General features: G+C 35.9%; 1 protein-coding gene across 1 annotated transcript; it reads right to left on the reverse strand.

Moving 5' to 3' along the window:
• Positions 1-49,855: 49,855 nt before the first annotated feature.
• Positions 49,856-110,925, reverse strand: TACR3 (tachykinin receptor 3). Its single transcript, XM_029235610.1, has 5 exons — positions 109,843-110,925; positions 86,029-86,217; positions 84,127-84,277; positions 52,298-52,494; positions 49,856-50,878 (listed from the first exon to the last, which is right to left on the reverse strand). Exons 1-5 carry the CDS (start codon positions 110,385-110,387, stop codon positions 50,566-50,568), a joined length of 1,395 nt encoding a protein of 464 aa, XP_029091443.1. The 5' UTR covers positions 110,388-110,925; the 3' UTR covers positions 49,856-50,565.
• Positions 110,926-144,179: the final 33,254 nt, after the last annotated feature.

Here is a 144,179-nt window from a genome sequence, read left to right on the forward strand (position 1 = left end):
ATCTTGCTGTGGTTTATGTCAGTGTTTTTCCTATGTTTTCCTCTAAGAGTTTTATAGTGTCTGGTCTTCATTTAAGTCTCTAATCCATTTTGAGTTTATTTTTGTGTATGGTGTTAGGTAGTGTTCTAATTTCTTTCTTTTACATGTAGCTGTCCAGTTTTCTCAGCACCACTTACTGAAGAGGCTGTCTTTTCTCCATTCTATGTTCTTGCCTCCTTTGTCATAAATTAGGTGCCCATATGTGCATGGGTTTATCTCTGGGCATTCTGTCTTGTACCATTGATCTATACTTCTGTTTCTGTGCTAGTACCATACTGTCTTGATTAATGTAGCTTTGTGGTATAGTTTGAAGCTGGGGACCCTGATTCCTCCAACTCCGTTTTTCTTTCTCAAGATTGCTTTGGCTATTCGGGGTGTTTTGTGTTTCCATACGAATTGTAAAATTTTTTGTTCTAATTCTGTGAAGAATGACATTGGTAGTTTGGTAGAGATTGCATTGAATCTGTACATTGCTTTGGATAGTATAGTCATTTTCACAATATTGATTCTTCCAATCCAGGAACATGGTATATTTCTCCATCTGTTTATGTCATCTTTGATTTCTTTCATCAGTGTTTTATAGTTTTCTGAGTACAAGTCTTTCGCCTCCTTATGCAGGTTTATTCCTAGGTTATTTATTCTTTTTGTTGCAATGGTAAATGGGAGTGTTTCTTTATTTTCTCTTTCTGATTTTTCATTGTTGGTGTATTAGAATGCCAGAGATCTGTGCATTAATTTTGTATCCTGCAACCTTACCAAATTCATTGATTAGCTCTAGTAGTTTTCTGGTGGCATGTTTAGGATTTCCTATGTATAGTATCATGTCATTGGCAAACAGAGACAGTTTTACTTCTTCTTTTCCAATTTGTATTCCTTTTATTTCTTTTTCTTGTCTTATTGCTGTGGCTAGGACTACCAAAACTATGTTGAATAAGAGTGGTGAGAGTGGACATCCTTGTCTTGTTCCTGATCTTAGTGGATATGCTTTCAGTTTTTCATTGAGTACGATGCTTGCTGTGGGTTTGTCATATATAGCCTTTATTATGTTGAGGTAGGTTCCCTCTATTCCCATTTTCTGGATAGTTTTGATCATAAATGGCTGCTGAATTTTGTCAAAAGCTTTTTCTGCATCTATTGAGATGAGCATATGGTTTTATTCCTTAATTTCTTAATGTGGTGTACACACTGATTGATTTGTGTATATTGAACCATCCTTGAATCCCTGGGATAAATCCCACTTGATCATGGTGTATGATCCTTTTAGTGTGCTGTGGGATTCTGTTTGCTAGTATTTTGTTGAGGATTTTTGCATCTATGTTCATCAGTGATATTGGTCTGTAATTTTCTTTTTTTGTGATATCTTTTTCTGGTTTTGGTATCAGGATGATGGTGGCTTCGTAGAATGAATTTGGGAGTGTTTCTCCCTCTGCAATGTTTTGGAAGAGTTTGAGAAGAATCGGTGTTAGGTCTTCTCTAAAGGTTTGATAGAATTCGCCTGTGAAGCCATGTGGTCCTAGACTTTTGTTTGTTGGAAGATTTTTAATTACAGTTTCAATTTCATTGCTTGTGATAGGTCTGTTTATATTTTCTAATTCTTCCTGGTTCAGTTTTGGAAAATTGTACCTTTCCAAGAGTTTGTCCATTTTTTCATGGTTGTCCATTTTTTTGACATATAGTTGTTTGTAGTAGTCTCGTATAATCTTTTTGTATTTCTGCAGTGCCAGTTGTGATTTCTCCTTTTTCATTTCTAATTTTATTGATTTGCGTCCTCTCTTTTTTTTTTTTTTGATGAGTGTGGCTAAGAATTTATCAATTTTGTTTATCTTCTCAAAGAACCAGCTGTTAGTTTAATTGATCTTTGCTATTGTTTTCTTAATTTCTATCTCATTTATTTCTGCTCTGATCTTTATGATTTCTTTCCTTTTACTGACTTTGGGTTTTCTTTGTTTTTCTTTCTCTAGTTGTTTTAAGTGTGGGGTTAGATTGTTTATTTGAGATTTTTCTTATTTCTTGAGGTGAGATTGTATTGCTCTAAACTTCCCTCTTAGAACTGCTTTTGCTGCATCCCGTAGGTTTTGGGTTGTCATGTTTTCATTGTCTTTTGTCTCTATGTATTTTTAAATTTCTTCTCTGATTTCTTCTATGATCTCTTGGTTATTAGGTAGTGCACTGTTTAGCCTCCACGTATTTGTGTTTTTTACAGTTTTTTTTACTGTAATTGGTTTCCAATCTCATAGCGTTGTGGTCAGAAAAGATGCTTGATATGATTTCAATTTTCTTAAATATTCTGAGGCTTGATTTGTGACCCAAGATGTGATCTGTCCTGGAGAATGTTCCATGTGCACTTGAGAAGAAATTGTATTCTGCCACTTTTGGGTGGAATGTTCTATAAATATCAATTAGATCTATCTGGTCTATTGTGTCATTTATAGCTTGTGTTTCCTTATTTATTTTCTGTTTGTATGATCTGTCCATTGGTGTAAGTGGGGTGTTAAAGTCCCCTACTATTATTGTGTTACTGTTGATTTCTCCTTTCATGGTTGTTAGCATTTGCCTTATGTATTGAGGTGCTCCTATGTTGGGTGCATAAATATTTATAATTGTTATATCTTCTTCTTCGATTGATCCTTTGATCATTATGTAGTGTCCCTCCTTGTCTCTTGTAACAGTCTTTACTTTAAAGTCTATTTTATCTGATACGAGTATTGTTACTCCACCTTTCTTTTGATTTCCATTTGCATGGAATATCTTTTTCCATCCCTTCACTTTCAGTCTGTATGTGTCCCTAGGTCTGAAGTGGGTCTCCTGTAGACAGCATATATGGGTCTTGTTTTTTTTATTCATTCAGCCAGTCTGTTTCTTTTGGTTGGGGCATTTAATCCAGTACATTCAAGGTTATTATTTATATGTATGTTCCTATTACCACTTTCCTAATTGTTTTGGGTTTGTTTTTGTGGGTTTTTTCCTTCTCTTGTGTTTCCAGCCTAGAGAAGTTTCTTTAGCATTTGTTGTAAAGCTGGTTTGGTAGTGCTGAATTCTCTTAGCTTTTGCTTGTCTGTAAAGCTTTTGACTTCCTCATTGAATCTGAATGAGATCCTTTCTGGATAGAGTAATCTTGGTTGTAGGTTTTCCTCTTTCATCACTTTATGTATATCCTGCCACTTCCTTCTGGCTTGCAGAGGTTCCACTGAAAATTCAGCTGATAACCTTATGGGGGTTCCTTTGTATGTTGTTTTTTTGTTTTTCCCTTGCTGCTTTTAATATGTTTTCTTTTAATTTAATTTTTGTTAGTTTGATTAATATGTGTCTTGGTGTGTTTTTCCTAGGGTTTATCCTGTGAGGGACTCTGTGCTTCCTGGACTTGGGTGAGTATTTCCTTTCCCATGTTAGGGAAGTTTTCAGCTATAATCTCTTCAAATATTTTCTCAGACCATTTCTTTTTCTCTTCTTCTTCTGGGACCCTATAATTCGAATGTTGGTGCATTTAGTGTTGTCCCAGAGGTCTCTGAGATTGTCTTCAATTCTTTTTATTCTTTTTTCTTTATTCTGCTCCTCAGCAGTTATTTCCGCCATTTTGTCTTCCAGCTCACTTATTCGTTCTTCTGCCTCAGTTATTCTGTTATTGATCACTTCTAGTGTACTTTTCATGTCAGTTTTTGTGTTGTTCATGTCTGTTTGTTTGTTCTTTAGTTCTTCTAGTTCTTTGTTAAACATTTCTTGTATATTCTCAATCCATGCCTCCATTCTATTTCCAAGATTATGGACCATCTTTACTATCATTACTCTGAATTCTTTTTCAGGTAGATTGCCTATTTCCTCTTCATTTATTTGGTCTTGTAGGTTTTTACCTTGCGCCTTCATCTGTGACATATTTTTTTGCCATCTCATTTTTTTTTTTTTTTTTATGATGGGATTGTGTTCTTGTCTTACTGGTTGTTTGGCCTGAGGCTTCCAACTCTGTGGTCTGTAGGCTATTGGGTAGAGCTGCGTCTTGGTGCTAGATGAAGAACTCCGTGAGACCTCACTCAGATGAATATTCCCTGGGGTCTGAGGTTCTTTATTAGTCCAGTGGTCTGGTCTCAGACCTCCCACTGCAGGAGATTTGGCCCAACCCCAGGCTCGTGAACCAAGATCCTGCAAACCACTGGGGGCAGCAAAAAAAACAAACAAACCAAAGTTAAAAATAAAATTAGACTAGGAAACTAACAGATATGTTAGGAAGAATATAAATATAAAAATATAGGTGAATCAGCAACCAGAAGGTACATCAGTACCACAGTAGTAAAAAGGAGGAGGAGGAAAACAAAAAAGAGGTGGGGGAAAGGCACTTACTGTGGAAGGTGGGGCCAATGCTCAGGACCAACAGGGCTATAAAAGGCCCAACTGGCTGTGGGGGGTGGGGCTTAGGCTCAAGGAACAGAAGGGGCCCAGGCGTGGCCCCCACCCCTGGTCTCAGAGGGCAGGGGACCTCACCTGGGAGCCCAATAGGCATCCTGGGCTCCAGGACAAATGCCTTCCTCTCCTCTCTTGCTCCTCCAGTATGGGAGGGAACCTCCTGCCTGCCTCTTTTGATCTCTCCCACCTCCCTCCTATATCCCCAAGGACCCATGTGGCCTGGAGGGGCGTTTGGAGGGTAGGGGACTTTACCTGGGATCTCAGAAGGCTCCCTGTGCCCGAGTGGGCGGGGCAATCACCCTCCACTCCTCTCCTGCTCCTCCTGATCTCCCCGGCCTCCCTGCTATGCCCCCAGGAGCCCACGCAGCCTGGAGGGGGTCCTGGAGGGCAGGGGACCTACATGGGAGCTCAGCAGGCTGCCTGTGCCCAAGTGGGCTGGGCAATCACCCTCCACTCCTCTCCCGCTCCTCCCAGAGGGCCCCTCCCACCTGCCTCTCCTGATCTCCCTGGCCTCCCTCCTATGCTCCCAGGACCCATGCATCCTGGATGGGGCTTTGGAGGAGGTGGGTACCAGTCTGGGAGCTCAGCAGGCTCCACGGCCCAAGTGTGATAGGCCTCCTCTCCTCTCCCGTTCTTCCTGGAGAGTCCCTCCCACTTGCCTCTCCTGATCTCCCCAGACTTAGGGGTGCTGATCCTGTCTGGCCTCCACTTCTCCTCCCTGCTCAGTCCCTCTACGACCTACCGATTCACTTTGGGGTTCCTCCCATCTCCTTAGGCATCAGAGTCCCCCACCAGTGGCTGGCAGGTGCCCTAGCTGTGGGGAGATGCTAACTCATCATCTTCCCACACTGCCATCTTGACTCCCCACCTTCCCCCTTTTAAAATGACCTGTCATTATAGTTCACATTTTTTCGATAAACTTTCTTTTCTGTCTCCTAGCTATTTTTCTTAATAGAATTTTCACAGACAGTTCTTCAAGTTTGCCTTTCAGAAAAGACTTTACTACATATTTTTTTCATTTTTAGGAGGTATAATTCTCAGAAAAATGACATTTTTAAAGTTTGCACATCCATGAAATTTGGGTAATAAACTTTTATTTACTTAAACATGAGACAGAATTGCTCCCTGACAACTTTTCTAAGAATTTTATGACTCTCATTTCAGATTTTTTTTTTCTGAAAGATATAAGCTTTCTCCAACAATTTAGTGCATTTTCCTAACAATATTGCACTTCTGCCCTTGGATTTGCTGATAGGGCACAAAGGACTTTCTGTGGTGCTGTGAAGAACTTATTCCTCCATGTGGGCTGTGCACGTTGCAGGACTGTCATCACTGTTATCACCAGGAGACTCCTAAAACACTTAGGATAGAGGACAGTTTTTCACTTGGTTTAAACTCTTCCAGTTTCTCATTAGGACCTTCCTTGCCATTAATCTTCAACCCCTTCATAGAATCCTAGTTCCATTTGTTCCTGAACTCTTCAGATGTTCTTTTGCTTTTACTCTTGGCAGTAGAGCCCAATGAGACTCCCTTTTGTGTTACACACATGGCTGTTAAGAGGATTGTAGATGTACTTGTAAACTACCATTGTCAGCTTTTCACCCTGATAAAACATATAACATCTCTACTAAAAAATTACACATTCAGTCATCCCTGTTTTCAGACAGTATCTAGAATGACAAGATAAAAAATGAACCCCAAAGAAAAGGCCTTCTAAGGTGATATTTAAAACAATATTTGCTTAGAGGAAAAAACTGAACTGAACTGACAGTTTCCCAAATTGCTTTTCAAGAGAATATTCTGATTACTTTAACAAAAACATTGCTTTTTATCCTCATTACCTAGAAAGAAATCCAGAAAGTCTGAAGGCTCTACTAAAAGATGTGGTAGGTTGGGAAAGTTGCTACATCTCCCTGAAAGATGCATCTAAATCCACAGCCTTATGAGCTAAGCATAATTATTAGTTGTTTATTAAATATGATAATTAAACATGGGTAATTTTTATTTCTTATCTGTCCTGGCACTATTTTCTAAATCTATTTTATTTTATTTTTTAATAAAGTGTTGGATCAGAGGACATCTGTCAGTACTAGTTGGGAAATTACTCAGAGCCAGTAGTGAACTGATAATGAGTTGATATTTTTTAGAGTGTTTAAAATTTTTTTTATCAAGATGTAGAGACATAGAGTAAAATGCACATAAGTGGATAGTTCAGTGAGTTTATAAAAAGATATACAGTGAATATATCCTAAACAGACAGTTCAACAAATTTTAAAGGTATGTATATAATATATAATCACTAATCAAGATATGAAAGATTTCTGGCATGTCAGGGACTTCCTCATGCCAATGTCAAGTCAATAAGACTATCACCACAAGGAAACCACTTTTCTGACTTTTATCACCATAGATCAGTTTTGCCAATCCTTGAATTTTAAATAAATGCAGTCATACCATATGAGCTCTTTTATGTCTGGCTTCTTTAACTAACCATTAATTCTATGGTATTTATTTATGTTATTACATGTACTAATACATTTGTAATTTTTACTGCTGTATATGTATGAATATACCATAATTTATTTTACCATTCTACTGCTATTGGTCATTTGGATTGTCTCCAGTTTTGTGCTATTACGAATGAAGCTGCTATAAGCATTCTCATACAAGTTCTTTTGGGGGAACATGTGTACTCATTCATCTGGAATATACACAAGGTGTATACACAGGTGGATACCCAAGACTGAGTGTATGTGTCCACCAAAAGCCTTGTACAAGAATGCTTATAACAGCTTTACTCATGGAATAATAGGCATATATTTAGTTTTATTTTCAGTATTTAAATTTGTTTAGCCTTTATAGAGACTGTCATTTGTCTATTTTTGCTTTTGTTGCCTGTGCTTTTGGTGTTATATCCAAAACATCATTGCCAGGACTAATGTCATGAAGTTTTTCCTCTATGTTTTCTTCTAAAAGTTTTATAGTTCAGAGCTTATATTTAAGTCTTTAATCCATTATGAGTTGATTTTTGTGTGTGGTGTAAGATGACAGTCCAATTTCATTTTTTTTTTTTTTTTGCATGTGGATATCCAGTTTTCCCAATACCATTCATTGAAAAGACTGTACCCATCTTGTATTTTTAGTAAGCTTGTTGAGGATCAGTTGACTATATATGCATGGATTGATTTCTGGGCTCTCTATTCTGTTCCATTGGTCTATATATCAGTCTTTATGCCAGTACCATACTGTTTTAATTACTGTAGCTTTGTAATATATTTGAAATCAGAAAGTGTAATCCTTCAATTTTGCTCTTCTTTTTGGGAGTCATTTTTGGTTCCATACAAATTTTAGAATTTTTTTCCTGTTTTTATAAAAAAAAATACTATTGGAATTCTGATGGATTGCAATGAGTCTGTAGATCAATGGACAGTTGAACAGTATTCAGTTTTCCAATGCATGATCACAGGATGTCTTTCCATTTATTTGTGTCTTCAATTTCTTTTGTCAATGTTTTGTAGATTTCAGTGTGCAAGTCTTTCACCATCTTAGTTAAATTTATTCATAAGTATTTTATTCCTTTTTGTGCTATTGTAAATTAGATTATTTTCCTAATTTCCTTTTCAGATAGTTCATTGTAGTGCATAAAAACAAAACTGTTTTTTGTATGTTGATTTTGTGTTCTGTAAATTTACTGTTTCTTTATTTGTTCCACCAATTTTTATGGAGTGTTCAGTATTTTCTGTATCTGAGATCCTGTCCTCCACAAACAGGAATGATTTTACTTCTTTCTTTCTGATTTGGATGCTTTTTATTTTCTTTTTCTTGCCTAATCTCTTTGGCTATGACTTTTAGCACTATACTGAGTAGAGGTGGTAAGAGTGAGCATCCTTGCCTTGTTCCTGTCTTTGAGAAAAAGGTTTCAGTTTTTCATTGAGTATGGTATTAACTGTGGGTTTTCATATATGGCCTTTATTATGTTGAGGTAATTTCATACTAAAAATCTTCTGCATAGCAAAGGAAACAATCAACAGAGTAAAAAGGCAACCTACAGAATGGTGGTAAGTATTAGCAAACTTTATATCTGATAAGGGGTTAATTTCCAAAATATGAAGAACTCCTACAACTCAACAGTAAAAAAAATCATTACCTTGTTAAAAATGGGCTAGAGACTCGAATAGACATTCCTCCAAAGAAGACACACAAATGGGCAACAGGTATATGAAAAGATACTCAATGTCATTAATATTAAGAGAAATGCAAATCAAAACCATGAGATATCACCTCACACCTGTTAGGATGGCTGTTATCAAAAAGAAAGAAACAAACAAAAAAACAAGAGACAACAAGTTGGTGAGGATGTGGAGAAATTGGAAGCCTTGTGCACTATGGGTGGGAATGCAAAATGGTGCGGCTGTTATTGAAAACAATACAGAGATTCCTCAAAAAATTAAAAATAGAGCTACTGTGTAATCCAGCAATCCCATTTCTTGTATTATCCAAAAGAATTGAAGTCAGAATCTCAAAGAGATATTAGGGTTAGTGCTGCTCATTACAGCACTATTCACAATAGCCAAGATATGGAAACAACCTAAATGTTCATAGATAAATGAATGGATAAAGAAAATGTATTATATATGTACAATGGAATATTATTCAGCCATTAAAAAGAAGGAAATTCTGCAATATGTAATTATGTGGATGAACCTGGAGGACATTATGCTAAGTGAAACAAGCCAGACAAACAAAGTCAAATACTGCATGATTCCACTTGTATGAGATATTTAACATAGTCAAATTCATAGAATCAGAGAGTGGAATGGTGGTTGTCAGGGGTTGGGGTCAGAGGGAAATGGAGAGTAATCAATAGGCATAAAGTTTCAGTTATGCAAGATAAATAAGTTCTAGAGACCTGCTGTACAACATTGTGCCAGTGTACTGTATCATACACTTGAAAATTTGTCATAATTTATAAATAGTATAAATAGCTCTTATGTTAAGTGTTCTTACCATGATAAAAAAAATTTATATAGCTCTTATGTTAAGTATAGCCAAGCTATACTTAGCTAAGTATGGCTCTTATGTTAAGTGTTCTTACCACGATAAAATTTAAACAAAAAAGAGATTGCCATAGATTTCAAAATGGTTGTACCAATTTACACTCCCACTAATTCATGAGTCTCTGTTGCCACTCTTGACAACACCAAGTATTTCAATCATATTAATTTTAGACATTCTGGTGGGTATGTAGTAACGTATCCTTGTTAACTTTAATTAGCATTTTCCTGGTGACTGAATATGTAGAGCATCATTTCACATGCATTTTGGCCATGTAAATATCCTTATTTAAAGTATCTATTTGAGTCTTCTCATTTTAATAGTGTTGTTGCCCTAGTAATTACTACATTCTTTGTCTTTTTATTCTTATTAATGTTGAAAGAATTATTTATGTATTTTAGAAACTACCATTTTGCTCATTTATATAGTCTCCTCCCAGTTTGTGGCTTCTTTTTTTCCCCATTTTCATTATGTATCCTTTGGAAGCATGGAAGTTAAGTTTAGTGAAGTTGAAGAAATCTATGTATTCTTATGCCTTATATAAGATATCTTTCTTGATCCCTTCAAAATAAAGTAATAGATGTGCATTTTTCTTTCAAACTTTTAAAAAAGTTTAGCTTTCATATTTGTCTTTAATTCACCTGGAATTGATTTCTGTATATACCATAGAGGTAGAGACTAGGTCCATGTATATTTTTCCATTAGAATATCAGTTTTTCCAGCATTGGATATTTAATGGACTGTACCCTATCATCAGATTTGCAGTACCAAGCCTGTGGAACATTGGGTTTCCATAAAGGTTTGAGTATGTCCCTAGATTCCCAACTGTCTTTTCCTGTGTCAGTACAAGGCTGTCTTAATTACTAAAGCTTTATTATAAGTCTTAATGTTTAGAAAGAAAATCCTTGCTATTTTTGGCCCCTTGCTCTTTCATATAAATTTTAAAATTTGTTTGTCATGATATAAAAAGAATAGTAGGCATTTTCATGGGAATTGTATTGATTCTATTAATCATTTTAGAGAAAATTGATATTTTTCCAGTTTTCTGTCTCCCAGCAATGAATTTATTATGTCTGTATTTATTTAGGACTCCTTTAATGTCTTTCAATAAAGTTTCACAATTTTATTAAGTTCTTATACATCTTCAATTATATTTATTTTCATATTTGTATTTTTTGTTGCTACTGTTAATAGGAGTCATATTTATTACATATTAAATTTTATAGTTTGATTTTTCATGTCTTAGCTAAAAGAATAGTCAGTAAAATTTTTTTCTATCAAATCTACTAGAAATTAACCTATTATTCAATGTTAAGCAGTTTACTGAAACTTCTGATATATTTTATTAAACTAAATTATTATTAAAATAAATATTAATAATATTAAAAATTCTTATAAAAGGAGTTCTCATGATTCCAATTAAAGAGTTAAAAATGAAAATGGAAATCAACAGAAGCAAAACCTATGTACAATGCTTTTTCTTTAGTATATTGTCAGATGTTGGAGGTTTCAGAACTACTTAAAAGAAAATTTCTTTCTACATACTCCTTTCATTCTTCTTCATACTCCTTTTTGGAGATCCATATTTGTTAAAAGTACCCAAAGAAGTTAGAATTGGCACTTTAATCTGTGGACTAATTATTGTGGTTCTGTTGTTTTAAAATATTTTTTTATTTGCATTCAACTTCACCAGTACACAGCACACTTGACAGAGTTGGATTTTTATTTTTAAGAATTCTATATTTAGCCTATCATTAAAGTTCCAGGTTGCTGTATTTCCTCCTGATGTCACAGAAATCTTATCAGATATCAATATTACTTTACATTATGATTGACTCCTAACACTGTATTTCCAGATAACTACTTTACCCATTAGATTGTGCTCACATGTTACTTTAAGCTTTCTACACTAAAATCACAGTTATAGCCACCCTTCATTGTCCTTACCTAATCCTTACTAGTTCCTAGAGACAGAAACTAATTTTTCTGGAGAGGAGAGGTGTAGATGAATATTTAGGGTGAGAGTGTTCAGGGAGGAAGGCACAGAAAGTCCAAAGACTCAGAGATTAGAATGTACAAGGAGGCCAGGATGGCTCGAGGGGAATGGGCAGGGGGAAAGTGGTAGGAAATTAGGTCAGAGAGGCAGTCTGGGGTAAGTTGATCAAAAGCCTTTTAGGTCAGGATCACACAGACACATGCACTTTCAACTGCCTTGCCTCTCTTTTGTTTGTTTGTTATTGTTTGGAAAAATCATAGTTTAGTTAAATAAAAATCTGTGTCTACTTCAAGCCTGAATTGCTTTAGCTGAAATCTGGAGAAAAACATGAACATTATTCTGACTGATCTTGTTTTAAATCCATGGTCACCTGCTTCAGGTGAGTGGGATCAAGAATTCTGACATGAACTTGTTAACTATGAGATGCTTATTATAAATTCAGGTGGAGGTGTAGGATTGGATAAAAAGCGAGGGGTGTGGGGTGGGAGATGTGTGGTGATGCTAAAAAGTTGGCAGTTACTTTTGTGCAAATGGCATGTGAGGGAATAAACATGGCTAGAAAATAGTCCAAAGACCGAGTCCTCAGGGACACCAAAATTTAGAATGTAAACAGAAGATGCAGCAAAGGAGCCTAACAGGGTGATGAGCTGAGTAAGAAGTAAATCAGGGGTTTTGGGCATCCTAGAAGTCAAGTGAAGACAGTGTTTCAAGTAAAATGAAGCAATCAGCTGTGTCAAATACTGTCGGGAGAGTTGGTTAAGAAGGGATTGATCATTAGATTTGACAATGTGGACATCTTTGCAGGGGCAAGTCTAATTGGGACAGGTTTGAGAGGATATGGGAAGTGGATAGGTGAAGTTTGCAAGCTTGAACAACCCTTTCAAGGAATATTGTTACAAAGGGGGTCACAAATAGAGTGGTAGTTAGAATAACATATAGAATCTAGGGAGGATGTTTTTTAATGGGAAATATTATAGCATGTTTGTAAGATGATTGTAATAAGCCAGTAGAGAGTGTGAAAAAAGTGGTGATGAGAGAGAGAGGGTATAACTTCAGAAGCAAGTTCTTTGAGTAGGTGAGAGGAGGGGGGATCCAGTGCCCAAGTGGAGAAGTTGGCCTTAGACAGGATCCCAGAGAGTTTGCCTTTGTAATTGGACATTCCTGATAAAGGGAATAGCATGAGCAAAGACCTTGCATAGTGGGAATGAACATGATCTGTTTGAGAAACTGAGACAAGAGCTATGTGGAAGGAACACAGAGAGAAAGGGGGCAAGTGGTTGGCACTGAACTTGGACTGGTAGGTATGGGACAGGCTATACAGGGTCCAGGTGTCTAGGCTGAGCTTATTGGTCTTAATTCTGACATCAGTGGAAGCCATCAAAGGTTATTAACCATAGCAGAAGTATGTGTGACATGGTCAGATTTGGCTGTATTGTGAACAGATTGGAAGCAGAGGAGTAAATGAATGCGATGAGAAACAGTGGTGTGCTGTTGCTTTGGTTTAGGTGAGAGATCATGGTAACCTGAGAGAGTGGTCAGACTGGAGATGGTGAGAAGTGGAATATTCCAAATATATTTAGGAGGTAAAAGTCAAGACTTGTTGATGGATTGGATATGGAAAATGTCAGAGAAGAAGGAAAATTCCTTCTTCCTTTTAGGTCAAACTGCTTCTTACCTGTTAAAACTCAGTTCAGATATCCCCATTCAGGTTAGCATTTTCTAACTATTTCAGTAACATTAAAACGAGGTTCATGTCCTTCAGGTTCTTTTGGCACAGTATTCAGATCTCTTTATGGCACATAAGGTAATTTCTCTGCTGAAGTAACTGTATCTTCAATTAACAGCAGTGACCACACTTCATTCTTTGTATTTCAACATGTGACATCATATCTTTCAAATAACAGATGTTTATTGAAATTTCTTATTGACTAGGTGATAGAATAAATTAAAATGTCATAGGTAAATAAAACCAACATTCATTAAGTAAGCACAAATATTTCAATAACTAATACAGATTCATTTTTTTTGGTAGACATATCTACAAAGATAGGCTTACTCCACTGAAGGAATCAGGAGATCTTTAAATCTGAACTCTTAGAAAAAAAATTTTAGTAGTGTGTACACTTTCTATAATTATGGAAGACAGCAAATTCACAATTTTCAGTTTTCATTCATTATCCCATATTTTTTCTAGTTCTTCTCAAAGAACTTTTTGGTTAACTGCACAAACAATACATTAGCAAATATAATAAAACAATTTTTTTTGGAAATGTATTTAAAAGTATTTATTCCACTGAAAATTGATGTATTTCAAAGTCTTGAAACTGCTTTGGAAATCCTATTAAAACTATGAAAATTACATACATGAATGAATATGTTGTAATGGTGTTTAATTTTTCCAATATTCATATTCCATTTAATCGTTTTCCATATAAAGTAATTATATTCCCTTTAAGTATTAAATTTTTTTATACTTAGGATTTTTGTGAGGAATTTACATTTGTCTATTTATCCATGCCATGTAAAATACAAGTTATTGAATATATTATGTTAGATATTTTGTTATTTGATATATATTATTTTGGATTTTATTTACTAAAATTTATTGAGTGCCTGTTGCATGCAAGGTGCTATTTAGGTGCTAGAGGTTCAAAAGTTTGGAGTCTACAGGGGTAGGAAAGAGAGCCTTCCCATTCAAAGGTCAGATATTAGAGCAAGGCATGAAGAAAGAGCTGTAGGAACATGGAGGAGGGCCTGGCTGACTTATTCTTTCTGGGGAAATCAGAGCAGCTGTCACAAAGAGGTAACTCTTGAAATGTCATGAAGGAATAGAGGTTTATGAGGTGGGAGGAGCAGCATGGTCAAAGGCCTGTGTCATGAACTGTATATGCTCAATTAATTACAAAATGCTAAGTATGACGAGAACAAAACGTTCATATCACTTAGTGTCAGAAGATGAGGCTGTGTAGTCTTTTGGTCTTCCCAATAAAATGAGCAACACAGCAAAGAAAAATACTTATTATTTAATGAAATAGGATTAGTCTCTATCATTCAAAGAATTAACAGTAATGACAAAGATAGTCTCAACTCCAAACCATTGACCATCAGCTGAACACTGTGAAAATAATTAAGATGTTATAGGCAGAATATGACAACATTAATTAAATATGCAGTCTTATTTTTGGTATTAGTGAATATGGGCCTATATGAGAGAAGATGCTAAGAGATTATTCATAACTTCTTAGATCCCAGGTATGGTGATGTCTTTAAAAGTAAGTGCTTCAGTTCTGAAAGATTTCTTTAACACTTCTTTTCTTAGTTTACAGCAACAAGATCTGAAGTATAAAGGGGCTCTGGAAACATGGTAATGTCTCTAAAGAGACTTAGCTCTACACCGTAGAAACCACAACATGGATGGGGATGTATAGGGAGGGACCATGTCACCAACACACAATTGCTATCATCTTTAATGTAGGCTTCCACTGAAGAAGGATAAACAACATCACTAGATTCAATATGAAAAGAGTGTGATTTAAGGAGCTTCCATTAGGTCAATCTCTTAAATTCTGAAAGGCAAGGTGAGTCATTCCCCTAGGATGAGGATGAAAGAAGTTTGGTAGTAGGACATTCCTGACTACAGAACTACAAAAAAGAAATGTAGTTGTAAACCTTTCCAGGCAGCTCACTCTTCCTGGGCCAATCCCACATTTGTGGAAATAGCCAAACAGATGTCTAGATGCAGCAGGACATATTCAAAGAAAAAAAAGATGAAATATAAGCAGGAAAGAATCCACAGAGGATCTATAAAAACAAAAGGGAAAGTGAAATGAAGAAAGGAGCATAAGCAGAAGGGATGTTGAAATTTAAAGGTAGTGATTTTATTGTCTAATTTTTAAAAAATGATATACTCTAAGTGGGTCTCATTAACAGTGCTTGTGTGTTGAGATTAGACTTTAGGGTAGGGCACATTGTTTTTGCTAGTTGTTCTCAGGTATTAACTAATAGCCCATATTTTTTTATATAAAAGGACAAGTCCTATCTAAATTGAAACCTCAGTATCTCTTCCATTTCCAACCCCCACTGTGTCCCCACCTCAGCTCAGGCCAGACCTTGCAGTCCTGCAGAGAAAGAGGGTGTGATCTGTCCTTTCTCTCTTTCCACCTGCTCTTCCACTCCCTCCTCACCTCACCACATCCTTTCACCTCCAGCGTTGGGACAGGGAGGGGCCTAAGAGGAAATGGTACTGTTGTTATTTGGCTTTAGGCCCTCTGTCTGCCAGATGCATAAAAGTTAGCTTGCTTTTGTGGGGCCTTTTTGTGGGTTCTTGAAGAACTCTATCTACCCAGTTTGGACCTTGGATACTCTACTTCCTGATGCATTGATGTCTACCAGCTTCTCATGGCTCTTGCTCAACAGCTGTTGAGGTGGCATAGGCCATGCTTCTTCTTTCTGCAGGTTATTATCCACAGCCGACTATTATCCTGGAAGGACGTCCATTAAAGGCTGAACAAGCCTGGCTAAATTCCAGGGTATCCCTTTTGGTTTGTGGAAGTTATGCATTTTCATGCTCCTCTGCCAAGCTCTGGAAGTTCAAGCCTCTCCCCTATACCAGGGAATATTTGTTGGAGAGGATAGTATTAGGCCTGGGACTTTGAAAATTGCAATATATTAAAGTTATCATATCTATTATATTTCATAATTACGCTTTTTTATGATTCAAGAAACGTTTTCTCTCGGTTTGTGAGATGTACGATTAGACTATTCAAAGCATCCACTACAGAAAGTAAATAACTTCAAATGAGGGCAGTACTAAGGAACAAAGTCCTTCTTTCACACACATGGGAGAAGAGAATGAAATTTAGGAACAGTCGTGGAAGTTTGCAATTCTTATTAAAACTAAGTTTGAATATGTACTAAACTGCAGAGCAGAGGATATAAAAAGCAGAGTAGGAAAACATTTTCTGTTGTACTTAGCAAAACTTAAGGAGAAAGATAGAATTTGGTGAACAGCAGAGGAAAACATCTTGATCTATAGGAGTGCATACTGGGTCACGTAATTAATTATCAAGCCAGCAAATATGTAGATAAGTGGCAGTCCTAATTTATGATCCACTTAGGAACAATTAATGATAAAAAGTGAATTAATTGAACTATGTCTTTCTGTAATTACAGGCTTAATTCTCTGTTATATCTTTGGGCATATGTGCTTGCAGCAGGCTTTGCATTTTTTGGAAGGCAATTGAAGGGTGCCAGAAAGACATCTCCAAAATACCTCTACCACCCAGATCCTATAATTCTTAGCATTTCACTGTTGTGTAGTTGCTCCTTTTGGATTGAAGGCTTGCTCTCTCCAGGGAGAGGGAGTGGAACACTTTTTAAAATAAACATATTAAGTCACAATATCTTTAGCTGGATTTTAGCATATTGCTGACTTCTTTCATGGGGACTAGGAATAGCAAAAGAATACTGTGAATTCACAAGGGAAGCACCTCTGCAAGGGGAGATGATATAAAAAAGAAAGTTGGAAATTACTGACAACTTTGCCTTCTTTCTTACAAGTGGGGGGAAGAGTGCCCTGCTCTCCTAGCCATTCAGATTTTCTCATCACTCAAGACTCAGAGCCACTCCAAGGAATGTAGAATCTAACAGTCTCCATGTTCTTTCCTAAAACTGGAAAAGTACTGGGATATGGGGCATTGTACAGGACTGGAAAGTATACCCAAATACTGGCTGAAACAAATATGGAATATGAATAGAGATGGAGAATTTATAATATGACATTTTTCCAACTATTTAAAATATGAATGCATGTGGACAAGGACAAGATCATAATATGGGAAGAAGAAAGGTATTAAGATAGAGGTAATAATTTTACTTTTCAAAAACAGTTTAATTATTTTTTTTTACAATAAAACAATAAATAATGTCTGGGGGATGCATAAGAAAAACTGAAATTCTCAACAAACTCAGTTTTCAGAGCAAAAAAATCACCTATATTAAATTCACTTGTATAAAAGAAAAGGCAGAAGGACAATTAAGGAGTTCTCAATAAAATTTGAATCTTGTTTTTCCTGAAGTGTAAGAGCATAACTATGAAAAATCAAAAAGACTGTTTCAGTGTAGGTCATGATTTCTTATAGAAATACTTAGAAAAATAAATATTTTGGAATATCTGCTCCTGGAGTTCAATTTTACTTTGTTGTATTGTTCCAACTCAGATATGTTAAAGTACATAATAATTTATTTATTAAAATTTTTTATTGGAGTACAGTTGATTTACAATGTTGTGTTATTGTCTGCTGTACAGCAGAGTGAATCAGTTATACATATATATATATCCATTCTTTTTTAGATTCTTTTCCCATATAGCTGATTACAGAGTATTGAGAAGAGTTCCCTGTGCTATATATAGGTCCTTATTAATCATCTATTTTACTTTATTTTATTTTTTATATATAGTAGTACATGTATATGTCAATCCCAATCTCCCAATTTATCCCTCCCCACCCCTGCTGTCCCCTCTGGTAACCATAGGCTTGTTTTCTACATCTGTGACTCTGTTTTTGTTTTGTAAATAAGTTCATTTGTAAAGTACATAATAATTTAAATTCTGATTTCCAATATATGAGTTGCTATGGTTACACTTAAGAAAGAGTCTTAAAAATAGTCTGTATAGGAGAAGTGAATTCAAATTTTCTTCCAAAACATAGAAGCATTTCCTCCAGCAATGAATGAGAGACCTGTTGCTCTGTATCTTCACCAGTAATTATATTGTCAGTTTTGGGGATCATAGCCACTTTATTATTAATTAATTAATTTATTTATTTTGATTATAGAGCAATTACAATATTTATTAAGTATCCAATTGTATTATACAATTCTATATTTCTGTCATCTGAATTATTTTTTCAAATCGAAATTGGTTTTGGTCTTTTCACTCCTAAGGAAATTTATATGACCTCATGCTTAGTAGTAATTTAATATATACATGTCAGTTTAAATCCTCACAGTCACCATCATGTGAAGTCCTTTTTTCTCTTTCCCTATCACTTCATGGAGGGTCTTCATCTTCCATTAGATTATTATTTTTCTTTAACATCTTTATTGGGGTATAATTGCTCTACAATGGTGTGTTAGTTTCTGCTGTATAGCCATGTTAATAGATGTGTGCGTAGCTGTATCTCACTGTTGTTCTTCTTTGCAGTTCCTAATGACAAATAATAGTGAGCATCTTTTAATATGTTTGTTGTATGTGTATCTTCTTTGATGAAGTGTCTGCTCAGAGCTTTTGCCTATTTTTAAATTCAGTTGTTTCTATATTGTTGAGTTTTAAGAGTTTTTTTGTATATTTTGGATACAAGAGTTCTTTGCAATTTTGGATATAACTCCTTTATCAGATAATTGTTTTGAAAATATTTTCTTCCAGCCTGTGGCTTATTTTCTCAGTCTCCTTACAGTGTCTTTTGCAGGGTAGACTTTTAAACTCGATAAAATCTAAAGTCAATTTTTTCTTTCATGGATCATGTTTTTGGTATATGCAAAACTCATCACCAAACCCAGGGTTATGTAGATTTTCTTCTATGTTTTCTTCTAGAAGTTTTATAGTTGCACATTCAACATTTAAACCTAAGATTGATTTGGGGTTAATTTTTGTGTACAGTGTAGACTTATAAGTTTTTGACTTGGGCAACTAGGTATGTAATGGTAACATTTACTAAGATGGGGAAGACTGAGAGAAAAATCAGTTTGGGGGTTGGAGATCAGAATCAGGTATGTACATGTTATATGACCCCGTTTGACAAACATATGGTTATGCCAAGTAGGAAGTTTCATAGAGAAGAGTCTAGTTCTCAGTTGTCCATTCTCAGATGTCCATTCCTAATATCAGGAGGTATAGGAATCTGGTTTATACCTTAACCAGCACCTTGAACTCCATTCTTCCTCACCTCTTCTCCTTCCTAATGTAATTGAGACAAGGTTCCAACTTTCTGTTTTCAAAAATTTTGTTGCTTATATAAAGTATGCATAAGTTAGAGTCTTTCCCATCTGAGTCCTATTTTGGTGCTTAGTATGTGCTAGAGAAGCATTGACTAGTTGGTGAAATTTGACCTTGATGAGACCTATGGGATAAGAGCAAACCTTCCAGATACTGGGACAGGTTTAACCCAGAGACATAAATCTTTGAAGGTTTGCTGTTTCATCTGCTGGTGAGGGGACAAGAGCGGAAGGATACCCAGTCAAACTTGTCAGGTGCTTTTGGATTACACTTCTTTTAACCCATGAGATTTGCTCTGAGGAATAAAGAGATAACATGTGTAGAGTACGTGGTAAGCTCGTACTAACTAGTTGGTTCTCTCTCCTTCCCCATACATGCAGCAAAGTGTGCTCAACATCTGAAGAGCAGTTGTTCAAGTGGAAAAGAGCGGCATAATAGATTTCAGATCAAGTTTAGGAGTACAGTGGCAAATACGAGAAGTGCAAAAAGCTTAGCTGCAAAGATGCAATGAAAGACGTTTCCTGTAGGCAGCAACTGAATATACAAGGAGAATATTTTGATACACTAATGGGATTCCTGTGGCTCAATTGTGTTAGAAGTAAAGTATAATTTCTATTTCTATTTCTATGTTAAAGTAGAAGGATACTATGATTTAATTAATAAACTTGTAGTAGATATGTGTATAGTTGTACTAATGGCTTGGTTTGTCCCAGCTTCTATTTTTGAGGGGTTATTGGGGCAATATAGGCACTTTAACTACAACTTACATTGCTCCAGATATACCCATTAGTAGAAATAGTTTGAGAATGAAAAGATAAATTTCTTTTTACCACTCAGTGAAAGAGCATTTTAACTGTAAGAGCTCATCTCATGTATCCCTGTGGCTTCAATTTTCTTTTATATCTACCACACTCATATTTTTCTTTCCAGCTGAAATCTCCTTTCTGAGTTCCATACCTGTATAGCTATGTACCCACTAATCATCTCCACTTGAATTATCCACAGCCATCTTAAACTTAATCTGTGCAAAATGGAACTAATGTTCTTGATGTTTAAATTTGCTCCTCAGTGTTCCCTATTTTGCAAATTGCATGACCATTTCCATTCAGTAGCTCCAACCGGAAACTTATGATATATCACTGACTGTTCCCTCTTCTTTACATCCATCAATTGTTTCCAGTTCTTATTCTGCTCTACAAGATTCTGCATAAAATATCCCTTTCTCACTTTTCCCGTTAGAGTAAACTAAACCACTATAACAGGTAGACCTCCAAAAGTAAGGCAGTGGAAATTTATTTCTCAGTCTTATAACAGTCCGGGGTTGGCATACCAGGTGAATTCTGCTCTACACTGGGACCCATGCTGATGAACTCAGCAATCTCTAATGCTTGACTTCCAAGGTTGTTCTGAACATTGCCTGGCAATGATGACTCCTGAGAACAAAGAGTGTAGAAAAGCTTGCATGGGGTGTTTTATGGGTAAGGCATGGAAGCGGGACACCATTAGAAAGAATGTAGCTACATACCACACTTCATTCCGAGGGAAGATGGGAAATCTAATGCAGTTGGGCATTCATATATCCAGAAACTATGGGGAAAAAGTGGAGAATGGCTTTGGTGAATCACTAGCAGTCTCAGCTCCATTTGTTGTTCTCTCCTTCTTCATTCCTTGTGGTCCAGAGACATTGTTTTAGTTCCTTGATTGTTCTTTCCTTCCCTAAGGGTTTAGCATATGCCATTCTTTCTGCTTCATAAACCTTTCATCCTCTTCTTCACAAGCTGAAAAATATTCAGAATTAAGAGTACTTTATGTACTTGCAGAAAGTTGCTGTCTCATTTGTAACACTAGGAGAACTTTAATAACTTGTTCAATGACTGTCTGCCATGGTGGAGTGTCAGATTCAGGAGTAAAAGAACTCTCAGTCTTGTTCTCCACTGAATCCCCAGCATCTGGTGCATAGCAGTTGCTTGATAAGTAGTTCTTGAATGCATACATGGATGGATGAATATAGATGGATGGATCAGTGCAAACATAGATAAGTTTAGGGATAAATGGGAAATAAGCTAATACAACTCCAGTGCAACATCTTTTGGTTTTGTCTATGAATGATAACTGCAAAGGAAGTGTAGGTGGTTGCTGGAAGAAAAATTGAGAAGACTGGTAAAATTTTATGTAGTTACAAAGAAAAATGATGAAGGAAGATTAATGAGTAAAACAAAAACTAGTTGGCCAATAATGTTGAGTATTTAATTGTGGTTGAAAATCACAGCTCTGTAGTGGTAACTAACCATTATGATTTTCTCCAGCACTGTATAGTTTCAGAGACAATGCATTTTAAAGACAATATGGTTAATAATGGCTACAATATATTGATGCAGGTATGAGCTTAGCACTTTATATGTAATGTTTCATGTAATATTTTCAACATTTTCCTTATTTTATAGATGAGAACGCTGAAAATCAGGAAATTTAAGGCCTAAGCACATGCAGTTATCAATTAGAGAAGGTTTGATTTGTACTCAAATCTATCAGTCCTCCAGGATAGAGATTTACAAAGCAGACTGGCAGAGGTGTGACTGTCACAGGAAAGTAACAACAGTGCTGTGAGAATGTCCTGGAAGTGCTGGTTCCTAGGGTCAGTTTGAGTAAAGGAGGTATAAGTTCTCATGGATGCTTAGTGGGAAGAGATAGTGGTAGAGGTGTAAACATAGGTGTGCTGATTATATTTTCAAACTTCAGATGAATTTGGGAAGATGACAAGGCCCAAAATATAGACCTTAATAATGTTTTGTCAGAGGGGAATGGGAGTGAAGTTTGTTAGATGGTTGTCCACATGGACATTGTCTTTCAGAATAATGACAGGAATTGGTGGAATAAAAGACAATAATCAGGATACTAAAGGTGATAAAAGAAAGTGGAGGCTAGTTAATGGCTGGGATGAAAGTGAGAAGCACAGGGTATAGCTGAATTTTTAGGGGCTCAAATAAGGAGGGATTTTTGGATGAATATTAAATGTAATAAGAATGTAATTGCAGTGGGTAAACAGGAGAAAGATGAATGTATCCTCTCACTGTGAAATACAAGGAGAATTAACAGCTTCTGTGGAGGACTTTATATCATTAGAGGAGAGCCAGGTTATAGTTAGGGCAAGAGGCAGAGGGAATTGTCAAGATATTGTGTATTATAGAGGAGTTTCTTTAAAATAAGATGAGATTCCATGTAGTTCCAGTAAAAAGAGGTGGAAGTAGAATCAGCAAGATAAGGATAGCTCTGGGAGGGAAAAGATATAAATTAGATGGAGGGGTTTGCAATGTGGATTATAGATCAAAGGCACTAGAAAGGCAAGGAATACAGAGGAAGTATTCCTCTGTATTGAAAGTAGCTAACTAGCCTCAGGGTTCCAGCTTGGGCTTTGATGGCAAGTTGTTTTGTTGCCACTGTAAATTCAGATCCAAGCATCCTGGGGCAGCTAAAGAACAAGAGGCGAATTGCAAAATAATATGAAGGGCTACTAGAGTGACAAAAAACTAGGATAAAAATAGAGATTAACGTTTATCTAGGTTGAATACTTTTGAAAAGGGCGTGGCAATTTGAGGGAAAAACGAGAAAAATAACACAATTTTGGTAGCTCTTATTAAGCCCAATGTGTTTCTCATAATGTATCACCCATTTTCTCCAGCTTTGAGGCATTAGCTGAAATTTTGAGAAAACAGGAAATGTTCTGTTTTCTTCAACTGCAAATTTGATTGTAAATTTGTTCCTCCTTATCTTCTAAATATACAAACATGCTTAATTTTCATTTAAGTGTAAATAACTCACAAAGGGAAAAATTGGAAAAGATAAAAGAGAGACTAGAAGACAAACTCACATTAAAACAAAACAAACTTGGAATTCCCCGGTGGCACGGTGGTTAAGAATCTGCCTGCCAATACAGGGGACACGCATTCCAGCCCTGGTCCAGGAAGATCCCACATGCCGCAGAGCAACTAAGCCTGTGCGCCACAACTACTGAGCCTGTGCTCTAGAGCCCACGGGCCACAACTACTGAGCCCACGTGCCACAACTACTGAAGCCCACATGCCTAGAGCCTGTGCTCAGCAACAAAGACCCAAAGCAGCCAAAAATGAATAAATAAATAATTAAATTTATTTAAAAAAAAAACAAATTTAAAACTTAGTCTGCTGCTCTGCTTGAATAAAATGTCACAGAACTGGGTAAATGTCTTAAGAATTAAGGATTAGGTTACATAATCTCTAAAAGGCATTCAAATATTATTTTAATTACCTTTAAATCCTTTTAATCTTTATTTCACAAGGGTTGAGTTTCATAGAATTCTTATACAAATCAGAGAGGTTAATGTACTCAGAGAAGCTAAAAAATCAAACTCTGGGTGTGATCACACTAGGACACCATTTGGAGCAAGTTAATGGTCTGTTCTGCCCTAAGAGTTTGTTTTTCAGGGAAACACATCACTAGGGTCAATTTCTAAAGCAAATCTGATTTAAAACCTATTTGAGAGTTGATATTTCTTCAGGGCCCACTGTGTGTCAGGCTTTGGCCTGCCTATAGGGAGACAACAGCAGAATGAGACCACCATCAGCACCAGGCTGAGAGGAGCAAAACACTTTTGGGGAAGAATGACACTAAGAAACCGTGTGGCTCACAGGGTCTTGGTGCTCCAGCCAGGTGTCAGGCCTGAGCCTCTGAGGTGGGAGAGCCAAGTTCAGGACATTGGATCACCTCCCAGCCCCATGTAATATCAATTGGCGAGAGCTCTCCCAGAGATCTCCGTCTCAATGCTAAGACCCAGCTCCACTCAACAACCAGCAAGCTCCAGTGCTGGACACCCCATGGCAAATAATGAGAAAGACAGGAACACAACCCCACCCATTAGGAGAAAGGCTGCCTAAAGTCATACTAAGTTCAAAGACACCCTAAAACACACGAGCGGATGCGGTCCTGCCCACCAGAAAGACAAGATCCAGCCTCATCCACCAGTACACAGGCACCAGTCCCCTCCACCAGGAAGTGCATACACCCCACTGAACCAACCTTACCCACTGGAGGTAGACACCAAAAAACAACGAGAACTACAAACCTGCAGGCTGTGAAAAGGACACCCCAAACACAGCAAGTTAAGCAAAATGAGAAGACAGAGAAATATGCAGCAGATGAAGGAGCAAAGTAAAAACCCACCAGACCAAACAAATGAAGAGGAAATAGGCAGTCTACCTGAAAAGGAATTCAGAGTAATGATAGTAAAGATGATCCAAAATCTTGGAAATAGAATGGAGAAAATACAAGAAACATTTAACAAGGACCTAGAAGAAATAAAGAGCAAAGAAACAATGATGAACAACACAATAAATGAAGTTAAAAATTCTCTAGAAGGAATCAATAGCAGAATAACAGAGGCAGGAGAACGGATAAGTGACCTGGAAGGTAAAACAGTGGAAATAACTACTGTAGAACAGAATAAAAAAATAAGAATGAAAAGAATTGAGGACTGTCTCAGAGACCTGTGGGGCAACATTAAATGCACCAAAATTCAAATTATAGGGACCCCAAAAGAAGAAGAGAAAAAAAGGGACTGAGAAAATATTTGAAGAGATTATAGTTGAAAACTTCCCTAATATGGGAAAGGAAATAGTCAATCAAGTCCTGGAAGTGCAGAATCCCATACAGCATAAATCCAAGGAGAAACACAACAAGACACATATTAATCAACTATTAAAAATTAAATACAAAGAAAAAATATTAAAAGCAACAAGGGAAAAGCAGCAAATAACATAAGAGGGAATCCCCATAAGGTTAGCAGATAATCTTTCGGCAGAAACTCTGCAAGCCAGAAGGGAGTGGCAGGACATATTTAAAGTGATGAAAGGGAAAAACTTAAAACCAAGATTACTCTAACCAGCAAGGATCTCATTCCGATTTGATGGAGAAATTAAAACCTTTACAGACAAGCAAAAGCTAAGAGATTTCACACCAAACCAGCCTTACAACAAACGCTAAAGGAACTTCTCTAGGCAGGAAACAGTAGAGAAGGAAAAAACCTACAGTAACCAACCCAAACAATTAAGAAAATGGTAATAGGAACATACATATCGATAATTACCTTAAATGTAAATGGATTAAATGCTTCAAAAAAGACATAGACTAGCTGAATGAATACAGAAACAAGACCCGTATATATGCTGTCTACAAGAGACCCACTTCAGACCTAGGGACACATACAGACTGAAAGTGAGGGGATGGAAAAAGATATTCCATGCAAATGGAAATCAAAAGAAAGCTGGAGTAGCAATTCTCATATCAGATGAAATAGACTTTAAAATAAAGACTATTACAAGAGAAAAAGAAAGACACTACATAATGATCAAGGGATCAATCCAAGAAGAAGATATAACAATTGTAAATTTTTATTCATTCAACATAGGAGCACCTCAATACATAAGGCAAATGCTAACAGCCATAAACGGGGAAATCGGCAATAACACAATAATAGTAGGGGACTTTAACACCCCACTTTCACCAATGGAGAGATCATCCAAAATGAAAGTTAATAAGGAAACACAATCTTTAAATGATACATTAAACAAGATGGACTTAATTGACATTTATAGGATATTCCATCCAAAAACAACAGAATACACTTTCTTCTCAAGTGCTCATGGAGCATTCTCCAGGACAGATCATATCTTGGGTCACAAATCAAGCCTCGGTAAATTTAAGAAAATTGAAATTGTATCAAGTATTTTTTCCGACCACAACCCTATGAGACGAGATATCAATTACAGGCAAAATCTGTAAAAAATGCAAACACATGGAGGCTAAACAATACGCTACTAAATAACCAAGAGATCACTTAAGAATTCAAAGAGGAAATCAAAAAATACCTAGAAAAAAATGACAATGAAAAAACGACGACCCAAAACCTATGGGATGCAGCAAAAGCATTTCTAAGAGGGAAGTTTATAGCAATACAATCCTACCTTAAGAAACAAGAAACATCTCAAATAAACAACCTAACATTACACCTAAAGCAGTTAGACAAAGAAGAACAAAACAACCCAAAAGTTAGCAGAAGGAAAGAGACTATAAAGATCAGATCAGAAATAAATGAAAAAGAAATGAAGGAAATGATAAAAAGATCAATAAAACTAAAAGCTGGTTCTTTGAGAAGATAAACAAAATTGATAAACCATTAGCCAGACTCATCAAGAAAAAAAGGGAGAAGACTCAGATCAATAGAATTAGAAATGAAAAAGGGGAAGTAACAACTGACACTGCAGAAATAAAAGCATCCTAAGAGACTACTACAAGCAACTATATGCCAATAAAATGGACAATCTGGAAGAAATGGACAAATTCTTAGAAAAGCACAACCTTCCAAGACTGAACCAGGAAGAAATAGAAAATATAAACAGACCAATCACAAGCACTGAAATTGAAACTGTGATTAAAAATGTTACAACAGGGGCTTCCCTGGGGGCGCAGTGGTTGAGAGTCTGCCTGCCGATGCAGGAGACATGGGTTCGTGCCCCGGTCCAGGAGGATCCCACATGCCACAGAGTGGCTGGACCCGTGAGCCATGGCCACTGAGCCTGCGCATCTGGAGCCTATGCTCCGCAACAGGAGAGGCTGCAATAGTGAGAGGCCCGCATACCACAAAAAAACAAAAAACAAAAATGTTACAACAAACAAAAGCCCATGACCAGATGGCTTCACAGGTGAATTCTATCATTTAGAGAAGAGCTAACACCTATCCTTCTCAAACTCTTCCAAAACATAGCAGAGGGAGGAACACTCCCCAACTGATTCTACAAGGCCACCATCACCCTGATACCAAAACCAGGCAAAGATGTCACCAAAAAAGAAAACTACAGGCCAATATCACTGATGAACATAGATGCAAAAATCCTCAACAAAATACTAGCAAACAGAATCCAACAGCACATTAAAAGGATCATACACCATGATCAAGTGGGGTTTATCCCAGTAATACAAGGATTCTTCAATATAGGCAAATCAATCAATGTGATACACCATATTAACAAATTGAAGGAGAAAAACCATATCATCATCTCAGTAGAAGCAGAGAAAGCTTTTGAAATATTCAACACCCATTTATGATAAAAACGCTCCAGAAAGTAGGCATAGAGGGAACTTACCTCAACATAATAAAGGCCATATATGACAAACCCACAGCCAACATCGTCCTCAATGGTGAAAAACTGAAACCATTTCCACTAAGAGTAGGAACAAGACAAGGTTGCCCACTCTCACCACTATTATTCAACATAGTTTTGGAAGTTTTAACCGCAGCAACCAGAGAAGCAAAAGAAATAAAAGGAATCCAAATCAGAAAAGAAGAAGTAAAGCTGTCACTGTTTGCAGATGACATGATACTATACATAGAGAATCCTAAAGATACTACCAGAAAACTACTAGAGCTAATCAATGAATTTGGTAAAGTAGCAGGATATAAAATTAATGCACAGAAATCTCTTGCATTCCTGTACATTAATGATGAAAAATCTGAAAGTGAAATTAAGAAAACACTCCTATTTACCATTGCAACAAAAGAACAAAATACCTAGGAATAGACCTACCTGAGGAGAGTAAAGACCTGTATGCAGAAAACTATAAGATACTGATGAAAGAAATTAAAGGTGATACAAATAGTTGGAGAGATATACCATGTTCTTGGATTGGAAGAATCAACATTGTGAAAATGACTATACTACCCAAAGCAATCCACAGATTCAATGCAATCCCTATCAAACTACCACTGGCATTTTTCACAGAAGTAGGAAAAAAATTTCACAATTTGTATGGAAACACAAAAGACCCTGAGACACAAAATACTAGCCAAAGCAATCTTGAGAAAGAAAAACGGAGCTGGAGGAATCAGGCTCCTGGACTTCAGTCTATACTACAAAGTTACAGTAATCAAGACAGTGTGGTACTGGCACAAAAAGAGAAATATAGATCAATGGAACAGGATAGAAAGCCCGGAGATAAACCCACGCACACATGGTCACCTTATCTTGATAAAGGAGGCGAGAATATACAGTGGAGAAAGACAGCCTCTTCAATAAGTGGTGCTGGGAAAACTGGACAGGTACATGTAAAAGAATGAAATTAGAACACTCCCTAACACCATACACAAGAATAAAATCAAAGTGGATTAAAGACCTAAATGTAAGACCAGACACTATAAAACTCTTAGAGGAAAACATAGGCAGAGCACTCTATGACATAAATCACAGCAAGATCCTTTTTGACCCACCTCCTAGAATAATAGAAATAAAAACAAAAATAAACACATCGGACCTAATGAAACGTAAAGGCTTTTGCACGGCAAAGGAAACCATAAACAAGATGAAAAGACAACCCTCAGAATGGGAGAAAATATTTGCAACTGACAAAGGATTTATCTCCAAAATTTACAAGCAGCTCATGCAGCTCAATATCAAAAAAACAAACAACCCAATCCAAAAATGGGCAGAAGACCTAAACAGACATTTCTCCAAAGAAGATATACAGACTGCCAACAAACACATGAAAGAATGCTCAACATCATTAATCATTAGAGAAATGCAAATCAAAACTACAGTGCGATTTCATCTCACACCAGTCAGAATGGCCATCATCAAAAAATCTACAAACAATAAATGCTGGAGAGGGTGTGGAGAAAAGGGAACTCTCATACACTGTTGGTGGCAATGTAAATTGATATAGCCACTATGGAGAACAGTATGGAAGTTCCTTAAAAAACTAGAAATAGAACTGCCATACGACCCAGCAATCCCACTACTGGGCATATACCCTGAGAAAACCATAATTCAAAGAGTCATGTACCACAATGTTCATTCCACCACATATATACCATGGAATATTACTCAGCTCTAAAATGAAACTAAATTGAGTTATTTGTAGTGAGGTGGATGGACCTAGAGTCTGTCATACAGAGTGAAGTAAGTCAGAAAGAGAAAAACAAATACTGTATGCTAGCTCATATATATGGAATTTTTTAAAAGATAATAATGTTTCTGAAGAACCTAGGGGCATGACCAGAGTAAAGACTCAGATGTAGAGAGTGGACTTGAGGACATGGGAAGGGGTAAGGGTAAGCTGGGACAAAGTAATAGAGTGGCATTTACATATATACACTACCAAATGTAAAATAGATAGCTAGTGGGAAGCAACTACATAGCACAGGGAGACCAGCTAGGTGCTTCGTGACCACCTAGAGGGGTGGGATAGGGAGGGTGGGAGGGAGATGAAAGAGGGAGGGGATATGGGGATATATGTATACGGATAACTGATTCACTTTGTTATACATGAGAAACTAACACAACAATATAAAGCAATTACACTCCAATAAAGATGTTAAAAAAAAAAAAAGAAAAAACAAACCCTCTTTGAGAACGTTAGCTGCTTTCTGAGTCTCTTAAGACTCAAACAAACTAGAAAAGCCACATTTATTTTCTCTTTAATTGCCAATAAGCTTATGATATTTCTATTCTGGTCTTTCCAGTGTCCTGTGAGCTTGACAACTCTGGGCAATGGACCCCAATTAGGACTTCATGAAACTGATTTCTGCATCCATTTAGGTTGAGATTTTGACCTGTGTGTGTGTGTGTGTGTGAACATAAGTTTATTTCTCTTGCATAAAGAGCCAGGAGAGGGATTTTTGAGTCATACAGTGCGTTTTAACTTTATAAGAAACTCCCAACTTTTCCAGAGTGACTATGCCTCATGCATATTCTCCTTTACTTGGATTTTTTTCTCTATACCAATCATATGCTGATAACGAGGACCTCACAAGAATAAGAGAATTATGATAATGAGGACAATGCTGTCTGCAGGATAGGATTAGAAGGGATAGCAGCTTTCCAGAGGTGGGTTCTTTGAGCTGCAAGCAGTATAGCAGTGGAAAATGTATGCCCCTCATTTCCAGGTTAGTTCAGACTTCAAGCACGGACATAGCCACTGGTTTTTGGCATCCAAAAGAACTCTGCTAAATTTTCTTTTATAATAATAAGTAGCACAAGAATTATTATCAAGTTATGTACATTGGATTTTTTGTGGTGGAAGACTATATTATTTTTTAACTTAACATCTTGAGGCCTGGTTCAATATCCTGCAATATGCATTTAGCCATAATGAGGGTTTATCTTGGGACTTATTAACTCAAAGTACTCAAAATTCGTAATTATATACGTATGCTTCATCTATACTAGAGTTCCATTGCATGGAGCTCCTTTAACTCGAATTAATGAACATTTACATAATGCTTAGCAGTTTCACCCTTCAAAATAGTCATTTTTGTTATTATCTCTTCTTGTAGAAAAAGTAAAATTTTGGCTCAAGGTAACTTCTGCTTGGAAGTCTAGCTGCAGGGGTCTAAGGAGGGTTAAAAGGAGGCCCTGACAAATGAGAGCTAAAGTGTCAGTTCACATTGTGCTCACATTTATTTGATCTTTAAGGGGAAAAGGATGATAATGATTTCTGCTAGATCCAACCAAGGTCATCCATGTAAGACATCAGATTATGGTCTAAGGCACAAAATCAAGGCCATCCCCATGCTTAAACCCTTTACTCAAAGAAAGCAAGCTTTTACTGCAATTTTCTTAAAATTCTCCATGTTCATTTGGGGGTTCAAATCACCTTGTTCTTGCTGTGGTGCTGCCTTCCCCTCTTCTCTCTGGCTATTTCCTTATTTACCATGTTTGATGGCGGAGCCCAAGTTAAGCTTCACGATGAAGCCTTAGCTCCTCTGCAACCTGACCATGTGCTGATTCATATTGTGGTCTAACTTTGATTTCTACTTGGTGAGATTAAGATTCTATGTAGTATTGAGTACAAAATAGCTAGTCATTACACGTACGTTGAGTTCAAGAAAAAAATACCACTTCCAAGACAGTCTTCAGCCCTTCCTCCTTTGCTGAATAACATCAACTTCAAGTTGCAAGAAAACAAACAAGCAGCAACAACAACAAAAGAAAAGGTTGGGGATAGGGTCTATGTCATTTCTACTTTCAAGCTTTGGTGAATGATAAGGGTATTTAAGTTTAACAGCTTTCTATAATTTGACTCATTATACTTCATAAATATCCCTATTGTATCTTTGAATATCTATGATTAGTCTAGAAAAGGAACTGACTAGAAATGAGATAGTATTTGAATCTTTATTCCAACTTCAGGTTTACTATGGCCCCCTTGGCTGCCGAGTTTTTCTCTCTGCCAAAGACTGCTGGTAAACTATTGAATACATCTTTCCCTCAATCTCTTTAGATTTACACTAAGTTAAAAAATGACAAAAAGTTATTTTCCTTAGCAATTATCTTCTCATCTTAAAATTACAACTTTTGCAGAATGAAATTATCCAGGGAAGCACAAAGTAATGCGTTATCAGCTCAGATCAATATGTAGGCTTATTAGTAACTTTACTAAAAGTTTTAATTTCCTAAATTAAAGTAATAACTTTTAGCTTTCTGTGAAGGAAATAATTATTGAATTAAATTCATTAAATACAAAGAAATAATTGTGTCTGCAGTTACTAAAATTTTAATTTTAAAATGTTAATCTCCGTGTGGTAAAACTATAATTGACCTAATCTGCTTAAGAGGCTGTCATATAATTCTTTCTCTTTTAGTAGAAATTGCTTTAGTATATATTTAGTATAATACTGATCCTAGTGAAATGCAATAAATTAATCTGCAAAGATCATAAAGTCTTAATTCAGTTTGGAGGCATCCTCAGTTAGATGACTTTGATTAATTAGTATCAGCTCATTGGAGTGAGGAGTTCTGGAATTTAATGCTCTGAATTTTACATGCCTATAATTTTGTGAATTTTGAAACACCTATTTTCTCTGAAACTACTTACTCTGACTTTTATTTCAGATGTTTTTCTGGAGGATAAATTAATTGATATGTTGATAATCTTTGAATATTATTTTCTCCAATAAAACCATTCCCTTGCACTGAAATGTGAGATTGATATTATCATTTTTCCTATTTTAGACATAGATTTCTATCAGAGTTTTCAAAATTTAATGCCCAGATCTCTCAGGAAAGAAAAACAGGAATGGTTGTGTATCAGTTATGATACATTTGGCTTCAAATAACAGAGAAACATAAGGATCATTTTAAGTCTCTTTAATCAGAAGCTCATACATAGATGGTCCTAAGGTTGGTTCAAAGGTATATTTGTCTTTTCTCTGTGTGACTTATTTTCACTAAGCATAATACCCTCTAGCTCCATCCACATTGTTAATGGCAGAATTTCATTCTTTTTTAAAGACTGAGTAATATTTCATTGTATACATATATACCACATCTTCTTTATCCATCAGTGCTCTACCTGCTGATGAGCACTCAGGTTGCTTCCATGTCTTGGCTATTGTAAATAATGCTGCTATGAACATTGGGATTCATGTATCTTTTGAATTAGTGTTTTTGTTTTCTTTGGATATATTCCCAGGAGTAGAATTGCTGGATCATATGGTAGTTCTAGTTTTAGTTTTTGAGGACCCTCCATACTGTTTTCCATTGCAGCTGCACCAATTTACATCCCCACCAACAGTATACAAGGGTTCCCTTTTCTCTACATCCTCACCAGCATTTGTTATTTGTGTTCTTTTTGATGATGGCCATTCTGACAGGTGTGAGGTGATATCTCATTGTGGTTTTGATTTGCCTTTCTCTGATGATTAGTGATGTTGAGCATCTTTTCATGTGCCTTTTGGCCATCTGTATGTCTTCTTCGAAAAAATGTCTATTCAGGTCTTCTGACCACTTTTTAATGATTTGTTTTTGATATTGAGATGTATGAGCTGTTCACATATTAACCCCTTATCAGTCATATCATTTGCAAAGATTTTCTCCCTTTCCCTAGGTTGTCTTTTCATTTTTGTCAGGTTTCCTTTGTGGTGCAAGAGCTTTTAAGTTTAATTAGGTTTCACTTGTTTATTTTTGCTTTTGTTTCCTTTTGTCTTAGGAGACAGATCCAAAAGAATATTGCCGTGATTTATGTTAAAGAGTGTTCTGCCTATGTTTTCCTTTAGGGGTTTTGAACAAAAAACTCAAGCCAGCATTTCATAAAAGAACAGACCTGTATGACCAATACATTTTTTAAAAGGTACTCAACTTCATTGGTCATTAATAAAATACAAATTAAAACAATAAAGGAGGGCTTCCCTGGTGGTGCAGTGGTTGAGAGTCCACCTGCCGATGCAGGGGACATGGGTTCGTGCCCTGGTCCAGGAAGATCCCACATGCTACGGAGCGGCTGGGCCCGTGAGCCATGGCCGCTGAGCCTGCACGTCCGGAGCCTGTGCTCCACAACGGGAGAGGCCACAACAGTGAGAGGCCCGCGTACCACAAAAAACAAAAACAAAAACAAAAAAAAAAACAAACCAAAAAATAAAAAAGGACAGCTAATGTGAAAAACAGACAGTCCCAAAGTGGTTGAGGACATGGAGCGAATGGGACTTTTGTAGACTGCCAGTGAGAATATAAATTACTGCAACCACTTTTGAAAACTGTTTGGCAGTACCTACTAAAGCTGAACTTACATATGTCCTACAACTTTATGTTCAAGGTACCTAGAGACAAATATAAGAATATTTCTTACATTCTTACTCTTTGTAATTACTCTTTGTAATGTCTCAACACTGGAAATACCCCAATGTTCAACCATAGAACAATGGAGTACTACATATACAGCATTAACCAATTTCAAATCTCATGCAGCAAAAGAAGGTCAGTGGTTGCTTTCAAATGTTACTTAAAGTCTTGAATCCACTGTTGGGTTTTATTTTTGGTGGTGAGCTATTGGACTTGAGATAGTCTTATAACATAAAATAGAACACCTTCTGTCATCATATAGTACATCATATGTTATATGTTGGAGATGGTGTGAAGGAGGATAATTTGGGGGAAAATGCTCAACATCTGACACATGTTCGGTTTAAGTGTTATATATAAAACCATAGAGACAACCATGTTTCATGATAAAATTTATTTCCTTATTAACAAATTTTGTTAAATACATATTATGATCATTTCTCAATAATGTGAAATACATAGCATTTGCAGCTCAAAAGAGTGAGGCAAGTTAAATTGTCTTTCAGCTTTTTAAAACTGTGTGTTAACTTGCTTCATTCTTGTGATCCTAAGCATCTATATAAATTTTCAGTGTGGCACTACAGCACTGTGACTTTTGTATATTTCTACACAATTGTACTGAGGCTTAAACATAGTTTGAGAGACATGATTTAAAATAAACAAGATTACAATTCAGTCACATAAAGTGTAAAGGGAGCACTGCCTCTCTTACATGCTTCTTATTTACAACTTACTTATTTTGCTATAATTTGAAGAATAGATTTTAACTAGAAGCTAAGGAAGTTATACAGTTTCTATTCAATCCTCTTTAAAAAAACTGTCTAAAAACAACTGTCTAGTAATTGAGTAATCTGAGTGAATTAGAATTTTGTAATTCTGATTTTACTTCCTTCTTCTGTGTGTTGTCTCAAGATTTGTTAGAAGCTGACTGAAGCAGACCATGTCTGTTTCATAATGGTTTTTATTATTATGTAGGTCCTACATTAATAGGAATTGTTTAGAAACATAAAACTCCTGATATCTAATTTAATTCCCAGGAAACCCCTGTGAAACAGTTATTATTCACATTCTACAGAAGAAAACTAAGATTCAGAAGGATCACACAGCTAGTGGGATTGGAACAATGGCCTGTATTAAGCCAAACTTTATGCTTTAACAACTGCTTTCCTTTGCTTCATTCATTTGTTCTTTTAACCATTATCTATTAATTTCCCATTATGTATCAGGCAAGGCCCTGGATACTGAGATTACGCTGGTAAATAAGCCAGTCAAGGTACTTGCTCCCATCAGCTTCCAATCTGGTTCAGGAGACAGATATCAAGTAAATGAGCAAATAAATAAACAAGAAAGATATCAGATAGTAGATGTATGAAGAAAATTAAAATAAGGTGATATGGTGGAGACTGAGAGATCAGGGAATATAAGAAGAAATGTTTTAACTGAGATCTGATTGACAATAATTAGCCAGCCATGACAAGATCAGAAGGAAACTCTTTCCAGGCAGAAAGAACAACTAATTTTATTTATTTATTTAGGCTGCGTTGGGTCTTCGTTGCTGCACGTGGGCTTTCTCTAGCTGCGGCGAGCAGGGGCTACTCTTCGTTGTGCTGTGCAGGCTTCTCATTGTGGTGACTTCTATTGCTGTGGAGCACGGGCTGTAGGCGTGCACTGGCTTCAGTAGTTGTGGCACCTGGGCTCAGTAGTTGCGGCACCTGGGCTCAGTAGTTGTGGCTCACGGGCTCTAGGGCACAGGCTCAGTAGTTGTGGCGCACGGGCTTAGTTGCTCCGCGGCATGTGGGATCTTCCTGGACCAGGGCTGGAACCTGTGTCCCCTGCATTGGCAGGCAGATTCTTAACCACTGCGCCACCAGGGGAGCCCAGAATAATTTAAAAGCCGCAAAGCAAGAATTCTAGGGAGAGATGAAGAATTTAGTTCTGTGGTTGAAAGAGAGTGGGTGATACATAGCATAAGACAAGATGAATCAAGGAGGCGAGCAGAATCAAATCATTTAAGACGTTGTAAGCCAGGAAAAGAATTTATATTTTGTTTTAAGTGTGATGGAGAACTACTAGAATTTTTTTAAACTGGCTATTGTGTGAATAATGAATTTTTCATAGTAAGAGTAAAGGCTAAGAGTCCAGATAGGGGGTCACTGTGGTGATATAGGTGAGAGATAATATTAGCTAAATATAGGAGGTAATGCAGATGGAAAGAAACAGACAGTTTTGGGTTACATTTTTGAGGCAGAGTTGACAGGGCTTTCAGACTGTTTAAATGTGGGTAAGAGGGAAAGAAAAGAGTAAAAGATAGCTTACTGACTTAAGCAACTTGCTGGATGGTAGCACTATATATTGAAATGTAGATCAGAAGGAGATAGTGTCGGGGGTATTATGATGACTGCCTATTCAGCCCATGGCTGAAGGAGAGATCCTATGCCCTAAATCATAGAAGGTGGTCAAATATACAACACTGACACTAGACAGATGAGATCGACAATTTATTAGTCATATATTCTCACAGCCCAGGGGAAGAGGATAGCACATGCCAGGCCAGGCCTAACAGGTGTTTCAGTCAGGGGCACAGTGAACCAGAAGGGGCTGTGGAAGGCAGGTCTTGTAGTAACAGGAGGGTCAATTGCCCCCTGGTTCCTGCAGGAGGATATGATTGCTTGCTTAAATAATTTCATGGGTTGGCAGCCAGGTGAATTTGTTAGCTTGAGGACCAGGTTGTGGCAGCTAGTTCAGCTGATAGGGAACTAGTCAGGTGGGTAACATTTTCCCCTGGGTAGGAGCATTTCTGGCAAGAGCAGGGAACTCACAGCTAGACCTCTGGGCCCTGTGAAACTCAAAGATGTCAAGGCAGCACTTGAAATGTTAGATCTTATAATACAGCAGGAAAGTCAAGTTCCCTTTGGTCATATTATTATTATTATTATTTTTTGGGTTCGCGGGCCTCTCACTGTTGTGGCCTCTCCCGTTGCGGAGCACAGGCTCCAGACGCGCAGGCTCAGCGGCCATGGTTCACGGGCCCAGCCGCTCTGCGGCATGTGGGATCTTCCCGGACCGGGGCACGAACCCGTGTCCCCTGCATCGGCAGGTGGACTCTCAACCACTGCGCCACCAGGGAAGCCCGTGGTCATATTATTTTTAAGATGCTTGTGTGAAGATTCCATCAAAGTGTAGATGTCAATTGTATATACACATCTAGAACTATGAGAGGTCAAAGTTGGAAGTAATGATTTAGGAGATACGGGTATTTAAAGTGATGAGAGAGTATACTGATGAGGAAGAGAAGGGGGCCTAGGACTTAGTTTTGGATACATTTCCACACTGAGAGAAGGAACGTCAAGTAGACTAGGAAGAGTAGCTGGTGAGATAGGAAGAAAACCAGGAGGCTGAAGTTTCTTGATCCAAGAGAAGCATTCCAAGAAGGAAGGGATCTCTGTGACAAACACTCCTGAGTTGTCTTGTTTGTAGTGAGGTTATCATGTTTTAAATCCAATGATTACTTACCGTACAAGACAACTCAGGAGCGTTTGTCACAGAGATCCGTTCCTTCTTGGAATATGACAAGAGTCTCTGTGGAGTTGTGGGAAATGGAGAGGACATTGGATATTCTTTGTTGGTTCTCATTTAGAGTTTAGTGAAACTGGTAGTGTATACTGTTCTCTAGCCTCTAGTTATTGTTTAACGTTGACAACAACAACAAATTCCCTGTGGAATCTAAGGCACACAGATACAGTAAATAAGCATGGAGTTTCCTTCCATAGGAAGTTAGTCTCATCTCTCTTTCAGAGATCGATGTACAAATTTGTGGGTTGGGTCTTATCTTATAAGGTAAGTATTTATCACCTGAGAAGTCACAACAGGCAGGGGTATAGCAGCCAGCACATGGTCTTGCTTTCCTTTCATGTCATACTCCCTCAATGTTTACTCTGGAGCCTTGATAACCTTCTTTTAGTTTCACAAGCAAGACAAGTTCCTGCTTCAGAGTGTTTGTATACACTTTTTTCTCTGCTTGAAAAAAGAATCTACCATTTCTTCTGGATAATCTCAACAGGATCACCTTAGGTTTCTTTTTAAATGTCTCCTTTTCGGGAATCCTCCCACCCCTCTCAAATGAGGTTTCTCTGCTATGCATTCTCACTGTGAATTTTTCCTTCACAACTCTTCCATGGTAATAATTAAATTGCATATCCATGTAATTATTTGAGTACTATCTCCTCCACTTGACTCTAAATTCTATGATGTCCTAGTCTCTGTTTTGTTCTTAATGATATTTCAAGTGCTTGGCACAAGTGCTGGTATAATGTGAATGAAAAATAAGTATTTTGATTATTGTCTTCTCAGTCTTAAGTGGAAATGGAAGAGATTCATTCAACAGTAAGGATAAGGACAAAACCCATTCTAAATATTTTTTTCATTTCACCTTATGCCTAGGATAGCTTTTTAAAAAATTGAAGTATAATTTACAACGTTGTGTTAGTTTCAAGTATACAGCAAAGTGATTCAGTTGTATGTATACATCTATTCTTTTTCAGATTCTATTCCATTATATGTTATTACAAGACATTGAGTATAGTTCCCTGTGCTATACAGTAGGTCCTTGTTGTTTATCTACTTTATATATAGTAGTGTATATATGTTAATCCCAAACTCCTAATTTTAGGATAGCTTACTGGAATAATTTTATTGAAAATATTAATATGTACTGCTGAACTTCCGTGTTGAACTTCACCCTTTAAAAAATCTATTTAAAGTTTGAACTGTAATATTGAATTAAAAAATAATAATTCCAAGGAAGACTACCCTAGTTAATATAGTTCTTTATCAAAGTTATTTTATCTATCTCCCATCTCTCTATCTTTGTAGCTATTTTTATATTGCATCTATCTGCTAAATATTAATAACTGACAAATATAGGGAAATTTTATTGGTGATGGAATAGTGCCTCAGAATTATTTTTTTTGTTATTCCATGGACATGAGTATTAGTAATCTACTCTTGAGCAGTAGAAAAGGTTCTGAGGAAAGGCACTTTGACCCTGGGTCCATTACCTTTACTCCATACACGGTCCTTACTCCAAATTTAACTCATTCTGAACTTGATGTCATTCCATTCTTGATCTCTGTACCTTTATTGCCTCCACCTTAAGCCCTTTATCTCTTTATTCATACCTGACTCTCATCTTTTCCTTCATTTCATCCCTGACCTTAAGTAGTTAGTCTCAGACATGGAGTAAGCACATCTGTTTTAGATATTAAATGGCAATAAAAAGAAAGCTGAATATTTTATATTAAAGTCTTCCTGAAACAAAAATGATTGTGTTAATGTTGTTGGGTTAAAATAAAATGTTATGTATCCAATAGCTCCAACAACTTGTACAAATAGTGTAAAATAATTAAAACTTTTTTCATTACTTGTATTGATTTAGGAAATACACTGTACACTGAGTTTGATCTGAAACGTTACAGACAGGAAATGCCTTGATCATTTGTAATCAGATTAGTGTCCGTTCTTATGACTTTGATGCATGATTAGAAGAACCTAAGGAGGATGTGAGGAGGGTGCCTTGTGTGAATCTAAATTGATGTTATAAAAGGTAACTGGCTCTGCCTGGCAGAAGTAATTTATTATTTGACATTGTCAAGCCTCTAGATAATTTTAGTGTTGCCTAATGATGTACCATTAGCTTTTTTTACTTTTAACTTCGAAAATAATTTAGCAGTTAGTGGGGAAAAATGTGGATTTTTTAGGTCTCCTTGGCCCTTACACTCTGTTCTCTATGCATGACTTTTTCTTCTCTTTGGAAAAGAGATTTATCCTTCGGGATTCAGTTCAAACCCCACTTCTCCTGTGAAAGTTATTCTCTATACATTTCTTTTTTCCTCCCAATTTTCCCTGGCAGACAGAGGTGCTCTCCCCAGTCTGTTCCCAAGGCACCTTATACATATATTCTTTAATCATTTGCTATATTGTAGTGAAATTATTTGTTCAGAAATGTAACTGGGGCTCAGCATTTTGAGGATTCAACAAGATAGATTCAAAAGAATAGATGCTATATTCATCAACAGTGCCTTAGTCATAGATGAGAATTGTCCAAGGGATAACATATAGAGAAAACTAATAAAAGAAAATGACTATATTATAACCCTTGTCCAGATTCCATGCTCAATCAATTTCCTGAATAATTGCTTCTCCATGTAGGAAGCTAATATGCTAGTTAGCCAATATTATGATATCTTCTCCAGTTGCCTGTGGGATTTACTAATATTACTTAACTAATCTGATTTAGAGTCAACTCTGGGACACCACAGGCTTAGAATAAGAACCAGGACTGACATTTATTCCTTGGAATAACTAGACCTCAGAAGATGTCTCTCCATCTAACTGGTCAGGATCTTCTCTGAAAATACTACATGTTTTGGTGTTTGGTGGTAGTAGTTCATCTACTTCGAAACCACCAAATGCAATGTATACTATCCACACTTTAAAGATTACAATATCAGAATGTGTCAGGATTTTTTGTTTCCTAAGATTGTATCAGCATCAGAGACAGACATACATAGCCTTTACTGTATCAGGTTTATGTGGCTGGAACTCACAAACTACTAGTCAAAGGTGTAGGTAGCTTCTGGAGTCAGATTCCCTGGGCTCAAAGCTTACTTTCACCAACAGCAAGCTGTGCCATTTGGGGAAGACTGCTTAAATATCTGTGTTTTAATTTCTTTACTAAATTAATAAATAAATATGGGGATAATATTCTACTTCATAAGGCTGTATAAAAAATTAATAAGCTATGCATGACTTAAAAATACAGTCTAAGTGCTTGAACTGGTAACAGGGTGAAGCTGACTGAAGATGATGATGGATATTTTTTGCTGAAATAAATGTGTTAACTTTAAAACATTTTTTACTAAATTGAACACGATTTTCTCTTGCCTTCACACAAATGTTTTCTGTTGAAAACAGACAAAATAAACTGAGTAATTTCTAAGTCTACATGGCAAGGAAATCCTTACGTCCTTGGTATAATATTGTGGGCTATTGTGAATGTTCTATGCCCTAATAGTCTGTATACACTCACATTTTCTGAGGATGATCAAAATGATAAAATGAAAGATTACGGTCGTCTCAACTCTACTCTGAACAATGAAATTTCATATGATCACTGAGGGAGGGGTATTAGCAAAGCAATTATGTAATGTTTATATAATTTTTAGCTGCTTTCACCTCTATCCATACAGGGCTATCCTTAATAGTCTGCTCTTCTGTTATCATATGAGGTAGGTGGACTACATTTTATACTTGACCATGATCTTCGTGGACTCTGACAGGCATAAAAGTGAAATGGTTGATTCATGTTTGCTGGAGTTCCTTTGATTCCTGAGAGAAACCAGAAGGTGAAATCTAAGAGAAGTTAAGCCATAGAGAGGAAGCAGCTATCTCTTTGAACTTGAGATGGGGTGATAGGTTTTTCAGCCTGAAGAGAACAGCTAGCACGTGTACTTCAGTTGTCATACTCAGGGTCAAAAGAACTTTCAAAGCTGTTGCTTGATTTTGGCTCACTATGAATCTGGAGCTCCAAGTCTGAAAGAAGGTTTCCCATAATCCAAGGACAAAGAAGGATACTTCCTATAAAATCCTTCTTGTATTCATACTTACAAAACCTAAAAACAAAACTTTCTGAAATATTTAAATCTTCTATATTAAAAGTTTTGTTCTTCAACAGTTAGACAAGATGTTAAAACATTTGTTAATAACCTAAGAAAGCACAGTACCTTTCAGTATGTAAGTGATCGAATTGCAGAACAGAATATTAAAGGAAAACTAAACTTCTGCATAGTTGGTGAAAAATAAGTATAATTATTAATTATTTCATATGCTTATACTCTTAAGGAGTATTTTTACTTATTTCGTGTTTTAACATCCATAGTCAATAGTAAAGGAAGCTAACAATATCTCATTTTTCCATTTGATTCTACACATATGTTTGTGATGCATGTGTTTTCAGATGACAGCCATTAAAATCAGATACTGAAATACTCCACTGCCAGGAACACACAATACTTTTCCTCTAGAAATCCATCATTGCAAGAACCAGTGCCTGCTGTGTGCTTCTATTCTTCCCTTTTTTGAATTTAAGTTTGTAGTTATATTTATTCTGTCCCTTCCCCACCACTGTGTGTTGGATGTGGGGTGGGACAAATGGCTTGTCATTTTAGATTGTAGATCACAGTTCCAGGAATAACCCCATGCAGGTCAGATGGAGAGGGCTACACACCACCTGGATATCCTGATCTTTGAGCTGGCTGCAGTAACTGGGTGCTACTTCATGAGGTCTGCAATGGGGTGTGTGGGGAGTACATTCTGTGTTGAGCACAAATAGTGCTCATAGACATTTAGTGGTCAGATGGGTCATCTGTGTCTGCCCACTATACATATTCTATAAATATTTTTCTATACATATATATTTATCTCTTTTGACAGTGCACATTCTTTCTAGTGAAAGGCCACAGGTCCTCTGGGGAAAGCCTTGAAGGGATACTTACAATGTATACTTGTGGTTGTGTTGCAAGGTTCTTCCTCAAGGGAAACTGTCTTCCTCTTTCAATGAACTATGAACATAACCGATGTTGTAATTCTGCAAGCCACACAGTTAAATTTTAGGAGTAATTTTTAGTCATATCTGCTCTGTGGTTGCCTAAAATAAGAGGTTATTTTAGGGCCCTCTTATAAAACTGATGGTCTTCCAATAATTACTTGTGATAAAAGTTTAAAGGCCTAAGCTCATCATTTTCACTGTGTATGTTTTCTAGTGTATATATTATAAGAAATACTACTACCTCCCCTCCTCAGTCATTGTAGTTAATAATCCCACAATAAATAAGTACAGCTGCCATTCAACTTCCCAAAGTCTTGCCTTCAGTAGGCCTTTCATCCCAAGTAACCAAAGGTGATAATTTAATCACAATGACATTGCATGCCATTGATTATTAATGCCCAATTTTCCATTGATTGGGGGTTCAGATGGTATTCGAGATCAAAGACATAATTAAACTAAGCCAGGATCCAAGAAGTCCAGTAAGGAAAAGGTAAATCACATTAGGTATTTCAAGCAGAGGTTTTGGTTCCATAGATGTTAGAAGTCTGAAAGAGCAAAAATCAGGTCTTGATACAATGCAGAAATACATACTTGCTGCGGAATCTTGGGATACAAAAAAGTAAGAGGAGATATTGCTAGACTCTGAGAACTCAGAAGAGTGACCTCAGTGGGCTGGTGCTTGGGACTCTGTGAAAATGTCATAGACCTTCTGGTGAGGGAATGTGGTGTGGTTGGGATCTGATCATTAAAGGGGCACAGCACAGTTGCTACTGTTATCTTGGAGGGTGCATGGAAAGCTAGTGCTGGGGGTGTTGAAGAAGGTAGAGATTTGCTGCTGCTGGAATACCACTGACCAGAATTTCTCTCCTTCTACGCTCTGAGTTCCTTCTAATGACTCCCATTACAGAACCTAACAGAAAATCAGGCAATAAGGGAGTCTGGAGAGTGTATTTTACAAAATAGCAGCCCTGGCATCACAGTGAAGAGTGTACACAGGGGGCTTGATGGTATGAGACAGTAGGAAAATGTCATCTGACATACTCTGACACTGAGAAATGATGGCTTTATGAAGAACTTCAATCTCCACTATACCTTGCATCAAAACTTTTTTACTCACTCATTCATTTAATGATTATTTAATGAGCCCATTCCCTAGTAGAGCTTGTACATCTATTCAGGGGAGTAGATACTAAATAGATACTAAATATAATGAATAGATACTAAATATAATGAATAAGTTATATGGTATTCTAAAAAATGATTAATGTGAAAAAATAAAAAGCAAGATGGAAAATTGGGAGGAATAGTTTGGGGTGGGGGTAAGGGTTTGCTATTTTAAATAAAGTAATCAGTATTAGCCTCACTGGGCAAAGATTTGAAGAAAATGATGGAGTTTGTCATGCAGTTATCTTGGTGGACAACATTCTAGACAAAAGGGATAGCCATTTCCAGAGTCCTGAGGTTGTAGCATGCTTGGCATATGCTAAGAAAGAAGTCGATGTAGATGGATTCATGGATCTCAGTGAGCATGGAAGAGAAAAGCAGAAAAACTAAGAAGGGCCACATCACTAGGCCGTTGTAAGGATTTTGGCTTTTATTCTGAGTGAAATGGGAAGCCATGAGAGGGTTTTAAGCAGAGGTGAGAGATGATGTGAAGCAGTTTTAAAAGATTCTCTCTGGTTGCTTTCTTGAGAATAAACTTTAAGGAGAGCATGGGGTGGACGCTATTGCAGTAATCCAGGCAGGAAATGATGGCAACTTGGACCATGTTTGTAGCAGTTGATATAGTGTGAGTCATTAGAACATTGGATATCTTTTAAGAGCTTAGAGGATTTCCCAATGCTTTAGATGGGTGGTGAGCTGGTGAAGATCCCTTGCTCTTTTCTCTCCTTCCTGCTTCTTCAATGAGTTCGTAGGATAGGTTAGGGAATGCTTGTATCTAAATGGGGTTGAGGGACTGAATCAAATAAGATGTCCTTGCAGCTGGTGGAAATGGAGAGTCAGTGTGGGTCATTGCTGCCACCTGACCTGGAATTGTCCCTGAGCACTCTTCCTCAGAGCATGGGGGAGAAGGCCCTGAGAGAGCAGTCAGTGATGCTGCCAAGGAAACCAGAAAGAAAAATTTCTGCTTTTCCTCCGTCACCTATTATCTTCTGAAGTTCAACATTTTTATTCTTCAACCTAAAATGGCTGCACCTTTTCTAAGAAGTGAGTTTAGTTTCACACGTCTGAAGCTACTCCTTCTCTTAATTGGCCATTTCTAACCCTTCACCTGTATAGCTTTCCCTGCTCAGGGCCCATGGCCAGATGGCAAATTTCCAGAACACTTATGTAATCCCTGAGATCTTGTGGGGACACTGAAAACAGCCCAGGGCTCAGGGATAGGAGACTATAGGCTCCTTATGCCCCTCAAAGAGCTTTGGATGGGGGCAGAATCATATGGGCAACAAGGGTTTCTTTAATCCCCTCATGCACACAATGATACTAATGATGTTTTTGAACATTTATGTAATGTTTGCCTCTGCCTTATTCATGCAGTAGCTCATTCAATCCTCACATTAGCACTTTGAAGAAATTATTATTTTCTCTTTTTTATTGATGAGTTAAATGAAGCTCAGGGCAGAGAATCACTTGCCCAGGTCCCCCAGCTAGCAGATGGTGGGGCTTGGATTTAAACTGGAGTCTGTCAGCTGTTATAGCTCTGATGCCATGGCTCTAAGATGCTCTGCTCTATACTCAGCTACATGCACTTTTCAGTCTGTGTTCCAATTAACCTGCTGCTGCTAACTACTCAGAATATTCTTCTGCAGTTTGCTACCTTTGCTCCCCATAGATGCTTTTTCCGAATCAAGGTAATTTAGGAAAGCTAGACATTTTTATGAAGAAAAATAAAGGAGGAAGCACAATATAGTTTTGAGGGATGGTTAGGTGAGTGTGTTTAGACAAGGTAGGATGTTCCATAACATATGTTTTGCTAACCAGTAGGAAAATATTGACTGCTTTTATTTTTAATATTATTTTTAATGCTTTTAAAGGAAAATAAAAAAGAAATCAAATCTGTTACATATTACCACATATACAAAGGGTAATGAATGTATTAAATCTACTCAGTATAATTATCACAACTTGAAAATACTTTATTCACTAGCTACAAACATTATATACATTTATTTCTTATGTACACAGAATTTTTGCCAAGCTATTTTACAACACACAGTTACTGAATTTGTTCAGAACTATTGGACATTATTCTCCATTCCTGCTTGGCCCGAAGGAAAATATTACAACCTGGTCAGTGTCATGCTTGAATTTTCTTAACTTTTGGCACACGGACAAAAATAAGTGGGAACTCAAATTGTTGCTGGTAAATGTGAGAAATTGTTATAATTTTCCTGCCTTTGTATTTGATGGAGTAAATTACCAGACACTAATCAGAAGTTTTCTGATGAAATTCTGCATTAACAAAAATCAAATTCAAATTCTGAGCTAGGCAGCATTGATTTTTCACATTTATTTTGTTCTTCTGAGGTATGATACTAAGCTTCTTGGCATTCTTCTGTGTGCATTGTATGGGTGGAGTTCACTTTGAAATGCATAGGATCTCTGTTTATAAGAGACTGGCAGGATCTGGAAAAGAATATGAATTTGGCTGCTGGGTCAGAAATGTCATTGTCATGAAGTTGGGAGATTAAAAAAATGCAGCAGCATACTGAGCTTGTTAAAAAAAATAAAAGATGTTTGATTGGATTCTATAGTAATCATGTTTGCTTTAATTTTTTCCCATGCAGGGAATTTCAAAAACACTTTGTCCAGATGCAAAATAATGAAAATACAATGTTTATTATTTTTGTCTTTAAAAACAGTATTTAAAATGGTGCAAGGTTTTTTGAGTCTTTTAGAATTCTCTCAAAATAGTTTGTATTTTCCTGCTGTTGATCTAAGTACAAAAACACCTAGGATGTTTTGACCATCTGCCTGGTATTTCCAGCCACTGTTTGCCTACAAACAGTGAAAAAGATTCACAGTGAACTTGAACATCAGAGGGTAGAGTGAATTTTGGAGGCAAATTCTTCCAAACCCTGACAAATATGAAAATACTGGCATAGCTTTATTTAACATGACTCCTACTAAAGCTGGTTTCCATGTGTATCATTCTACAGTTCTCAGTGTCAAAATTCAGACCAAAGGACTAAAATCTTATCTCTTTCATTTTTTCATATTGTATTCATTCATTTTATTATTATTACTTTTCAAATTTTTGAACCTAAAGTATTCTGCTTCATGAGGTCTTGGTTTAAGAGTCATGAGTATTGAGTAAATGATGTCAGTTTTCCCTAAAAAGTATTAAAGATACCCTCTGGACCTCAGGTATTTGCATCATGCCAGAAGGACGATACTTGGCAAGCAAAGCAACAACAACAAAAGGAATACAAACAAAACAGCTGATTGGAGCAATATTTTTCCTTAGATGTCCTGCTAAATTATACTGAGTTTCCGTAATGTGTGAAGGCAGGAGTTATGTTTTTCAGGTGTATTAAAGTATTTTTTTAACATCGTTATTGGAGTATAATTGCTTTACAATGGTGTGTTAGTTTCTGCTATATAACAAAGTGAATCGGCTATATTCATACATATATCCCCATATCTCCTCCCTCTTGTGTCTCCCTCCCACCCTCCCTATCCCACCCCTCTAGGTGGTCACAAACCACTGAGCTGATCTCCCTGTGCTATGCAGCTGCTTCCCACTAGCTATCTGTTTTACATTTGGTAGTGTATATATGTCGATGCCACTCTCTCACTTCATCCCAGCTTACCCTTCCCCCTGCCTGTGTCCTCAAGTCCATTCTCGACGTCTGCGTCTTTATTCCTGTCCTAAAAGACAACCCTCAGAATGGGAGAAAATATTTACAAATGAAGCAACTGACAAAGGATTAATCTCCAAATTTTACAAGCAGCTCATGCAGCTCAATATCAAAAAAACAAACAACCCAATCCAAAAATGGGCAGAAGACCTAAATAGACATTTCTCCAACGAAGATATACAGATTGCCAACAAACACATGTGAGAATGCTCAACGTCACTAATCATTAGAGAAATGCAAATCAAAACTACAATGAGGTTATAACCTCACACCAATCAGAATGGCCATGTCAAAAAATCACAAACAATAAATGCTGGAGAGGGTGTAGAGAAAAGGGAACCCTCTTGCACTGTTGGTAGGAATGTAAATTGATACAGCCACTATGGAGAACAGTATGGAGGTTCCTTAAAAAACTAAAAATAGAACTACCATACGACCCAGTATTAATGTATTTTGGTGAGGGATGATTACATCGATTTGGGGGGCCAGACTTCACATTCCTATTCTACAGCTGAATATGGTCCCATGTATCTAGAACGTTCATTAATGCTAGTCCCACAATCATTTATAAATTAAAGAAGAAGAAATATTTGCTTTAAAATATTAGGCTTTTTCTTGACACTTTCACATTATATGATAAGCATTTACATATTTTGGAATGAACACTTAAAAACATATTCAACAATTAGGTAGTAAATGATAATACATTTGCTTATCTAAAGCATGCATACAAGCTTCACAGGCTTTATTGAACTGTTTGTGGCAACTCTGTAAAGGCCACTACTATTTCAGCATTCAATTTTGAATTTAATACTTTGAAGTTCTTACATACCTTAAACAGACTGTATGTGTCTGCACACTTGCATGTGTGTGTAGGTATGTATGTGCATCTACTTGTTTGTTGGTATAATCAGAAGAAATTCAGCTTAAACACATATGATGAGGGGTGTGTAGACTTTTTTAACACCTTGTAACACTTTAAATATTTCTGACTTCAGGTCCAAAACAGGGGGTAGGTTTGGAAAATTTGATGTTGTAGGAGCAATAGACTGTGATATTCTCTTGAAATAATTGCTTTTATCTTGTTCTTAAAAAAAAACAGGAGGTTCTGTATTGATGGAGACATAAAAATCCAGTAAAGTGTTATAGGTAATTATTTTAGCTGGATAGCTTTAAAAATCTGACTATTTTAAAGGAGAAGTCTGTACTATACAACCACATTCTCAGGAGGTTTCTGCTTTCTTGAGCAGGAGTGTCAGTATCCCTAATTCAAGAAAAGATGGTTTATAAGCACTGAGGTCTGGAAGATAAATTCTACGCTTAATGGTGTACCTTGTTTTGTTATGGGTTTCAGAAATGTGTCAGTATATTTTTGCTTGTAGTAAAACAGATGCTTCTTTAGGACCATTAGCTCATTCTTTCTGGAGAAATTTCTGAATTATCTAAGCAGACAGAAGGAAGGGTCTCTCTGTGGAAAGGTGTATATTATTCTCGTTCGCCTGGTATTAGTTCACATTTATCCAAGTATGGTCCAGCTTTCTACTCTAACAGTTGATTCAGCTTTCTACGTCTTACTTGATTTACCTATAGGTACTAATATACATATAGGCAGTACATAAACTTTTTGTCCTAAGGCTTTGCATCTGAATATATTTTCTGATACTTTCCCCTAGTCCTTACTCTTTTTTTCAGTGGGGGAAGGGGAGAGAATAAGGGCACTGTACAAGTATTAAGTTGACATCCACCTTAAACTTCTTCCTTGGGTTATGGAGGAGAAACACATTTCCCTTTGGAGCTAGTAGATGTTCTTGTCCGCTGTCATAACTATGAATTACTATATTTAATTCTTGCCTAAAAATTGGTAGTCAGGGGCTTCCCTGGTGGCACAGTGGTTGAGAGTCCGCCTGCCGATGCAGGGGACACGGGTTCGTACCCCGGTCCGGGAAGACCCCACATGCCGCGGAGCGGCTGGGCCCGTGAGCCATGGCCGCTGAGCCTGCGCGTCCGGAGCCTGTGCTCCGCAACGGGAGAGGCCGCAACAGTGAGAGGCCCGGGTACCACAAAAAAAAATAAATAAATAAAAAGAAAATTGGTAGTTAGAGATTCTTCCCTTCTCCATTAGAAAGCATCTTTAGTGTTTTGTAATCTACCTATCTTTTAAAAATTTTTAAAAATATTTGTGAAAAATAAAATAGGGAGGATCAGAAGGATTTGCTTTGTCATTTTAAGGCCCTAACTTTGTTTCTTAGCTTTTGGCGCTTTAATATATGTAATGGTCAAAAAGTAAATAATTATTTTTTTTTCTTTTGAAGCCACTTTCCCAGATAAAAATGTAAAGAAAATAATATGTACAGATGCCTAATAATTTGATTAGATTTCTTTTTCAGTTACATTTCTTGGAGAAAATCTTTAAATCTCAAAAAAATTTTATTCCACAGAATTAGTTCTCTTTTGCAAAGATTTTCATTAACTTTTACTCCTGGAGGTTAAGTTTCCATCATTCTAATGGTAAAATTAGTCATATAACTTTTTTTCTGTTTTATAGCTATAGATGAAAACATATCATTTTATATAGGTTTTGTTTTAATTCATTCACATAATTATATTTTAAAGGTTCTTTAATCTTTTGGGAAAATCATATGTCACCTTAGTGTCACAAATGTATATTGCAGTTTTCCAGTGAGAAAAATGGAACATTCTACAAGTATTTTTCAGTATATTTTTCTGTTACATATAATAATTCAGTTTTCAAAGAATAAATTTAAAGGCCATTTTACTTTTGAGGGGGCAAATATCTGAATAGTGTCTTTGTTATACTTATATGCTATCTTTCTCAGTTGAAACATAGTTGCCTAAAAATTGCCCTTCTATTTTCAGAGAGTATGTAGGACAGGGCTGACCGACAATCAGGAGGGTGTGGGCCTATGGTGGCACCATGATGGCCTCACCCTACTGTTTCAGCTGAGGAAATGGATTTAGGAATATTCATCCACAGAAGTATAGGGTGAGCTTATGAAACTTGAAGTGGTGGAGGCAGATTTGGAATTCCGGCGGGAGCAGCCGTTGAAGCTTGGGTCTCTTGGAGGCACTCTCTTCTTCCAACTGGATTTGGTCTTATCCACATCACTGGGGTCAAACACCACTGTCATGGACTCCATCCTGGTCACAGTGTACAGGCTGCTTTGCCGAGTCGGGTGAAACCTGGTGGTCTTGAGCTCCAGCTCATCATAGCTAGAAACTTTGATGAAAGGACACCAGCGGAATGCTCTCTTGAAGCCAGCTCGAAATCTGAGGAGAAGCAGGCCATGGGAAGAAAAAGTCATGTTTTCAAGTGGAAATTTCCTTCAACTGGTGCAGAAAGCCCTACTTAATGCAGTTAAGCCAACTCAGTTTTTTAATTTAATTTTCTAGTCAAACTCTTAGAATTTATGCCACAGTATTGGTACTAGTCTTCTACGTTCTTCTTGTTTGAATTGAATCTTAATTTTTCCATCAATGAGAAGCAAGCTCATCATATAGTAAAAGCACAGTATCACTAATCAATATGCCGAAGAAACAGTGTATGTTTCTTTAATAATTTTATACATTTACATAAGTGAATTAAGTTTGCCGGGTAAGGCAATTAAAAATGACATTTCAAAATAGCTTCTTACAGAAATAATTACACATTTATAAAGTCTCATTTAATATTAAAATTAATTGCTCATCTGGATGGTTTTTATCTAATCATATATGAAAGTGCAAAATCCTTGGCTTTGTAAACCATTAAATGAAGTTGATTAAAAACAGATGTACTGCTTATGGGGAGGTTTGAATTGATATATGGCTTATGCACTTACTGAAAAAAAGTAAGAATTTAGTAGTTTTTAAGAAACTTGAGGAACGGTGTGGTAGAGGTCCAACTGGAAAGCGAGCTTAGGATTTAGGTCATGTAGTTACTTCCATGAAATTCAGTTTCTGCTTGTGCTAAACCATATTGGTTTATTAAGGAAATTATTGACCCTATGAAACTTAACCCTTCTCCTCCATGTGCTGACCTTACAACTAAGGTGTTTTTTATCTGGAAACCACAGTTTACCTTTTTTTTCCCCAGTCTTAAATTGAACTGTGAATATTTCTACTTTTCTTTCCAACTTCACTTTAAAAAATAGCGCCCCCTCCACCAGAGGCTGCACCCTAACTCGCTGACCTCATTATGCTGGAAGGAGGATTGTCATTCTTTTCCTTAGTGTTGCTTCTGTTGCTCTCACAACACCTTCTATTTTGAAGTCTATTTACAAGACATCCTTTTTAATAGAGTCCACTCACATATGCCATCATCTCTCCGTCTGTGCATTTCTACAAAGTGCCTTCATTTCTTCGAGGACTTGAGCACATTTTCAACTCTCCTCCTTTAATAACAGGGCATTTCTTTGTCTTGGCAAGTATAATTCTAAAGGGTTTGGAGAGAGAATTTGGCCTATATAAAACCCACCCAGGTAGAATCCCTAAAAGCATTGTTCTGAGGAGGTAATTGTTAAGGTGAGCTATTTCATTAAATAGGGAGGAGTCTAGAAAAATATCTAGCTCTGTGCTCCTCTCAGTGAAGTTTTCAATTTTCCCTTCCTTTTGAATTTTAAATGTGCATCAGGGAGCTGGAACAGCATTATATGCTTTCACTGAAGTCAGAAGTGAAAAGGAGCTTGCATTTGGTAGTCTGGTGTTTACCTCTTATTCAGACAGCAGTAGATGATGGGGTTGTACATGGTTGAGCTCATTGCCAGCCAAAAGCTAGCCAGGTAGACCTGCTGAATATATTTCCACCTATTTAGTTGTTGATAGATTGCGGTGAGGATGAAGTAAATATGATAGGGCAGCCAGCAGATGGCAAATGTCACCACGACAATAATCATCATTTTTACAACCTGGGAAGACAGAAAGAGGTCATTTTTGGCAAATATAAAAGCCATTGTATCTATTAGTTCTAATAGCCTACTGCAAATCATATTTTTCTGCCAATACAGTTAAATACATAGTGTGCCTAAGAAATAGTCAATATATTAAAAAATGGCAAGATAATATAAGGATAGTTACCTGAGGTAAGTTTCAAGAAAGCGTGCTTGTGTCACCTAGTGAATGGGTGACAATCACTCAAACAGAACCAAATATATTTTAATTGGCTTGAAGAAAATACGTGTTTATAAAACATCAAAAAGCCTGGGGGAGAAAGAAGCAAGAGCTAGGATTTGGCTGTGCTAGCCTGAACTGTAAAATAATGAAGACATTATATCTAGAGAACTGACTGTTGAGTCACAGTGGAGGTATATCAGGCTGTAGTGGCTGAGTGTGTTCTTCAGTATTTATTATAGCCTGAGTATAGGTTATGGCTATTTAGATTTCTTTACTCTAATACCATTCTCACTGGGAAACCGTCTGAATGTTACCTTGGTTTCTTTTCTAATCTGATATTGGTAAAGGTTTCTCTGGATAGTGAAAAAGGATATTCACATTAGTTTGAGAAAATATCACTACTTTTAAATTTGTAAGTAGGCAATTGGCTTATACAACTGGTTTATATACCAATTTCTTTGAGTTTGGTAAGCATGGGTCATTTCCTCTGTTCTACACTTTTGAACCACAATATGCTGGAAAGCTCTAGTCAAAGTAGAATGTCAGTCTCTATTTCTCCTCCATTAGTCTTTAAATTCCTAAAAGACATTGAGAATGTCTTAATTATATTAACGTCCCCAGCATCTAGCACAGTCTCTAGTGTATTGCTGGAGATAGATAATTAGATATAAAATGAATGAATAATGAACGACAATGTACAATTCGTAACAGGAAGTTGAATGGGAGGATGTTTTGTGTGTCTGTAAATAAGCTAAAATCTGTTCCATTGTGTCTATAAGAAAGGTAGACTCAAAGTTATCGAACACCGTGAGCAGCTTCACTTTCTATGTGAAAAGAAATAATAGAAACAACATCCTCAGATAACCTCATTTAATATTTCTCATTACCAAGCTGTCGAGTAAATTTGTTCATACTTCTTTTGGGAATTTGTAAAAAGTTTAGAATAATAAATAAAATAATTTTGAGGCTTAACCACAGTCACAGAACACCAATCAGAGAAAGTCCTGATGTAAACAGCCTATGTAGCATCTTGAAACTATGAAAGTACATTATTTAAGTACTGGACTCATTATTTGATTGCAAGTTGGGATTCAGATGAAAGTTGACAAGATTAAAAATCATGAGAGACATGATTCTAGAAATAGACAAGGCATGAAATGGATCAATGTGGAAGGCAAAGCTTTCCCAAGGGCCTAATCGCGGTTAGCATCCAGGTATTTAGTATTAGCTGATGGTAATTGGCCATCAGAGCTGAAAATCCAGGTCAGTAGCTCACAGAATGTCATCACTGGCCCCACCATGCAGTGTTTTGATTTTCTCAATGTTCTGTCAATTGCATTTTTTTTCTGAATAACTGTGTTCAGAATTCTGCGTTTTATCTCTCCTATTTTTTACTCATATATTTGTAGAATACAAGTAAGGAGTCTATTTGATTATAATTTTACATTTATACAATGTTTCACACATCTAACAACTTATTAATTGGTTTTCAATTGCACTTTAGGAAGCTGAGACAAAGACCAAAAGATTTGATGACTGTGATTCATGGAATCTAAGTTAAAATTTTTAAAACTCAGCCTCTTAAGTCTGTTTTTTCTGCTTACAATTAATAAGAGTTATTGAATGTCTATTGGGTCTAAAAAACATAATAGAGAAAAATAATGAGTAGAGAACCAATTCCTTATCCTGAAGAAGATTATAATATAATGAAAAATGCAAAAATGTAAATTAAAACTGCATAATAATGGGGATGCAAACGTGTAAATAAATTGAAAGTATTTATGAGAACTTACTAGTTTATTATAAGCAGGAATGAAACTTACTAGTTTATTATAAGCAGGAATGACTCAATGCATGTTACCTGTAGACTCAGGGAAGTTTAGACTGAATGACATGGATTTGGTTGATTTTTTTCATTCTTCAATATGTGAACATCCTATTGTTCCTTGAACATTGTACACAAGCTCCTGTCCAAGATTGTTCTCCCTGGCTTCTCCCTCTCCTTCTTCCCCCAGTTATTCTCACTGGCTAGCAACCTCATCTCATTCAAACCTTTGCACAGTTGTCACTTTTTCGGTGAATCATTTTCTGACCAGCCTATTTAAAATCGCAATCTGTCTTTCCAGCACCCCAAACCCCTTAGCTTGCTCTTTACTTTCAGTCGGTTGTGTTTATTCTTTACTTTGTGTCTCCTTATGCTAGAACACAAAAAAAGCAAGAATGTTCTGCTTGTTTTCTTTACCTATGTATTTCAGGCATGTAGACTGGATTTCACACATAATTGGTGTTCAGAGTTTTGAAAAATAAGTAAATGAAACTGAATACAAAAGCTAAAAGACTTTTAGTTGGCTAAGTGATGTTCACAGTTTTACTCTGTCATGAATCACTGGTATCATTTGTCCTCCAACTTTAAAATGAACATGTGTATATAAAACTATTTCCCTTTTGTAGGCAAACAAATTCAGGTAAAGCATGTTAGTGCACAAACAGTATTACCGATATATTATTTTGGATGCATGAAAGCATTGCATTTCGTTCTGAATAAATGTTAAGGGTAAGAAAAATATTTATGACAATGTGAACATGGTACAAGCTACTGTGTTAAATACAGAATCAGCAAATGTACATAAAAGCTTATTTAATTGCTTTTATACAGACTAACCAGTTTCCCTTTGCATGAAACTGTTTTTCAATAGCTGAAGAGCTGCAAAGGCTGTCAGAGTCTTGTAATGTGACTTCCTACCATCAATGTGGAAGAAGTCTGGAATGTGGGAAAATTAAAGTGCATGTGTAGAAACAGAGTATCAGATAACTTATAATTCACATATACATGGCCTTAAGGACCCTGTTGCAAAACATTTAGAAACCTATTTGAAGATTTTTAGGAAAAATCTAAAAGAACCTAAAAGAAAGGATCTTTTATCGTGAAACAACAGCTATATTTTATTGACTTATTGCTCTCAAATACATTTGAACCATTACCTTGGGTCTCTGCTCATAAAATCTTCTGGAATGATTTCATATATCAAACTTTCAGGCCCCCAGGTTTGATGTAAATGCAAAAGTAGGCTCCTGGGTGGACAAAATTGCCTTGCTTTGTGAAATGCTGAAATCAAGAAATTGTAATCGTCTTCCTCATAAAAAGGCAAGGGAAAGAGCACTTTGAAGCACAAACCTTGAGCAATGATAGATGTGCAACTGCTCAGTTCCCCTGTGTCTCATGGCTGGACAATGGTACTAGCTCAGACAGGCTACATATGCTAAGCAGGAAAGTTGGTGGACTTTCTGAAACTCCTGATACGTTTTAGGCAAGATAAGAGGCTGGGATAGAGATGACTCAAATCTTTCACCGTGCCTTAACAAATTTTATTGTAACTTGATACAAAGATTGATCGATGTTGGGTATTTCTTGAAGCTGAAAGACATATCCAGCTTCTGAGGCGATTGGATTTACTCTCCATGGCAACATGGATAGCTGTGGCCATCCATTGTCCTTGGCACAGGGACTTACCAGTTGAGAAAGAAGGGAGGTGGGACAAGGGAGGTAGCTCTTATAGCAACATTGCCTCTTCTTAATAGTTTAGAATCCACTTTACTCGTACATAGGCAGGATGGAAATGCACGTCATAAGTTAGTGAGAATAAGCTTTGGGCACCTTTTCTTCAGGTATCAGGGAAAAAAAATCTTTGACTTTTTATCCTGTACAGGTTAGACTGGAATGCCTGCAGCTGTTCTTATCTATCATATTAAATTAATGCAGGATGGATGATTTTGAGGTTTTAAGTTGTAAGAGAAAAAAGAATCAGTCTAGGAAATTAATTTGCCAGTCTAGGAAATATTGCCAACCTTAAAAAAATCTAGGAATTATATTCTTCAAGGGGGAATTTATTCTTTTTAAATGTCTGAATTGGAAATGGCCAACTGTATGTGAGAAGGAACTTCTTGTTTTGATTAAAACCTCAGAGCATGTCTTGAAGAACCATCCCATGGACTATATACCCTACCACTTCTCTGTACCTTTTATCTGCACAAATATTCTTAAATAACCATTATATCTCCTTAGGTCAAAATTACAGGCCTGCTTATTCTAACTTCATAATAGCAAATTAAAATAATATTCTCAAGAGTAAGGTATGGAAAAAAATTAATGACAAGCATCAAAATCTAAAGTACTACTTCTTGGACTATTTAGGTTGGGCTTTTGCTGCTTCAGTTTAAAAGAACATGCTTAAAAACTTCAGTCCCAAGGGAGAAAAAGAGAACTAAGTAGTAACACTTGTGAAAAAAGTTCAGGATAGTCCAGAAGACGAGTTGAATTTTGCCAGTAATTTCATAATTAGATGTGATTATAGGTGTATTTTGTTAGTGTCATCCAAGAAATTTGACACTGTTGCCAAATCCAACTAGCATGACTATACAATTAACATTAGCTTAGAGCAATGCCTGTAAGGAATTATGTCAAGGTGAAACAAATGAGAAAACCCTATGTGTATATACATGGAATGTGGAAAATATTTCCATGTGTGTGTGTGCAGTATTGTGTTTGGATTCTACTTCTTTACACTTCATTGGTCATGCTTCATTTTTAATGTAATTTCACTTGTCCACTGGAAACTTAGAATTTTAAAGTATTGTAAGATTTCAGGTTTATGATGATCTGAAGACATAAAAAGGAATGCAGCCAGCAGCCACAAAAAGGAAGACAGGAGGACATTAGAATAAGAAGTCCATTAAGGCAAGAGGAAATAAAGTTTGATGTTATGGGATCATGGTTAAAGATAAAAACTTATAGAGGCTTATTATGGACTCAATTATGTCCTCACCACCACATTCTTTAAAGTTTACATGCCTTTTTATTTACTAGAAGTTTTTTCTAGATTTATTGAGATATAATTGGCATGTAACATTGTGCAAGTTTAAGGTGTACAAAATAATGATTTGATACATGTATCTATTGTGAGATGATTATCCCAGGTGGGTTAGTTAACACCTTCATTACATCACATAATTACCCTTTGTGTGTGTGTGTGTTGAGAACATTTAAGATCTACTCTCTTAACATCTGTGAGGCATCCCCAGTGGCTTGTGAGCTGGCTTCCTGATGGAGTCCATGATGGGTTAGTGGGATCCAAGTCCCTTTGATACGTTCAGTTTGGAGCCCTGCCTGCCGTTCTCCCAGCTGCTCTCTGTCCCCTAGTTGTGCAGATCTCCACAGTCCTCTGGATGGAGGGAGACAGAGATGGGTATCTTTGGCAGGGCCGCACACATCCGAGGAAGCCTGGCACTCCCCCGTCACATGCTCTTATTGCCCCCCCAGGGAGAAATCACAGCTGAGAAGGCCCTCTTGGCACTGAGCTGTGTCACCTTGGGGAAGAGGTGATGTGTGTAAAGTCAGTTTGTTCCTCTTACTCTTTCCACTGCATCCAACCTCAGATTTTTTTGTGCTGGAACTTCTCTGCTGGACTCCTGGACTTCCACAAAGGCTCTCTGATCCGTGGGTGACTGTCTAAATCACTTGTTTCAAGGGGCTCCTGGTTCACAGCTAAGCGAGGGCAGAGCTGGTTCATGGGCCACTCAGGGGTTCACAGCCAAACAGAGGTCTGTATGTCTATTATCTGTCTTCCTGTGGGCAAGACTCTCCCAGCTATGGTGCTGGTGATGGAACCAAAGCCAGACGGGGCTGTACCCAAGTCCTCAGAGGTATGAAGCTGTTTCTGGATCTGTAGCTGAGACCGTGGTAGGCGAGTCAGCCGCCAGGGTGCAGGCCATTCTTCAAAGTGACTCTCCTCAATCTTGGACTGCACTGCGGTTTCACAGTCTCCTACCTGGATCTCCCAGTTTCTACAAAGGCACTCTTGCCCGTGGATAGATGCCAAATTGTTGTCGTTGAGTGGGGCTATGATGAGGCACATCTTATTTGGCCATCTTGCTGATGTCACTCCCCCAGATTAATAGATTGAAGTCCTAACCCTCAGTACCTCAGCACCTCAGCATGTGACTGTATGTGGAGACAGGGTCTTTAAAGAAGTAATTAAGTTAAAATAAGGTCATTAGTGTGGGACCTAAACCAATATGACTGGTGTTCTTAAAAGAAGAGGTGGGGCTTCCCTGGTGGCACAGTGGTTGAGAGTCCACCTGTCAATGCAGGGGACACGGGTTTGTGCCCTGGTCCGGGAAGATCCCACATGCCACGGAGCGGCTAGGCCCGTGAGCCATGGCCGTTGAGCCTGCGCGTCCGGAGCCTGTGCTCCGCAACGGGAGAGGCCACAACAGTGAGAGGCCCACATACCGCAAAAAAAAAAAAAAAAGAGGTGATTAGAATACAGATACACAGAAAGAAGACCATGTGAAGATAGAGGGTTACAGCCATCTGCAACATAGCAGAGTGATCTTAGAAGAACCCAACCCTTGATGACACCTTGAACTCAGACTTCTAGCTTCCAGAATTGTGAGAAAATATTTCTGTTGTTTAAACTACCAGTCTATGGTATTTTGTTATGTAGCCTGAATAGATTAATACAGTGTTTGAAATGCTAAGGAGAGTATATTACATATGGCTTAATTCCAGCAAAGTAGGAGGCAAAATACTATACAAGTTCCCAGTGAAAATGGAGACTTCCAGAGAGGTTTTGATTGTCTGGAAATTGCTTTCGGGGAAGTAAATGATACACCAGGATCTCTATTTCCATCACTTGAGCCTCTCTTAGGTTATATCTGGCCTTCCTCACAAGCACTGTTTTCCATGATAATTCCTTTGTAACAGAAATGACAAGCACTGAGAAAGCTTACTTTCTGGGCAAGGTGATAGATTCTTTGTGGTTGTTATACAAGTCAAAAGTCCAATTGAATCTGTCACTTGAGCTTAGACTGAAGAGTGGTTCCTTTGATTAAGGCAAAAGGCTTCTTTGTTATCAAACTTAGGTATTCACTTCTGAAGGAGCAGATCTGGCTTGTTAGTATTTAGAGGAAGATAGTTAAAACAGAAAATAGCCAGAAAAAATTTCTATGGTTTATAAAACAATAGAAGCAAATTTATCTACCAGTATTTCAGCTATTCAAATAAATAAGACCAACTTCAACAAGAATTAACAAAAACAAATTGTCACATATTATGAATATTGGGGCCAAGTCTTGTTTTTGAGGCTTCTTTTATAGTAGAATAGGGAAGAATGTCAAAATATGGTTTAAAAATGTGGTTTACTTTAAAGGTATACATCTAGCTAATAACACAAAAATGTAATAAAATTATAATACTCAGAACATATGGACAAAATATATAAATGTATCATTCATAGTGAACTACAAGGTGATAGTTTAGTAATGGGACTGGAATTTGAAATTGTTTGATCAATATCTTCTGATCTTGCTTATTGAGATGGCCTGGGTTGTTACACTGTAACTGGACAGCAATAGAGAGCCCATTCCTGACTTTACATTTCAAATTTCTCTCTCTTAAATTCTGGAAGGTATAGCAGTGTTTTACAATTTCTCATTCTGGGCTCTACTTAAGGACTTTCTTGTCCTTCAAAACTTCTATTTCCTTGTCTTTCCCTTTACTACCTTTCTGTGCTAGTTTGTGATGACACAGTTTCTGTGCTACAGAAACAATGCTCAGCTTGCTGGAGTGCTGCACTCAGCCAGGTAGTTCTAACAGTCATTTTGAGAATCACTAAAGGAAAGTCAAGCTGATAGTTACATTGTCGTTTGAGAGACGTATGGCCAGTGGATACATTTAAGGGCAGAAGTGGTGTATGAGTCAGTGGAGTTGTGTCCCTCTTTTATTTTAGTAAAAGGCTTAGTGCTTTTTATATTCATTTTAAAACTTTCAAATATATGAATTTATTTAAACTCCATGAAAAACCTTTGACCATATAGTTTCTCCATTTTATGGATGATAGACTTAAAACCAAGGAGGGAGATGATTTCTTAAGATCCCAAAGGCAAGTTCAGAGCTAGGATTACTGGGCCTCTTCCTTCTTCATTAGCTAGGGATCATTTTGTATACATTCTGCTTCTCAAGACCCTGAAAAATAGCCTTTGCTTCTTTCCTCATGTAGCATTCTCAGGGGATGCTTAAGTGAAGGGTAGTCAAAGAGTCTTACTCCACTAAGGGACAGCTCAAATGAGCTTTATGTGATATGAGATATTTTTCTAAATCTGGAAGGGGAAAGAGTGAGAAAATAAGTTGGAATGGTGGAGTGGGCCCGAGAATTTGAAGTTGGAACCTGGCTGATCTAACACTACATGAATAAGGACAGATTTATCTGTACTAAAACTATGAAATAGGGACTCAATACTTCAAATATTTTATGTGCTCATATGGTACCACTTACTTCCACGTTATTTATTTATGTCAAACACAGTTAAAGACAAATGGAAAAAAAGCATAAATCTTTCACAATATCATATATTCATTATACCTGGAAACCATAAAGCAAGTCTGCTGAAAGGACTGTTTTAGTCTCAAATAAATAGTTACTGTTAGGGTTTAGGATCTTTTGACAGACAGAAGTGGGGGAGAGAGTCAAGAAGATTTCTGTCTCAGTTACCCTTCTGGGGAAGAGGGTGTAAAAGAGGAAAGAGCTGCAATCAACTGCTAGGTCATCTCATCCTTCTCTGTTCTAGAAGTTGCAAGGAGGGATCTGGTATCTTGAGAATGCGCCTGGCCAGGTGAAGGGCTAGGCTGACATCATTTGCCAGAACAGCAGATTTTATGCCTTGATATGTGTTTATATATCTTGTCCTTTTAGAAACACAGTGTTGTTAATAAATCGTGGTCTGAAAGGTTGAGCCAGCCAGTGTCTTTTGCAATTGGCTTTTATCTTAAAGGTGTGCATACTTTAATTGTTTTTTGAAACAGCATAAATCTAGAATATTTAAGATTACTCTTTTCTATATTTCTATAGAAAATAAGATCAGTCACTGAAAATTAATTTTTTTCTCTATAGTATATGACAAACTAAGAAAACATGGTTTATTAATAAATGTTGTCCTTATTTGTAGTTACCTTGAAATAAATCTACATGATTTGCACATGTTTACCGCTGGAATGCCCTAATCCAATTTCTTTCCCCGTAAAATTTTCTCTCCATCCTTTGGGAGAGTACCTCAAGTTCACCTCTTGGAGTAGCTTCCCTCATTTCTTCATGCAGGTAGGGTTAAATACTTCCTAATTAGACTTAGCATATTATACTTATAACACAGATATATGTTACAGTCGAGCATGTTTCTGTTTCTTCTGTCTGGATATGGGGACATGCATTATTCATCTTTGTGTCTCCAAAACTTAGCATAGTTCTTGACATTCAATAAATACCTATTGACTGAGGATATTTTAATTTTACCAACCATTTTATGAACACTTTAATTGCAAAAAATATCATTTATCTTTGTCTTACCAGTTTTTTGCCCTATCATGTACATAATAGGATTTCAAAAATATTATTTCAGTGAATAAAACAAAAACACCTTTATATATTTTAAACCAATATTAAAATCATTATTATTGCCCTTGGCTTTTGTATTTAGCAGGATATTTGGAAAGAATAGCTATATGAACCATGTGAAGGTACAGCTTTAAGAAAGAAGTTCAATTACGTTTGCTTACTTAATCTATTATATCCTTAAATTACAATTGTTCTACAATAATGCCACTTTTCTAAAGAAACCAAGGCCCTAGGCTCTCAAGATACAGTGCTAAATTAAAAAGAAAAAAAAAAGTTGTCTATTTTCACAGAATTTACATCCTATTAAAGATGTAGTCATTACATAATAAATACACAAATACATATGAAATTACAAATTATGATGAATTCTATGGAGAAAAAGAATTATATCTAGATTTATGGAATGCAATGGAAGTTATATTTGAGGAAGTAATATTTAAGCTGGAACCTAGAGGATGTTCAGAGAGAAGAATGAAGGGCACATCATTCTATGTCCTGATAATAGTGTGAGTGAAGACTGAGAAGTGGGATAAACTTTGATGTGCTAGAGCAGGTGAGAGCAAGTGTCACTGGAACATAGTATGTGAAAGGTGAAGTTTCATAGAATTAGATTGGCAGAGTAAGTGGTAGCAAGATTCTGCAGGATCTCATAGGTTATTTTTGGGGTTTGCAATAGCTTTGATCTATTTTCTTAACTCTATCGGGGAACCACTGAAAAACTAGGCAGACTGCATGAGTTGATTTAGAATTTAAAAACATCATCTTGTACAGCATGGTGACTATTGTTAACAATACTGTACTGTATATTTAAAAGTTACTAGGAGAGTAGATCTTAAAAGTTCCCATAATAAGAAAAAATTATAACTATGTGTGCTGATGGATGTTAACCAGACTTAACTGTGGTGATCGTATAGCAATATATACAAATATTAAATCATTATGTTGTATACCTAAAACTAATATAATGTTATATTTAAAATTATATCTCAATAAAAAATCTTGGATGCTGAATGGAGAATAAATTTGAAGAGAACAAGTGTAGATCTGGGGAAATGAGTTGGAGAGGCGGTGGTAGTGGACCTAATGACTGTTGTAATGATAGTATCTTGGAGAATTATTTCAATGGAAGTGGAGAGAAGTACAGAAATGGGAGATATTTTTCAGGAGGGACTCATTAGGGTTTAGTGATGAATTAGATGATAGTGAGAGGGAAAGGGAAATTTAAAAATGACTCTTTTCAGAATTTAATACCTGGGTGAATGGAAGTGCCAACTACTAATATTTGGATGACTGTAGAAAGAGTCTGCTTTGATGACAGACATGGAGACTTAAAGATCAGTTTTGTATATTATAATCTAAAAATACCTCAGAAGTAGCCAAAACAAGGACACCAAGTATGCAGCTGATTATTGCATAAACTAGAGCTCATAGAGGAAGTGTTGCTTTGGAATATATATTTCAGAGTCAGAGATCTACAGATGATATTTAATGTCATGGAAATGAATGAATATAAAAATGAATATAGAAAGATAGGAATGAATATATTCTGTACTATTGGTTCTGTTTCACTGAAGAACCCTGACTAATACTGCTATGATATCAATTAGACTGCACAGCTCCTTATTGTATACTCCATATTTTTGGCCTTCCTAGAAGCAGTCCAATTTCTGAGCACTTTCATTTTTATATAAAAATATATTTGATCTAGGGGAGAATACATTTTTTTCTGATCATCTAATCTATTCCTCATTAGTCTAGCTAATGGCATTATGGCATTGCTTCATACATTGTTAATTCATTGATTCTGCAAATATTTATTGAGCATTTTGTATATATATGCATATATATGGTACTGGCTCAAACAATTAGCGAGGGCGAGAACTTCCACAATTTTCCATCTGCAAAATGGAGACCCAGGAAGGCTGGTGGAGAAAATTGATGTCACAACTTAAGCAGTCAGGCAGAGAGCAAATTCAACCTTCTTCTGCTTTTTTGTTGTATTTAGGCTCTCAACAGATGAGATGATGTCCACCTACATTGGGGAGGACCATCTGCTTTACTTATTCCACCAATTCAAATGCTAATCTCTTCTGGAAATATCCTCACAGACACACCCAGACATAATATTTAACCAGCTATCTGGGTATCTGATGGCCCAGTCAAGGTGACACATAAAATTAATCATTACAATAGCATAGGCTTCGTTATGCCATTGAATTGAATTTTAGTACGTTACTAATAGAGAAAGATAGATACATGTCTGGATTGTTCATTGCATTCTATTTCAATGGTGGCTAAAGGAACTATTTTCATACACAAACTTATTTTTATGGTGTGTGATATTATGTCAGTGTAGATTTATTTATACCCTAAGGTAAATATAAGTCAAAACACATATTCTAGAAGCTTGTGCTTTCTCCCCTTAATTTCAGCAATGGTAAAAAGAAAGAATTTGCTTTTTATTGAAAGGAATAACTCAGAAAAGATAACAATATGTAGGTACATTTAGTTTTATAAGACTGTTTAAGAAAGAGGATAATAGATAAATAAGTAAGTTAATAAATAATAAATAAAATCTCAAAGAGTAAAAGTAAGGGACAAACAGTTGCCTCCTAAGACAGAAGGGAAACTAAAATTTGTTGAGACCCTGTTATGTGCAAGGTACTGTGCTTGCATTGTATGCATTATATGCTCATTTTAATTAATGCTATTGGTATGTATTGGAGGTGCCCAGCTAACTGTGTTTTAATTAAAGTGAAAAGTCTAGTAGGTAAGAATTTATTTTCTAATAGGGAGTGTTGTCAAGAAGTAGAAGAGGCTGATTCTGGAGGTAAAGGTAAATAGAACATCTCTCTGTACATTAAATTCTATTCAAGTGAATGACTCCACATTGCTAAGCTAGACCTCTCCTCTAACCTTCTGTTACTTTTTCCCTTGTGATCCTTAGGTGTTTGGCATATCTGTTTGTGTTTTGATATATTTCTTCACTTTTCAATGGTGACATCTTCTTTTTCAACAACTGGAGTCTTAAATTTAAAAATGATACATTTAGTCTCATGATTTTCATGCCATAATTAAGAGATCTTATCTTTTGTGTTTTAGTCCATGAAGTACAGATTATTCTAAGTGCTTCTGCTTCTCTGTCTTGTTTCTAGCAGCTGGGTTCCCTAAGGTTTGTTTTTATTTCCTTTTGCCAAGTCTAGGCCCTGTCTGTCTTTGCCTGTAAAGATAAACTGAGTGTTCTTTTCAGGACTGCAAATCTGACATGACAGAGGGAGCACAGTCTTCTCTCCTATTGTTCAGCTATGTGTCCTCGGAAGATGGAGAAAGACAGTCTAGTCTGCCCCGTGTGGCCGTAGTGGGCGTATTAGCACTTTCACAGTCTCCGGAATAATGAGGTTGATGCATAAAGCCCTGTGCTTTTCTCTCCTTGATTGTACCGCCTTCTGGCTTCACACACCCTGCTGAGCTCTGCCCACTCTCCTATCACAGTTACTGCTTCACTCAGAAGACTTAGCATGTGGCAGATGAGAAGGTAGAACTCAGGCCACCATCTTCCCCAGATAGGTAACCTGTGTGAATATCTCAAAGACATCTCAAATTTTATGTATTAAAAAATTTCCCTCCATTCTCCACTCCCCCTCCCCACCCCCCCTTCCAAGGCTGTTCTTTCTGTGAACTTCCCTATCTCTGTAAGTGGCACCACCACCCATCTAGACATTTAGAAGTCATGCTTATTTCTTTGCATCCCCTCATTTTCACTGCCCCATTCAATACCTAGGCAAATCCTGTTGGCCAAGTCACCAAAATATGTCTAAATCTTTTTGTCTTGTCATCTCTATTACTATAATCTCTGGGAAAACATCATTATCTTTCTCCTGGACTAATGCAATAACCACCTAATTGGACTTTGCTGTCAAAGCTATTGTTATATTTTAATAGCTAATAATAAAATAATAATTGTCTTAATTAGCTCAGGCTGCTATAACAAAATGCCATCGACTGAGTGGCTTCAATAGCACACATGCATTTTCTCACAGTTCTGGAGACTGGAAGTTTGAGTTCAGGGTACTGGCATGATTGATTTCTGGTGAAGTTCTGCTTCCTGGTGTGTAGGTGGCCACCATATGTATTTAAGGAGAGAGGGAGAGTGAGTGACCTCTCTGGTGTGTCCTCTTACAAGAACACTAATCCTATTGGATCAGGGCCACATCCTGATGACCACATTTAACTGTAATTATCACTGTATAGACCCTATCTTCAAATACAGTCATATTAGAGGTTAGAGCTTCAACATATGAATTTAGTAGAGACACAATTCAGTCTTTAGTAATACTAAATGTAAGACATTATAATATCAAGTTCTTATTTGTCAATGTGTTTAGGTCTATTATTTTCTAGAGTTTCCCTTTGAGTTGTAATTACCTATTGATATTTTCCAGAAAGTAACATTTTTCTTTTGATATTAGTTTTAATATTTCTATTAATATACCATAATTCATTGTTTGGCCTGGGAAGAATAATTCCCAAATTGGAAGAGACACATAACTTATTTACGGAGTTGTTGAGAAAAATTCTTTCCCTGATATTTTAAAGTATAAGTTTTAAACTTGTTTCTATTTAGTATTGAGGCAAATAATTTAAATGGCTTATCAAGTGGCTGATCAGTGGTGTACATTTAAGCACATAACTTTATGGAATAGTTAGAAGCGAACTTTGAAGTTCATTACACAGTAGTGTACAGCAGTGTCAAGAGCATTGGACTCAAAGACTTTGATTTAAATCTAGGCCCTGATTGTAAATAGCTATGTAACATTGGGTAAATTAAATCTTTCTGAACATCAATAGCCTTATTAGTAGAGATAAGAACACTCATCATACAAGGAATTGTGAGGATTAAATGGAAATGAGAATGCCAGGCTCATAAAATACTCAGGGCATGCTGAGATATTCATTTTTACTTCATTCCCAAGATCTGACTAACTTATAAGCATATTTTAAATTATTGGTACTGAGGCCTAAGTTGGTTATGAATGTGCTTTTATAAAGGCAGTGGAGGGCTATGGTGGTGGGCTTGGGGACAGTGGGTAAAATGAAAATTGGGTATTGGAGAGCCAAGGTCTTCTATCAAATTTTGTGGGAGAAGGTATGCAAACATTAGGAGTTTTAAAAACAGCTCTTTTAAAATCATAATTCTTGCTAATCTGAGTTTGTGTGTTTATGTGATTGTGAATAGAAATAGAGATAGAGATAGAGAGATATGGCATCACTCCATGTTTTCCATTACAGCTTAAAACATAACAAGCCCAATCATTTTATAGTCACAATGGCTTTGTCACATCTTCAACACAGCATATTTCTATAAGATAACAACATAACAGATGTTCCTTGAAAATCTTTCCTACAGGAAAAAAATGAATAAGATTATTACCAGAGGAAGAAAAAGAATAATAAATGTTTTGTTCTTGATTTATATTTTAGTTTTATAACTGGAGAATTAAGAACTTGAAATGTATTTAATAAAATATTAATTGAACAATAAAAAGACCATAAATATTTTTACAAAGTTAAAAAATACCTAGACTCTAATGCCCATTTAACTGTTAACTATAATATTTAGAGCATAAAATTAATCCAAGGCATATAATCTCAGTATCTTTTTTATTGGTATTTAAGATCTCAATTTGTTTGCAAAGTTCATCTGAGAAAAATAAAAATAACCTGTCTATATATTTACTCCTTTAGATGCATGAATAATTTCTGGGAAAGAGAAATATCCTTTACTCTAACAATTCCAGAAATATATTTTAAAACATCAAATTTAAGTCCTCCTCATGATATGTCAGGAAAATTGGTGGTGTTCCAGAAAATTAAATTTTATGGGTTCAGTTAGACCAGTAATGTCAGAAATTAGTGACTTGTGCTAGAGGAAACTCCTAGAGAGGTTATTGGGAGACTACTGGATTATAAGTGAAACATTAGTATAAATTTGTGGGTCACTACAACACATGAAAGACACAACCAAAGAAAAAGGACAGGATATATTATAAAGATATTTCTAATATCAGAAACATCAACATATTGTATAGTTTGTATATACTATATAGAGTATATAGAGTGTATATTGTGTATAATATATACAGAGTAACTTGAGTGTGTATATGTAGATGTATATCTATCTGTCTATCTATCTATCTTTCTATCATCTATCTATCTATCTTTTTCCCTAAGAACAACTATAAGCTCTGGAAAAAGCATAACTTACAATAACAACTACAAAACTGTTTTATGGCACTGGAGAGTGGTCAAAAGTATGCTGAAACTGGAGACTACATAACCTGGGTGAGATTCATACATGTATAAACTTCTCCGAATTCCTTGGCTTCCCCTGCAATGCACAAGACAAGGCTACGAGCATCTTAGGAGGTGAAAAACAGCTGAAAGGCTGTAAGAGGGGAGAGATTTTAGCAGCTACTCCTCATAAGAGAGACAGAGTTTAGAGTTTGAGTCTCTTCAAACTAGAGTCTCAGTAGACAACTTGGGTTTTCCACAAGGTCTAGGCCTTAAGATTAAATACTATGCCTAGGATTAAGAAATTAACGTTAAAACCAAGGGCAAAACTAAAATAGATTCATCCTAACGAAGTACCAAACCTCTGCAAATTTGAATGATCTACCAGCAACTTAACTGCCTGCTCAGAGAAAGCACAGCATTTTTCAGATGAATGGCACCCTGAGTCTTAACATCATATCTCACAATACCCAGTATACAACTCCAAATTGTCGTACATGCAAAGAAATATAAAAATGTGACCCATAATCAAGAAAAAATGAGTCAGTAGGTTTTGCAATTAATAGGTAAGGTTTTTAAATAACTATGAAAAATATGTTAAAGTATTTACAGAAACAGATGGCTTAAAAGATGGAGAATTTCAGGAGATATGTGAAAATTATAAAACTGTAAAAAATCCAGATGGAAATCTTAGAACAATATCTGAAGTAATTTAATAAAGTATTAGATGTTTCATTTCAATTCTGACTAGGTAAATATTTGATAAGTACTTGATAATGCTTGATTCATTTTGTCAGTATCTCATCACTTTCCAAGATTACACTCCTAGAATAAGACATTTCTTTTGTTTCTACTACTACTAGAAGAGAAAAATACTTTTTTAGGACCATTAAACTAGCAAAATCATTGCAGTGCTGAGTCCACATTAATTGCTTCTGTTTCCAGCTAGAGTCTATTTTTGATAGCAACTCACAAAACATGAGAATTGGTGTACAATGCCTTATCAAAAATGAAAACCAGATTTGGAGAGCCAAAATGAGTCATGATCTTTTAATATTAATATTTTATTTGAGTCATAAATATTAGAAGACTGTGAGTCATTTGAGTCATGGTTTAAGACAAATAAGCAAACAAAGAAATAGAAAACTTTCATTCATTTTGAAATATTCTGCCTTTCATAATAAGTATAAGCTTTCATGTGTAATAATAATTATTTTTAAAGTAATGATTCACTTGAGCCCTTCAGCTTTGCAAAGTTTGTTGGAAGAGATAGTTAAGCAAATGGATGTTTCTTATGTAAAGTTGTAGGTTGCATGCTAGGGTTTGCTGTGTGATGTAATGGGAGCACATGGACAAACACTGAATGCAGATTGGGGGTGGAAGTTTCAAAGAGGCTTTCTAGAGGAAGAAGTGCCTGTGATACAGCTTTGAAGACAAATAGGAAATATCCAGGTGAGAGGAGCAGAAAAGGAGTGGGAGAGTGGGGGGAAGAGTGTCCTAGTCACATAAATAAACTATGCAAAGCTCATACCTCACTCTAGTACTACAAATAGTTTGACTGACTGGGGATGTAGCGCATAATATAAGATATACTGATGAATAAAGTAAGAGAGATGGATTGAAGTGAGATTAGGGAGGGCCAGAGAAACCATTAAAGGATTTTAAGGAGAGTATTAATAAATTTAGATTTTAGAGAGATTACTTTGAAAGCAGTGTAGAATCGATTTTACTTGAATCAGATTTAATGGAGGCAGGAGGATCATTAATTGATGAGTATATTAATCTAGGTAAGAAATTATGTAGTCTAAACAAAAGTAGAGCAGGAACTTAGGAAAGAAAAAAATATATATTTGAGTGCTTTTAGAGTTAATTTGAAGGACTTTCTCATTGACTGAGTTTCAGTTGAAGAAAGAGAGATGTTACAGATTATTTCCAGTTTCTTTTTTCTGGTCACTCTGTGGATATTAGTAATAGTCTATGAAATGGGAAGAAGACTTTCAAAGTCTCGACAAAGTCAGTTATATCATTTTGACAGGCTTATTTTGAACTGTCTGTTATACATAGGGTTGGGGCGAGAGATGGTTAATAGAATTTTAATCTGGAGCTCAGAGCCTGAACCTCCGAAGAGGAGTCTAGATATGGGCATAATATTAATGTTGATTTGGGAGTAATTTTCAAAGATGTTGATGTCGTGGGAGTGGATGAAATTATCCAAATAAGACTGTATATGAAAGCTATAAAAATATGAAGAATGGGCCTCCAGGGTAAAGAGTAGCATTGAAGTGGTATAGGAAGAAAAGCCAGAAAAGGATACTAAAGAGGAATATCCTGCAGAGAGAAAGGAGGCAAATTCCATGGAAGGAGAGGCTTCTCAAGTGGTGAGTGATGAAAAGGTATCTACTGTGTCAATCTGATCAAGGACTGAATGTATCCAATGAATTTACAACAAAGAAGGCACAGGTATCTTTGTCAAGGGCAGTTTCAGCAGAATGATATGTTGGAAGTCACAAAGCATTAACAAGAGGAGCAAAAGATTGGTAAACAAGAGGAGAAAGCAAATGTAAACAACACAAGATGGAAGAGATGTGAGTATGCTTACATTTTGGAAGAGAATTATAGTGAAGTGAAAGAGGTCATGGTTCAGAAGGGAGATGGTTTAATTGAGGGATGACTACTCTTGAGAAGGAGGTGCCCAGGATCTAGAACACAGGTAATGTATTGATGAAAAACATAAGAAGACAGTGATCAGAGGAAGATAGCAGTAGCTGGATGAGGTGTGCAGACAGTGAGCCTAGTCAGCAGTCTGTGGCCACTTGAACCCCCATCCCTGCATTGAAGTGAATCCAAATATAATACTGCAGAAGAGCTGTGTTGTTGTGAAAACGTGGAGCTCAGTTGTAAGAACAATTAGACCTGGAAGAGACCAGTATCAACGTGACTGGGGAAGGATATTCATCAGCTTTAGGGAATCACACTTACAAAAATAAAATGAAGTGCATATTAAAGTTTTAATCAAAATGAATCGTAGGGAAAAATGATCGATGGGAATGTTGTGAGGTCATTTGCTAGATCTACCTGCTCTCAAATTGGAGTATACCTACAATTTTCTTGGATAAAGGATTCAAAAATGAATAGATTAATTCTCTCTCCTACTACTTAAAGTTAATATAAATAAAGCTATAAGCTTTTCCCCGCTTTTCCCCTCAACTAGTATAACTTGGTACTTTAGTTGTATGAAAAAACTGCTCCATTTCAGAGAAATGAGAATCTGATCTGTACTGTTAAATCACCCAAAGACAGAGATTTTGTGACTTTCCTCTAAAATTTTAAAATACCATTAGTAAATTCATGTCTGGAAAATAGTCCCTTTTGCTTATAACAAAATTTTTTGGTTTGTTATCACAGAATATAACAGAGTAGCCATTGATATGCCTTATATACATTAAGAACTGAGATCATCACAGCAAAATGTCCCTGAACTATGCCTCCCATCTCAGGCTATGAGACTTGAAGAAGGTATGGGTATACACCTTTACCTCTGAATCATGTGCTCAAAGCTGCCTAAATTCTCAGATAACTTATAGGAAAAAGATAAGAGAGCAATAGAAATGGAATTGTAAGGTCTAAGATCTCCCATTCATTGTATTACAGATGATCCTTAAGTAAATGTAAGCTGATTTATTTATTGCCTCAAAACACTGGAGTTTGTGCTCACTGTACTGAATAATTCCTAGTGAAAATATGTGGTCTGATAATGAAATGTTCCAGGAGATGCCTCATGAAATCTTATGTCTAGAAGTTAGATTTTAATGTTCCAGGTATTGTAATGATGGAGACCTGGCTTGTATTCTCAGTCAAGTGAAAGAAAAAGTGTCTTCTAGTTCTCCATGAAGCCTTGTCTAAAATTGAACACTCTCTCTTGTTCAAACTGGATTAAGTGTGGCATACAAACTTATTGTCACCAGTCATTAGTTTTCAATTTCCTTGAGGCACTGTGTATGAAGGGAACTATTATCTAATACTTGATCTTCTGCTTTTTAATCAGCATGGGTAGCGTTTGAAGGACTTGTTGTTTATTCTAATTATTACTGGAGTTCCTATTCCCTTGGTTTTGCAACTACTATTCTGTCCATTGTTTTCAGTTCTTTTAGGATGCTTTTTTCCTTTACAGATTTAATATGTGAGGCATGTATGTGTTCCTTTAAGGTGTCGGTGAAAATCATTCTTTTCATCTGGGCTTAGATGGCCATGGAAAAAGGCTTTAGGAATTTCTATTTCAGAGACTTTATATAATTTTCATTTCAGATCATGTTGGAGAATGATGAAATAATAAGGCAGAAATAATCTGACGCTAATATCTGAGAGTCCAAAGGTAAGAACTACTTACAGTATATTATTTCACCAATATAAATATTTCCAAATAAAAACAGGTTAAAAACAGGTTTGGGAGAAATACAAATAATTTTAAAAATCCATAAGTTTGGAAATACACTGCGTGAAGCACATAGAAGTACAGAGAATCATAGTCCTTTGGGGGATCTACTACTTAAGCAAAGTAGTAGAGGTGAAAGTCTCTCTGAAATCTTTTTAGAAGTGAAATAAAAATGAAAACAGTAGCAGAAAGACATCTGAAAAGACTTGGAGCAAGTAATTAGATCACATGCATAAAGGGTTCATGTGCAACCTGGTGTGACAGAAACAACAATAACAACAACAACAACATTAGTTTTCTATTTATAATCCTCTCCTGACTTGAAGGAGAGTGAAATTGGGTCTATGGAGAATATTGCGTTTGCTGAGAAGGGTAACGGATGTAGGTGGGGATTGCAAGTTTGGAATTATTTGAATCATAGGATCTGTGCTACAGTTTGGATTATAGGAACTGTGCTGGATTTGTCTTGAAAAATAATGGGTGAATAGGCTTTCTGAGGCAGAGAAATGGATCAAGTAGAGGCTGCAAGAAGGAAAGGTGAAGAGGGAGAGAGAGACACATACAATTGCCTGGGAGCTGACTTGTAAAGAAATGACAAAAGAGTTTTATGTTCTGAGAGGCAAATTCTCCCTTTGGGCTAATGTACAAAATCCTCAGCAAAATTTACATTTGTCATTCAGGATACATGAAAATGAAAAAAAATTATATATATGAAGTTACTTAAAATCTGGGTCATATGAATAATGGTAAATGAAAACAGTAGGTTATCGGGAACTAGCTGTCATACAAAATCAAGAGTCAGAATCACTTATAGAGCACTATGTGGGGGGCAGACAGGTGTCATTCTAGGCACTTTTAAGGACTGCACTGTCCCTTGTTGCAAAGATTATGTAAAGATGGAACGGCAAAATACCGTGAGTATTTGACCTGTGAGTCACCAGGACCATCTGCCAGCATACCCAAGGTTAAGGTGGGACTGACAGCAGTGCCAACAACAGTGTACTTTATGAGCCTGCACAAAGCATGAAAGGGGACACAACAGAGCACACTCACAGGTGAACAACCCCAGAGGAGGAATACTCAGAGGATTCTCTCCCAGTGGGAGTACTTCAATCCTGCCTACCTTGCATCACAGATCAGAAACACAGCTAAGAAGCATATCTCAGGGCCTCTACTTCAACAACTAGGGAGCACACCATACCCCTGACAGGGCAGTGACAACCACAGAGCAAAGGGGAGGCCCAGCTCAATATCCAGCTCACCCACCAGGGGGCAGAAACCAGAAGCAAGAGGAACTGTGATCCTGCAGGCTGTGGAAAGATACCATAAACACAAAAAGTTAGACAAAATGAGATGACAGAGAAATCAGTTGCAGATGAAGGAGCAAGATAAAAACCTACAGAACAACTAAACAAAGAGGAGATAGTCAATCGACCTGAAAAAGAATTCAGAATAATGATAGTAAAGATGATCCAAGATCTCGGAAAAAGAATGGACGCATGGATTGAGAAGATGCAACAAATGTTTAATGAAGACCTAGAAGAACTAAAGAATAAACAAACAGAGATGAACAATACAATAACTGAAATGAAAAATACTCTAGAAGGAATCAATAGCAGAATAACTGAGGCAGAAGAATGGATAAGTGAGCTGGAAGACAAAATGGTGGAAATCACTGCCATGGAACAGAATAAAGAAAAAAGGACAGTCTCAGAGACCTATGCGACAACATCAAACACAAGAACATTTGAATTACAGAAGTCCCAGAAGAAGAAGAGAAAGAGAAAGGGCCTGAGAAAATATTTGAAGAGATTATAGTCAAAAACTTCCCTAATGTGGAAAAGGAAATAGTCACCCAAGTCCAGGAGGCACAGAGAGTCCCATACAGGATAAACCCAAGAAGGAACATGCCGAGATACATATTCATCAAACTAACAAAAATTAAATGCAAAGAAAAAATATTAAAAACAACAAGGGAAAGCAACAAATCACATACAAGGGAATCCCCATAAGGTTATCAGATGACTTTTCAGCACAAACTCTGCAAGCCAGGAGGGAGTGTCAGGATATGTTTAATGTAATGAAAGGGAAAAACATACAACCAAGAACACTCTACACAGCAAGGCTGTCATTCAGATTCAATGGAGAAATCAAAAGCTTTACAGACAAGCAAAAGCTAAGAGAACTCAGCACCACCAAACCAGCCCTACAACAAATGCTAAAGGAAGTTCTCTAGGCAGGGAAAAAAAAACTTCAAAGAGACCACAACTAGAAACAAGAAAATCACAAATGGGAAAGCTAACTGGTAAAGGCAAACATACAGTAAAGGCTGGAAATCATCCATAAAAAATATATTAAAATCAGCAACAGTGAGAAGAGAAGTTGGAAATGGGAATTGCATTTGAAATGAAGAGACCAGCAACTTAAAACAACCTTGTATATATATAGACTGCTTTTTCAAAACCTCATGGAAAACACAAACCAAAAAACTACAATAGATACACACACAAAAAAGAAAAAGCAGCCCAAACACAACACTAAAGATGGTCATCAGATCACAAGCAAAGAGAACAAAAGAGGAAAGGAAGAAAAAACACCTACAAAAACAAACCCAAAACAATTAAGAAATTGGCAATAGAACTACATATCAATAATTACCTTAAATGTAAATGGATTAAATGCTCAAACCAAAAGACTTTGACTGAATGGATACAAAAACAAGGTCCTATATAGGCTGTCTACAAGAAACCCACTTCAGACCTAGGGATACATACAGACTGAAAATGAAGGGATGGAAAAAGATATTCCATGCAAATGGAAATCAAAAGAAAGCCAGAGTAGCAATATTCATATCAGACAAAATAGACTTGAAAATAAAGACTGATACAAGAGACAAGGAAGGTCACTACATAATGATCAAGGGATCAATCCAAGAAGAAGATACTAAATTGTAAATATTTATGTATGCAGCATAGGAGCACCTCAATATATAAGGCAAATGGTAACAGCCGTAAAAGGGGAAATCAACAGTAACACAATAATAGTGGGGGACTTTAACACCCTACTTACACCAATGGACAGAAAATTAATAAGGAAACACAGCCTTAAATGACACATTAGACCAAATAGACTTAACTGATATTTACAGGGCATTCCATTTGAAAGCAGCAGAATACACTTTCTTCTCAAGTGCACATGGAACATTTTCCAGGATAGATCACATCTTGGGTCACAGATCAAGCCTTGATAAATTTAAGAAAATTGAAATCATATGAAGCACCTTGTCTGACCACAACGCTCAGAGGTTAGAACTCAATTACAGGAAACAATCTATAAAAAACACAAACACATGGAGGCTAACCAATATGTTATTAAATAACCAATGGGTCACTGAGGAAATCAAAGAGGAAATAAAAAAATACCTAGAGACAAATGACAATGAAAACATCGATCCTAGATCTATGCGAAACAGCAAAAACAGTTCTAAGAGGGAAGTTTATAGCAATACAATCTTACCTTAAGAAACAAGAAAAATCTCAAATAAACGACCTAACCTTATACCTAAAGCTACTAGAAAAAGAAGAACAGAGAGAACCCAAAGTTAGTAGAAGGAAAGAAATCATAAATATCAGAGCAGAAATAAATGAAATAGAGACAAAGAAAACAGTAGCAAAGATCAGTGAAACTGAAAGCTGGTTCTTTGAGAAGATAAACAAAGTTGATAAATCTTTAGCCACACTCATCAAGAAAAAAAGGGAGTGGTCTCAAATCAAAATTAGAAATGAAAAAGGAGAAATTACAATGGATACCACAGAAATACAAAGAACATAAGAGACTATTATAAGCAACTATACAGTGATAAATGGAGAAATGGACAAATTCCTAGAAAGGCACAACCTTCCAAGACTGAACCAGAAAGAAACAGAAAATATGAACAGACCAGTCACAAGCACTCAAATTGAAAGTGTGATTTAAAAATGTCCAACAAACAAAAGCCCAGAACCAGACGGCTGCACAGGCAAATTCTATCAAACATTTAGAGAAGAGTTAACACCTACCCTTCTGAAACTTTTCCAAATATTGCAGAGGCAGGAACACTCCCAAACTCATTCTACAAGGCCACCATCACCCTGATACCAAAAACAGACAAAGATATCACAAAAAAAGAAAACAACAGGCCGATACCACGGATGAACATAGATGCAAAAATCCTCAACAAAATACTAGCAAACAGAATCCAACAACACATTTAAAGGATCATACACCATGATCAAGTGGGATTTATCCCAGGGATGCAAGGATTCTTCAATATACGCAAATCAATGTGATACACCACATTAACAAACTGAAGAATAAAAACCATATAATCATCTTAATAAATGCAGAAAAAGCTTTTGACAACTTTTAACACCAATTTATGATTAAAACTCTCCAGAAAGTGGGCATAGAGGGAACCTACATCAACATAATAAAGGCCATATGTGACAACCCTACATCATACCCAATGGTGAAAAGCTGAAATATTTCCTCTAAGATCAGGAACAAGACAAGGATGTCCACTCACCACTTTTATTTGGCATAGTTTTATAAGTCCTAGCCATGGCTATCAGAGAAGAGAAAGAAATAAAAGGAATCCAAACTAGAAAATAAGAACTAAAATTGTCACTGTTTGCAGATGACATGATACTATACATAGAAAATCTTAAAGATGCTACCAGAAAAATACTATAGCTCATCAAGGAATTTGGTAAAGTTGCAGGATACAAAATTTATACACAGAAATCTCTTGCATTACTATATACTAACAACAAAAGATCAGAAAGAGAAATTAAGGAAACAATCCCATTTACCATCACACCAATAAGAATAAAATACCTAGGAATAAACCTACCTAAGAAGGCAAAAGAACTGTACTCAGAAAACTACTAGATACTGATGAAAGAAATCAAAGATGATACAAACAGATGGAGAGATATGCCATGTTCTTGGATTGGAAGAATCAATAATGTGGAAATGACTATATTACCCAAAGCAATCTACAGATTCCACACAATCCGTATCAAATTACCAATGGCATTTTTCACAGAATTAGAGCAAAAAAATTTACAATTTGTTTGGAAACACAAAAGACCCTGAATAGCCAAAGCAATCTTGAAAAAGAAGAATGGAGCCTGAGAAATCAGGCTCCCTGACTTCAGACTACACTACAAAGCTACAGTAATTAAAACAGTATGATACTGGCACAAAAACAGAAATATAGATCAATGGAACAGGATAGAAAGTCCAGAGATAAACCCACGCACCTATGAACACCTAATCCACAACAAAAGAGGCAAGAATATACAATCGAGAAAAGACAGTCTCTTCAATAAGTGGTGCTGGGAAAACAGGACAGCTAGGTGCAAAAGAATGAAATTAGAACACTCCCTAACACCATATGCAAAAATAAACTAAAAATGGATTAAAGACCTAAATGTAAGGCTGGATACTATAAAACGCTTAGAGGAAATCATAGCCAGAACACTCTTTGACATAAATCACAGCAAGATCTTTTTTGATCCACCTCCTAAGTAATGAAACTAAAAACAAAAATAAAATATGGGGCCTAATTAAACTTCAAATTTTTACACAACAAAGGAAACCATAAACAAGAAAGGAAACCATAAACAAGATGAAAAGACAACCCTCAGAATGGGAGGAAATATTTGCAAACGAAGTAACCGACAAGGGATTAATCTCCAAAATATACAAACAGCTCATGCAGCTCAATGTCACAAAAACAAACAACCCAATCAAACAATGGGCAGAAAATCTAAATAGACATTTCTCCAAAGAAGACATACATATGGTCAAAAAATGTATGAAAAGATGCTCAAGATCGCTCATTACTAGAGAAATACAAATCACAACTACGATGAGGTATCACCTCACACCTGTCAGAATGGCCTTCATCAAAAAATCTACAAATAATGAATGATGGAGAGGGTGTAGAGAAAAGGGAACCCTCTTGCACTGTTGGTGGGAATGTAAATTGGTACTGCCACTATGGAGAATAGTATGGAGGTTCCTCAAAAAACTAAAAATAGAACTACCATATGACCCATCAATCCCACTCCTGGCATATACCCAGAGAAAACCATAATTCAAAAAGAAACATGCACCCCAATGTTTATTGCAGCACTATTTACAATAGCCATGATATGGAACAACCTGAATGTCCATCAACAGAGGAATGGATAAAGAAGATGTGGTACATATATATATGATGGAATATTACTCAGCCATAAAAAGGACTGAAATAATGCCATTTGCAGTGACATGGATTGACCTAGAGATTGTCATACAGAGTGAAGTAAGTCAGAAAGAGAAAGACAAATATCGCATAATGTGGCTTATATGTGGAATCTAAGAAAATGGTACAGATGAACTTATTTGCAAAGCAGAAATAGAGTCACAGATGTAGAAATCAAACTTATGGTTACCAAGGGGAGTGAGGGGAGTGGGATGAATTGTGAGATTGGGATTGACATACACTACTATATATAAAATGGACAGCCTACTGTAATGATAGCCTACTGTATAGCACAGGGAACTCTACTCAGTGCTGTGTGGTGACCTAAATGGGAAGGGAATCTGAAAAAGAGTGGATATATGTTTATGTATAACTGATTCACTTTGCTGTACAGCAGAAACTAACACAACATTGTAAAGCAGCTATACTCCAATGAATTTTTTTAATTAATATAATCATTATCACCAATAATTAACACCCATTTATTGATCACAAAATACATGTGTTGACATCTAGCAAACTGATATAGAAAACCCTTGTAAAAACAAAAGTATATGCATGGTGTAAATTCTTTTTACTAACATGAAATTTTTGTTTACTGGAATACTATATCAATAATCTATAATGGGGAGAGTCCTATATTATTTTACTAGTGGCAGGGCTAAGAAATATTTTTATTTAACAAAATATGGAAAACTTTCAAGAACAGTTTCATTTATTCAGCAATAGATAAGTAGACCTCATTTTTGGTCCTGAGGATATAATTTAATCCTGAAGACATGAACTTTGTCCTGAAGATTCAGACTAAAATCTTTCCTCTCTGTGCTGAGTCTAGGGGCAGAGTATCAGGTTGGAACTCAGGAAGCCTAATTTCCAGAACTAGTTCTCCGTTTAAACATTTTTGACCTTTAGCAAGTCACATCACATGACTGCATTTTCTTATGTATAAAATGAGAGTGCAGCTGATTCACAAAACTTTATTCTTTCAATTATTTATTAATTCACCATCCAGAAATCATTATGCTACGCACTGAGGAGACAATAGTGAGTACAGCACTTCTCTTCAGTAGTCTACAACAGATTTGGGAATTTACCTGTGGTAAAATGCCCCACATTTCTTAGGGACATTACCAACCATCATTTTAATTTAACCTAACCTAATTTTAAAGTACCTTATTCTTTCCTCCTCTATTTTTTTGTATACTCTAACAGTACTTGAACTTATTTTTAAATGAGGTTTAATTATAAACTGAAGAATTGTAAATGGATATTAAATGATATATTGTTGAGATAAGTGAAATTTCAATTATTCAAACAGTCTAGTTAAGACTATTTAAGTCTACATTAAGAACTACTTAAGCAAGGTAAAAGAGCTTGAGTTTCCTGATTTGTTAAAAATGGAAGAAAATAGTTTCCACTAGGCTTACCTCCTGGGGATATTGTGAAGATTAGTACAGTCTATGTATGAGAATACAACTTGTATAATATAAATACTCAGATGTAAAGTATCCTTCTGAAACCTGGTCCTTTGAGCAAGTTCTCTAAAAGAACTCAACTCTAAAAACTTTTGTCCAGGATTCAAGTCCAAGTTCTGCTACATATTAATTTTGTGAGTTTGAGATTCAATTTCATTTTTATGTAAAACAAGAAAAAAATCACATAGATACTGTGAGAATTAAATAATATTCATGTGAGAGTTATTTAGAAACTGTGACTCACTGTAAAATGTAGGTCAATATTATGTTTAAAAAGATAAATGGCCAGTTTTATACCTCTTTACTTTTCTACCACATGATGCTTTCTTATCTTCACAGTACTGACATATATATTTACAGTAAAGTGCCTAAAGTAACGGGTACCATTTACTGAGAACAGTTCTATGTGCCAGGCACTTTTTGAAGTACCTAACAAGTATTGCCTCATTTAATCCCTATACAGCCACATAGTATATGCATTATTATTATTTTCATTTCAGCTTATAGGGATTGTAACCTCTCTGAGGCTCAGATAGGCTATATTCCCCAAGGTATGTGCCAGAGTCAGCATTTGAACTTGGCACACTGAATAAGAGTCTCTGTTCCCATTCATTACATTAAATTGTCTAAGAGTAACATAAAAGAATGCCATTTGTTTATCCATTCATCAACCCATTCTATATTTCTCTGAATATGTATTTTCCAATTCTCTCAAAGTTTAAATATAATCGAATTCCATAAACAAAAAATCATTTTTAACTAAACAAAAGGATTTTATGAATTTTTATATGTAAAAATAAACAAGAATCACTGAGAAAATTCTGGGAAAAAAAAGAGTAAATAGAGGTGAAGAGTTGCCCTATCAGATATTAAAGTACATATAAAGCTTCATTAATTTAACCAGTATGGTGATAATGCATGAACTGCCAGATAAAACAGAGTAGAAAAGAGACTGAGCCTCAAACACATTGGAGAACTTAGAATATGATAATTGTATCATTTTAAGTTAGTGTTGAAAAAGATGGGTTACTCAATAAATGGAGGTAGATATAACAGGAAAACATCTAGAAAATAATACTGGAGTCTCATTCCACAACTTACATAAATAAACTTCAGCTACATTTAAATTTTACACAACAAACATATTATGAAACCACTAGAAGAGTTTGATTTAATGTAATCTATCCATATAAAGAGTGATTTTATAAAATTGACAATAATTGATACTATTCTCACAAGAGCATGTTCTGAAGTATTGAAAATTGTAAGATAGTGGTCCGGGTTCATTCTTTTATATGTTGCTGTCCAGTTTTCTCAACACCATTTATTGAAGAGACTGTCCTTTCCCCATTGTATATTCTTGGCCCCTTTGTTGTAAATTTCTTGAGCATATATGTGTGGGTTCTTTTCTGGGTTCTATTCTGTTCCATTGATAAATGCGTTTGTTTTTATGCCAATACCATACTGTTTTAATTACTATAGCTCTGTAATATAGTTTGAAATCAGGAAGCATGCTGCCTTCAGCTTGGTTTTTCTTTCTCAAGATTGGTTTGGCTATTCAGTGTTTGTATGTGGTTCCATACAAATTTTATAATTATTTGTTCTATTTCTGTGAAAAATGCTATTAGAATTTTGATAGGAATTGCATTGAATCTATAGATTGCTTTAGGTACTATGAGCATCTTAACAATATTAATTCTTCCAATCCATGAACACAAAACATCTTTCCATTTATTTGTGTCTTCTTCAATTTCTTTCATCACTGTCTCATTGTTTTCAGTGTATGGGTGTTTCACCTCCTTGGTTAAGCTTATTCCTAGATATTTTATTCTTTTTGATGCAATTGTAAGTGTTATTGTTTTCTTAATTTCTCTTTCTGAAAGTTTGCTATTAGTGTATAGAAATGCAACAAATTTCTCTATGTTGATGGTGTAGCACTTGTTATTGATTTCATATGCTAAACTTAATTTTCCTTTGAGAAACCCACATTGTGTAAACTTGGTTGCAATCTTCCCTGCACCTGTAATTGCAGCATGAGAAATATTAATGGGTAATCCATAGAGGAATCTTTTCAAGTGATTGCCATGCACTAAAGGGCTGCAGATATTTCCTCCTAAAGTGCTATCTTTTCTTATATTTTTCGAAAGAAATAAACACTTCCACTTCTCAAGTACTGTAGCAAACTAGAAAGGAATACACAGAAACTTTTCTAGGCTTTTCAAAATAATTCCTATCCACTGCCACTTAGGAAGAAGATTTAATCAAAGCAAGTGACATTTGCGATCAATGCAAAGCTTAGAGGTAGGCGGTACACCCAATTGCAAGTTGTATCCCCGGTGGGGCAGAAGTTAGAGAGAGGGAACGAACAGCTATTAGTTTTCTTTACACTTCACTGCTTCAATTAGAAGTATTTCATGATAATATTATTCATATCTGTTATAAATTTTAGGTGTTTTTGACTTTGTTTTGATTTTAGTTATTTTCCTTTAAGACAATGGGGTTTTGAAATACCCAGTTGGATAAATTTTCATTATATCCTGATTAATTAAACTATTTATATAATTTCAGCAGTATGACAAGCAGGTGTGTTCTAATGGTGTTCTTTGATTTATCAGCCAAAATACAAACTTTTCTCAAAATATCTTAATGAAAAATACTTGGTAAAAAATTAGGAACTTCTATATAAAAGTGCTTACAATATTTATTTTTCTTTGTTGGGGAAATATTGTGTTATACATGACAGATACTTAAAAAGATAAGTTCATGGTTTTTGACTTTAATTTCCCTAGAAAATCTACTACTAAAATGTTGGTTTTATACCTGGATGATAATATACATTTTTTTAAACACATTTATTTATTTATTTATTTTTGGCTGTGTTGAGTCTTCATTGCCATGTGCAGGCTTTCTATAGTTGCGGCGAGTGGGGCCTACTCTTTATTGTGGTGTGCGGGCTTCTCATTGCAGTGGCTTCTCTTGTTGTGGAGCACAGGCTCAAGGCGCATGGGCTTCAGTAGCTGTGGCACACGGGCTCAGTAGCTGTGGCTCGCCGGCTCTAGAGCACAGACTCAGTAGTTGTAGCACACAGGCTTAGTTGCTCCGCGGCATGTGGGATAAATGAAACTTCTGAAAGACTATATAGTACATCAGAGGCATTCTGTTCAATAAAGGACAAAGATAGCTAGAGCTGCAGAAATACAATCCACTGGGACTCCTACAGTGAAATTTCAGAAGTTTCACGTGGTGTAATTAAGAATGCTCTGCAAAAGGTAATAAAAAGTCTTTCTGTAAGGAAGTAACAATATCCCAGACTGATATTGTACATGGCCAGTGGCTTATACAAGATAAAAGGAAAGTAAAATTAAAAATTGATGAAAAAAAACAGGAAAAAAGTAGGAGTCAAGCATCAAATCATATTATATTAAAATGCCATAACTAGGTTTTTTCCCTTCTCTTCACACAAATGCTGGATAAATTATATGAAACAGTACCTTCCTTTTAGCCTTTAGCTGCTCATGATACTTGTCACAGGTGTCCCCTGGGATCTCTCCTCCCCAGAGAGTGATTCCAACAATGGTGTATGTGATACCCATGATGAGCAATGGGAAACAGTAAACCAGTATAATAACAATAATATGGTAACTGTAAGAAATAAGAAAAATATATGCTGAAGAGCGTATTGAAATGAAATAGTAAGACTTTGAATTCATTCCATTTTAAGTCATAATTGAACATGCCAAAGATTATTCCCACATTTTCTCTAAGTCCTCATTTCACAAACCCATCACAGTACTATGCTATTGTCACTTACAATCATCCAGATGCTACCAGTTGATCTTTGTCAATCTTTACTTCGTGTATGAAAACTATAGCTGAACTGTAGTGCTCATTTAAACTACACACGTTCTCCCTTGCATAGAAGCTCAGGATGAATGCCTTTTCTCTGCTTGGTAGTCATTGAGCTAACCTAATTAAATGTATAATCGGAGGAAAAGAGATGGGACATATTAAACTGATGAATTGACATATTTTCTCCTATGTAAAACTATTACATATATCCTACAACATCAGTCATATTTGAAATAAATCATTCTTCAACCAAATGAAGAAAATGTGACTAGATGCTCTGAGTCACACTGGCATTTTTCCAAAGTCATGGTACATTTGATTGCATCATTAAATTTGGTAAATAATATACAGGTGTGTTAGTCACATCAAAATTATTATACTATAAATTACAACTAAATTTTGGGATTTCATAGCTTTCAATAAAAATTATCAGGATGCAATTAGGGAGGACTAGAAGGGCAACCAATAACATAATAGCCAAATTAGAATTTGTATAAACTTTTGGGTGGCTTCTACTATCTTATGAAGGCTTTAAGGTAATTAAAGAGCTTGGCATGCTAGTCTTCTCAATCCCAGTTTTTTTTTGTTTTTTTTTTTTGGTAAAGGGAATCTTAAATCTTCTTGATTTCTGTACCCTGATAGCTTATTAAGTATTAACTAAGTCAATGGGGAATTAAGTCAAAAATTATTTAATTTTATTATTTTGATTAAATTAATTTTGTTATCATACAACCTAAGAATTATTAATAGTATATAATGGATAGATGCAGTCCTCAGTTTCATAACTGCTGCCTGCTTTTCCTTTAATAAGTACTTCTTAATGTTTTTCTTTAAAAGTCTGCACGCTGAGTGGAGCAGAGTTTGATAAAATGGCTGCTTTAAAAGATGATCACTGTATTTGCATCATTTGTTATTTTTAAAGGAAAAAATAGTTCACTAAATAAGAATTTTTTGAAACAAAATTTAAATGGTCAGCATAAAACCCAAAATGCAAACAATTGAACAATTATGTTTTTTTCATTTGCTTTTCTTAAGGTGGGTTCAAATTATGAAATATCAAATTCTATCATATAGCATTCCTATTTCCTTTCTAACCTAGTGCTTAAGTTTCTTTAATGCTAAAACAAAGGAACACAACCAAGAACCTACTAAGACTTCCTTTCCCTTCAGCCAGTCTTCTTAAAAGAGCAATCTGCACCTTTGGGTTTCAGTTCCTCCCTTCTGGCTCGTTTCTCAGTGGATAACAACCTGGCTTTCCTTTGCACTTTCATTTCCAGTGATCTTATCAGTTCCTCCAGAAACTCTCCAGAGCTACCCCACATAGAGGTATTCACATTTTTCCAGTTAGAAACCTTTGTAACTTATATGAACTAATTGACTATATCATATTGTAGTATAGTATTTTTACGTGTCTCTTTCCCAAGTAATGTGTGAGCCCTTGAGGGAAATATCTATGGCTTATCTATGTAATAGTTGCTCCCAACCTGTAGTTCATTACGTGTTCAACACATTTAGTTGAAAATTGTAATAGAGCGTTAACTTACGTGAAATGTTGTTTGGGACCTTCTGGCCATTGCACATAGCAAAGAGTACGGCCCGGCATGACTTTGGTTTTGGAGTAAAGACACTGAGGGAAGGCAAGTAGAAATGCTAGAATCCAAATGCCTCCAATGACAATCTTGGTTGCAGTGGCAGACAGTCTGGGCTTCAAGGGATCAATAATGGCCATATACCTATATAAAAACAAGCAAAACCATTTTGTTGGCTATCTTGTTAATGGAGTTTAAAATGAGTTTCAGAGGAGTTTCCGGGGCCAGGGTTATCTCTCTTCTGGTAAACAAACTGAAAAAGATTTTGCTTGTATAAAGGCAGCATAGAATAATTATGGCATAGTCTTAGGAATCAGGCAGATCAAGGTTCAAACCCTATCCTGTCACTTATTTAACTTTTTGAACTCCGTTATTTTTAAAATAGAAATAAGAACCCCCCTCTCTTAGTGGTGAAGTAACGATCAATAGAAATAATGTAAGTGAAAGGTATTGATTATTTGCTGCTGTGCCTAACACATTATCAGAACTCATATGTCTGCTGGATGGAATTGGAAAGATATGTATTAAGTGCTTAAAAATATGAATTCTGTACCCCAAGACCTCCATTTTTCTTATGTATGTTTAACTTTTTAAAAAGAAAATTCAAGACAACTAATATGGATAATGTCTACATGATTGACAAAATGAGGAATCCCTCATAAGGATATTGTCAACATGCCATTTAAAAGCATCCAGAGACAAGTTCAGGTTTAGATAAGGATGAATAAGTCAAGTTTGACTGAGACTATACTTTCCTATTACCTCTAAAATTGAATTCATACTGTATCATATAAATCTCCATAGTATTTATCTATGTAACTATATATAACATAATTGTTATAGGAAAATATATTTAAGGCTCTAAAATAGTTACATATGATTTTTAGAGTGCAACTATTTTTTTTTTTTGCGGTACGCGGGCCTCTCACTGTTGGGGCCTCTCCCGTTGCGGAGCACAGGCTCCGGACGCGCAGGCTCAATGGCCATGGCTCGCGGGCCCAGCTGTGGTGGGATCCTCCCGGACCGGGGCACGAACCCGTGTCCCCTGCATCGGCAGGCGGACTCTCAACCACTGCGCCACCAGGGAAGCCCTAAAGTGCAACTTTTTGAGAAATTAGAAACTGTTTGAATATGGTAACAGAAGTCAAGCTTTATGCACTTGGTAAAATAGTAAGAATATGTCTGGGAGAATTAAATTCCATATTTAAATTGGATAAAATGGCTAATTGCCAAATTATGGCTAATACTCAGAGTAGAAAATAACATACACCAAATGAATTATATTTTGGCATTTCTATCAATAAAACACATTCTTATTTAATTTTATTATTTTTACTATTGGCCATTTTGTGTTTCTCAAATATATTTTTATGTATGAAAATTTTTCAAAGGTAATATTTTTATCAAAGAATGAGTATTACTTAAACCAAAAACATTTAATCTTATGAATGTAACTATTTCAAAATAAGGGTAATTCATTAACTTGTTTACTGCTCTTTGCTTTTGTAACTATTAGGCAGAATTAGATATTCAGTAGATATATTGGAACTTATCTACCTACTATTCATAACGTTAACTTTAGTTGTAATTTACTTAAAGAAAGTACTCTTAATTTATTATGTATGACAGCTATTAGGCAAAAGTGAATGTTAGATATGAAAAAAGTAATCATAAAATGGTACCTTGGTTTACAGAAATAAAGTGAATCATACAAAGAAAATAAAATACACATGTTTGAAACTGAAAACTGTTTAAAATTCACCTCTCATGCTTATGTTGGTAAAGATAATAATAGCAACATATATTGATTGCTAAGCATGACTAGACAACTTATTGCACAGAATATATATACATATATATACATTTAGTATCCAGAAAAATTCAATAAATCAACTAATATTATCTCTATTTTACAGAAAAGAAAACTGAGGCTTAAAGATTAAGTAAAGTATTTTAAAATGTCCCAAATGGTAGGAATTGGAATTCTAAACCAGTCTGCCAATCCTCAAAGTCTATGTAGGTACAGATTATGGCTTTGAATGTAACCACTCGTTTAAGGAATTGTGGGAGAGGAAGAAAAATATATAAGGTAGATGACTTGAAGAGAATCAGAAGTCGCATCTTGTCTCTAAATTCAAAAGCATTTATGTGCAATATTAAAGATGAAAGTCAAATATATAAAGGCAATAATTGTGATTGGTCATTTCTGTTCCCATTGCTATGGACTATAAATCACCATAGCATTTGTCTCATTACGTTGAACTGTTGCTTTATGGTGTTTCCAGAGTCAGACACAGTACTTATCAATAAATTTTGTTGTACTGAACTGACTATTTCTCAATCTTATCATAATCTTTGCTTTTTCGCTTGCCTGGAAATTTATGAATGCTATTTGAATATTTAGACAGCTGATTTTTTGAGACTGTAATGAGAACTTGAGTGATGTGAGCAGGTTTAGAGTCTTGTACAGCTACTACAGGATGGACAATTCAAAATAAACTACAAATTTCTTATTGATTTTTTTTGTCAATTAGTTTAATGTTAGAGAAATTATTTCCTGACAGGTAGAATATTGTTTTAGTTGGATTGTATGGAAACAGTCAATTTATGTTCTCACTAACTAACACTTTAGTGAAAGTAGACATTTTGAAACTTCAAGCTGACATTTTTGTCATTTCTAGTCTGATCTATTATTCATTCATTCAGCCAACATTTCTTGGATGTCTACTGTAGTATCCCAGATACTGTAGTAATACAACAATGAGAAAAAAATGACCTTCACAGAACTCACAGTCTAGTGAAGTAGATAGATACTAATCAAATAATCTCACCAATAAACATAAAGTTACAAATATAATAAGTGTTACAAAGGCAATGTTTATGGCTGTGTGAGTGCATTTACTGGGGAAAACATTTAGATTGTGAATCAGTCTTCCCTAAGAAAAGCATTCTGGGTTGAAACTTGAAAGGGTGACTAGGCAAGGTAGCAGAAGGGTGAGCATTGCAAAGATTTCTGGGGGAACAAACAACATGTGAAAAACTCCTGTGTTAATGGTGGGTTTTTGTGGGTTGAATTGTGTCCCCCTAAAAAAGGTACATTGAAGTCCTAACACCCAATATCACAGAAGGTGACCTTATGTGGAAATAGAGTTTTATATAGGTAATCAAGTTAAAATGAGGTCATTATGTTGGGCCCTAATTCAATATAAGGTGTAAAGGAGAACTTTGGAAACAAAGAACCACACAGAGATTGCCACATGAAGATGGAGGATTGAGTGATGTATCTACAAGGCACAGAATGTCAAAGACTGCCAGCAATCCACGAGAAGTTAGGAAGGGGCAAGGCAGAATTTCCTCATAGGTTTCATGGCCCTTGCCAACACCTTGATTTCAGACTTCTAGCTTCTAGAAATGTGAGACATAAATTTCTGTTGTTACTCAGTTTGTGCTAGTTTGTTACAGTAGCCCTAGGAAACCAATTTGATGGGTAAGGGTGGGTGCATTGTGCACTTGAGGAACTAAGGGCTAATGTAATTGAAATGCTGAAAGTGAAGGGGGAAAGTGATTTGAAACGAAGTTGTAGTTCAGGTTATAGAATTTTGTCCTCTGGAAAGTAATTGAGGTGATTCAATCAGGAGGGGAGAGTAATCAGATTTTAGTCTGGAGAATGGATTGAAGGAGGGAAAGAATGGAAGGAAGAAGATAAGTTACCTCATTATTGTTTTGGTTTGGGTGAGAGATGATTGCTGCTTGGAATAGAGTATTACCACTGGAGATTGAATTACATTAACGATTGAGGAAAATAAAGAAATGTTGAAATATTGTAGAAAGGGAGAGCCAGTTGACCAAAGAGGTAGGTAGAACTTCCAGGCACTGCTGAAGACCAATTTGAAATTGGTGATTAGGAATTCACTGTGGCATCAACGTTTCCTATTCTGTGACTCTCTCCTGGAATAATAATTTTCTCAACAGTAAGCATGAAGAAAATGGATCCTTAGGGTCAAATAAATACCCTCTGGACCTTGAGAAGAAATTATCAAACCCAGGATACAATCTCTCTCAAATGAGTGTCAGTACTTTATTCTTCCTTTAAAGAAATGTATATCTTTGATATGATCACACTAGATTTTCCTAGGTGTTTGTCTGAGCTTCTCATTACCATTTTTCCCCACCAAATAGATTCTCAAATACGTTAGAGTCTCCTTACTCTAACTGTTTCACAAAGAATAGCTAAGATTGGATTCTTTACTCTTCCAATTAGCATAACACCTAAGCAAGTTTTAAAGTCACTTTTTGTTGTCTTTCATAGAGGAAGAAATTCTCAGAAATATCCATCAGAAGCTTACATTATAATGCCATCTTTTATTAGTTTTCCTTTTCACTCTAATACAGGACCAATGTCCTTTACCATGTACTTCTTTTCCTGACATAATTGAAGGGATCTTTTTCATCAAAAAGATGATGTCTTTTGCAAAACAGAATTTTTTGACATAACTTTACTGCTCTCAGTAAGTAAGCCTTTCCATTTTGTAATTGTTCTTGGTATATGGTATAATTTTTCCTTTTGGTAGCATTTTTTATTAAGCTCTGTTTCTGGATCTTTACATGCTTATATACATTTAAAATTTTTGGTATAAAGAGAGAGTGCAGTCTCCAGATGTTTATTTGATTATATTAAGTAATATTTGCCTGAAATAATATAGATTTTACTGTTTTCCAGTTTGCTTCTGGCTACAGTAGACATTGCTTTAGTCTGTAAATTCAGGATCCTATAATCTGAAGTGAGGAGATGAAGCCCAAGGAAGGAGCACTTGGTAAGAGATATGTATACAGCTGGAGACTTAGCCAATTTACAGCAATCCTGAAAGGCAAGAGTGGTAGATATATCCCAAAGGCACTCTCCTTCCCATCCCCTCCAGAGGTCTCCCATTAGAAAAAGCCAAGAAGAGACCCAAGAGTGAGGGACCCTATTGATACAGTCAGTCTACAGAAGTAGTCAGCCTGGTGGGCAGGGGCAGAAAAAAGAGTGGAATATATAGTGAGTAGATATGAATTGAAAAATGGACATTATCCAGCTCAGATAATAATTTCATATTTTTCACATGCTAGTTTCCTTGCTGAAGTGATTTTTCTTTTGCTTCATATGTTATTCTAAAATTGTATGACTGGAAAATTTCTAACCATCCTTTAATTTCCACTCAGATTACAGACTGATCACTGTAGATTCTTTCCCTCTCTCTGTGCAGAGTTAGTTTTTACCTCCTCAGTGCTGCAACAGCATTATGCTCATAATGATTTTAGCTCATTGGAGATATGATTTATTCTTCTCTGTGTTCTGTAGCACCTAACAAAGTGTCTATATTAGTCAACAATAGTTGTTGCAAATAGTTGTTGAATATTTGGACAGATGGATGGGTGAATAATTGTTTACAAATAAAAACTTAAGCGTGTACACAATTTTTAAAAGGAATAGTTTTCTTAACTTTGCTAAATGGGAATAAACATGGCGTAGAGTATGATTATGAGGTTAAAATGACATTACATAACACAATGTATTCAAGGAGACTTAGGTAATATCAGGCACAGTAGACACTCAACCTAAATCACTCTAAAACTATATTGAATAAAACATTAACACTTGAGAATTTAAAAAATGTTGCTGTGGTAAGCTCGAGACAAAAATAAACAAAGATAACTTATTTAATGTGGTTCTTAGCTAGTTGTGATCAGAGTAGAAAGAAAAATAAGTTCATGCCAAAATTCTGATCTAAGGATTAAAAAAAAAAAACTTCTTTTAATATTGTTATAACTTTTCAACAGAAACTGTTCCATCAGGGTAGTGCATTATAGGTTATTTCTCTTTCAAATCTCTCCTTTTAGAAGAATTTCTTATATGGAGAGCACTAAGGTCTTCTATGTAACATCAGTCAGGGCAACTAGTGCTCAGTGGTTCAATGATTAAATAGAAATGTTGCATGTTATACTTGGAGACTCTGTAAGTTCTTTGGGTGCACTAGGAATTAATTTCCTTCAATTTTGTTTAATATGGCCTATACCATATTAAACTCCTTTTTGAAGTGGCCTGTGGCGGTTCCACTCTGTTATCCTTAAACTCAGAAAGATGACGTTGTCCATCAAGCAGAAGGAGTACCCAATCTGCAGGTAATTAAGTTGTGATGATGTAAATGCTTATTTAACTGTGCAAATGGAAGAAAGAAGGTATAGGTAACCTCTAAACTGTGATAATAATACATTATTGGATATATACTTAGATAATAAATATATTCATAGCATCTAGGATAATGACTGCACATATTTGGCACCCGATACATATTTATTGTATGACTAAATTAATGAATGAATGGAGGTGATTTTTAAAATTGTTTTTCTGTCATTTTCTATCATTGAATAATTTGTGCTCAAATTACCTTAATAAGGTATCATGAAAATATAATTAAAGAGAAAAATCAGATATGAAAAAAACAGCAAACAGCAACAATAACAACTACAAAAAAAAGAAAGAAAGAAAGGAAATAAAAGGCATCCAAATTCAACAGGAATACTGTCTTTATTACTGACAGAAGTAATACTGTTTTTATTAGCAGATGAAATGATCTTCCTAAGGAATCCACAAAACCCCAAACCCATTAGAATTAATAAGTTCAGCAAGGTCACAGAATACAAGTTCAATGAATTGTATTTCTATACACTAGTTATGAACAATCTAAAAATGAACTTCAAAAAAGTCTATTCAGTAGCACCAAAAACAACCTAAGTGTCCATCATTGGATGAATGGATAAAGAAGATGTGACACATATATACAATGGAATATTACTCAGCCATAAAAAGAAACGAAATTGAGCTATTTGTAATGAGGTGGATAGACCTAGAGTCTGTCATACAGAGTGAAGTAAGTCAGAAAGAGAAAGACAAATACTGTATGCTAACACATATATATGGAATTTAAGAAAAAAAAATGTCATGAAGAACCTAGGGGTAAGACAGGAATAAAGACACAGACCTACTAGAGAACGGACTTGAGGATATGGTAAGGGGGAAGGGTGAGCTGTGACAAAGCAAGAGAGAGGCATGGACATATATACACTACCAAACGTAAGGTAGATAGCTAGTGGGAAGCAGCTGCATAGCACAGAGAGATCAGCTCAGTGCTTTGTGACCGCCTGGAGGGGTGGGATAGGGAGGGTGGGAGGGAGGGAGACGCAAGAGGGAAGAGATATGGGAACATATGTATATGTATAACTGATTCGCTTTGTTATAAAGCAGAAACTAACACACCATTGTAAAGCAATTATACTCCAATAAAGATGTAGAAAAAAAAAGAATAATTTAATAAACATAGGAAGAAATTTAATAAAAGAATTCAGACATACATTGAAAACTACAGTGCATTGTTGAAACAAATTAAAGAAGACCTCAATAAATGGAGAGACAGTCCATGATCATGGATTGGAAGACTCAATATTGTTAAGCTGACAATGCTTTCCAAATTGACTGAAAAATTCAACAGAATCCTTATAAAACTTCCTATTCTAATTCCAGAATTTAAAAAACTGATCTTAAAAATAATTTGGAAGTACAGACCTTCTAGAATAGTCAAAAATTTTGAATAATAAAAACAAATTTGAAGGACTTATACTTTCCATATTTCAAAATTTATTACAGGGCTACAGTAATCGAGACAGTGTAGTACTGGCATAAAAATAGACATGTAGATCAGTGAAGCAAAAATATCAAGAGTCTGGAAATAAACACTTACATTTATGTTCAATTGATTTTTGACAACTGTGCCAAGGCAATTTAATGGGGGTAAATTGTATTTTTTCAACAAACAGTGCTAGGACGATTAGATATCCACATGCAAAAAGATAAATTATACGGTTATGTCACACCACACATAAAAATAATCTCCAAATGTATCACATATAAATGTGAGATCTAAAACCATAAAACTATCAGAAAAAAAAACATAAAAATGAATTTTCACAGCCTTGGGATAGCTAATGATTTTTTAGAACTGACTACAAAAGCACAAACAATAAAAGAGAAAAATGATATGCTGTACTTCATGAAAATTAAAACCTTTTGCTTTTTAAATATGCAAGGAAGAAAGTAAAGTGACAAACCACAGACAAGGAGGAAATATTTGCAAATAATATGTCCAGTAAAGGAATTGTGTTCAAAATACACAATAACTCTCACTATTTAATAAGAAGACATATAACCCAATTAAAAACAGAGAAAACAATTTGAAGTCTATGCAAAAGACTATATGTGATATAAAATGATTCCATTTATATCAAATTCCAGAAAAGTCAAATCTGTAGCAGGAGAAAATAGCTTAGCGGTTGTCTAGGGCTGCGCGTAGAATGGGGAGTGACTACAAAATTGGAAGTGAGGTTTCTTTTTGAGGTAATGGAAATATTCTAAAATTAAATTGTGTTGATGGTTACAGAACTAAAAACTTAGTAAAAATCATTAAATCATATACCTAAAATGAGTATATTTTATGGTATGTAAATTATAACTCAATAAAGCTGTTAAAAATAAAATCTTAATAGTAAGAAAACAAACAATCCAATTTAAAAATGGGCAAATGGCTTGAATAGGCACTTCAACAAAGAAGATGCATTAATGACAAATAAGCACATGAAACTTGTCTAATATAAATATCCATTAATGAAATGTGAATTAAAAGCACATCAAGATACACATTAAAATGGCTAAAATTAAAACAAAAATACTGACAATACCAATTGCTGATGAAGATCTGGAACAAGTAGAACATTCATACACTGTTGGTATGAATACAACATGGTATAGCCACTGTGGAAAGCAGTTCCACAATTTCTTATAAAGTTAAATATACATTTATATAAATATAAATATACAATGTAAATATACATTATACATTTATACATGTATAAATATAAATATACATTTAAATGTAAAAATTACATTTACCAGTAATCCCACTCCTACTTATTTACTCTAGAGAAATGAAAACTTGTTTTCACACAAAAATCTTTAATGGATGTTTATGATCTATGAATAGATCATAATTGTTCAAAACTAGAAACAACCTAAATACCCTGCACAGGGTGGATGAACAAATAAACTTTGGTGCCTCCATACAAAGAATACCCTCAGCAATAAAACACGAGCAAACTTTTGATACACTCAACAGCTTAGATCTCAGAAATGTTATGGTGAGTGAAAATAGCCAGTCTCAAAGTTCACATATTGTATGATTATATTAATATGATATTTTCCCAAAAAATCCAGACTACAGTGGAGAAAGATAAATCAGGGCTTCCCAGGTTCTAGGGCAGAGAGAGGGTATGAATACAAAGGTATAGCATGAGGGAGTTTGTTTGTAGTAATGAAATTGTTTTGTGTCCTGATGGTGGTGACTGTTGCATGAATAGATTCATGCATTAAAAATCCTAAATCTGTACATCAATTAAAGTCAATTTTAGTACAGTTAATTTTGAAATTAAATAAAATTATGTAATTAAAATTTACATTTCCACACATCATGGGATCAAATTTGTGACTTCTAATCATATTAGACATTCTTGGTGTTAAAATGTTTGTGTGAAAGGGGTTACCATGTAAACACTAACCAAAGAAAAGATTGTCTAGAGACTGTCATATAGAGTGAAGTAAGTCAGAAAGAGAAAAACAACTATTGTATATTAACGCATATATGTGGAATCTAGAAAAATGGTACAGATGAACTGGTTTGCAAGGCAGAAATAGAGACACAGATGTAGAGAACAAACATACGGACACCAAGGGTGGAAAGCTGGGGGTGGGCGGTGGGATGAATTGGGAGATTGGGATTGACATATATATATATATATATATACTAATATGTATAAAAGATAACTAATAAGAACCTGCTGTATAAAAATAAAATAAAATTCAAAAACCATCACAAAAATTAGGCTTTAAGGCATGAGGTGTTAATAAATGCAAAGAGGGACATTTCATAATGACAAAAGGGATAAATTCATAGGAAGGCATAACAGTCCTAGATTTGTATAAATATTGCTTCAAGATATACAAAGCAAAATGGACAAAACTAAAATGAGGGATACATTCCCAGTCATAGTTGGACTATCACGCTTTTCTCAATAACTGAAAGAAGAAGACAAAACAACAACAACAACAACTAGTAAAGATAAAAAAAGATTTGAACATAACAAATGTGATGTAATTATAAAGGATCATTCATTATGTCAACAATTCTTTCCATTTTTTTTGAAACGTATATGTTGCTTGTAGTTTTTCATTTTTTTTTGTTTTTACTGAATGAACCCTTTAGAATGTTCTCCGCTAAAAATTAGCAAATGGAAAAATTAACAAATTAAACATATCCAAATAGAAGATGAATGGAAATTACTACGCAAAGGTAATGAAACTCAGGATGAGTTGTATGGAGCAGGTTACAGCAAAGGCAGAACGATTGTCCAGGTTTTGACAAGTAAATTAATAACAGAATAAAAGAGTAATGAGGACGCATATGAACATTTAGATCTTTCTACAAAGTAAGATTGTGGTAGAATAATTTTGTCCTGCTTTATAGAATGTTACATTTTCCCCTTAGATTATTAAATACACATTTTGGAAATATAGCAGAGGTCCCTCACAATACTGTGAGTTACTTCCAGGAACTGGACCATGATCCCACTGTATATATCAGAGAAACACCCCCTCATGCTTCTAGCAGGATGAAGGGGAAAAGGACTTTTTAAACACATCAGAGACTATTCTTCTTAACACAGACGTTTCTCTCCATTTAGATGGGACAGATGTCTAGAGTAGGTTAGAGTTGGCTATTTCCCTTCTCCCAAGTGGAAGGCTGATGCAGCTGGACTGGAGTATATCCTCCCCTCAGGACAGTTAGACTCCGATAATACCCCAGCAGATTAAACTCTGGCCAACTAGTTTCCTCTGAGGGCAGTCCTTGTTAAGAAGAAGTAAAAAACAAACTTATGGTTATCAGGGGGGAAAGAGCAGGGGAGGGATAAATTGGGAGATTGGGATTGATTACATACACTATACTATATGTAAAACAGATAACTAGTAAGGACCTACTGTATAGCACAGGGAACTCTACTCAATACTCTGTAATGACCTATATAGAAAAAGAATCTAAAAAAGAGTGGATATATGTATATGTATAACTGATTCACTTTGCGGTACAGCAGAAACTAACACAACATTGTAAATCAACTATACTCCAATAAAAATTAAAAAAAAAATAAAGGGAGGGAAAAAAACGAGAAACACTTGTGAAGTTCACAGAACAGAGACATAGGCTCACTAAATGACTGAGACCTAATTATAGGACTCTAGAATGCTTCCCCTTCCTCCGTACCTCACCACCACATTACTAACAGTCTATTTAGAGCAGTTCCTTTTATCCAGAACATCATGTCCAGCTATCAAAAGACAAAAAACAAAAAAACAAAAAACAAAACCTGAAGAGATGAAGCAAGCATGAGAACCAGGCATAGAAGGGATGTTGGAATTATCATACTGGGAATTTAAAACAACTGGATTAATATCATAAGGGCTCTAACTGATACAGCAGACAGCATGTAAGAATAGCTGGACGATGTAAGCAGAGAGATGGAAATCCTAAGAAAGAAAGAACCAAAAGAAGTGCTAGAGTTGAAAAACACTGCAACAGAAATGAAGAATGCCTTTGATGGGTTTATTAGTAGACTCAGCATGGCTGAAGAAAGAGCCTCTGAGCTAGAGTATATATAAGTAGAATCCATAAAAACTGAAAAGCAAAGAAAACAAAGACTGAAAAAACGGAAGAGAATATCCAAGGACTGTGGGACAAGTACAAAAGATTTAACATGTGCATAAGGTTCCCAAAAGGTTCCAAAAACCTTAACAGACACCTCACCAAAGAAGATATGCAGATAGTAAATAAGCATACAAAAAGATGCTCCACATCATACATCACCAGGTAAATGCAAATTAAAACAACAATGAGATACCACTACACACCTATAGAATGGTGAAACTCCATAACACCAGATGCTGGAAAGGATGTGAAGCAACAGAAACTCTCATACATTGCTACTGGGAATGCAAAATGGTTCAGCCACTTTGGAAGACAGTTTGGCTGCTTCTTAAAAAACTAAACATACTATTACCATATGATCCAGCAGCAGTTGTGCTCCTTGGTATTTACCAAATAGAGTTGAAGATTCATGTCCACAAAACAAAACAAAACAAACAAAACAAAAACCCACAAAAAACCAAAACAACAACAAAAATCAAACAAAACCCTGCACATGGATGTTTACTGCAGCTTCATTCATAATTACCAAAACCTTGAAAGCAACCAGGATGTCCTTCATTAGATGAATGAGTAAATAAACTATGGTATTGGTTTGGCCAAAAAGTTCGTTCGGTTTAAAGTAAAAATAAAAGACACATTTTTCATTTTCACGAGTAACTTCATTGAACAACGTATTCATTAACCAAACGAACCTTTTGGCCAACCCAATACATCAGATGATGAAATGTTATTCACTGCTAAAAAGAAATCTAGTATCAAGCCATGAAAAAACATCAACAAATCTTAAATCCACATTACTAAGTGAAAGAAGTCAATCTGAAAAGGCTACATACTGTTTGATTCTAACTATGTGATTATGGAAAAGACAAAACTATGGACACAATAAAAAGATCAGTATTTGCTAGGGGTTCAAGGGAATAGAGTTGAATAGGCAAAGCACAGAGAATTTTCAGGGGAGTGAAAATACTCTGGAGGAGACAATAATGATGGTTACATGTCATTACACATTTGCCTAAATGCATCGAATGTACAAGAGTGAAGCCTAATGTAAACTATGGACTTTGGGTGCTTATGATGAGTCAGTTAGGTTCATCAGTGGTAAAAAATGTACCAGATGTTGATAACAGGGAGGCTATGCAAGTGTGGGGGGCAGAGGATATATAGGAGATCTCTGTACCTTCCCTCAATTTTGCTGTTAACCAAAAATTGCTCTAAAAATAAAGTCTTAGAAAAAAAATAAAGGTATCATGAGTAGTTTGAATAGTGTTTACTTTATTCTTTCATATAACATATACAGAGCCAACATGTTTTCTATACCTTGGAAGAGTGTTGTACTCCTTTGTAAGTTTGAATCAGCTTCCAACATTTTATCCTTGAACTTTGAAAGTGGTGAAGTATCTGAGAGTTTTTTTTTTTTTTTTCATATGAAGATTTTTGCCAGTTCTCTTCCTCTGGGACATCTTCATCATTTGTCACTATCATTTTCCTCATTCATGTTGATAAATTCACCTTCACTAAGTTCCTCTGGCTGCATATTTAGAGTCTCTTGTAAAGTGACTGTCAACATTCTCTTATTCAGCTATTCTTCTTCATCTTCACCTATACTGGATTTGAATTTCACTTTCAGTGTTATCACTTTTTATTTCTTCCTCTTTGTTTGCAAGTCCTTCTCTTGATTAACCATTTCTCTAAGGTGTCATTTGAGTTTATCATTGAAAGACAATGAGGCAATGCAACTATGTGCTTTGCTGTCTGTGCATGAACTGACTAAGATAATCAGTGACCAATCAGTAACAGATTTTGAAAAATAGCAATATGATTGGTCACTGATTATGAAGTACATCTATAATTTGTGGAGTGATTCGTGAGAGCTTAAGAGCTAGCAGATAATTTTTTACATTATGCAAGTACTCACAGTTAATGTGACATGGTAAGAAAAACTTGAGCCACGCTGTTGAGGGGACCGGTGTTATATAAATAAATAATCTTGGTAACTGAAATTTGTGCAAAGCAAGGATTGCGTGTATTGAATTGTGCATGCATAGAATTGGTTATGTGTGTGTGTGTTCTTTGGCATATGTGTTCTATTTTTGAGCTGCTAAAACTTTAAAATGGTGCCCTTTTATATGTTTCTAAGGAGACCTTATTCAGTTTCATTCTTGTTCATTAAAGATAGTCTCATCAATGGTTTTGTGACTGGTCAATGGGGATTGTCAGTAATTTCTTACATAGGAAAGCACTGTAATCTATTATTTTAAAAATATTATTACACTAGTTTGTTTGTGAAATACCACAGCCTTCAACATGAAATTTAGCTTATGTAAATCTTTGTTGAAGAGATACTGAAAATATTTTTATTTTAGGAGTAAAACATTTTAAGTTAATGAAAACATGATGTAAGTTTAAGAGTTTTGAATTTATTTTATACCACGTAGTTAACTTAATGGGGAAAACGGCCTTCATATATTTATTTAATTTGAAGGTATAAAAATCAATACATATGGCACTGTGATGTCTTTTAAATTCAGTAAGTTTATTCATCTAAGAATTCTGAATTGTGATTAATAGTACTTCAACATAAACACTCAATTTGTGAGTTTTTAATTTCTTCAAAATTGTTTCCTATGCTCATTTGAAAATCTCCTAATCATTTTCTTTATAGATGATACAGTTTAGTATGATAATCACATATTAGGTTGTATAGAATATTTTAAATGTTTTTATTTAAATAGTAACTACTCATAGCCAATTTATTAGGAGATATTTTCTATACTTCTATAAAATAAGGAACTTAAAAAATGCTTCTACATTTCTGTGTTTTACTGCTCTAACACTATAAATGTGCTTTCCCCTGCTATGTGTTCCCAGTTACCATAGACTCTATCTATTCTTCATTTACTCAGTTGAGACACAGGTCTAGCCTTGTCCTCATGGAACTTAGAATCCAGTAGGGCAGGACATACAAACAACAATAAACATTGCAGATGAGCTAACTATATAGTATATTAGAAGGTGATACATGTGGTAAAGAAAAATTTAAAGCAATTTCAAATAGAGTAGTCAGGGTCCAGAAGCAGTACAGGTAATGAACAATATGTCTGGAGTAAGAGTGTTTCACACAGAGTGTAAGATCCTGAGGTGGAAACACGCTTAGTATATTGATGTAACAGAGGAATGCAGTGATGGTGGAGCAGAGCAGTGGAGTGTAAGTAGTAGGAGATAAGGTTGGAGAGTAACAAAGAACCAGTTACTATAAATTCTTATAGACTGTTGTAGGAACTTTGATTTCTACCCTGAGAGAACTGAGGTGCCATTGGAGGATTTGTAGAGGGGATATATTATCTGACACATTACAGGATCTCTCTGATTGTTGCACTGAGAACAAACCCAAGCGGAACAAAAGCAGGGGTAGGGAAACCAGTTAGGTGAGAAATGATATTGACTTGGACTAGGGAGGCAACGATAGACATCTTAAGGAGTGATTAGATTCTACATATATTTTGAAAGTAAAAGTGATTAGATTTTCTGATTGATTGGACATAAAGTATGAAAGAAGAGATGAGTGAGAATACTTCCAAGAGTTCTGACCTAGGGTTCAGATTTTTGACCTCAGAAGATTGTAGGAGGAGTAAGTTTCAGAGGAAAATCAGGAACTTGGTTTGGAGCATGTAAATTCTGAGATGCTTAGTAAACTTTCAGATGTTGAAGTTCAATAGATTATTGGATTTAGGACTCTGGTGGACTACAACTGAGGGATTCAAGTGAAGATATTAATTACAGTTTCATTAGGATATGGGACATGTTTGTCTTGTTTATTCCAGTGTGCCCCGTATCTATACAATGTTATTACTTAGAAGGTACTTAAGAAATAGCTATTGAGTGAATGACTACAAATATAGTGATTTGTGTGCTGGTAAATGTTTAACCACAAGCACTCTAAGGAAAAAAAAAACACAGAAACAAAACAAAACTCATGACTTCTAGCATTTGCAAATTTCTGTGGTGTAAATACTCCTACCATGATTTCAAGCTACCAAAGTAACATCACTAAATGCAGAGTTGAGAAGAAATGTGCACAATTGATTCCCTCTAACAAGTATAAATCAGCTCCAGAGCACAATTGAGCCCTTTGTTGCTTAGTGATAAAATCAGATACACATTTTCCTTACTTACAGGTATGCGTAAAAGAAAAATTTAAATAACCTTGATACTTGGGCAGATTTGAAGGTAAAAAAAGTCATAGATAATAATACAAACTCAAAATGGGGGACTTCTTAAGCAAATATTTAAAAACTTTTGTCATATACCAGACTAAATAATAGAAATACTGAGCTAATTTATCCCTGTATCTTTAGGCAGTCTTCTAAATTACTCCACATAAGTGTGATATCTTTACATAATTCCTGGGGAAAAGATTTCACAGTTTACAAAATAATCCATTGTAATGTGAAGGTACTCTTTTGCCAGAGATGTCTTCATGATTTCTAAATTAGCCTAGAAAGTGTGTTAAAAATGTTTCCATAAAACATCTATCACTAAAAATCTATACAAAGTTTAATCAAGTTGTTCTCTCCTTGAGTCTAAACTCTTTAGCGTGTATCTCAGAGTCATTATTAGGTCCTTAAACAGTATTTATTTATTTAATTAATATTTAAAAATTTTTATAGTGATAAAATATACCAAACATAAAATTTACCATTGTAACTATTTTTAAGTGTACAGTTCAGTGGTACATTCACATTATTGTGCAACCATCACCACCATCCATCTTCAGAACTTTAATTAATTAGCAATGTATTTTGTTTCATGTAAAAGAAGTACATTTTGTTGTAGATAATTAGAAAAGGAAAAGTATAAAGGAAAACAAAATTACCCAAAATCTCAGCATTCAGAGAAAATCAAATCTATATCTACCTTATTGCACATATAGAATTATATCAGACTGTTAAATCCATAGTCTAAAAATTCATCGTGTGTTAGAGATCCTGCTGAGTCTAAAGTGGGATTCAGACTCTGACTGTGTCTAATGAAGTGGTGGGGCTTCAAACCCCAGTTGTATATTTTGCACCATTTATCCAACATACCAGTGAGCAAGCCTCAGTAAGAATGGTGTATTCTCAAAGCAATGAGGCATAGGGAAGTAGGGAAACAATTCCTCATCCTGGACATGTGGTTTAGAGCTGAGCCCCAGGGAGAGAGAGTTGCAAGTAGAAGATGAAGGAACACTGGTCTTTAAGAATTTGTTAATGGAGCAAAGATTAGGGACAAGATAATTCCTCCAAATTCTATTTGGAACACAAATAGACATCACAAAAACTTCAGGCAGAGGGCAGTTTGTAATTTATGACTTCTGCAGATTTGGATGCAATATGCCCAAAACAACTGGAGAAAGGCATGGCTTCTTCCAGAGACACTATTATGTTCTGTACCAAAGTGCTGACATTGCTGTTTCTTTCTTTCTCTCTCTCTGGCCAGGGTATGGTGAGGAGAATGGAAGTGCTAAGGAGGACTACTGATGAACTCTCATCAGACTTTCCTAGGGATTCTTTGAAATAATTGGAGACTAGCAAGAAATGGTTTATAAGCAAAGGTTATAAAAAGATTAAAAATGTTTGGATATGCATGTTAATGTTAGCACATTTGTATACATGTGCCTAGAGACTTGAGAGAACTGATGTTATATTCAAATGTAATTTTAAAACTTCTACATAGAATTTCATTTTTAGATGCCTCATCATTCATTTCTTTTTGTTGAGCTTTTTAGTTGTTTTCAGTTCTTTGAATTTTGATTTGAAAAATATCTTTGAACATGTTGGAAAATTGCACCTTGAAAGATTTTTGACAATATATACCCAACGGTTAGATTAAACCATATGAAATGTTAATTGACATTTTAAACTATTAAAAACTGACAATTACATATGGTTCAATCTAAAATCATGTGTTAAAATGCCATGTTTACTACAACTTAGCAATCTCTGCTGATTTTAATGGAAAAAATTTATATCTCATCACTTTAATTTTTATATGATTCCTTTTATGATTCTTTTATTCAGGAATCTGGATTGTGTGCTTACCATGTGCAAAACAGTATGATAGGCATAAGGATACAGTAAAGACTAAGAACAGAGGGAACTTGTCTTTATGATGTTTATAAGTTTATTAGAGGAAATTATTAATCAAGTATTCTTAATTTAATATATAAAAATGCTATGTCTAACATGTGCTAAGAGAATCTACAAAGTGACATTTAATTTAAATTGGGAGGCTTATGGAACGTTTCCCTGTGAAATGAGATTCAAGCTGTTATCTAAATGAGGAGTATGTTCAACTAATGAGGAATGGGCAGAAGGGAATTTGAGACAGAAGGAAAACTGTGTTTAAAGGCTTTATGGCAAAAAGATAGCATCACACATTTAGGCCCTTGAAAGAGGATCAGAGTGACTAGAACAAAGATTAGGAAGTTGAGGTATAGTATGAGTTGAAGTTGGACAGGTCAAGGAACCAGGCTATCCAAGGTATTATTATCTGGATTAAGAATATTCTTCTTCTCATAACAGCAATGGGAAAACATTGTAGCATTAAGTAGGAGTGCAGAAACATCTTCTTATATATACTAAGGTGGATTAAGATTAGATGTGGGGAGACCAATTAAGAGGTGTTTTTAGTAGTCCAAGAAAGATATGATAGTAGCTTGGACTAGGGAAGTGGGGGTAGAGTCAGAAAGAAGGTAATAGATTGGGAGCTATTTGAACAACTGAATGGATGCTTGTACTGTTTATTGAAATGGGGAACACTGAAAGAGGAAGAGGTTTGGAGGTAAGATAATGGGTTTGGAGGAGTTTGAGGAGCTTTTCAGACCCCAAGTGGAAACGTCAGGTACACGAGCAGAGCTCAAAGACGGTTTAGAGGATTTTAAGCTGGTGATCCATTTACTTTTTGAGTTTTAAAACATATGTATGTATTATTTCTATCTTATATGTACCTACTGTAATTTAAACAATTAAAGTAAAAATGTTATAGAGTAAGATAAACATCTATATCTTCATAACATATAGTGTCCAAGATTTATAATTTGTTCAATAAATTTTAATAACCCTGTATGGTAAATTTAAAATGACATGATAATGTGGTACTATTTTAGTAATTAAAAAATATATCTTTATTTATGCATGTACATAATGTAATATGTGAGATATACATATCACAAAAAATGAAGAGAGGGTTGAAATGTGAACATGAAGATCATAGATAGGCTATATTTGGGGTGTAGGACAATTACAGGTAAATTTAACTTTCTAATATTTCTATTTTTAATTGTTTTCACTGTGCATGTATGATCCTTATAATGCATGAGGGGAAAATAAGTTTCAATAAGAGACTGGTATAGAGGATGGATCAGGATCAGAGACTGGGGACTGGAATGAGAATGATTTGTAGAGCTTTTGCCATATGTTACAACTTTGAATTATCTGATTCTCAAGCTATATCCAAAGTTCAGGTGGAAAAAAATACTTTTGGAGGAAATACATTTTATCCTTTTTTGTAGTTTTTTCAATGCAACAAACCAGACCATCTGGAAACTGTGCTCAGATAGAGGTTTTACCCTGAGAATATCATTCACTGAGTTCTGCTTTGGCATATGTCTTTGGCCTACTCAGAGGAATGCTAAGCAAACACCTATGGGAAATCTTCTTTTGCATTTATGACACTGTGGTTGAGGACACTGTCCTCTTAATTGCCCATGCAAAGAATTTCTTGAAACTCAAATATCAGAAATTCCTAAGCCCTTAAGGAATGTGTATATATTGTTTATACAGTGTAAACAAATTTACTGATTTTATTTCCTTTTTTGTTTGTTCACTAAGAGGCTCAGAGACATATTTGAAGCTTAACTTTCATAAATGATTGGGACTCTTTGACCTGAATGTCCATGTTATAACTTCACTCCCATCTTGTTTCTATTTTCTCCCTTTCTATTTTTTCCAGTTTTAATTTTTCATTCATTTATATTTGTCTACTTTATTGTATGGATTGTTATGTGTCTTCTATAATTCAAAAGAAAACCAATTAGATAATAGAAAAAATGGAAACTGTTCATTCAAAAGTGAAAAATGAAGCTGTGGATTTGAATGAGATCACTTAGAAATAGAGAATAAAGTAAGGACAAAATCAGGTCCAGGATTTGGTATTGTGGAACCTATGCATTTAATTACTACATAGAGGCAGAGAATTAGAAATAATTCTAATTATTGAGAATTAATAATGCCATGGAAGAGAGGCTGAGGGGGTAGGAGGTGATCAGGACAGTTGGAAGCCAAGAGGCAATAGCCACCTGTGAGGAATACTACTAAAAGGTCAAGGAAGTCGAGGATTAAAATGCTCACTGGATTTCTCAATAAGGCTCTTTGGGTAGAGTGTTGGGAAAAGAGTTCAGATTTGAATTTCTTGAGAAGCAAATAACAGGTGAAAAATGGAGAAACAGAATATAAGCAATCCATAATTTAATGTTTGTCAGACACTTTTATTTCTTCTTTTGTGAATTGTTTGTTACTTTTGTTCTTTTTATATGAGATATATATATTTTTTTTAGTGTGTAAGAATATGTTATATATTCAGCATTTTTTACACTGTGTCTGTTAAATATGATATAAACTCCTTTTTCTCCCCGTGTTGTTAATGTAACATTGATATCAACTGGAGTTCTGCTAGTTATCTAAGAGGCACTTCTGATTTCACCTTTGTGATAATTTTATGTTTCATTCATTCAATTAATACACATTTATTGCTTTCATTATGTACTCAGGATTAATTTTATAAGAATTTTCATTTGAATTTGAATTTGTTTGATAGTTTTAATCGAACTTTCACAGCACACTACAGCAGTAATTTTAGTGACTGCAAATGGGGTATTTTAAAATCCTTGAATAAGAACTACAAATTGTAAAAGGAGCTAAAGATTCATAAAAATTTTTCTAAAAGTAATCTTTTCCAAAGCATAGTTTTAGTTACTATTTTGCAAAGAATGCAAATGTAAACCAGTTTATCTTGGGCTAAGCTCATGCAGTTTATCATCTGGGCTAAATAATGAGTCAAGTCTTATTGTAATAAAGAATGTAACTGCATGGGCAGTGGCTCTCCCTAAAGTAGAGAGGAATGAGGAGATTGGCTCAGGCACTAGAATTAAAGACTGATAAAGATGTTTTTTAAAAAAAATTACCGAAGTATTTATAACCATAATATTTAAAGCAATGGTAAAATTTACCACAATACATTTAGATAATTTGTTACCACATTCAGGCCTTATGATTTTTTATGACTATATATTTTTATCTGTCCATAATAAGCTTCAAAAGAAATAGAGGTTCTATGAATACTTTGCATAACAGCTTTATGAGAAGCAAAATTTTTAAAGTATAGCATATAAGATAACTTTTTATCTATTTGGCTAAAAATATAACTTACTTCAGTTAGATTAAATATTTATTTTACTCATTATTTATGTCAGGTGTCCCTGGGTTTGAAGAATATAAAGTATTTTTTGCTGTGTTTGTTAATGCTTTTGAAATTATTAAATAAAACATATTAAATTACTTCCTTAAGGTTTCCAGGTAAAAAACAGTGACTGTCACTTAAAAAATTCTTTAAATATTTTAATCAATACTGGACCCTATGCCCTGAAATTGTCCCTTACCATATGTTAATAAACCTTCCTAGAGTTTCTAACTTAACTTCAAAAATGTGCTTAGAAAATGAAAGAAGATATTTTCTATTTTCTAATATCCCTGTATGTCAAGTGGGATATGCCATACATTTTAAAAAAGATAATATTTCTATTATAAACTGTTCTATTAATTTTCTAACACCTGCATTCTTAATTAAAACATAGGTAATATATATGTAAGATGTGTTATATATAAAGTAGAGCAAGATTAGAGGCAATTTCACTTGTTCTCCAACTTGGGGCTAATTTTATTGCTTTTTGTACTCACCTCTGTCCCTACAAAAATGAAGGGGTGAGATACTTGTGGAAAATCAGAGATAAAGGGGAAAGGAAGATTGGCAGTTTCAGAGGCTTTTTTTTTTTTTTTTTTTCCCGATACGCGGGCCTCTCACTGTTGTGACCTCTCCTGTTGCGGAGCACAGGCTCCGGACGCGAAGGCTCAGCGGCCATGGCTCACGGGTCTAGCCGCTCCGCGGCATGTGGGATCTTCCCGGACCGGGGCACAAACTCGTATCCCCTGCATCGGCAGGCGGACTCGCAACCACTGCGCCCCCAGGGAAGCCCTCAGAGGCTTTTAAAATGTGGTTTTATGCTTACTTATCCTAGTTAGTGGCAACTAACCACTGCTCCTTCAATATAACCCCCTGGGCGTGGCATTTGAAAATTGTTTCTAAAGCTTTATGTCATCAAGACCTCTATGATCACTATTTCAAAACAGTAAACACAGAGGATGGACTTACGGAAAAAAAAAGTAGTGTTTTCTTATTTTTTCTCATAATGGTGGCTTAATGTAGTAAGAATTAATATTAAGCCTCATTTTACTTTGAACAAGTTTAATATAGAAAAAAAGTGTTTTTTTTATTTTCACAGATGAGGACATAGTTACTGAAGTTAAAGTGACTTCAATCCCCTCCGCCGGCCTCCATGCATCCCCCTTGCAAGCTGCCAATCATAAAATGAAGACTAAAATCAACTGGTGTGTTTCTTCTTTAGCATAACATTGAATTAAAATGTAACTATCAGTAACAGGTAGAGGTTTACCATCGTGTTAACACAGTATGCATAGTCCATGATGTTCAATATGAGAAAGAAAAAAAACACACAGAAATTTCATAAACTGGAACCTGAGGACAACTGTTGGAGGTCTCTCCAGCTTCTTAAAATTGCTTGAGAATCTCAGAATCCCCACTGTAGATGGGGGGACATTCTAAAAGATTATCTTCAACAGTTATAAAGCGGTGTGCCTCATTTCTTTTCTTTTTTTTTTTTTTTTTTTGCGGTACGCGGGCCTCTCACTGTTGTGGCCTCTCCTGTTGCGGAGCACAGGTTCCGGACGCGCAGGCTCAGCGGCCATGGCTCGCGGGCCCAGCCGCTCCGAGGCATGCGGGATCTTCCCGAACTGGGGCACGAACCCGTGTCCCCTACATCGGCAGGCAGACTCTCAACCACTGCGCCACCAGGGAAGCCTGGTGTGCCTCATTTCTTAACCACCTATTCTTTGGGCTTTTTGTTGCCCATCATCTGAATGATTTGGATGCCATCTTCCCGACACAGGGTTTACCCATCTCATGGCCTTCACAGATTACTGAAAGTGAAATCTACCTGAAACACTGTGGAAACTGCTAGCTGACGGCAATCATTTGGAAGGAGCTTATTGCCTCTGATGGATCCTCCATAAGTGGGAGACCGAACCAGTGTTGGCCTTGGGGCAAGGATGGGGAAGGGGATGGACCAACAAACCAGAGGGAGGAGAAGGGTAACTTATCATTCATTTCTCTGACAGAATAACGACTGACAGAAGGAAAGCCAAAAAGTACATTTTACAGATAACATAATTTTTGTGGCAATTGCTTGAAGCCATCTGAGAAAATGTGCGAGTACTAAGCGTTTCTAGCTGAGTTTGTCCTACTTGGAATGACAGATTTTCCCCATCTCTCTCATTCACCTTCTTCAGTCCTTCTAGATGCCCTTAATGGGGATCAGGGGGATTAGGGTGGGAGTGGGGAGGCCATAGAAGCAGAAACCAGTTCAGCCATTAGAAGACTACAAATGGGTTAGTGACCTCCTTTCTTCAAGAACTTTTAACTGGTCCCTTTCCTTTTATCAAACCCATTTTGTCACCATTTCCTTTGTAACCTTATCCCACCGCCCAGCTCCTCTCTCCCTCCCCCTCTTCCTCCCTCCCTGTCTTCTCCTCACCTGTCCACTGCAATGGCCGTCATAGAGTAGATGCTGGCGAACACCGCTGTGATAGGAAAGAAGTTCTGGAAGCGACAGTAGTTGGCGCCGAAGTACCACTCGCTGTGAAGCGCATAGATGAAGTTGACCAAGGTGTTGAAGGCGGCCATGGAGGCGTCGGAGAAAGCCAAGTTCACGAGGAAGTAGTTGGTGACAGTCCGCATGCGCTTGTGGGCCAGGATGATCCAGATGACGATGAGATTCCCGAAGACCGCCACGGCCACCACCACGCCGTACGCTAGGGACCAGAGCGCAATGCGCCAAGACGGCTGCACGAACTGGTTGGTGAGGTTGGCCCGGAACTGCGAAGGCGCCGCGGAGGCCGCGGCCAGTCCCAGCGTGGAGGAGGAAGCGGAAAGATTGCCGGCTTGGGCTAGCAGTTGCAGCCACTCGGTGTCAGCCTTTCCCGCCGCTGCCCCAGCCTCGAGCGCGGCACTCGGGTTCCCGGCGTCCGCACCCGCTGTTCCCCCGTCCGTCCAGTTCGCGGCTACGGGGAGCGAGGCCATAGCGATGGGTCGGCAACCCGGTTCCCCTCACTCAACCACTGCCCGCCCGGGCAGTCTCCCTCGAAGTTCTTCTCTGCTTCCCGGTAGCTTTGCTGCTCAGTGGACCTCAGCCCCGCCCGAAAGCGGGGTAGAAAGGTACCCACAGCCCTTTCTGGTTAAGGGATGCTTTGAACCTGCAGGTGATGGGGAGAAGGGAGGCACTTTCCCCGAGGAGTCTGCGAACCTAGCAGGCAGGCAGGATGAGACAGTCGGAAAAAGAGATGCTAAGGGCTGTCGCCCGCGGAGAACTCCGGGGTCGCCCCTGCGCGAGTTCCCGGGCACCGGCTGGAGCGCTGAGGATCGGGGGCTGCTGCGAGCTTTATAGTTTGTTATAGTGCCCTACTTCCGTGACGTTGTGCGGAACTGACGAGCCCCTTCTTGGAATAAGATTGCCCTCCTTTCCTCCACCCCCGCCCTTTGGGTTTCATTCATTCGCTACTCGGCGGGTTGATACACTGAAGGAAGGGCTGCACTTTCTCATACGTAAAATCGTTACAAGATTGTTTTCCGTCTTTTAACTTCAAGATAGTTTGCTGAGGTCCCTGCTTTCAGACATTTACTGTGGACTATTCTTTTCTAAACCAGTTTAACCATTCACCCGTAAAGCAAAGGCACGATCCCCGGAGATTTTTCAGCTAGGGCTAGAGCATGTGTGGGTGCAGCCTGCTGAGGACTGTGGGCACCTAGAGCCGCGCGCTTTGTTAGGTGCCACTGGTTTTTGGAATTTCACTCAACTTTCTGCTCGTGTGTTTCTATTCTCGCTTCTCAGATCCCGTTTCTTCTCGTTCCCCCTTCCCAAATCCACCCATTTCCCCTCTTCCTCTAATCTCTATCACCAGAAATCTGACCCCTCCTCTCCCCCAGGCAGAGAGAGACTATGGTTTTTCCTGGAAGATTCTGCTCAGGTTGGAATGCCATAAAACAATGAGGGTAAATCAGAGATTCCAAGATGTAGACTTTCTTGAAACACAAGGACAAGACTTGAATTTCTTCATTGCTCTGGGATGAAAGTATCCTGTAAGCAATCTAAATACATACACATGGCTATACGGTTTTGGACATTTGGAGCCTTAGTTTTCAGGGCCTGACCATGAGGACACACTGATGAGGATGCAAGAATAACCTTAATTTCCTGGGCAGACAGGCAGGCCTGACTTCTGAGCTTTGGGTGAGAGCAGGTGAGCTGGAGTGTTCTGTGGAGTGCAAGCTGGAGCCTGTGCTTAGGTGGATCTCACAGACAATTTATCAAGATGTTCTGGGGGGCTTCCCTGGTGGCGCAGTGGTTGAGAGTCCGCCTGCCGATGCAGGGGACACGAATTCGTGCCCCAGTCCGGGAAGATCCCACATGCCACGGAGCGGCTGGGCCTGTGAGCCATGGCCGCTGAGCCTGCGCGTCCGGAGCCTGTGCTCCGCATCCGGAGAGGCCACAACAGTGAGAGGCCCGCGTACCACAAAAAAAAAAAAAAAAAAAAAAAAAAGATGTTCTGGGGCCAGACTGTCTTTTATTAGTCTCTTGAGGGGCAGGTGAGAAGAGATTTAGGGTTACACGTATTTTAGTAATCCCCCCAAAACACTTGAACTCTTTCCCCCCTCCCCACTTGAACTCTTTGAGCTTTGATTTCCTCACTTGAAAATGAAGATTTTTTAAAACATCTAATTTTCAGGGTAGTGATGGGAATGAGTAGTTTCAACAGCCTTTCGACAACACCAGACAGGAGGGAGACCTCAATAAATGTTAGTGCCCTTCTCTCTTGTTACAATGTGCATTTCATCTAAACATTTTCAGGTAAGATGTATTGGAGAGCAACTTTTATTTGCTTCAAGAGAAAGTAGCTTGTGATTTCTGAACACTGTATTCTTTAGTTTCCCAGTTAAGTACCTATTCTTTAAAAACCCAGATTATTGCATAAGTGGACTTAGGGTGATTGGTAATGAATAATAGTTTCCTTCTTATAGTTCTTATGACAAAAAGGTAGTGTACATAAGTAAGTTTGAGGCAACCTGATAATAATTCTGTGGACACAGCCCTACTTCAAAATAAATGCATGATGAAAATGATAATTATCAAAGGTTATTTGCTATTTCTTCCCAGAAAGACCTGCAAAAACATGTGATAAATCATAAGTTAACAGACTCCACACTTCCTGCTTATTAATTCTAAATTAAATCATTTTCTTTTGAAAGGCAAATTACTTCTTTCTGTTAATTCACCATCTTGGGGAATTACTTGAATTACAAGTGAAAGCCTCTTTCTTCCCTAATGAAATCAATGGATAATTGTTAAAAAAAAAATTCCTTTGTATGAAACACACCATTTATCAAGATTAGGAAATGGGTCATGATGTGGTTTGGTAATTATGCATATTTTGATCAAATATTTACAGTTGTAAAATTAGTGGTGTGGAAATCTATTCAGTTTACACTGCTGTTTTACTTATCCATACAGAGCATTATAAGTTGTGATTTGTCCTCATTGGACTTAAACATGAGTAGAAGATATGACAAAAATTGATTGGTGATAGAATTAGAAGAAGTTACAATGAAAGGCGTTTAAAGAGTTGTTTTCTTTCAGAGGAAGAGAGGGATCCAGCTCATGGCTTTACTTTTAGATCTGCCTTACGTAGAGAGACTTTCCCTGTGTCCCAGTAGAGTAGTTACTGTTCATGCGTTGCTTCAGTCATTCCTTCAATGTGTATTGAGTGTACTTCCTTCCAAATCTGTACCAAATACTAGGGATGTAGCAATGAGACAACCAGATACAAACCCTGTCCTCATGGAGCCTGTAGTCTAGTAGTGTTTTTGACATTAAAGCAAGTGTTAAGGGTAGTAGAATAGGAAGATGCAGAGAAAAATGGGAGTACGTAACTAAGTAGGAGGATGTGTGCCTACTGGATTCTGTTAACTTCGCTTAAAACATAAAATGAAGTGCCAAAAAGAAAGACTTAGCAGAAACTTATGCCTTGAAAAACAGGAACGTTTAGGAGATAATGGTTAAGGAGGAAGTTTCCCAACTAAGAATTTGGCGAATAATCTGGCCATAGTAGCTCTGGAATCTGAATCTTGCTCTTATCTGAGCCTACTCTTCTTTTTTCCTAATTCTTTCTCATCCTCTTTCACTTACCGTAAGAACTCCAAAAGCCTTAGCCTTGGACCACTGAGGAAAGGAGCAGGGAGGTTGAGAAAACGTTAACCCACTAGAAGGTAACTTAGAGAGAATCCTATACTCCCACATTTAAAACCTGGGAGTGTGTGTGAGTATGCACCTATGCAAATGTATGAGGATCCTGGAAAATAAGCCAAGCATGGTATCCTAGGAGACATTAATAGGTTTTAGATAATAGTGTGTAAATCTTGGTTTGACTGAATAATTGTAATACAAATTATGATCATTTATGTGAGTGCTTGCAGTTTATTCCTAATGACCAAGAAATGTTTGCCTATTTTATTATGCATAATAGATTACATTTCTTCCAAATGTTATTTACTCTCCATATTTTTGCTTAGAATACATACTGGTGATGTGCCCCAGTAATTTACTACAATTTATATTAATACATTGGATGCTGGTCATATATTAATTATTTTTTCCTCTTTTACAACTCAAGGAAACGATATGGCATATTTCATGCTTGTATTTTTATTTTAACAGGCCTCCTAAAAATAAACATATCAGGGTAGAATTTCAGGTAGTGTTGCTGGCTAGTGAAAGAGTTATTTTCAGAAAGAAAAAGTCAAATTTCCAGATTTCTGTCTCTGACAATAATCTTCCATGTGACAGTTCTCCCACACTTTTAGCTTCAGTATGTTCATTGTTTCCCACTACGCTGAGATATTTTTTTTCTTTTTACCAATGTCAGATCCTGATAGTCCACTCTTTGCTGCTTGCTTTATTTTTTACCTTTATTATTTCATCGTACCTGCTTTGCAGTTACACTGGGTCATTTCCACCCTCTGAGTTATGGACTCCAACAATCAGGCTGCTGAGTATTGCTGACAATCAACAATCGATCATCTCCACTTAATTGTGTAGACAGCTACTTAGCAATTCTTGCTGTCTACCAGACCCTCTTTCCATGTGGGCCTGTGATCGGTTCTCAGCTGTTCTGCAATTCTCTTTCTTCTCCATCTTCCTCTCTATGCTCAGCAAATGATGTTATTTACAGTTTATCTGATAAAAGTAAGACCACCAGCCAAGAACTTCACATTTCTGTGCATTTCATCCATCTTTAAGTCATTTATTATTATCTCTGTGAAAGGTCCTTGCTGGGTACAGTAATATTGATTGTAGGCTTTTCCCTTTCATCACTTTAAATATCCTGCCACTCCCTTCTGGCTTGCAGAGTTTCTGCTGAAAGATCAGCTGTTAACCTTATGGGGATTCCCTTGTATGTTATTTGTTGCTTTTCCCTTGCTGCTTTTAATAGTTTTTCTTTGTATTTAATTTTTGATGGTTTGAATAATGTGTGTCTTGGCATGTTTCTCCTTCAATTTATCCTGTATGGGACTCTCTGCACTTCCTGGACTTGATTGACTATTTCCTTTTCCATATTAGAGAAGTTTCCAACTGTAATCTCTTCATATATTTTCTCAGACCCTTTCTTTTTCTCTTCTTCTGAGACCCCTATAATTCGAATGTTGGTGCATTTAATGTTGTCCCAGTGGTCTCTGAGACAGTTTTCAATTCTTTTCAATCCTTTTTCTTTATTCTGCTCTGTGGTAGTTATTGCCACTATTTCATCTTCCAGGTCACTTATCCTTTCTTCTGCCTCTGTTATTCTGCTATTGATTCCTTCCAGAGAATTTTTACTTTCATTTATTGTGGTGTTCATCGTTGTTTGTTTGCTCTCTATTTCTTCTAGGTCCTTGTTAAATGTTTCCTGTATTTTCTCCATTCTATTTTCAGGATTTTGGATCATCTTTACTATCATTATTCTGAATTCTTTTTCAGGTAACCTGCCTATTTCCTCTTCATTTGTTTGATCTGGTGGGTTTTTACCTTGCTCCTTCATCTGCTGTGTGTTTCTCTGTCTTCTCATTTTGCTTAACTTACTGTGTTTGGGGTCTCCTTTTCATAGGCTGCAGGTTTGTAGTTCCCATTGTTTTTGGTGTCTGCCCCCAGTGGGTATGGTTGGTTCATTGGTTGTGTAGGCTTCCTGGTGGAGGGGACTGGTGCCTGTGTACTGGTGGATGAGGCTGGATCTTGTTTTTCTGGTGGGCAGGACCAAATCCGGTAGTGTATTTTGGGGTGTCTGTGAACTTATTATGATTTTAGGCTGCCTCTCTGTTAATGGGTGGGTTTGTGTTCCTGTCTTGCTAGTTGTTTGCCATGGGGTTTCCAACACTGGAGCTTGCTGGTCGTTGAGTGGAGCTGGGTCTTAGCATTGAGACAGAGATCTCTGGGAGAGCTCTCAGCAATTGATATTATGAGGGGCCTGGAGGTCTCTGGTGGACCAATGTCCTCAACTCGGCTTTCCCACCTCAGAGTCTCAGGCCTGACCCCTGCCCGGAGCAGCAAGACCCTGTTAGCCACATGGCTCAGAAGAGAAGGGGGGGGGCGCGGAAGGAAGAAAGAAAAAAATTAAAATAAAATAAAGTTATTAAAATAAAAAATTGAAAATATTATTAATTTTAAAAAGAGTAATAGAAAAAGGAGAGAGCAACCAAACCAATAAACAAATCCACCAATGATAACAAGCACTGAAAAGTATACTAAAAAAAATGGAGAGACAGAACCCTAAGACAAATGGTAAAAGCTAACCTATACAGAAAACGTCACTCAAAGAAGCATACATATACACTCACAAAAAGAGAAAAAGGAAGAAAAAAAAATATATATATATATATAAAGAAAGGAAGGGAGCAAGCAAATCAATAAACAAATCTACCAGTGAGAATAAGCTCTAAATACTAAACTAATATAAACATAAAGCCAGGAACAAATTAGATGCAGAAAATAAACCCCAAGTGTACAGATGCTCCCAAAGTCCACCGCCTCAATTTTGGGATGATTCGTTGTCTACTCAGGTATTCCAGAGATGCAGGTTACATCGAGTTGATTGTGGAGATTTAATCCGCTGCTCCTGAGAGAAATTTCCCTTTCTCTTTGTTCGCACAGCTCCTTGGTTTCAGCTTTAGATTTGGCCCCGCCTCTGCGTGTAGGTCACTTGAGGGCGTCTGTTCTTCGCTCAGACAGCATGGGGTTAAAGGAGCAGCTGGTTCGGGGGCTCTAGCTCACTCAGGCGTGGGGGGGACGGAGGGGTATGGAATTCAGGGCAAGCCTGCGGCTGCAGAGGCTGACGTGACATTGCAACAGCCTGAGGCACTCCGTGTGTTCTCCCGGGGAAGTTATCCCTGGATCCCGGGACCCTGGCAGTGGGGGGCTGCACAGGCTCCTGGGAGGTGAGGTGTGGATAGTGACCTGTGCTTGCACACAGGCTTCTTTGTGGCTGCAGCAGCAGCCTTAGCGTCCCATGCCTGTCTCTGCTGTCCACGCTGATAGCCACGGCTCGCGCCCATCTCTGGAGCTCATTTGGACAGTGTTCTTGAGTCCCCTCTCCTCGCATCCCCGAAACAATGGTCTCTTGACTCTTAGGCAGTTCCAAACTTTTTCCCGGACTCCCTCCCGGCTAGCTGTGGCGCACTGGCCTCCTTCAGGCTGTGTTCACTCAGCCAACCGCAGTCCTCTCCCTGGGGTCTGATCTCCGAAGCCTAAATCTCAGCTCCCAGCAGCCCTCTGACCCCGGCGCATGAGCAGACAAGCCTCTCAGGCTGGTGAGTGCTGGTCGGCACCGATCCTCTGTGCAGGAATCTCTCCGCTTTTTCCTCTGCACCCCTGTTGCTGTGCTCTCCTCCATGGCTCCAAAGCTTCCCCCCCGCGCCACCCCCCCTGTCTCCGCCAGTGAAGGGTTTTCCTAGTGTGTGGAAACTTTTCCTCCTTCACAGCTCCCTCCAAGAGGTGCGGGTCCTGTCCCTATTCTTTTATCTCTGTTTTTCCTTTTTTCTTTTACCCTACTCAGGTACGTGGGGAGTTTCTTCCCTTTTGGGAAGTCTGAGGTCTTCTGCCAGTGTTCAGTAGGTGTTCTGTAGGAATTGTTCCACATGTTAGATGTATTTTTTGATGTATTTGTGGGGAGGAAGGTGATCTCCACGTCTTACTCCTCCGCCATCTTGAAGGTCCCTCTCATATTTTTCTCCCTTTCCATATTGTATTCTTTGGCAGTTCTCACTATGTGCAGCCCATAATTATGAATTGGAGTTATGCTTCACCTCCTTGAGCGCAGAGTAGCTACATAAATTATTTGGAATTCTTCTCCATGGGGTATTTTTCTTATCACCCATGTACTTATTTATTAAATTATTTATTTATATCAGTATTGAGTCATGGATATTTATTTTATACTTTGGGTTATAATTTAGTACCACTTCATCTTTATTTTTTGCTCAAATTATTCCAGCTTTGGCCATTGAGCTCTTTTAGTTGGCTTCTCTGTCCCTTTGAATTACCATTGTTGTGTTATTATTATTATTTTTCAGCGTTTTCTTACTTTCTCGCACTGTAAGATGGTCTAGCGTCATCAGGTATATTTCCTGCCCCACCTTAAGAATCAGACATTTATCTGAGGAGCCCTGTTTCTTTTGATTGGAGAATGGTATTAGAAACTAAAATCTGGGCTCTGAATGTGTTTATTGCTACTGGGCTATTCTTGCTTCTAGACCCTCTTAAGAGGACAGAGGAAGCAAGTATATGTGTAAATACTAGCCTTTGTATATACCCACTTCGACAAATATTTCTATGTGTATCCATCTTTCTTCCTATTAGTCTAAATATGTATTAGTATTAATGTCTTTAACTCTAATCTAGTACTGCATGGATCTTTCTAGCCTTCTCTTTGCTTGTCTATAATGTTCCATTCCAACTGTGATAAACCTGGAATTCACCATCAGACATTAATTTACTTAATTGTTCAATTCCATTATATTTGTATAGTGATTTCAGAATTGTTAACTTGTCTGTGAGAAAACAATTAGAGTACAGGTGCTATGTGTACTTTCTTTTACCTTTAAACAATTTCCAGTCATTTCCAAAGTTGCTTAGCTCAGAGCTTTCTCTTCCACCCTCATAAATGAGGTTATTTAATACATTTTTTAATACAGTTAGATTCTTTTGTCACAGTCTGCATTCCGTTGTGGGATTCTCCCAAACTTGTAAACGATTTTAAAATTTAATTTGCATACATTAAGATTTATTCTGTGGTTGTACATAATCATGGGTTTAGACAAATGCAAAGAGTAATGTTATCCAGTATTACAGTATTACGTGTAATAGCTTAACCACTCTAAATATCCTTCTTCCACAAAACCCTGAAAACCACTGCAACCACTGATCTGTTTATCAAATTTGTAGTTTACCTTTTCCAGAATATCATAAAAATGAAATCCTATGGCATTTTCAGGCTGAATTCCTTCACTTAGCAACATACATTTAAATTCATCCGTGTTTTTGTGAGGCATGATATATCACTTATTCCTTTTTATCATTGAATATTATTCCATTGTGTGGATGTCTCACAGTTTGTTTATCCATTTTCCTGTGGAAGGACATCTTGATTTCTTCCAGTATTTGGTGATTATGAGTAAAGCTGCTATAAACATTTATGTTCTGGCTTTCATGTGGATATGAGTTTTCAAGTCAGTTGTGGAAGTACCTAGGATTGCCATTGCTGGATCATGGTAAGAGTATGTTTAGCATTGTAAAAAATTCCCAAACTGTCTCTCAAAATGGCTGTACCATTTCACATTCCCACCAGCAAGGAATGAAAGTTCTTATTGCTCTGCATCCTTGCCAACTATTTTTAGCTTTTCGTATTGTAGTTATTCTAACATATATGTAATGCTTTATTTTTGGCGGGGGGGGATCTGGAATCTGAGTAGCTAAGTCACGTGGTTGCTGCATGCCTGTGTGACTGATCTCCAAAAAGAACTCAAGACATCAAGGCTTGAATGAGATTCCCTTGTTGGCATCACTCCTCATGTGTTCTCACATATTTCTGGGAGAATTAAGTGCAGCCCTGCATGAATCCCTGGGGGAGGACACCTGGAAGCATATGCCTCTTTTCTTCAGGACTTTACTCCATGTATCTTTTCATTTGCTGATTTTTGTCTGTATTCTTTCACTGTAATAAACTTATTGTGAGTATAACAGCTTTTCCTGAGTCCTGAGAGTCCTTCTAGGGAATCATGGAGCTTGAGGGTCGTCATGAGGACTCTTTCACAAGCCCTTAGCATTAATCGTAATATTTTGATTTCTTTTCTAATAACTTCAACATACGTGTAATATTTGAGTCTAGTTCAGATGATTGTGTTGTCTTTTCTGATTGTGTGTTTTCACCTTTTTGCATGCCTTATGATTTTTTGTTGAGAGCTGTACATGTTGTATTGAGTAATAGGAAATAAAATAAATAGGCCTTTAGTGTGAGGATTTATGCTCATCTGTCTTGTAGTCGGACTGTGTTTAATGTTTGTTGTAGCTATAGGTACCACAGTCTTCAAATTCCTCTAATGTCCTAATTTTTGTCTTCTCTCCTGTCCTAGAGGCTTCTCTATGTATTGTTCCTCAGAGAGAGTCAGCTTTGCAGCTCTTTCAGTTGTAATTACTATTATTATAGTGGAGCCCTTTTGCAGGGATGGTAAGATGTCGGGGAGGGAAAACTTTCTATAATCCTTTGATTGTTTCTCAGTCTTTTAGTGGGACTTTGCCTCCGGCTGTGGTCTTCACAGTGTTCTTGATCCTCTTCCAGTTTATAGTTTCTCTTTTTTTAAACTTTGTCACCTATTCCCTTCCTGTCTAAAGAATTCCTAATTTATATCCTTAAAGCCCTGTCCCCTGTCAAGTATAGTTTTTCCCTGTAGTTGAGACAGGAAGGTAGGAAGGGCTAGAGCAGGCAGGATTCCCTTTATTGAGCTGAAATAGGATTTCAGAATTGTGCTTCAAAGTTCTTTCGCCTGGAGAGACAGCTTCTGTCTGGAGAAGGTTTGGGGAGTGTTTCACAGTGGTCACTCTTCTCCTCACTCTGACAGAACCACAACGGGATCTTTCCTGTAGCCGCACAATGAATACCTGGTAGGATTCTTGGAGGGGAAGCCCATGAAAGTGTGAGTTCCTCTAAAACTATAGCCCTACTCTTATGCTAGTCCATTCTCAGTCTCCAACAATTCTTACTATACGTATCTTCAGCATTATAGCTCTGTATGCTTCTGCTCCAGATAAGCAAATCTTGGTTGTTGTATCTCTCTGTATACACATCTCTTTCCACATTTCAGGGTGGCATTTGCCCTATGACCTCAATTCTCTGATAGGTCTAAACAAAGTTATCAAATTTCTGCTTGTCCAACTATTTCTCATTATAAGGATGGGAGTGAAGACTTCCAAGATCTTTGCATGTCAGAGGTGAAACTTGAAGTCTACTAATAAATTTTTAGAACATCTATTTCATATATTTCTGCCATGCTTTTGTGTACTGTCAAACTAATGATTCTTGCTATGTATTATTTTTAAAGGAATGCATATCTAGCAATATTAAAGTATTTCATAATGTATTCAATAAACATTGTCATGCTTTAAAATGATTAAGTGAAATTAAAATAGATCATATTTTATACAGGATTATTAAAAATCTAGAAGTGTCTTCTAGAAAGTTTATGTTGAATTGTGTAAACTTGAAATAGAAACAAAAAAGGCACTGTGTGTTTTAGTACTTTTTTATACTTGCAAGGCAGGAAAAGGAATGCACAGGGTTGCTTGGTGAGAAATATAACTAGAGTTTTCAAATGTGGGTAGTCCAAAGGGAGCAAATGCAGTTTTTTTATTTGGATAACATTTTGACAATACTATGCCAGATGGAAGACTGCAAGATGTAATTGCACAAAGTAGCAAGAAGGTTAAGAGCAATGCAGGACTCACCATATAAACAAAAATTGTAATGGTCAAGGGAAAATGATACCAAATCTTGGTGGATAAAGCCCAGCCTGCTGAAGATCCACTGCTCCAAAAACGGTCTATTGAGGGTGCCCACTCTTGCCACTATTATTCAACATAGTTTTGGAAGTCCTAGCCACAGCAATCAGAGAAGAAAAAGAAATAAAAGGAATCAAACTGGAAAAGAAGTAAAAGTGTCATTGTTGGCAGATGACATATACTACACATTGAAAATCCTGAAGATGCCACCAGAAAACTACTAGAACTAATCAATAAATTTAGTAAAGTTGCAGGATACAAAATTAATACACAGAAATCTCTTGCATTCCTATACACTAACAACAGAATATCAGAAAGAGAAATTAGGAAACAATCCCATTCACCATTGCAACAAAAAGAATAAAATACCTAGGAATAAACCTACCTAAGGAGGCAAAAGACCTGTATACGAAAAACTATAAGACACTGATGAAAGAAATCAAAGATGACACAAATAGATGGAGAGATATACCATGTTCTTGGATTGGAAGAATCAATATTATGAAAATGACTATACTACCCAAAGAAATCTACAGATTCAATGCAATCCCTATCAAATTACCAATGGCACTTTTCACAGAACTAGAACAAAAAATTTTGTAATTTGTATGGAAACACAAAATACCATGATTAGCCAAAGCAATCTTGAGAAAGAAAAAGAGCTGAAGGAGTCAGGCTCCCTGACTTCAGACTATACTACAAAGCTACAGTAATCAAGACAGTATGGTAGAACTTCCCTGGTGGTGCAGTCGTTAAGAATCCACCTGCCAATGCAGGGGACACAGGTTCGATCCCTTGTCTGGGAAGAGCCCACATGCCGCAGAGCAACTAAGCCCATGCACCACAACTACTGAAACCTGCATGCCTAGAGCCCATGCTCCACAACAAGAGAAGCCACTGCAATAAGAAGCCCATGCACTTCAACGAAGAGTAGCCCCCACTCACCACAACTAGAGAAAGCCTGTATGCAGCAACAAAGACCCAACACAGCCAAAAAAGACAGTATGGTACTGGCTCAAAAGCAGAAATATAGATCAATGGAACAGGATAGAAAGTCCAGAGGTAAACCTACACATATATAGTCACCTTATCTTTGATAAAGGAGGCAAGAATATACAATGGAGAAAGACAGCCTCTTCAGTAAGTGGTGCTGGGAAAACTGGACAGCTACATGGAAAAGAATGAAATTAGAACACTCTCTAAAACTGTACACAAAAATAAACTCAAAATGGATTTAAGACCGAAATGTAAGGCCAGACACTATAAAACTCTTAGAGGAAAACATAGGCAGAACACTCTATGACGTAAATCACAGCAAGATCCTTTTTGACCCACCTCCTAGAGAAATGGAAATAAAAACAAAAATAAACAAATGGGACCTAATGAAACTTAAAAGCTCTGGCACAGCAAAGGAAACTGTAAACAAGATGAAAAGACAACCCTCAAAATGGGAGAAAATATATGCAAACGAAGCAACTGACAAAGGACTAATCTCCAAAGTATACAAGCAGCTCATGCAGCTCAATATCAAAAAACAAAGAATCCAATACAAAAATGGGCAGAAGACCTAAATAGACATTTCTCCAAAGAAGATATTCAGATTGCCAACAAACACATGTAAGGATGCTCAACATCACTAATCATTAGAGAAATGCAAATAAAAACTACAATGAGGTATCACCTCACACTGGTCAGAATGGCCATTATCAAAAAATCTACAAACACTAAATGCTGGAGAAAAGGGAACACTCTTGCACTGTTGGTGGGAATGTAAATTGATACAGCCACTATGGAGAACAGTATGGAGATTCCTTAAAAAACTAAAAATAGAGCTACCATATGACCCATCAATCCCACTACTGCGCGTATACTCAGAGAAAACCATAATTCAAATAGACACCTGCACCGCGATGTTCATTGCAGCACTATTTACAATAGCCAGGACATGGAAGCAACCTAAATGTTCATCAACAGAGGAATGGATAAAGAAGATGTGGTACATATATAAAATGAACTATTACTCAGCCACAAAAAGAAAGAAATTGGGTCATTTGTAGAGATGTGGATGGACCTAGAGACTGTCATGCAGAGTGAAGTAAGTCAGAAAGAGAAAAACAAATATCGTATAATAATGCATATATGTGGAATCTAGAAAAATGGTGTAGATAGATGATCTTATTTACAAAGCAGAAATAGAGACACAGATGCAGAGAAAGTATGTATGGATACCAAGGTGGTTTGGGAGATGGGGATTGACATCTATACGCTATTGATATTATGCATAAAATAGATAACTAATGAGAACGTGCTGTATAGCACAGGGAACCCTACTCAATGCTCTGTGGTGACCTAAATGGGAAGGAAATCCTAAAAAGAGGGGATATATGTATACATATAGGTGATTCACTTTGCTATACAGTAGAAACTAATACAACACTGTAAAGCAACTATACTCCAATAAAAATTTAAAAACAAAAAAATGGCCTATTGGCTAAGCCATCTTATCTGTGGCTCAGTGTGCTTTATAATTCTTAGATGTGTTTCACAAGCAAACATATCTGTTCAATAAAGAAATATTTTGTAATGTAAGGCATTTTGATTTTTTAAATTTGATATAATTTCAGTTTCATTTTTATATTTGAAACTTTACTACTATCTACTAATTAATAATATCCTTAGCCACTAGATTTAGTATAGTCACAATATTTCAGGCAACAATTTTCTGTATTATAAATTGATTTTTTGAAAGTAAATTCATCTTTTCTAGTTTTTCAGAGAAAGAATGCTAGTTCTAGCAACTGATGTTCAGAAAATATCTTATGTAAAGTGAGTCCTTTGTTTTGAATCAGACTGGCTGGCAGGATTTTTTTCTCTTACCTTCCAAGTTATTTAAACATACTCAAAAAGTATTGTTCAAAAGGTATTTAACATGAAATGGAACAATCCATTCATTGATATTCTTTCAGTGAGGAGTCTTTATAGTTGCTATCTTTATTTCTTTAACCTGGGATTTTGTGACAACCTGAGGATTTTGTTCTTTTCCATAATTAAACAAAATTTTTTATTAGCTATATTAGGAAAATTGTTATTATATTAATAGCTATGTTTTAGCCTATTTTAGAAGTTCTTACTCTCATATTTGTCATTGTCAGTAATACTAAAGTTTCCTTCCTCTTTTAAATACTAGCTCTAATAAGAAATCATGAACTATAACTGGTTCTAAATGGAAAATGGAGACCAGCTGGGCATTAATATGTACTTTTTTTTCTGAAGTTTATAGGAGTTGTTAAAGGATACCACATATATTTCAAGGTCCAATTCAGGGCCAGTCTCTTCCATAAGGTTATTTGCTCCTAGAGTAGTTTTCACTGATACCTACACTTCCTAAAATTCATTCAGGCTCATAGTGTATTTCCAAAATTTGGCAATTAATTTATTTGCTCTTTAATATGATCTATATTATTCATATATTGTAATGCTATATCTTTATGACAGATGACATTTTACAAAGATGGCTACACTAGTATTTCCCATCCTGTGTGTTCTTTGACAATTTGATCTTGACACCCTTCTCTTCCTCTTCCCTTGAATTCTAAGTGGGCTTTTGAGTCAATTATAATGAATAGAATGCAGTGGAAGTAATACTGCACGACTACAAAGGCTATGTCAGAAGAGGTGATGAACTTGTCACTGGGACATTCTCTTTTGGAGCCCTGAAATGCTATTTAAGAAGTTGGATTACTCTGAAGCAGCCATATTATGAGGCCTTATGAAGAGGTCATGGGGAAGTCTCAGCTGAGGTCCCACAAGACAGCCAGAATCCACTGCCAGACATATGAGTAAATAAACTTTCAGTTGATTCCAGCCTCAGGCTGTTGCTACAGATTGTCAGATTTGAAGTCTGATTGAGCCATGATTGCAAGTTGTTGGAGCTGCTGAATTAGAAGGTCATGCACAAAGGTGTAGAGCGCTCCTTCCTTTTGTGGTGAAGAGCCCAGACTGTTCCCACACAGGATAACACCCAGCCGTCTTACTTACCTTCTACTCTCTTCTTCAAAGTTACTAAGAAGATTCTGGTAAATTTTAAAGATTCAGACCAAGACCTAGAAGGGAGAGAAGTTCCTTAAATCCCCTACTTAAGCCATTATGCTAGCTCATTTCTACATTATTCCTAAAATCAGAGTTTGATACTCAAATCCAAGTGGACTAGACTGTGTTTTGTTTGCTTTTGTCATTCATTTTCCTGTGCTTTCAACTCTCCTGAAGCCTTCCCTCTCTTGAGGGAAGGAGTATGAGTGCCAGAATTTAACTGGCCTTTGTGGGTCCATTCGTCCAATATTACTTACTAATTCTAATTTTCTAGAGTAGGCAGAGATGGTCCATTAACTTCTAAGAGAACTCACAAAATACTGGTTAATTAGTTGAACATCAGCCACTAAAGTGTATTACTTGGAAAATAATTGGTAATAATAATAGGAATGACAAAAATAATAGCATCTGGAATTTATTCAGAATTTTATATTCTGAATTTTATAATAGCATTATAAAATTAGTGTATTTTTCCAAGTGTATTACTTGGAAAATAATTGGTAATAATAATAGGAATGACAAAAATAATAGCATCTGGAATTTATTCAGAATTTTATATTCAGTAAATCCCACATGCTGGCCCCTTTCTAAGCCCTCTGCCTGTGTTCTATCTTTTAATAGTTCTGTCACACTTGTGAGGTAGATATTAGATAATATTTCAGAGGGCATATTTCTATCTCGGACATGAGAAAGCTAAGGAACAATAATTTGTTCTAAGTCACACAGCTAGTAAGCAATGGCTCCAGAATAAACCCAGGTATCTGACTGGAAGAAATTACTTCCTCAACCTACATTTTGCTGAAACTGGAAGTAAATTTCTTGGGAAGGTTGGATTTTTGTTGTTGTCAAGGATTATTCATATATTTAAAGACATTCATGGTTACTAGAGTCTTATCCTATTGGAAGACTAAATTTGAGAGTAAGAAAATACTTTCATTTATGAAGTGTTTTCATTATTGAAAACTCAGATTTAAAAATTTTTAGTATAAAGCATATAAAGTCCTTTAGTATAAAGGACTTTACTGAATAAAGGAGTTTACCCAGACATAAACATAAAACCATTTTGTTTAGTGTAAGTCCAATTTTTTGATCCTTTAAGTTTATATCTTTTGGTCTGTGATGTTTCACTTCACAGGTGTTAGTACCTTTGATTGACCTAGCAAAAGGATTTTTGTCAAGCTCAGCATGAAGATAATATTTATTCATATATTCCAACTATAGAGTTGAGCAAATTTAGACACAGAACATAGAATGGAGTTACTTGGAGGCAAGAGATAACTATATAAAATACATACTCATCCACCGCAATAAACTAGTTAGCCCTGATTAAATATCTTATCGATTAAGCTGAGATGCCAAATAAAAAGATATCACAAGATTATATATTCTGGGGCTTCCCTGGTGGCGCAGTGGTTGAGAGTCCGCCTGCCGATGCAGGGGACATGGGTTCGTGCCCTGGTCCAGGAAGATCCCACATGCCGCGGAGCGGCTAGGCCCATGAGCCATGGCCTCCCGGAGCCTGTGCTCCGCAACGGGAGAGGCCACAACATTGAGAGGCCCGTGTACCGAAAAAAAAAAAAAAAAGATTATATATTCTGGTTCTTTTTTCAACTGTAAATATTGCTGCATGCCACAATATACTGACCACTGATCATAGAGGCTGCTTTTTGTCATTTGTCCCACAAACTAATTTAAAATTGTCACTGAGCATTAAGTAATGTCATGTCAGAGACTTTGAGAGACTGTTTTTTCTGTACTACATGGAAATACTTGCAAGTTTTCTCTGTATTTTTTTGACTATTTGTAGTCCTAGTAGACTTATTTGTTAATGCATAACATGGTTTTGAGGAAAATTTGAGAAATGATTACTGCATATACAATTAAAAGGAGAACTGTTATTAGTAGAATGCTTTGATTATAAATAACATTAATTCAAGGACTTAATAGATACCTAAAGAAATAAAAATTTGAAATTACATGTAAAAATGTTCAAAAGCAAAATTCCAAAATAATGATATTGATATACTACTTTTTCATAATAAAAACCAGGGTGCACAATTGTATATTTTTGATAGAGTGATTTTTACTTCATTTTAAAGGCTCTACATATGTAAGAGATTTTTTACAATTCATAAACTGAAAGATATTGTTAATTTAAAGTACCTACCAGAGATGTAATAAGTGAAGAGACTGGTGATCAACAGTTGTGAAGTTTCAACAAGAACATTTGCCTAAATAACCAATTTTAAATTGGCTTCTCTGCTCCCATTTTCTCTAGAACTCATAATAGGGCTATTATTTGCACTTTAAGTTTAAAGTAAGAGATGAGACAGAAATGATTGCACCCCTTGTTACGTGTGAGAATTGTCTTACTTTTAAAGTGGGAAGCTTTATTCCAGCTCCATTTGGAAAGTTAGACTAGAAAAGCGTTTCGTGTCAGTCTTCCCCAGTCTTTCCTCCTCCAACGCAGATTTACTGTACTTCCTTACTGCTCTCTAAACTCTCATTTTCTCTCCACTTGCATTTTATTCTTTTTCTCTTCTCTGTTTATTCACTCCACTTGTCCTCATTATATACATCTTTATCTTTTAAAATAATTCATTATAATAAAACAATTCAAGCATTATTTTATATGTACTACTATAAAAAGAGAGAAAATAATTATTCTTTAGTATTGAATATGGAGTAATAGCATGAACACAAAGCATTGCTAATAATCGTTAGAGGTAGCTGGTGGGGATAAAAAAGAAGCTCAGGGAAGTGAAAGGATATTGAATTGTAGATTGTATTTGGCTCTCTGGCGTAACACAATATTGGTCTATTGATAATAGTGAATAAGCAAAATAATAAGTTAGTATACTGATTATAGTAAATCAAAATTTGAAGAACTTAAAATTTTAATGAACTCGTTAATGCTTTATTCGGTGCTGCTAATTTAGGATTTTTTTTCGTTACCTCCAATTAATATGACGTTATTGGCATAATTACTCTTTTCTTACAGATGTTGAATACAATTTAAATAACCACAGTGTTCTGACAGCGGTAGTTCTCCAAGTCTTTCTGATCTGTCTTTCTGATTGTCGAAACAGGCAGCAAGTTTTTATTGTTCCCAGAATAGCTAGAATATTCTAAAGGTAATGATGAGGAAATCAGGTTTGTTTAATCTGGTGTGAGTCTCACAATGTATTAGTTTATTGAAGCATTGCATCCATTCAGCTAGTATTCATTAGATGTCTCATGTGGTGTGGTAGAGATGCAGTGCATAGCATAGCAATGCGTACCCTCTTGAAACAAGAATGATGAACATCCAGCAGGCAGTCACAATTGGGAGGATTATCACAGGGTTACATGTAAGGTTGAGTTGGGGAATGGTCTATGACTTCTACAGAGGGCCTAAAACAAATTTCATGATGTCACAACTCTTGGCAAAGATTCTAGGAAAAATTTTTCCTAAAACTTTTAAACAAAAAGCAGGATATTTTAAACTTTAAGTTATGTAAATGCTACAAAGCGGTGATAGAATTACAAATAAAACATGAATTGACATTACCATATACTTAGCATAACATTATAATACACAAAGGAAGAAATTGTTTCTAAAAGATATTTCACAAGTTTTATAAACCGTTTTCAGTTGATTTTATAATTGTTCCTATTGCAAAGGCTGTTTTCTACAAGAAAAGTTTCAATTTGTGTTTCATTCCAAGAATTTTACTTTGATTTAATATGATGAAATTCATAAATTATGCTTTATAATATTTTACATATGATAATTTTGGGGGGAAGCATTGTGTGGGAGAAGATAGGTACATAGATTTAGTTTCTAATTTGTTTTTAAAGCACCATTATTCTAAGAATTGCCTCATGGTATATTAATGTCCCTTGACATTTGTGAACAAAAAATGGTTTTATGATAATGGAAGTCACTGATAGCTGCTTATCCAATATCCAATATGCCTATATTCTTTACTCACAGAAGCCCAGTTTTGATTGCAACAACAAGAGCCAGAAATCATATTTCAGCCTCCCTTCAGCTAGGATAAGTTGTCAGTTCTGGTCAATGCAATTTCAGTGGGAATCTTTCTGGTGACTTCTGAAAGCCCTTTGGCATTTCCTTCTTCTTCCTGCCTGAAATTCAGATGAGAGGGTGAGCGCTGACTGCCATCTTGGTAATATGAGGTAATTATGAGAGTGGTGGAGCAGAAGTTAGAACAAATCTAAGACAGTGATGCTTTGTAAACCTACTAAAGCCACTATACATGGGATTTCTTGTTTGTGAAATATATTGGCTAAAGCCGCTGTAGTTGAGTCTCTTTTAAATGCAGCTGAACTCATGCAATGACCAAATAAGCAAAGAGTTTTATTAGTATAAAGTCTATGTTAAGTTCTGGTAGTTCTCAGAAAGTTTATTGGCCAAAGAATTCTTTAATTCACAGAATAATTATTAGTGTTTCGGTAGATAACAGTGAAACCAACTTGTAATATTATGACATTATCATGATTTTTTTTTTAATTTAGATTTCCATTTTCTTTCTACCATACTGTATCACCTCTAGGAAAATCATTGTATAATAATACACAGAACTTTTATTACTATTGTGTTATGCTGTGCTTAAAATATTAAGGTTAACTAAGTGAAAAATTAAATTCAAATATGAAGGGTTAGAAATATTAGCTACTGAGGGTGTACAGTTTTAGTATAGTTCTCAAGAAAGAACTTTACTACTATTAACCTCAAGGAAGAATCAGACAAAAGGGAATTTTTTTTTTACCAATAAGAAGTGGTGGTTGAGTAATTAATTCAATATACATTAACTGATTGTATATATATATATATATATATATATATGTATAATTTTTGTATATATAAAACTCTTGTATATATACAACTCTGTGTGTTGTACCTATAATATGGATACTAAAATACTGCACTCAGACTTTATTGGGACACATAGACCCAATAAAAGTTGCAAGTCACCAGGAGAAATACTGTAATGCGAGTGTGCACTGGGTAGTTAAGGAGCAAAGAAGATGGGAAATTACTAACTCTTGGGGAAGGTCTTCTTAGAAAGGTAAAACTGGAGCTGAAGTTTGAAAGTGACTAGAATTTAGCTGGATAAGTAATGAAAAAAACTGTTATTCCCAGCATAATAAACACAATGAGTGCAAAACCACAGACACAAGAGAATATTATTGGAGCATGAAGTATGAGCTGGATAGTTTGATCTGAGATTATGTAAACTAGGGTTAGATCCATGAAGGGCTTTGTATCTCATACTAAGAACTTTGCCCTTTATACTAAAAGCATTGGGAAACCATTGATGAGGAACTTAAGAGTTGGAGTGATGCTATTAAATGTATGTTTTTCATAATTTAGGAAGGTAATAGTTGCAGTAGAGGTAGCTGAGCTGTAGGGAGTGCTAGAAGGAAGTTGGAGGGAGAAAGAGTAGTTGGGAAATTTTCTTCAAATCATCTATTTAACACATACAAATAATATTATCAGTTAATTTGGATTCTACAAATCCTAATGAACAAACAGTGAGATCACAGGGATGTGTCAAGAAGAAAACTAAGAAAAGTAATATTTTTATAATCCATATAAAATGTTATATATAGCACAGGGAACTCTACTCAGTACTCTGTAATGGCCTATATGGGAAAAGAATCTAAAAAAAATGGCTGTGTGTATATATATAACTGATTCATTTTGCTGTACACCTGAAACTAACACAACATTTTAAATCAACTATCCTCCAATAAAAATTTTAAAAAAATATTATGGAATGGAACACTTAAAGGAAACCATGAATTCTTTAAAACTGGTGAAGAAAAATGGTCTGTCACATTTTTGGTTTCATCCACTGAAGATTTTTTGAGTTTTCCTTCCTTAAGTATCCTTGAAATGAAGAGGGGGTATTAAAATATTCACCTTCAGTTTATGATGTGTCTATAATCCATGATATGCTTGTGGTGTCTTTGAAATCTGTGATATGGTAAATGGTGGCTGAATTCAGATTATTCATTTGATTTTTTTTCACCAAATTCCAAATGGTTTCAACTAGGTTAATATGAGTACTACCTCTGTGCCATTATTTCAATATTTTACTTGTATGAGCAGTTATTAAATGAGAAGTTATTAAATGAGCAAAGGGGCATAGTAAATTCTATGTTCTCAGAGGCCTCATTTACATCTGAAAATATTAGTTTAAAAACTAAGAAAAATAAGTTGTATTGACTTACATTAAACATTAAATAATAGGCCTATGTTTCCTATGAGTGGATTATCAATGCAGAGGCCAACTATAATATTGATTTTTGTAAGTAAAGTAGAACACAGCAGAGAAAATGATTATACAGAATATTCAACCTTATTTATACAGAGTTATACCAATGCTTCCTGCAATAGGAAAATGACATCTATTTTGATGAAGATAATGCCACTAGGTATAGGTGCTTTTGGAATAAACTACTTGGAAGATTGAAATCAAGGAGAAACATATGTAGTCAATATTCTTCAATATAAGAAAAATAAGGGACATATTTTCAGTTTTTCTGGTTTTTGCAAGATAATATGAATTGCATTGTAGCCAAGTGCTGGCTACTGGAGAAAGTAGTATTATCATTGTTAAAGCAATGTTCCCAACTGCTTCCAACTAGGAATATGTTAGTAAAAGACAAAGACCTTAGATACATTGAAAATTGCTGCACTGTGTTTTCTGGGCTCTTGAAATCTTCACAGGTCACCTCAGCTAACAGAGGTCTCTTCATCTTCAGAATTCCTATTAGATATATTGTTTATAATAAATTCACTCATTTATTTAACAAAAGTTATCAAGGTTATACTATGTACTGAAAGACAAAGGTATTTATGATCACCACTATTTTTTTACTATATTTTTCTGAAATTTTAATAATTTAAAAATGATTTAATTTCCAACACTTCTAATATTTTGAACAACTTTTTATTGATATATGTGAAGACAATCAGGCGTACAGGAATTAATACTCCCTGAGTAAGGATATTTGTTTGTTTGTTTATTTACTACATTAACACAATGAATAAAAATCGCATGATCATCTCAATAGATGCAGAAAAAGCATTTAGCAAAATTCAACACTCATTAATGATAACTCTCAACAAATTTGGCATAAAGGGAACATATCTTAATAAAATCAAGTCCATTTATGACAAACTCACAAAGAACATCATACTCAATGGTGAAAAGCTGAAAGAATTTGCTCTAAAATCAGGAACAAGACAAGGATACCCACTCTCACCACTTCTAGTTAACATAGTATTGGAAGTCCAGCCACAGTAATCAGACAAGAAATAGAAATTTTAAAAGTCTGATAGGTGAATAATATTATATCCTTGTTTTTAATTTGTGCCTTCCTGATAAATACTAAAGTTGAAATTCTTATTTTTCTTAACCAGTTGTACTTCTACTATTAATTACCTGGCTCATAACCCTTATGTATTTATCTATTGATCTTTATGCATTTATCTATTGAGGCATTTATCTTTTAGTTTATATTTGTAGGAGGTTTTTGTAGGTATGAATATTAATTTATGTTGCAAATATTTTCCCACGTGTTCATTTGTCCATTAACATTTTGCTATCTTTGTTGTAAAGAAGGTTTTAGTGTTTTGGTAGTCAAATTTGACAATCTTTCCTCTGATGATATTGAATTTTGTCCTGGGAAGAAGTTTTCTGCCTTAAGGTATTTTCCTTGAATGTTTTTATAGATTGTGTGTGTGTGTGTGTGTGTGTGTGTGTGTGTGTGTATTTAACGTGCATTTGTAGTTTGTCTAGAATGTGATAAATGCTTTGAGATAGAAATCTAATATTTTTTTTCCAGACAGCCATTTTTTCCACAACCATTTGTAAAATAGTGTCAAATTTCATCTACAAAAAAATAAATGCCCTATTTCTCTTATGTTAAATTCTCACATTAACAGAAATCAGTATCTGTATTCACCATTCTGGTCCATTGATCCCATAAGTATTCCTATACCAAAACCATATGTATATGTTTTTAATAACCTGGTAATTACTTTACTGCCCTATTATTTTTAACTTTCTAAATTAGCTGTTCTTGAACAATTCTCTCTTTTTCAAACTAACTTTAGAGTTCATTTTCAAGTTCCATGAGGAGTCCTTTGAGGTTTGTTTGGAATTCTTTTGAATTCATAGACTGTGTTTTGAGGAAATAATATATTTACAATATCAAATTTGTCCATAGAGAAACATGAGAAATCTCTACATTTATTTGTGACTTCTTTTATATCTTTAAATAAAACTTCATGGTTTTATTTTGGGGGGAATGTTATTTGATCTTAACACATTTAGTAAGTTTATTACTTGTATTTCTATAATTTTATTTTTATGGATTCAGAAAGACAAAAGGCAAACTTTCTGTTTTAGTTAACTAGCTTGAATCAGAAAGACTATTATATATATTTATCTGTTTAAAAAATGGGATAAAAATATTCACCTTCACAGGACTTTTAAATGATTGAGATGATATATGAAAACACTTTTACCTACCTGAAAGGTTAAGTAAGTATAAGGTGATTTAACTATGAGGGTTTGAAGGACCAGGACTAGACTTTGGGTGTATGGAAATGTTAAGCACTTGGTAGTATATATATATATTAATACATGTAATGTAAATTAATTTATATGATATATATCACTTTAATTTTGATTGTCCAAACTTCTCTGAAGGACAGATTCTATCTGACTTTAATTATTTCTCTCTTCATTTCCTGTATTAAAGATAATAACTAGGAGTCCAAAAGTTCTAAATATTATGTTAACCCTAAAGCAAATAATAAGTGTGAATTTATACTATTTGCTTGTCAGGAAAGTCAACTTTATCGGTTAGAAATATGGCCTGAACTAACAGAAAGACACAAACAATAATTCCTGTTATGTTTTTCTCACATGGAAGAAATTTAGGCTTGAGTACTTGCTAATGTTGAGCTCTCTACCAGATAATTCCATAAGAAGACCTAGATCATCTGGATCTTTATGCTCTGTCATTCTTATATGATGATCTCTATTCATGACCATTAGATCTATAGACTTTGTGTTCTCATTCAAGGCAAAAAAAGTGCAACCTCCCCAAATAAATCAAGCAAAAAGTCAAGTAGCATCTATATGCGTTTATCAGGAAAGTAACAGCCTTCTCACTGGAATCCTTCCTTGTGCAAGGCTATGTCACATAGACAACCCTAAGTTTGAAAGGAGACTAAAAAATGAGATTTAGCTTTGCCAGCCTCATGGTAGAGACAGGCAATGATAAAGAGGTTTAAAGGGTCTCATAATGTGGTTTTGATCAACCACTCTACATTTCCAGCCAAGTAAATCTGAGAGGAAATGAGCTATAAAAAATAAGATGTTCATTGACTTATGATTTATTATTACAAATGATATTTATTTTCATTATTTTAAATGTACCCTTATTCTTAGTAGGTCAAATGACTACTCACAGAGAGCTTTATGACATTTTTCAAAGAATCACAGATAAATAAAACTTTTTTAAAAGGTAGAGGCAACATGGGCCATCACGAATCACATATTAGTACACAATTTCCATAATTTGTTCTTCTCTCAGGTATGACTCATCATTGAAGCTGGGAAATATTTTTTATCTATTAAGAGTAAACTGAATTATATGAAGGATGAAATAAAAAGCACACACATAAATAGATTTTAATGGATAGTTATGAGAGCATTCTAATACTGAGAAACAAGGGAAACTGGAACAAATACTCAGAGTGTCTACTATTTGACAGGCAGTATCCTAGGCACAGTGGATAAACTCCTTAGCAGTAGAGACATGCTCCCTGCTCCTCTATAGCTTATTATTCAATAGAACAAATAAGTGAGTAGCTCGGTTTTAGAAATGTACACCCATGATAAATAATCAAGACCAAATTGTAATGTAAGCATTATTAATCCCCCTCCTTTTTTTTTTTTTTTTTTTTGCGGTACGCGGGCCTCTCACTGTTGTGGCCTCTCCCATTGCGGAGCACGGGCTCCGGACGCGCAGGCTCAGCGGCCATGGCTCACGGGCCTAGCCGCTCCGCGGCACCTGGGATCTTCCCGGACTGGGGCACTAACCCCTGTCCCCTGCATCGGCAGGCGGACTCTCAACCACTGCGCCACCAGGGAAGCCTCCCCTCTTTTTTTAAGGAAAAAAAAAATGAGGCTTAGGATTAAAAGTGACTTAGATGATAACATAGAATTTGGAAAGGATCAAATATTAGTCAGATAAACTTGAACACAAATTCATTACCTTCCTCTACATTAGCAACCAGTACTGAGTTTATATTACACTAAAATTTAGTTATCTATATTTTACCCCAGTAAAGTGTTTTTAGTGTTCACTTCACCAATAACAATAGAATACATATTCTTTTAAAGTGTGTACAGAATCTTTTTTAAGATGATAGACTATATTTGAAGCCATAACACAAGTTTCAATAAATTTAAAAGAATTCAAGTCATATAGAGTTGTTCTCTGCTCAAATGGGATTAAAATAGAAGTCAATAACTGAAAGATATCTGAAAAATCCTAACATATTTATAATTAAATAAGACCGTTAAATAATTCATGATTGCATAAAAGAATCAAAGAAGAAATTAGAAAATATTTTCAACTAAATAGAAATGAAGATACAGCATATAAAATTATTTGGGATGCAGCTAAAAGAACACTTAGAAATTGGTATCACAGAATGTCGTTACTAGAAAATAAGTTCCCAAATACATGAACTCAGCTTCCACCACAAAAATTTTTTAGAAGAACAAGAACAAAAACCCCAAACTAAGCATGAGAAATGTTAGACTGAAAAACCAGTGAAATAAAAAGAAAAATCTAGTAGAGAAAACCCAAATAACCAAAAGCTGTCTCTTTGAGAATATCAGTAAAATTGGTAAACCTCCAGCCTAAATGACTTGGGAAAAAGTGACATGACAAAAGTTATCCGTGTTAGGAATTAAGGAGGTATCAACACTACAATATGTGCAGATATTAAAAAGGAAAATAAGTGAATATTATAGACAACCTTATGCCAAAAAATTCTACTACCCAACTGAGGTGGACAAATCCTTGAAAAACACAAGCTACTAAATCTCACTCAATATGAAACAGATTATCAGAATAGCACTATATTAAATGAATTGGATTCCCACAAAGAAAACTCCAGGTCCAAATGACTTTACTGGTGAATTCTACTTAACATTTAAGGAATAAATATTACCAATTTTATGCAAATTATTCTAGAATATTGAAGGGAAACAAATACACTCCAATTTATTTTATGAGGCCTGTGTTATGCTGTTACCAAAGCCATACAATAACATTACAAGAAAATAAACTATAGACCAATAACCCTCAAGAAAGTAAGTGAGTTATTTTGTAGCAAAATTTGAGCAAATGGAATCCAACAGTACATCAAAAGGCTAAAACATTAATTGCCAAATGGTAGTTATCACAGAAGTTCAAGATTGGTTCAACATTCATAAATCAATAAATGTAGTTAACCATATTAACCAACTGAAGAAGAAAAAATAGATGATCATCTTAATAGATACATAAAAAACATTTGACAACACCCTATATCCACTCCTCATATAAAATCTTAGCCACTTCCCCAATTTGACAAAGGGAATCTACAAAAACTATACAGATTACCTCATACTTAATGGTAAAAACCTGAACACTCTTCTTTTAAAATCAGAATCAAAGCACACAGATCCACTTTTATTGCTTCTATTTGATGTTATGCTGGAGGTTCCAACACAAGGAAAAGAAATAAAAGGCATTGAAATTGGAAAGCAAAAAGACATGATGGCCTATACAGGAAATTTAGTGAAATATATTTTTTAAAAGCTACTAGAATTAAACAAGTTTTGCAAGGAAACTGTATACAAAATAAATATATAAAACAATGACATATCTATATACTAGTAATCAAAAATCAGAACTCAAGATTAAAAATGTTAAAATAGAATCAAGTATAGAAACACTTCCAGAATATCAAAGTAAGGACTTCTGAAAATCCTCTCTTCAAAAAAAAGCAATGATAACTGGCAAATTTGTTAAAATCAACTTTTTTAGTGCTCTGGAAATTAATTAAAGGCTTACAAAATGCAAGGACCATTTATCCAAGAAAAATGACTGAATTTCATAAAGAACCTTTCTGTCTTCTTTGGGAATGGCAGGGAGGGGGAAGGGAATGTCAAGACATTTTGTTATGTTGCTAAAGATTCTGGGATTACAGAATACATAACAGGAGCATTCATAAATGAGTGAAACAGTGCCTTTCAATAAGATATTAACTTATGTGTAATAGAATGCCTTCCTAAAAGATAATTTCAGATTTTATCCTTATCTTTTATAGGGTATGACTACACAAGCTTGAATGTAAGATATTATTAGTAAGGCTAAATTATATTTACATAAATGACAAAATAATTGTTTAAAATTTATTAACCAAATCAGTTGTTTTGTTTATATAAGCTGTGACTCATATTTGTTGATATAATAATTGTTTTAGGTAGCTAAGATACTTAAACATCAAGTTATTACTTCACTTGTATTAGCCACATAGATACCTATTTTGTCCTCAAGCAAGATAGTTAAATATTTACTGAAAAATAATATCTTTTATAAAACAGGTAGATGTTTAACTGATATATTGCAGTTTTACCATTTAAAACTTTTTTTATTCCATGGTTAGTCTAGCTAGACACTAAAAATTAAGCCAAATTATTTGATATCATAAAAAGCAGCCTAATTTGAATAATGCTATTTGCAGCAACATGGATGGACCTAGAGATTACCATACTAAATGAAGTCAGACAGAGAAAGACAAATATCATATGATATCACTTACATGTGGAATCTAAGGAAATGATGCAAATGAACTTATCTGCAAAGCAGAAATAGACTCAGGGATGTAGAAAACAAACTTATGGTTACCAAAGGGGAAAGGAGGGGGGAAGGATAAATTAGGAGTTTGGGATTAACAGATACACACTACTATATATAAAAGAGATAAACAACGACTTACTGTATAGCACAGGGAACTATATTCAATAAGTTATAATAACCTATAAGGGAAAAGAATCTGAAAAGAACATATATATGTGTATATACATATAAAACAGAATCACTTTGCTATACACCTGAAACTAACACAATGTTGTAAATCAACTACAATTTTTAAAAAAGTATACGGAACATAGTAAATGCCAAATAAATGTTAGTTATCAAAAAGAAAAAAAAAAGCAGCCTGATTTGGAGACTCTGAACCTAACAATTATTATTATTTTTATTTTAAAATAGCTCCCTATAGGTTTGTATTTCAGATCAGCTATTTGAACTTCTGAATGACATAAGCAAAATAGAGTCTTGATTATGTTTGCTCTCTGAAGTTCTTATTACTACAATCTAAAAAGCTGGAGAAGGATGGTCTCAGTATATTGAATTTGTAACACATTACATTCTAGGAGCTATGAACTTGGAATTAAAACTCAACTTGACATTTCTAAACTTTATTAAATTTACTATCAGTTGGAACATTCTTAGAACAGAACATTTTCATTGAGTCTATGGCAAACTATTTTAGTTTGGCATTTAGGACTCAATTACTTTGGAAGGCCATTTGCCCACAGAAGTTGACTGATTCATTCATATTCTGTAGCCAAAGATATCAAAGCTTTTAAAAAAATGAACTCCATTCTCACTCCTGTTGTTTATTAAACGCTCTTTATCATTACATTTATATTTCTGAAAAAATAACTTCCTTTGAGATTACTTTTACTCTAGAAATATAGCAAATTCTAATGAACTTAATTAAATTAAATTAGTGACACCATAAGAACTCGATTTTAGTGCCTACTAAGGAAGTATTCAAGCGTCCTTAGTGAAATAATTACCCACTTGGTTCCATGTGCTCTATCAATAACTTGATTAGTTATATAGTTATTTCCATGGCAAGAATTTGGACTAATAAAAGGAAGGATTGGAAAGGCCTAGAGAATGTATGGATAGGAACTGTTTTCTTCATCTCAGATCTTTGAACAAGTTACTGCCCTTCCGAGCATTACAGTACTTTAATTTCAATTTTCTGTGAAAGCAGTCCAAAATTTTTATGAAGACTCTTCTTCAAAAATAAATGACATCATCACATAAACCGAACTTTATGAAGAAATATAATTGATGTCTAAACTGAAAATTAAACCAAAATAGATATTTTCTCTTTCCTGTGATGTGCAGCCAATCTTGTTTTTCATAAAACTCTCTTCGATTACTTTACCTTCCAGTTTCATCTAACATGCCACCTATTAAAATAATCTCTTATCCTTGTCACTGCCATACAAAAATCTCTGCACTGACTCCCTGCAAATCAGATTTACCTCTCCTCTCTAGGTTTCTACCTCCTTGATAACACTTTATATTTTCACTACTCTTCATGTTGTTGCTCATGAAAGGAAAATTTTTTATGTCTTATCAAGAAAATAATCTTTTGTTACATTTACATAGTCTATATCAGATTTTCAAACTTTTCTTGTGCTATGGACCGCTGAAAGTTTGGAAAGCTTATATCCTTCCTGAAAAAATATATTTTTTTGAATTAAGAATTTATTTTTTACGAGCAGTTTTAGGTAAGGAGCAAAATTGAGGGGAAGGTATAGAGATTTACCTATATCCCTTACCCCTACCCTTGTATAGCCCCCCCCCATTATCATTACCCTCCACCAGAGTGGTACATTTGTTAGAATTGATGAACCTACAGTGACACATCCTAATTACCCAAAGTCAGCAGTTTACATTAGGGTTCACTCTTGGTGTTATACATTCTTTGGGTTTGGATATATGTATAATGACATGTATGCATTATTATGGTATCATACTGAATAATTTCACTTCCCTAAAAATCCTCTGTGCTCTACCTATTCATCCCTTTCCCACACCCTACCCCCAGACAACCACAGATTTTTTTTTTTTTTACTGTTTTGCCTTTTCCAAAATATCATATAGTTGGAATCAGACAGTATGTAGCCTTTTCACATTGGCTTCTTTCACTTAGTAATATGCATTTAAGGTTAGTCCATGTCTTTTCATGACTTATTAGCTCATTTCTTTTTAGCACTGAATAATATTCCATTGTCTGGATGGACCACAGTTTATTTATCCATTCACCTACTGAAAGGCATCTTAGTGGCTTCCAGGTTTTTTGGCAATTATGAATAAAGCTGCTATAAACATCTGAGTGCAGTGTAGACAAAAGTTTTCAACTCTTTTGGGGGAAGTACTAAGGAATACAATTGCTGGAGCATACTGTAAGACAATGTTTAGTTTTGTTTGAAATAGTCAAACTGTCTTCCAAGGTGGCTGTACTGTTTTGCATTTCCACCAGCAACGTGTGAGACTTTCTGTTGCTCTACATCCTCACCAGCATTTGGTGCTGTCAGTGTTACAGATTTTGACCATCCTTATAGTTGTGTGGTATCTCATTGCTGTTTTAATTTGCATTTCCCTGATGACATATGATGTGGAGCATCTTTTAATATGCTTATTTGCCATTCGTATATCTTCTTTGGTAAGGTGTCTGTTAATGTCTTGGCCCATTTTTTTAACTGGGTTGTTTCTTATTTTTGAGTTTTAATTTTTTTTGTATATTTTGGATAACAGTTCTTTATCAGATGTGACTTTTGCAAATATTTTTTCACAGTCTGTGGTTTGTCTTCTACTTTTCTTGATATTGTCTCTATGTATTCTGCTATTGTTGGATGAAGTAGTTTATAGATGTCAATTTTATCTAATTGATTGATGATGTTATTGAGTTCAACTACATCTTTACTGATTTTGTGCCTGCTGGAGCTGTCCATTTCAGAGAGAGAGAGAGGTGTTGAAGTCTCCAGCTATGATAGTAGCTATATCTATTTCTCTTTGTATTTTTATTAGTTTTGGCCTCACATAGTTTGATACTCTTTTGTTAGGTGCATACATGCTAAGATTGTTATGTCCTTTGGAGGATTGATCCATTTATCTTTTTTTTTTTTTTTTTTTTTTTTTTTGCGGTACGCGGGCCTCTCACTGTTGTGGAGCACAGGCTCTGGACGTGCAGGCTCAGCGGCCATGGCTCACTGGCCTAGCCGCTCCGCGGCATGTGGGATCTTCCCAGGCTGGGGCACTAATCCGTGTCCCCCGCATCGGCAGGCGGACTCTCAACCACTGCGCCACCAGGGAAGCCCCATTTATCATTTTTTATTATGTAACGCCCGTTTTTATCCCTGATACCTTTCCCTGCATTGAAGTCTGCTCTATTTGAAATTAATATTGCTCTACCTACTTTGTTTTGATTAGCATTAGGTGTATTTTCCTCCATCCATTTACTTGAGATCTGTATGTGTCTATATATTTAAAGTGAGTTTCTTATAGTTGGTTCTTGTTTCTTAATTCAATTCTGACAATCTCTGTCTTTAATTGGTGTACTTAGATCATTGACAGCTATGTTAATAATCTGTATTTATTTCTGTTTTCTATTTGTTGCCCTTGTTCTTTGGTTCTATTTTTGTCTTTCATGTCTTTTCTGCTTTTCTTAGTTTTAGTTGAGCATTTTATATGATTCCATTTTCTCTCCTTGCTTAGCATATCAGTTGTACTTCCTTTTTTAACCTTCTTTTTGTGGTTGGCCTTGAATTTGCAATATATATTTACAGCTAATCCATGTCCAATTTTGAATAACACTAAACACTTCACAGGTAGTTTGAGTAACTTATAATAACAGAATAGTCCCAATTCCTCCCTCTTATACCTTGTATCCTTAATGTCATCCATTTCATTTATACACACACACCCACACCCACACCCACACCCACACACACACAATGTATATGTATGCATATATGCATACAAATTGAATACATTGGTGGTATCATTATTTTGAACAAATTGTCTTTTTTTTTTTTTTTTTTTTTTTGTGATACGCGGGCCTCTCACTGTTGTGGCCTCTCCCGTTGCAGAGCACAGGCTCCGGACGCGCAGGCTCAGTGGCCATGGCTCATGGGCCTAGCCGCTCCACGGCATGCGGGATCCTCCCACACTGGGGCACAAACCCGTGTCCCCTGCATCGGCAGGCAGACTCAACCACTGCGCCACCAGGGAAGCCCCAAATTGTTGTCCTTTAGATTAATTAAGAATAAGAAGAAAGTTTTTATTTTACTTTTACTTAATCCTTCTTCAACCTCTTCCTTTCTTTATATAAATCCAAGTTTCTCACCTATATTATTTTCCTACTCTCTAAAGAACTTCTTTTAACATTTCTTGCAAGGCAGGTCTACTGGTAACAAATTTCCTCAATTTTTATTTGTTTGAGAAAGTCTGTTTCTTCTTCAATCTTGAAGGATAACTTTGCAGGATACAAAATTCTAAATTGGTACATTTTTTTCCCCCCTCAACACTGATATTTTTTCACTCCATTCTCTTGCTGCTTGCATCGTTTCTGAGAAGTGGGATGTAATTCTTATCTTTGTTCCTTTATAGGCAAGGAGCTTTTCCCCTCTAGCTTCTTTCAAGATTGTTTCTTTGTGTCTGATTTTCTGTAGTTTGAAAATGATAAGACTACGTAGTTTTTTTTTTTTTTAAGGGAATTGTGAAGCCCTGTTCATACTTCTAAATCTATTTAAGCCTTAAACAACATTCTTATGAAGCACTTGATGTCAAAAGAGAATACTCATCTAAGTGACCTCACTTTATACTTATTATTTATTTACTTATTTATATATTAGGCCACGCGACTTGCAGGATCTTTGTTCCCCAACCCATGTCCCCTGCAGTGGAAGCATGGAGTCCTAACCACTGGACTGCCATGGAATTCCCAAGCCTAGGTTTAATTTTGACATTTATCTGCTTGGTGTTCTCTGAGCTTCCTGGACCTGTGGTTTGGTGTCTGACATTAATTTGGGGAAATTCTCAGTCATTATTATTTCAAATGATTCTTCTGCTACTTCCTCTCCTCTGGTATTCCCGTATGTGTATATAACCCATTTGGAAGTTGTCTCGCAGTCCTTGGGTAGTCTGCTGTGTTTTTAAAATATTTATTCTCTTTGCTTTTCAGCTTTTGAGGATTCTATTGATATATCCTCCAGCTCAGGGATTCTTTCCTTAGCTGTGTGCAGTTTATTAATAAGCCCATCAAAGTCATTCTTCATTTCTGTTATAGTATTTTGAATTTCTAGCATTTATTTTTGGTTCTTTTTTAAGGTTTTCCACCTCTCTGCTTACATTGCCCATATGTTCTTGCATGCTGTCTATTTATCCATTAGAGACCTTAGCATATTAATCATAGCTGTTTTGAATTCCCAAACTTATATTTTCAACATCCCTGCCATGTCTGCTTCTTATGCCTCTTCTGTACCTCCACATTGATTTTTTTTTTGCCTTTTGGTATGCCTTGTAATTTTTCTTCATAGCCAGACATGATGTACTGGGTAAACCAAACTGCTGTAGTTAGGCTGTTAGTGATGTGGTGGTGAAGTGTTGGGGAGGGGAAGCTTTCTCTATTGCTATGATTAGGTCTTAGTCCTTTATTGAGCCTATACCACTTGACTGTGAACTTCACAAGT

Source organism: Monodon monoceros, unplaced genomic scaffold (genome assembly GCF_005190385.1).
Source record: "Monodon monoceros isolate NGI ecotype Baffin Bay Population unplaced genomic scaffold, NGI_Narwhal_1 Super_Scaffold_20, whole genome shotgun sequence".
In the NCBI taxonomy this organism is placed as follows: domain Eukaryota; kingdom Metazoa; phylum Chordata; class Mammalia; order Artiodactyla; family Monodontidae; genus Monodon; species Monodon monoceros.

Bases quoted from the DNA above. Each gene is read 5' to 3' on its own strand.
- TACR3 (XM_029235610.1), bottom strand. From the start codon at position 110,387: ATGGCCTCGCTCCCCGTAGCCGCGAACTGGACGGACGGGGGAACAGCG. The intron at 86,218-109,842 runs GTGAGGAGAAGA...GTTTTTATATAG, and splicing joins ACGGCCATTGCAGTGGACAG to GTATATGGCCATTATTGATC. The intron at 52,495-84,126 runs GTACTGTTTCAT...CTGTCTTCCCAG, and splicing joins AGCTAAAGGCTAAAAGGAAG to GTTGTAAAAATGATGATTAT.